The sequence below is a fragment of the Eulemur rufifrons genome, chromosome 8, assembly GCF_041146395.1.
Source record: "Eulemur rufifrons isolate Redbay chromosome 8, OSU_ERuf_1, whole genome shotgun sequence".
Taxonomy (NCBI): domain Eukaryota; kingdom Metazoa; phylum Chordata; class Mammalia; order Primates; family Lemuridae; genus Eulemur; species Eulemur rufifrons.
Window position 1 is genome coordinate 81,722,870 of NC_090990.1, and position 121,896 is coordinate 81,844,765.

General features: G+C 37.0%; 3 protein-coding genes across 7 annotated transcripts; 1 reads left to right on the forward strand and 2 right to left on the reverse strand.

Moving 5' to 3' along the window:
• Positions 1-18,261: 18,261 nt before the first annotated feature.
• On the reverse strand, positions 18,262-19,624 carry METTL18 (methyltransferase 18, RPL3 N3(tau)-histidine). Its single transcript, XM_069478317.1, has one exon. It carries the CDS (start codon positions 19,425-19,427, stop codon positions 18,306-18,308), a length of 1,122 nt encoding a protein of 373 aa, XP_069334418.1. The 5' UTR covers positions 19,428-19,624; the 3' UTR covers positions 18,262-18,305.
• Positions 19,625-20,921: 1,297 nt separating this feature from the next.
• FIRRM (FIGNL1 interacting regulator of recombination and mitosis) lies at positions 20,922-65,221 on the forward strand. Of its 2 annotated transcripts, XM_069478318.1 has the most exons (24): positions 20,982-21,092; positions 24,047-24,086; positions 25,322-25,410; positions 26,870-26,974; positions 27,449-27,589; positions 28,633-28,798; positions 30,109-30,193; positions 31,862-32,000; positions 38,731-38,811; positions 39,767-39,831; positions 42,880-43,028; positions 43,295-43,424; positions 44,574-44,760; positions 45,628-45,710; positions 46,065-46,116; positions 47,421-47,510; positions 52,138-52,323; positions 54,375-54,497; positions 55,641-55,736; positions 59,687-59,800; positions 61,635-61,739; positions 62,408-62,488; positions 63,517-63,636; positions 64,906-65,221. In XM_069478318.1, exons 1-24 carry the CDS (start codon positions 20,982-20,984, stop codon positions 65,092-65,094), a joined length of 2,727 nt encoding a protein of 908 aa, XP_069334419.1. In that variant the 3' UTR covers positions 65,095-65,221. The 2 variants fall into 2 exon arrangements, with proteins under 2 accessions (XP_069334420.1, XP_069334419.1); XM_069478319.1 differs by lacking the exons at positions 30,109-30,193; positions 31,862-32,000; positions 38,731-38,811; ... (13 more) ...; positions 63,517-63,636; positions 64,906-65,221 and having other exon boundaries at positions 20,922-21,092; positions 28,670-28,950.
• A 274-nt stretch (positions 65,222-65,495) lies between these two features.
• SCYL3 (SCY1 like pseudokinase 3) lies at positions 65,496-105,569 on the reverse strand. Of its 4 annotated transcripts, none has more exons than XM_069478323.1 (14): positions 105,320-105,569; positions 100,347-100,561; positions 89,990-90,175; positions 88,047-88,160; positions 84,927-84,983; positions 83,720-83,822; positions 82,378-82,489; positions 80,031-80,108; positions 77,835-77,974; positions 76,346-76,530; positions 72,181-72,352; positions 66,448-67,142; positions 65,845-65,912; positions 65,496-65,745 (listed from the first exon to the last, which is right to left on the reverse strand). In XM_069478323.1, exons 2-13 carry the CDS (start codon positions 100,509-100,511, stop codon positions 65,853-65,855), a joined length of 2,067 nt encoding a protein of 688 aa, XP_069334424.1. In that variant the 5' UTR covers positions 100,512-100,561; positions 105,320-105,569; the 3' UTR covers positions 65,496-65,745; positions 65,845-65,852. The 4 variants fall into 4 exon arrangements, with proteins under 4 accessions (XP_069334424.1, XP_069334423.1, XP_069334421.1 ...); XM_069478322.1 differs by having other exon boundaries at positions 65,496-65,767; XM_069478320.1 differs by having other exon boundaries at positions 65,496-65,912.
• Positions 105,570-121,896: the final 16,327 nt, after the last annotated feature.

Here is a 121,896-nt window from a genome sequence, read left to right on the forward strand (position 1 = left end):
ATATAAAACTGGTGAGAGCTGAAGAAGCTCTGTGCATTGTACTAATGTCAATATCCTAGTTTTGATATTAGACTATAGTTGAGCAAAATGTTACATTGAAGGAAACTGGGTGAAGCATACACAGGGCATTTTTGTATATATTTTTGCAACTTCTTCTGAATCCATAATTATTTAAAAATAAAAAGTTAAAAAAATAATGGATATACTATATATCCGAAAGTTAGTTTACTTAATTGATGGCTTTGTTAAAATCTCCTATAAAACTACTGAAAATGATAGTTATGCAAGTACAAGCTCAGAGAACTTCCCTCCCCCTTCCTAAATGAAATGAGAAAAAGAAATGAAACAGAAAATGCCAGCAGCACTGAAAACAGGGAAGGGTCCTTCCTCATATCACCATGTCAGCAACTGTAAGAACAATTCATCCAGAAACAGAGCCTCTTGCACCAGCTAAGAGAAAACTCTGGATGTCAATACAAGTTTCTATTCTCTAAGAGAGAAGACAAATAGATACATTTTTGGAAAAGAACCTCACCAATACTCCCTTCATTTTATTGGAATAAGCTGAAACTGCTGACAAACATGGCCTTTGCTCTAGCCAGAACAATTACAAAAGTCATCAGATTTTTCCTCCAACCAACAAAATGATTGGAAGTGTGGAGAAAACTATCCTAGTTCATAACTGCAATAAGTAAGTAAACAAAAGGCTGTGGTAATGGAGGATATTGTGTTACACCAAAGCCAGACCCACTTAAAACTCCACCCAAATTCTAAACAAAATATATTATTTAATTCATATTATTGCCAAGGGAGCTTGAGTGGGCTTTAGTACCCATCCTCTCCCCCCAAAATCTCTTTAAGTTCTCTCCCCATTCTTTGATATGCACACTTGCTATTTTTTCAAAGCCAAATTATGGTAAGAATGTAAAGGATCTAGGACTCTAACATACTATTAGTAAGAATGTAAAATGGAACATCTACTTTAGTAAACCATTTTATCAGTTTCTAAAAAGTTAAAAGTATACCTACCATACAGCCAGCCATTTTACTCCTAGGTATTCACACAAGAGAAATGAAAACATGTCCATATACACTTGTATATTTGGGCTATAAAACCCACTTACTTAAACACTAATCCAAGTGCTTCTTGAAGGTATTTTATAGATGTTAACAGCTACAATCTGTTGACTTGAAGTCAGGGAGATTGCCCTCGATAAGGTGAGTGAGTTTTATCTAATCAATTGAAGGCCTTAAGAACAAAAACTGAGATTTCCTCGAGAGAAAGAAATTCTGCTTCAAGACTGCAGCCTCCACTCCTGCCTGAGTTTCCCACCTGCCAGTCTGCCCAAGAGATGCCAAGTTTGCCAGCTCCATAATCACTTGAGCTAATTTCTTAAAGTATACCTTTTTATATATGATATGACAAATGATTACAGCAGCTTTATTTGTAATATCCCCAACCTGGAAACAACTCAAAAATCCATCAATAAGCGAATGTATAAACAAATTGTGGTATAGCCATAAAATGAAATACTACACAGCGATACAAAAGAATACCTTAATTGAATAAAAAATAAACACATGGGAATGAACCTCAAAACAGTAATGGTGAATGAAAAAAGTCAGACAAAAAAGAATACATACTGAATGATTCCATTTATATTGAGATTCTAGAAAATGAAGACTAATTCATAGTGACAAAAAGCACAACAGTGGTTGCCTGGTAGGGGTGAGAGTTTTCAGGTATGTGGGGATGGAAGGATGGATTAAAAAGAGGGCACAAGAAACTTTTGGGGTTGATGGATGTATTCCTTATCTTGTTTGTAGTGTGGTATCATGTATACATATGTCAAACATCAAATTTTAGACTTTAAAAATTGTTCAGTTTATTGTACGTCTATTATACTTCAATAAAGCTGTGGAAAGGAAGGAAGACCCTAATCTTAAGGATTTTAGAGTTTAGATTTAGAAATGATAAAGGACATTTAGACTCCTGGTATATGATTGATATAGGAAGAGGAGTCCACAAAAATCACCAGGGAGTCAGGTATGTTTACGCTTCTAAGTAAAGGACCAATGCATTATCACCTCCCTAAGGCTTTGCATCTCCAAGGTTAGCTGCTCTCCTTCCCATCCCAATGCTCCTTTCCAAGCCCCTTGCTTAATTTAAATCTTCTCTCCTCCTTCCAACACATCCTATATTCCAGATTTTCCTTAAATAGAATTTGCAGCATATTATTTGGACAATTAAAAATTTTGTTTGCTTGTTTGTTTGTTTGAGATGGGGTCATCCTGTTGCCCAGGCTGATCTAAAACTACCGGGCTCAAGTGATTCTCCCATCTCAGCCTCCTGAGTAGCTGGGATTATAGGCACACATCACCATGTGCAGTTTGCAATTAAAAATTTGTAATGTTTCCTCCTTGTCTATAAGCAAAAGGCTCTGACTCCTTAGCCTGGGCATCAGAGCTCTCCCTAATCAGACTTCAGCCTGATTTTGTGGCACTAATTCTACTGTAGTACTTATTCACTCACTGTCCTGTGCCTCAGTCTTCTCTGCCACTGACCACTTCTGGAATAGTGTCCTCTTCATCTTGGTTCCCCAGCTATATCCAATTTTCAAGGCTGCACTCTTGTCCTACCTCCCACAAAGCCTCCCCTAACTACTTCTGCCTACAGTGATTTTTACCTACTGTGAACTTCAGGACATTCTTCTGACTCTGCCTTTACCTACCCTTGATCTTGTGATATTTTATGTTGACTTGTATACTTCTAATTCTCTTCAATAACCTATTCATTCAACACATTCAACAAATGTTTATTGAATGTCAACTTAGAAAAAGATTATTGCTTTTAAGTTAGATACAGTCATGTTTGAGATTTTATTTGCTAATCTGCAAGTGGAAAAATAATTCTAACACAGTAAATTTTGTGATAGAAGTACTAGTGCACAGAGCAGGAGGAACTTACTCCAGTCTAGATGTTCAGGAGAGATACTTAGACAATCAAAGTGAACTTTCAAATATCATGATATTTGCTTATTTTTTCCTCCTCAGTTGTCTGCCCTGAAAAAAGGAATGCCTTTTACAGACAACAAATTCGTATTCTCAAATTCAAGGATATTTCCCAGTTTAAGTTAATCAGATGTCTGGCTTTGACTTAGAAGCATGTTCACGCAACTTGGCAATTAGAGACCAATTCCCGAACATGATAATTTCTTAGAAAACATATGCAGTGGAGAGCCAGGGGTCCAAGGGAAGAAGGATGTGAAAATAAAAGCCATCAGTTTGCATAGGAAACACCTTGTGTAACCTAATCTTTTAAATTTTTATTACAATATTAGTCACTACAACTATTTTCTGATTGCTATGGTAACAGGCAGCTTAACATAAACCTTTATTAAGAATTGTCACACCATTGTCTCAGTCAAAACCACCGACATTTTTCTCGGTCTTCATATTCATGGAAACATCCAATTCCCAAAAGAAAAGGAGACCTCTGAACTTTCTAAATGAGGACTCTAAGCTTTCTGATCTGATAGGAAGCAGTTTGGCAAGATCATCAACCACTGCCACAGAGAAAGAAAAGTCCAAGCTAAGACTTAAATAGAAATTAGCTAGGCAAGGATAGATACAAAGGGCAAAGTGCGTCCAGGGGGGAAAAGAACAACATATGCAAAAGTCCTGAACTGGTAAATAGTGACAGTACATGGTCAACGCCAAGTAGAGTTCAGAGAGGATCTGGTAGTGAAAGATAAGGCTAGAGAAAGCAGCAGAGACCAGCCTGCAAACACTGTAAAGTACCTTGGACCTTATCCTGAGTGTAATGTGGAGCCGCTAAAGGGTGTCTCATTTATTCATTCAACAAATGTTGATCGAGAGCCTAAATAGTAAATAGGACAGATAAAATCTCAGATCTCACAAAACTGACATTCCAGAGAGGGGGATGTAGACAATAAATAAGTAAACAAGTCATTGAACAATATGATTTCAGACAATGGTACCTGCTGTGATGAAAATGAAACAAGGTAATGGACAGGGACAAGGAGAGGGAAGGAGGGCTACTTAACTTTGCATGGTTAGAAAAGATCTCTCTGAGAAGGTGACCACATTTGAGCTGAGACCTGAATGATATCAAGAAGCTAGGTATGTAAAGATGTGGGGACAGAACTTTTGGACTGAATAGCAAGGTGCAAATGCCCTTGGGGTGAGAGCAAGCTTGGCCTGTCCACAGAGCAAAAAGGTCAATATGCCTGCAGTGCAGTGAGCAAAGAGAGGAAAAATGGTCTATGCTGAGACTGGAATTATAAGCAGAGTCAGATAATATAGTCCCGTCTAGGTCAAGATAAGGAAATTAGATTTTATTCCAAGAGCATTTGAAAACCACTGGAGATTTTAAGTTAGGGTAGGAGGTTTTTTATATTTCCAAAAGATAATTCTGGAGAATTAATTATGATAGGACAGGAGTAAAATAAGTTAGAGGCTATTTTTGTATCCCAGACAAGAGATGATAGTAGCTTGGACTAGGATTGTAGCAGTGGAAATAAATAAAAGTGGCACATATTTAAGATCTATTTTGGAGGTAGAGCTAATAGGATTGGTTTATGGATCATATATGTGAGTATAAAAAAGGGAAATTAATATTGGTTCCTAGGTTTGTGCCTGAGCAACTGAATGAACGGGTGCTATAAATTGAGATAAAGAAGTTTGGGAGGGAGAATCAGAATCACAGGCTTTGTTTTGCTAAATTAATTCTGAGAGGCCTATTGGACATCCCAGTGGAGATTTCAAGTGAGTAGAGCTCACAGAAAGGTAAGGGACAAAGAAAGTAATTTGATCATTGGCATATTTAAAGCCATGGGAGTAGATTAGATATTCGAGTAGGTGAACATAAAGAGGCAATGAAGACCTAGGACTCCGGAGTGTATTTAGATGGCTATCAGAGGGAAAGGAACTAGCAAAGGAGACCAAGACTGAGCTGCCAATGAGAAGGGGAGGAAAGCCAGGAAGATGTAGCATCATAGAAGGCAAGAGAAGAGAGGGTTTCAAAGGGCAGTCATCAACTCCCGGGAGGTCAACTAATATAAGGACAGAAAAGTGACACTGGATTTGGAAATATGGGGGTTTTTTGATGATCACTTTGAGTGGAGTGGTGAGACAGAAGCCCAATTAGAGTAGATTAAGGAGATAATGAGAAGTGAGAAAATGTAAACTGAAAGTAGAGATAATTCTTTAGAGACATTTTTCTGTGAAAGGAAACAAAGACATAGAGTCTTAGCATGTCATGTCTTTCTGTGGGAAATGTAAATGGTTTGAGATCAGAGACAGTATTTTATTTTTCTTTTTGTGCTTCTATTAAATATGAAATGTCCAATTTTGAATCAAAATTATAGTTTATTATATCTCTAACAAGAAGCAGTACAATTAATCAAAGTATGTTCCTAAACTGTAGACACAGTTTTGCCATCTTAACAGTAGCTTGTTTATGCCAGCAGTGAAGCCTGGAGAGTGAGTGGCGATGAAATCGCCAAAAGGCATTTTGCACAGCTTGTTGAGAACTGATTATTTTTCCTTGCAAAAGTGGTCCAAAGCCTGGAAGAAATGGTAGTCAGTTGGTGCAAGTTCTGGTGAATATGGTGGATGACAGAGAGTTTCCAAGTCCAGCTTCTGTAGTTTGAGCCGCATTGTTTGCTTGACATGTAGTCTTGCAAGAGGATAGGCCCGTCTCTATTGACCAATCTCAGCTGCTTAATCACAAGCATCCTCATCATTTTGTCCAATTGGTTGCAGTAGACATCCAATTGACCAGGTTTCATGAAGCTATAGTGGATAATACCAGTGCGGAACCACCAAACAGACACCAGTAGCTTTTTCTGATGAATATTCAGTTTTGGACTGTGTTTTCGCACTTCATTTTTATCCAATCATTATGCCAAGTGCTTGCGATTGTCAAAAAGAATCCATCTTTCATCACATTTGACAATATGGTGCAGAAATGGTTCACCTTTATGTCGTGACAGCAAAGAAAGGCAAGCTTTGAGACAGTTTCTCTTCTGACATTCGTTTAGTTCATTCATTTAGATAGGAATCCATCTATCCAGCTTCTTTACCTTGCCAATATGTTTCAAATGGTCCAATATTGTTGGAATAGTAACGTCAAACCTCGCTGCTAATTCACATGTAGGTTGAGATGAATTTGCTTTCACTACAGCTTTCAGCTCATCATTACCCACTTTGGCATTAGGTCGCCCACATGGCTTAGTTCAAGATTAAAATCACCAGAATGGAACTTCTCAAACCATCAATGTACTGTGCATGTATTAGCCCTGTTCTTCCCAAACACTTTGTTGATATTTCAAGCTGTCTACACTGTATCGGTTCTATGACAGAACTCACATTAGAAAATAACACGAATTTTTGACTTATCCATGATTTCTCAAAAATTGCTCTAAAATTTTTTTTGAAAGATAATCACAAGCCAAAACCTGTGTTTGAAAGACTGAGTATGTAACTTCACAATAAAAATAAAACAAGAAGTGTCAAAGTAAAATGTCAGAGATATCAACTGTTAAACTTAGTACTTAAGGAAATCAGACATGTCACAGTTAATAACCTAATGCATTGCCTCGCATACAAACATGCTCTTAAGTATGTTCTCAATTCTTATTCGCCGAGTGACTGGATGGATGGATGGATGGATGGATTGATGGTGGATGATTGTAATTTTCTGAGGATACTGGTAGCAGAAATGAAACAACACTGGAGATATGAAGCTTTAGATTTTTATTCTAACTTTAATGTTGGTGAGACATAAAAAAGTAAGACATCGGAAGAGACTCTGGAAAATTGGGTGTAATTGGTTGCTTAGAATTTTAAAATGTGGTCTTTGATATTGACATGTTTCTAATGGATCATTTTTGGTGTTTCACTGGTTGTGGTTAACAACCTTGCAAAGTTGCTTCCTGTCCAGGACAGAAAATTTGAAGCTCCATTTAGAAAATTCAAGGTCCACAAGGGTTTTCAGGATTAACTGTTTCCAAAACTCTGTCAATAACAAGAAAATTTTCAGTACACATGACAGGTCTAGGCAACAGAAAGACAATTTTCAAACAAGATTTAAGAAGACACTTTCCATAGCAATCAGACTATTAGTCTGCAGTGACTAACATGGTAAGACACAGGGTGTTAGCTCTTTCCTTTCAGTCTCATACCTATTACACCTTACCTCTTGACCCTTTGTTCCTCCAATTGTCAAATTCATAAACTTACCAAGGACTGACCAACCTCTAGGGAATTGCTAAATACCCAGAAAACCTACAATGGACATATAGATAAGCCATGATGATAACTGACTAATAGGAAATGCCCTGAACTAAAAATGTGAGTTTGTCATTTGAAAATGGGTTCACTTTCCCAGAGCAACTACTAGGGAAAACATCATATAAGTGAAATTAATCTTTTGAGCCTTCTTTTCCCATTTTTTGTGTCTTCTTCCACCATAGGCACCAGGGGTATCATGTCCTTGGATCTCATTTCTACAGAAAAAAAGGATTTTGATAAAGTAGTTTATATGAAAGTATCAGTGTCTAAATGTAATTGTATCTTCAAAGGTAACCCAAGGGTAGAACACTGTCTGGTCCAACAGCAGGCTCTGTACTTCATTTTAGATGCTGTGAGCAAAGGGCTGGGAAGGAGGTATGATGGTGGGTTTCTGGGTTCCCTGGCATCAGTCCATCTATGCAGCCACCTCCATCACGTAAGCCTCCCTGCTCTTACTTCTGAGTTTGTTCACTCATGACAGGAGATTTCAGATCAAAAGTTGTTCTGTAACCCTTCATCTAACATTGTATTACCTTCTTTTCTTAAAAAGTGCAAGGGGAAAATGCTCATGATTGGTTTGCAGGGGATTATGGCTCTCTGTTGACAATCCTTATTCAATAGTCATTTATTGAGCATTTATTATGTGTATCATGTTAGAGACTGGGACTAAGTAAATGTTTAGCACATATTATTCCATTTAATTCTCACAAGAAAATCATGAAGTTAGTTTGATGATTACTGTTTTACAGATAGGTAAGGTAACTGATACTCAGAACCAGTTAACTAACTGGTTCAAGGTCATGCAGTTGCTAATACCAAAATACAGAACCAAGAGTGAGAGACACGGTTTCAACCCAAAGCTTTTCTACTATTCTGTGCTGCTTCCCTAGGTGAGATCTGAGGTCTTCCAAAGTGAAGGAAAGATAAGATTAAAAAAAAGGAAAATGTCCAACATAAATAACTTTTCTATTTACCAGAAACTACTAGTTTAAAAACAAATGGTGAAAATCCCATTCACTTTAACAATTTGAAAAACAAAATAAGATACGTAGGAATAAACTTAAGAAATTTATAGGACATTTGAAGAAACTGAAAAACATTAATAAGGACCTTAAGAAAAAAAACCTTAGATAAATGGGAAGACATACCATATTACTGGATTGGAATATCTAATATTATACATGTTCCAATTCTTACCAATTAATACATTTAATGTAATGTCAAACAAAATATCAAAGGATATTACAAATTATCAGATGATTATAAAAGTTACCTAGGAAAAATAAGCAAGTATGAATAGTGAATAGCATCCTATCCATCCCCCTAAAAAAGGTTTGAAAAGGAAAGAGAACAATGGAAGTCTTGCCTGCCAGATACAAAATTATATTATAAAGGTATAGTGATTAAAACAATTTAATACTACATACAAAACTATGCCCTATATTGGGAAGGAAATAACTTTTATTCTAATAAAGGAAATGACCACTAATGTCTTAAGTGACCATTTCCTGTCTTCATTCACTGGGTAGGAAAATGCAATATACCTCCAACCCCCCAAAGGAACCTGACACTGGGATAAGTAGGTGAAAGACATAAGAAGGAAGCCAGGACAGTGCCCTGGAAATGGACAGAGGAATGGAAGGAGAGATTGTCAGTGCCGAATGCTATAGGCCGGCCAAGTTACGATGATTTCCATTGGATTTGGCAACGTGGAGATCAGTGGTGATGTTAATCTGAACAGTTTTGGTGGAGTGATTGGAGTGATTATGTTTATGTGGGGCTCTCTTGACCTGGTTGTATTTCCAGGGGAGCATGGGGCAGCCACAGTGGTCACAGTGAAACTTCACGTCAGGCCGACAGCCACAAACACATGTTACGGTGGTTCTAAGCATTGTTACCCTCTGGGGTAACTGATAGGAGGGGATGTGGGGGCAGAAATCACGTGCAACTAGTTTGAGGAGTTTTCTGTAAAAAGGAGTGGAGACGTGAGGTGACAAGTGGAAGGAGAAGTGGGATCTGGAGAAGGGTTTAAACTGGGGGAAAAAAAAATAAAGCCCAGGAGGTTTGCATGTTTTCTACCTGGTACAGAACTAATTCATCCTCAAGAAAGAGCTTGACTCTGTAATAAATTCTTAGGTGACAGAAGGGAGGTATGTTTCTAATTAGAATATGATGTCTTCCTCCCAGTTTTGTATCCTGGCCTAGATTTGCAATGAACTCATCTCGGAGTCCAGAGAGGGTAACGTTCAGTGCTTTGCTGGAGGGAAGAAAAAAATTAAAACCACCTGAAAGAGCTTTTGCTCTAATAGAATATAATCCAAAAAAGGAGGCAGGAGAAGTTTCTATCTGCACTTCACATCAGACCAACTTTGGCATCGTGGAGCTGTGCCCGGTGGGAAACGCTGGTGCTTGGAAAGAGATGCCAGGACCAGTGGTGGCCCTGGAGGAAGCACTGTCAGTACCCAGCAAGGAGCATGGGCCCTAAGGGACCACTGGAGCTCAGTAAGAGATTGCACTGTGATTCTGCATAAAATAGCAATAAAGAAACACCATGGAGAAAAGGCCAGACTTCCTTTTTTTTAGAACTTGGAAATATCTCCTGAGAAATAGTAGTGAAAACATGCTTGGAAGGTCCACTCCAGGCACAACTGACTAATCCAGGGCCCTAAGACCCAGAGGGTAACAATGCTTAGAACCACCGTGTCATGTGTTTGTGGCTGTCGGCCTGACGTGAAGGTTCGCTGTGACCACTGTGGCTGCCCCATGCTCCCCTGGAAATACAACCAGGTCAAGAGAGCCCCACATAAAACATAAAATAAAAAATGACTCAAATTTCCACTTACTGGATTTTCACACCTCTTAGCCTTTCACTAATTTTGGGACAAGATGTAAGAGTAGGATGGCTGTTTGAAGACTTTTTCTGTGCCATAGTTCGATGTTTTGTTCTTTCTTGTATTAGAGAACTATAGTTTTTTTCAAACTTGATTTCTTGCATGTAAATGTTAATGATGATAGACATAATACCTAATCTGGTAGTTCTGAACATTTCCACACATCTATTAAAATATCCATCAATATTTATCAATTTCTAATATAGATAAATCACCACCTAATAGAAGAATTTAAGATACATGGTTCTAACTTCGAAGGCTTTAAAAATTTCCCCAGGAGGGGATATTTATTACTTACCACCTATCCTGGTTTGCCCAGAACAGTCCTGGTTTACACCTGTTATCCTGGCAAAATTATTAAAATTGCTTCGTTTTACTCACAAAATTATCCCAGTTTGGATGATGACTTGTATAGTTATGCCAACTGTAAAACTTTTTTATTTAAGTGGTAAAATATAGACACATTCCAGGGAAGTTCAGGGAAAAGAGCCATCAGAGTGGATCAAAAGGTTAGGGTAGGCTTCACAGATGTAGGGCTTAAGGTAGGCCTCAAATGAGGAGTAGAAATGTTAAAAACAAAGAGAAAAAGGAAGCTGGAGTAGGCGCAATAGGGTGGGTAAGCTTTGTTAATGAAAGACAGAGATTGTTTTGGGAGGAATTGTTGTAGCAGTGCTCTTGAGACAGGATAGGAATGGCAATTTTGGCTAAAGAGAGTCCTGAATACAGACTAAGGGATTTGAACTTTATTTTTGAGATAATAGAGAGCCATTAAAAATTTAGGGGTAAAGAAGCAGTATTTTAAAACACTGACCTTTTTGTCGTGCACTTGGGCCTTTTTCGGAAGCCCATTGGGGCAGGCTGCACTTGGAGTAATCAGTGATGTCAGTGCAAGTCCTTCTCAATACTTCCCTTGGAAAGTCTTTCATGACGACCCCATTTTTACCACTTTTTTATGAAGACTTCATGAGCTCTCTTCCCTATAAACATGATCCCTATGATTCTAAAGTAATGTAAATAAAGACAGACATTTATTTTGGCAGAGTATTAGGAGATGGTACTAACCTCATGGTATATCTTATGCCATAGGAAATAAATCAAGAGTTATTTTTTCTTATGTTTTAAATTTTAAAACTAATACAAACATATAATCTGATAATTTCTTCCTACATTATAAGGAGATGTTTTGTATACCCACTTTAGAGGCCAAAGTCTTTAAAAATGAGAATCTGTTAAAGATTGTAATCAGAGAAAAGATGGGATGAAATGCGTGTGCTATAAATACTATTGTCTGGTGGCATGGGTTGAATGGATTAGCATTAGGAAGAGTGAATTGGGACAATCCTTGGTTAGAGGTAGATAAACCAAAGGAAGCAATTAACTAAATTTTGGCAGTGGCAGTATTGGGAAATTTGGTTTTAGTCAAATATGGAAACAAAAAGGAAACATGAATTAAGAACAGTGGTTTTAAATAAGAATAATGTCCCAGATTTATATGAAATGTTAATGTATAATATTACATTTGAAACTCATAACTCAGTGGGATAAACAGAACAAATACTATCCAACATTTTATTGAAGAGAGAGCCATTAGAGATCCTTGCCACTTGATGAAGGAATGCACACAGCTACTGAGGGCAAGAGTCAGGTCTAGGACTTGGGTCTGCTTGCCTTCTAGTCCAGGGGCCTTTCATCACACCCCCCTGCCTGCCCCATCCTTGGATGCCTATCTGTGCTCGGTGTTGCTAGTTCTGAGATATCCTTAGTGATTAAGAAACAACAGAAAGTCATAACACTCTAGGGTAAAGATGCCCATGAAAAATATTCAGGCCTATGAGATGCCCATTACTTTCCCTGAGAGTTTTGTAAATTTATCAGCCCCTCAATCTGCTAGGCTAAAATAAGAATGCAGCCTCAGCCTAAATTCCACCTCAAATACATCACAGTCACTTCCTTACGAGAAACACGCACACTTCACGGATTGATCCTTATGTGTGATAAGTGAAATCCAAGGATTTACACTCAGAGCTTTGTCATCTGCTTAACAAATAGGAAGGGCAGCATTTTCCTAGAACTGTGGGTATAGGTAAATTTTTAAAAGACTGAATTTACTCATTAAAAAATTCTTTCTCGATGAAATGTTAAACTAAAGTACTAAACTGTGTTAAATTGTTTTAAAAGAATGCTAATTTTTAAAAGTGCTCATAAAACATGTAATTTTGGTTGGTAAAATGAAGTTTTGAAGAAACTTAATTGATGACACATTTTAACAAAAAAAAAATAATGACTTGGAAAGCTTTACCTCAGTCACTGAGCCAGCTTCATATCTGACCGAGGTCACACAACTCAATGATTTGGAGATTTGCTGCTCACATTGCTGTCCATAATCCAGCAGCACTGGCATCAGCTGGGACCGGTTGGAAATGCACAGTCTCCTCCTTCACCTGCCACCTAGAAATGTGCTTGGTAGACAGTAGGTGCTCAGTAAATATTCAATGAATTAATGAATTAACCTGCTCTTGGAATTCAGTGCCTTTTCACAGACTAGTCCTTCTGCCTGTTAAGCACTCAGCTCTCTACCCTTCCAACACTACTCCCCTATCAGTCTGGTGAAAATCCATTTACATTTGAGTCTGACGTTACATGTTATCTCTTCTGAGAAGTCTCCCCTCACAGGCCCCCCCCAAATTTCTCCTCTATTTTAGCACTATCCCAACATGGGCTGTCGTTATTGCTGTTCCCTTTATCATTTTAGTTGTTTGCTTGAATATATGTATATAAGGAAACTAGTCATTTTCTTACTAAAATAAAATCCATGGCCTTTGGGGTTGCCAATGGGATGGGGAATCTCTAATTGGGAAGAGGGGAATATTATCTTCCTAACATTCTTCTTATGAGATTCATTTTTAGCTTTTGGTCCCCCATAGCCTGCAGAGGACATCCATCCCTTCACCTGTCAGGAACTGCCTCAATTCTCAAGTCCAGAGTCAAAAAAAGAGAAGCAAGATTTCCTAGTTCTTTGAGCAACTTTCCAAGTTCTAGTTCTGTCTAAAAATCTGCCAAGTCACCACCGGATGATTGATACTTGAATCAATTCTCCCCAACCTGAGATGATCCACCCATCCTCTTCCCCTTCAACTTTCTCCCTTGTCAACTCCATTATAGGGGATATGGTCTCACCCTATAGCTCAAAAGGACAACCCTATCAGAAACCTGCACAGTATGTGAAACAAGAAGTTCACTGGTTGTGTTACTATTTCCTAGATTGGAAGCCCCTATAAAGCATAGACTGTATCATTTTAACTTAATAAATTCGTTTTCAAGATTGGTGCCTGACATCTGGTTGGAAGTTAATATTTCTTTATTGAGTGAATTTTTAAAAAAATCTTGACTCACTTCACACAATTATAAGGTTAAGGATGGTGCTGCAGGATTGGTACACAGAAGCTGACCGTCACGAATACACTTTTGAGAGTGCTAGAGTGTTAAACCAGATGGGACACTGGGACGACACACACAGTGTGGGACTGTCTTGGGCAAACTGGGATGGAGGCTGTTGTAGGTATCAAGCTCAGTAATGTTGTTCCACAATCCAAAACTCCAATTGTCAAATGTCAGGGGCACAGCAAGGTCACTTGGGGTGTCATCAAGTGCTTCTCCTTGGGCTGTCATCCCCCCTGCCCCTTGATTGTCTCCACCCGCCATGAGTCACTAGCAAGCCCATCCGTAGTCACTTGTTTTAAAGTTCAACTATTGTGTGAACTCCAGGCAATCTCTTGAATTCCTGACTGCCTGGTCTTCTTCCTTGGACTCTACCATCTTACCTTTCTCAGCATTCTTTCTGCTACTCTAAATGTTAATTAATATAATTCCACGTCTGTCTTTCTATCATTCTTCATCTCTTTCTTCTCTCTTCTGTCCCATTTTGTTTGTTTGTTTGTTTGTTTGCTTGCTTTAATACATCTCTCTTCTTCTGGGGAGGCTTGAGTCCAAAGTTGTCAGTTATCTATTGTTCTGTTTCCCGTTAGTTAATCTCTGACCCTTCATAAATTAAATTTGACAAAGTCCCTTGATTAACAAAGGAAATGCACAAGTCACAGTAAAAGGGGCACACAGAACACAAATATACTTGGGGACTTTTCTATGCATAATCCTGCTTTTATAAAAGGTCCAGGAGAAATGGAATATAACCGGAAGGGTGTTGAGTTACTCTAAAACACAAGTGTAAACTTTACTTACAAGTAACACATTTCTTTAACAGATAAATTATTGAAAATGGAAATTGTCTTCTCTATACACAGTAAGTACTAAGTGAATTCTTCATAGAATAGAAATGTGTTTGGGCTTTAGAGTAGGGCAGAATTCTATTTGATTGGCAAGTATGGGAGAAAATTAAACCCAAAGGTCGGGCACCTAAGAAGCGGCACCTGGAAGGGGCTCAATTCTTCCTATCACTGAAATACCCTATAGAAACAGGAAACTTTGTGTGTGTCTTTACATACGGTCAAACAGTGGGCCCATCTAGGATGTCTCTGTAGACCAATTAGTGGCCAAATAATTTACATTCACATTCTTACATTTGGCTTTCTCATTTATTTTTAAGCAATTGGGTAAAATTTCTATATGATAGTACTAGATGATAGCAAACTAATTATAATTACCAGAGACATAAGAATCTCTGATGATTTTGGGTCTAATTAAGGTTATTTCTTTTCATGTTGAGCTATGATAGGAGACAAGACAGAAAAGAGCTTCTGAAGTAATTTGGGAGAAGTTTACATACTAAGATTCTTTTTGCCACTTTGGGAAAATGAAAACCAGTCAGAGTTAAGAGGGTGATTGTTTTAATGTTTAAAATCCAGGCTTGACTGCATTTCCTATAAAAGGAACTAAAATGAAGAGCCTTACAAATTTTGCACCACCCTTCCTAGAAAATGTTTCTCTGAGGTATTTTCTACAGAAGAGAAAGACTCTTGGATTCTCATTGTAAAAATCAAGAGGAGCTTGAAGATAGCGAAGCCAACAGGAAATAGAGTTTAACTTGTGGAAAGCTCAGGGAATAAAACCAAATCTCTGAAAATGTGTCTCCCCTGAAGACTTTTAAAACACAATGATGGTGGAAAAAGCAATGATAATAAAAAGCTGGCTTAGAGATTGGTTAATGAGAATGTGCTGTACCACGGAGCCAACTGGGTGTGTGTTGAATTTCTAGGCTTTAGTCTATCTTTCCACAGAAGTTCTCCCTTAAACAAATGCCCCCGCCCTGAATACTCTTTCTCATGCCATTTAAAATAAATTTAGCATCCACTAGAAGTTGTTTAGCCTAGAATAGAAGATATCTAGAAGGATTTTGATTCCTAGGACATTTGAGACACACATAAAGAATTTGGACAAGCTTTGACCAGACATGACTGACTAGGATACACACGTGGTGGGAGAGAGAGGAGATTGATGCTGGACAGTGCAACGTCTGGAACTTAGTTGTTTCTTCAAATCCTCAAGTGGGGTTTGTAAACTGTAAAGGCACAAACCCCATTTTTAACAAAACTGAGCAGGACTCCTTATCTGGTTGAGAAAACAGAGTGACTAAACATTATAAGAACTCTTGGAAATAATAATTTCCATTTATATGTAAGAGCCATATGATAGGAACCATGATATATGCTCAATATCAATTCTCATTCTTCAAAAAACTCTGTTAGGGCCAGGTATAGTGGTGCATTCCTGTAATCCTAGCATTCTGGGAGGTTGAGGCGGGAGGATTCTTGAGGCCAGGAATTTGAGACCAGTCTGAGGAAGAGTGAAACCCTGTCTCTACAAAAAAAAAAAAAAAAGAAAAATTAGCCAGGCCTGGCAGTGCCTCTAGTCCCAGCTACTCAGGAGGCTGAGGCAGGAGAATTGCTTGAGTCCAGTCGTTTGAGGTTGCAGTGAGCTATGATGATGCCACTGTACTCTAGCCCAGCAACAGAGCAAGAAAACAAATAAACAAACAAAAATAACTCCAAAACTCTGCTAGATACTATTGTAAGTCCTGTATTGGACTCCAAAATCCATAATCTTAACATGTATGCCCCTTGAATGATTAAGTTAAGCTACTTACATGATAAAGCTTACTCTGCATCCTTCCCCTGGATTTGTGGCCATAATTTGTATCTCGAGTCTCCTTGCTGCCAATTATCTTGGGTAGGTGTGTCCTCTTTGGGCTGTCTGCTACTTCTAGATTTATCTTTAATGTCAGAATTACCTAGTTCCCAGGACTGGGCTTCTGCTTTGATAACTTCTTTTACTGGACCCTCCTCCCTAGGGACAAAAATTGTGTCCCGAGCCCCTGGTTAGGGCCTGTGTCTCTGCTACTCTTGGACAGGCCTCCTGGATGACACCTCACTGAAAGTCTACTTCATCTTGGAGAATTGAGAGATACTTAGTTGTCTCTAAATCATTGATACTGATTGTTGTGTCGTGCGACTTTGTCCAATGCTTTGTACCTCCTCAATTAGCCAATCCAATTGTCAGGGCCTCTTTGTTCTACCTTATATAGTAGGTAGGTCTGGAATTGTTAGTTGTGGCATTTTCAGTAATGGTACTCTAAGGACAAATATCTTGCTATATGTCTTCTGTGTAGCCATATCTGTATATTTATCTGATGGATTACAAATTATATGATTATAAAGTACTTTCTTTATATTGTAGTTAAGGATACATATAAATAATTATATATACATTAGGGATATATAGTTAAATTTTTAATGATATGTGTAAATAAGTTTAACTATGACTTTCATTTTAGAATAATAAAAGAGTGCTAAGAACTATTTGTGATGAAACAGGCATTGGTACCGTTGAGAACTTTTAAAAAGACTTTAATTCAGATTCTAGATCAAGGTGAGGAACACGATTGGGAGCAAATTACTTCTCTGAGTCTCAATTTATCTATAAAATGGGGATAGTAATTAGATCCTACTCCAGGGCTGTTACAAATATTAAATGTTAGCAAATGGAGAACTCTCCTACTTCATACTATAGCAGATGCTACTAGCTATTAGTATACTATTAGCTATTAGTATTGGTAATACTGTTAGCTATTATGATCGTTACTAAAATGGAGATGACATACATCTCATAAGGTTATTAAGTATTAAGCAAGATGCCTGGTTAGCAGGTGTCCAGTAAATATCACATTTAACTGAATCCAAGGTGTCCTATTATTTCAGTTATTTTGAAGAAAGGAAAAAATGCTTTCAATTATACTATTGTTATAGATAGCAAGGCAAATACCAATTTCAAATGTGATAATGTGAAAATTTTGGCATTAAAATCAACAAAATACTTTTTTTCTTCTTTTCTTTCCTACTGTGTTAACAACTGGTGAGGCGGCTCTACTCCCCAAAATCTGGAATTCTCCTTTCCTATTATTTTTCCTTCTACCAAGACCCTAGGGTCTCTCACTTGGCTACCAGGGTTAACTTCAAGTACTGTAAATTCTATCACTTTTATACTCTATCACAAACTCCCCTTTGTTTCCTCATCTCAATGTGAATTCAACAGCTCAAGATCCTGATCCTTACTATATTAAAACAAGGTAAATGGATATAAAAAACAAAATAAAACAAAAACTTCTTCTTAGTTACTTAAGGCCTTCAACCAAATATTTAGGTTCAGTACCATTTAGTGATGCATATTATGTATGCCATTGAATTAATGGCAGGGTGATCTGACTAGGCACTTCATGTGAACAAGGGGCTAATAAAGACTGGGAAGAAATTCACAAACTTCAGATAAGAAGTGGCAGGATTTCCTGGGATCAATTTTGTGTAATGTCAAAGGTGGTAGAGACGTCAAACGGAATGAAAGTGGAGAACAGAGGACTTTCCTACAAAATGATTTCCCAGGAGATTTCATCAAATGTTGAGGTATTTTCTCAGTCTCACCTACTAAATACAAAGCTTGCTAACATATTAATAGCTGGCCTATGATTTGGGTAAGCAAAACTAAATGAACAACATAAAATTTTCAGAAAAAAATAACAGTAAAACAGAAATCGAACACACAAAACAAATTTTTGGTCATTGTGTTTATTTCACTTAGGACACTCAATGAACATTAACTAGGGCACTTAAAAGTCAATTCAATTATGAACCTTTTTAGTCCTTCATCAATTATTTGGAGTATTCTAGTCTCAAATACACCCCTTTCTTCTACAAACTTCTGGAAAAGATGAACACCTCCACCTACACCAAAATAATGTGCTTTGCTGGCCAAAAGTACTTGTCCATTTTTACCTAACAGTCTAAGGAATGTTTGGTGCAAAGTACTGTAATAATCCGGATTGTAAATGGTTTCTGAGGTGAGAATGAGATCATATTTGACAAAGGGTTTTTCACTGCTTAGTACAAGCTTACAAAATTCAGACCACTCCCCAGAAAAGAACTGGCACTTATATAGTTCTTGTACTACTTTTGATTTCCTGTATCTTTTCACATCTGGTTCATTTACATCATTTTCTTCATCTTCCAAAGTGGAGTTAGCTACTACATTAGGTAAAGTTACTTCATCAATCACCATACTATTATAATCTTGAAAATGAATTTCATTGGCCCCTCCCTTGAATGCAATTATCCCCAACAACCCTGATCCACAGCCAAGATCCAACACTTTCTTCCCAGCAAATTTCACTTTGGCCTTTGTGAAATAAGTTAGAAGGTCAAAGGTGCATTCCCAGATTTTTAAGCCTCCTTCATAAACACCTGTAATCAGATCAGTGTGAGAAGAAAAGCTTTTTGAAACTATATTTTCTCCAGGGAAGTTGTCTTTCAACAAGATGGTTTTAACTGCTGATAAGTTAACATGCTGGAGACCTGGTAAAGTTTCTATGACTTTATTTTCTAACACTTTCTTTAAATCTTTAGGCATAGCATGCTCTTTGGCAACTCTCAAGCAGGGCTGTTCTTCATGTGGCTCTAAGTGACTTGAACTGATAGCTGCACTGAGTGGACTGTCTGTGTCTTGACAAGGAGCTGCATTTTCCACTGATTTATGTTCCTGCAAGCGATCCTGAGGCAAGTCAAATTGTTCTATAGAACATTTTCTGTCCCTCTGTTCTCCTTTTTGACTTTCTAAGACTGACAGCTCTTTTGAGGAATCCAGCATCAAAGCTCCATCTCCAAGGGGTGTTAATTCATTTTCCAGATGGTCTTCTATAGTAAAATTAAATTGAAAGTTCATTTTCTCATTAAATGCACACAATCCTTAACTTTATAGAAATATTCTTCAACTTCTGGATAGAATTTGATGACACACATAAACCTGCCTCAATTATTCAATTAGCGTTGTTGGGGCCACTTTCCCTTTAGCTGCTTATACACTGTAACAAATACTTAGAGATGTTTCCAACTGAAATTCAGAGGTTTTTCATCTTCTTTTAATTTAGCCCTGGAGAGAAAAAAAAAAGAAAGAAAGAAAATGATGACTAAAACAAAATGTCACAATTTTACTAAAATGTAATATTAAACAGCCTGCCTCCCCCCAATACAGCTGCCTTTTCTCCCATCCAAGTACTAACCAAGCCTGACTTAGCTTCCGAGATCAGACGAGATCAGGCGCGCTCAGGGTGGTATGACCATAGACAAGCTGCCTTTTCTAAAAAAGCTGTAGGGGGAGAGAAAGAGAGATAAGAAATTTGGAAACACACACACACACACACACACACACACAACTTTGGGGTTCAAAAGCTGGAGTAGAAAATAAACTATTAAACAAGAGAACAACAGCAGTAGTCACCACCACCAGAATAAACATAAAGTCAAAGATTTTCAGTCAGGACAGCCTAGCTACTTGGTATCTTTCAGCTGTCCTGACTGTACCCAAACATAGTCACCCCCTAAACTTCCAGAATCTCTTCACTTCTGTCTTTTACTGTCTCAAATAACAGAAGTTCAAGATTTTATTTTGGTAAATGAGCATCCCTTTGAAAACATGCACAGGCAATGGATGGGCTGGTGTAAATTCATCCAAAAGATGAGCTTCACTACACACATTTAAACCAGACCAGCAGCCCTAAGGTACGTTAGTGGGGCAACTGGAGAGTAATCAGTAAAGACTAATCAGGTGGCAGGACAAATACAAAATAAGGGCACTGCATTCACCATCTGGACAGGCCTGTAGAAAATGGAAACAACTTCATCGAGAATCTTTTCTGTATCTACTGTGCTTGACACTTTATACCATCTGCTTCAATTTGCACAGTTCTAGCAGGTGGGATTTTTATTCCCCTTATACAAGATGTAAAAAGACGGGAATGACGGTTAAGCTGGTAGGAATGTGCCTTGTTTCCATCCTAACACCCTGCAGTGCTTGCAGTTATTTCCGGCTGCAGGTCCCAGGTCAAACGTAACCCCAGAAGTGCAATCTAAAAATCCCACGGGTAGCAAACCTGGGGACTTCCAGCCCTCAGCTCCCCATTTCAATGTAATGTTTACTACGATCCAGACCTGGAGATGCTCGCTGGCCGAAGAGTCTTGGGATCACTTGGCTGAGCAACCCGGCGTCCGAACGCCTCCTCCGCACCGAAAGTGCGCACCAGTGAGTCGAGTCTTCCGAGGGCCAGACAAGCCCCGCTTCCTGCCTGGCCGTGAGCGACCAGGGCTCACCAAGGAACCCAGCTCGCGTCCTCTCTATGGTTGTGTAGCTGGCGGAGACTCGCAAGGGCTGCCGGGACGATGGGAGTTTCCGGTCTGGGCTTGGCGGGAGTAGTTTGAAGCTGTGCTCTTCGGAGAAAGCATGTCTCAGGAGCGCGTTGTCCCGGCGAGTGCGGTTCCCCTGGAAGAATTTAGTAGCTGGCCAGAGGAGCTTTGCCGTCAGGAACTGCCGTCCGTTCTGCCCCGGCTCCTCATATCCTTGGTTGTCACTTCCACCTCGAGAGGGGGGTGGGGCGGCTCGCGAACCTTTCTCCTCTGTCCACTCAAACCCGCCGCCAGGCCGTGTTTTGTTGCTGCGCCCTGAACTCTCTCTCTCTTTGTTGATGAGTGGGATGAACAGTGAGGGACTGGAGGGTGAGCGAGAACCGGGGCAAATCGAAGGCTTTGTTTCTGGAAGGGTTCGCAAAACCTAAGGTTTTGGCAGTGGATGTGGCGTTTTCTTCCGTTGCTCTGCGTCTTTTTTTCTGTGCTCGTTACTTGCACTTACATGTAAATACTTTGCATGGGGACAGTAGAGGAGGCAAGGACTCAGACCTGAGCTATAAGGCTATCTTTGGCTCTTAAAAAGTGGATGAAATAAAGCGAGATACTCTGAGCTTTCATCACCCGTAAAACGGGTGATGAATATGAATATTACCTTTCTCAGCATTTTAAGAATTGAAGGAATGTAGTTCTATGGTGTCAAATCCTTAAAAGATGTTCAGTAAATAAAACTGTTTTACCCCCTTCCCCTCTCGGACCTGTTTTTCTTTATTTTTAGAAAGAGTTGCTTCTGGTTGTTGGATTTCGTGTGCAGGAGTTGTGGTGTTTAATGCTTCTGTGGTTCAGGTGCAGACCATTCTTTATTAGTCTCGTGCCTTTCTGGTTGTAAATGTGCCTGGAGTCCTGGCCCTTTATGTTAGTGTGTGTGTGTGTGTGTGTGTGTGTGTCTTTAAACACCTTCAACATAAAATTACCCTCAAAAGGAAAAAGTGACCTTCACTTGAAAGAGTTTTGACACTGCACAAATAATTTTTCACAGCTAAAGCCTATCGTAACTAAATATTACCATTACGTGGAAGTCATTCACGTGGTCATTAGCAAAATCCAGAAGGTACCAAAGCCCTTTTATAGTTTTTGTGTAGATGGATAGGGAATTGCTGTCTTCAAGGCGTTTCAACTTGGAAACAAATAACCATTTCCTACTCAAAAACGTTTGCTGGGGTGTATCTGTATTTAATGTATATCTGGCATGGTGATAGGCTTTGGAAGAGCAAAGATAAGGAACATGATTCCTCTTCCTCTCAAGCTTATAGGGGGACTTCATTAAATTGAAAGTCAACATTCCCACCTAGCCTTGCATCTCAAACTTGACTGAACCCCAAACCTGTTATTCCTCTGGTTTTCTTCATCAAAGTAAGTGAATGATTTTACAAACCAAAGGCTTTAATCCTCTCTCTCTCTCTCTCCCATCCAATGAGCAAGTTTAATTGAATCTGACTCCACTTGAATCAGTCCACTTATCACCATCCTGATTGCTACCACTCTGATTCCAAACCCCTATCACCCTTCACCTGGACTGTCAATACTTCCTTTTGGTCATGTCCTCTAGTAATCCATTCTTCAAAAAAAGTTCAGAGGGAAAACCATAGATCATGTCACTTCATTTTTTAAACCACCTTCAGTTGCTTCTCAGCAAATTAGGGATAAAATCCAAATTTACCTTCAAAGCTCCCATACCCTTCTCTCATACCTAGCTAACTATGTTCTATTCACACATACATCAGGCTTACCTACCTCAGGATCTTTGCTCAGTCTAGGTTGATCTCCCAGCCTTTTGTACATCTTATTTAGGTCTCAGCTCAAATGTCACCTCCTTAGAGGGACCTTTTTAGAGCCCTCAATCTTACTTAGGTAGTTGCCCCAAACCCAGCCTGTTATACTTTTATCATATTGTTCAGTTTTCTAAAGAGCATTTTATCATTAACAGAAATTATTTGCTTTATTTTCCACTATTGCACATTATACTGTAAAGTACATAAAGGCAGGAACTTGATATTCTTCACTGCGTTATCCTCAGCACCTAGAAGGGTGCCTGGCACATAGCATTCAGTAAAGAGCTAAAAATATTTGATGTTTTAAAAATGCTTGGAAGTGTCACTAGACAATATTTTTTCAGCTTATAGTGGTTTATCTTCACTATTTTCAACAAATGAAGGAAAAGTTTGCAATAAATCCACAATACCATCACCCAATTATTTTCATGTTTTGCGTTTTACATATTATTTTTCCAGTCCTTACCTGCATGTCTACGTAGTCATAACTTATGGTTAATTTTGGAATGGCTAGAATTTTTTGAGCTTTACTGAAATTTTTAATAAGGCAAATTTTACTCTACTGAACAAATGGTTTAAGGACTATACATCATTTTGATTGCTGCTGAATAATACCTTTCTCAATTATTTTTGGGTAGATAGGGAATTGCTGTCTTCAAAAATATATATGCAAAGTAAGATTTCAGAAGAGAAATCAATTCATAGGGTGGAGAATTAGTGATTCATTTTTCTTATTGACATAATTAATGATTCTTATATTGTTTTTACAGTAAAACTTTTCTAACAATTACTCTTGATGGTGGATAAGTGTATAGTTTATAATGTGATTATTGTTAACTTTTGTATTGGACATGGGACAATTTATTGTCACATATTTGTAAGCTCCTGCTATGTGCAGAAGAATTTCAGTCTGGTAAGGTTGGTAAGATAGGTATGCAGGTAACATGAAAATAAGATGAGTGACTTAAGACATACATATAAAGTACTATAGAAATGATGAGAAGTTTCTTTCCTGTAATAGAAACCAGAAGTTCGTGGATTATTATAGCACTGTTTCTCATCTGTCAAAAATATTTCATGACTGTGCATGGTTTAAAAAGGCAAGTTTGTCCCTGAACAATTTTGAAAATATTTCCTTACAGTATTTTCATAATACTGTTTGTTTATCTAATAAATGTTAAGTTTTTAAAAGCAAAATTAGGCCAGTAATTTGAGTTTAATTTCAAATTCTTATGGATCACTGCTTAAATTTCAAGATGAGTCATTTTTGAATTTATTCTCAGTAATGAATATTCTATTACTGTGATACAACTATCTTCCTTAATTATCTCACTCTTTGTATCAACATTCTGACAGTTGGATTGAGCATATTCGTAAGTAAAATTATTTTAATTGCATGATTTACTTTGATGTCATTGAAGTCTGAGTTCCACAGACTTTGATGGATATGATTTGTATTCCCTTCAGATTTAATCATTTTCTATGTTACAGCCTCTGCAACCTTTGGTTACTTAAAATGGCCAATTCCTTCAAATTACAGTGCTTAAAGTTTTAAATTCCTTTTTAGATACCAAAAGGGTTCTGATGATGATTTATGTATAAGCACATTGTAAATTATGAATGTTAAATTGTGGTTAGACCGATATGAAACATAATTTGCAGTCTACTTAATAACCTTAATCCTCTAATATGTTTACTGTCATTTAGAAAATACTTCCTAATTGCCAAAAGCTCATTGTCTAAGTGATAACAGATTTGTGATTTAGAGAAAGTTGACTTTCTCGTTTTCCTCTGTCTTCGTTGGTATTAGTTGATGAGATTTACTCTTTTAGTCAGGAGGTGATATTTAGAGTTAAGACTAGACTGCTCAGTTTATTCATACTTTGACTTAGCTTGTTCTATTTACATTTCAGTTGGTTGTGGAATATTTGTTCATAATTTTGGTTCTATGTTGCCTTTTGGGGTCTAGTTTCTTTTAAGTAACAATTTTTTTTATCTTGAATATAAAAGTTATTCATGTTCATTGTAGAAAAATTGAAACGTGCAGGAAAACAAAGATTATAAAATATCCACTAATCTGAAATGGTTAAGATATTGATAAGAATAGATTTCTTTTTATTTTCATTTCTTTTTTTGTTTTTTAAAAAACTTTCTTCTTGTTTTCTTATTTTGTTTTCCTATGCTGTTTTTAATCCTGTGACAGACTAGATTCCTGCCAGCCTGTCTATCATTCTTTGTATGTACATGTTTATGTGTATTAAAATTGGAATTATACTGTCTTGGAATCTTTTTGTCGTGTTTTAAAATATTTTAATGTAGGTGGATCTTATTCAGTAGATGTACCCACATCCATTTAACTGGTTGTCAATTTTTGGATATTTAGGTTGTTTCTCCTCCCTCCCTCGCTTGCTTCCTTCCTTCCTTTTTTTCTATTACAGATAATTTTTGCTATTAGATACTTAATAGTTTTTCTACATAGAATACGGCATTTTGAAATCATACAAATCTTTAGATTGGTAGTATTCTTGCATTTGGTAAAGGCCAATGGCCTTTGTTGACTGACATGATTTAATATTTTTTAAAAAAGATGTCACTATTTGCTTTGTAGAAATTTTGAAGATTATTGTAGAAATGTTTTTACCTCATATGAACTACTTGACATTGGAACAGACTTTCTTTTCACAAGCATTACCAAAGGTATAGTACTGTTACTTTAATTTACATTTTATAAAGTTTGCTAAAATCTAGCCTTAGTTTTAGGTAATTTATTCTTAATGTGGCTGTGTTTTTCTAATGTATCAAACATTTGAAATAAAAATAGTAGTAAAAAAAGATCTCATGTAAGAATATAGTGGTGTTAACGTGATCATTAAGTGATTAAAAACATTTTCAGATTGTATAGATCCTTTACCAATTGAATTTAAATTATTTGTAGTTAATTTTAAATATTCTTGTGTTTGAAAGCTATTAAATGAAACTTTGGATAGGTGATAAAGTTATTTAAGCCTTATTTTATCTTCTCTGTAGTATTTGTCAATAATTGTTATATTTCAGTGTCTGGAAAAATGGAGCTAAAATTTATTAAAGAAGTCTTAGAATTAAAAAAGCAGAAATATTGGTAAAATCAAATAACTAAGAGAAAACACTAAATTCACAGACTACATTACTACTTTTTACATATATATAGTATACTTTTTGTCTAAAAAGGACAGTCATACTTTTTTTCAATGGAGGGAACTAAAGTTATTTTGGTACCAAAATGAAACAGATTTATTTGTGATAACTTCTCTCTTATTGAAATCGATATCTAAGTTTAGCTTTTAAACAGATAATCATCAAAATTTTTTTTCCTCATAGTCACTTGATTATTCTCTATCTGAAAAGTTTCTTAGAATTTGTTGTTGTCCACCAGAAAAAGATCCAGGCATTATACAGATGAAAACAGGATGTTGAACATTACCAGGCTTATGGGAAACAATATCTTCTTTACATTGTGATGTTGACTGTGTTGTTATTCTTATAATGTTTAGCCCATTTAAATTGTTTAGAAAGATCTGAATGTTAAGATCTTAGGATGGCTAACTTTTAACGGACAAAAGGCTTAGTTGTGAGGTCACATATTGTACCCCTAATCCAGGAAGGGTATCTTGGTCACAAAGGGGAGCTGGTTAGAATGTAAGCAAATAGATTTAGTACAAATTCATTACTACTTCTAGAAAATACCCTTATAAATGCCCATATGAATATTGATTGGTCAAGACAGTCATCTTTTATCATGCAAAAAGTAGTACTTATATTTATTTCATTCCCCAAAAATGAAGTTTGAGTGAGTTTTTTTTAAATTAATGCTATAAAATAGATTCAAACCACAGAAATGGAAAATAAATCAATTTCTGTCTGAGGCTTTTTAAAAAAAATTTTTTTTTTTAAATTTTTGAGCGGTCCTATGAGGCTTTTTTTTTTTTTTTTTAAAGGGATTGTATTGTAAAAATACTTTTTATATATACTTTTTACTTAATTCGGTGTAATTGTTAGTCTAGACAATATCCTATGGGTGTTACTAAATGCAAAATCAAATAATCCTATTGTGTTTTTTTTTAAAGATTTATTTTCTAGTGATTTTTATTCCTATTTATAACCTGATTCGTTTTCACAGACTATGAAATTATTTGATGACATGGTGTATGAATTAACCAGTCAAGCCAGCGGACTTTCAAGCCAAAATTTAGAAATCCAGACCACTCTAAGGAATATTTTACAAGTAAGTCAAATGTATTAGAAAGGAGGAGAGAGAAGGAGCTTAAAGTGTGAGAATTTTTATACCGTTATTGATTTGTCATGTATTCTTTATGTAATGGCTTAGTGCTGGAATTAAATTTATAGATTTAAAGATATAAATACAGAAACATGAATTCTGAATTTTTTTATACAATTTCTTGCTGAGTAAATATCTAAACTCTTATAAGAAAACAAATCATGAAGATAGCATGCCCCACCTATAATTTCAAGGCACATGTGTATAACACCTGCCACGTGCTTTGAAGTTTGGGTTAGGATTCCAAATGACTAGATAGTTGTTTCAATATTTGTAGTTCTGATAGACTGAAGTTCGTGAAAAGAAGACCAAGGTGTCTGGTTTGTTCACTGCTGTATCCCTAGCACCCAGCATACTGTCTGATACCTTTTCAGTGCACAAAAAATATATTCTGAATGAAACTTCTTTCCTTATTTCCAGACAATGGTGCAACTCTTAGGAGCTCTTACAGGATGTGTTCAGCATGTCTGTGCTACACAGGAATCCATCATTCTAGAAAATATTCATAGTCTCCCTTCCTCAGTCCTTCATGTAATCAAAAGTACATTTGTACATTGTAAGGTGAGTAAAGGTCCAAGTATACTCTCAATGGCATAGAATCAAGGGCAAAAGGGCTGAGTAAAGTTGTGTTTGTGCAAGATTTTACATTTTAGCCTATATTATAGGAGTAGACAGACTTTCCAAAGAACCAGGAGTATGTGTATAAATAATTATTTCAAAATAAGTGGTTATAAGGAAGGCATAAAAAGTGGCCCCTTGTTTTATCCTATTTCTCCTGTAAAAAGAAAAGTGATAAGGACTTAGGTTGAGACAGAGTGATCCTGAAATTGTTCTGTCATATGGCATTGGTGGATCAATAATCAGTCACCTTAATCATTAGGTGCCAGACTTCCTTTTATAAAAGGAAGTTAACAGGCCAGGTGGGGTGGTGCATGCCTGTAATTCCAGCACTTTGGGAGGCCAAGGGAGGATTGCTTAAGACCAGGAGTTCAAGACCAGACTGAGAAACACAGTGAGACCCTGTGTCTAAAAAAATAAATTAGCTGTGCATGATGTCATGTACCTGTAGTTCCAGCTACCTGGGAGGATCACTTGAGCCCAAGAATTTGAGGCTGCATTGAGCTATGATCATACCACTGGACTCCAGCCTGGGTGACAGAGTGAGACCCTGTCTCTGAAAATAAATAAATAAATACAGGGAAGTTAATCCTTATTTAGTCCATCTCTACATTCCAGAGGCAGCTTTAAGGCACAAAAGCTGGCCTAGAATTTGTGGGACCTAGGAAGTTTTAGTGTTTGTTAGGTGAATGAAAATCACTAATTAATGCTTCTCTTTGGTGACTGGGTGCTAAAATATCATGCCCCTGACCTTATATATTATCTCCTTTTTAGTTCTAGCACAGTCATGGAAGTTAGGAATCATATTTTATTCATGCTTGCATCTCTCCAGTTATACTATGTATAATGGATGTTCAGTAAACATTTGTTTAATGAATGAATATATGATTCAGTAAATTTATGATCGCTAATGGTATGAGTTAAAGTAAATTTGGCTGTTGAGCTTTTTATGATTTGTTTTTTCTCACATTTTTATTTGTGATCAGAATAGTGAATCTGTGTATTCTGGGCGCTTACACCTAGTTTCAGACCTTCTCCAGGCTCTTTTCAAGGAGGCCTATTCTCTTCAAAAGCAGCTAATGGAGCTACTGGATATGGTTTGCATGGACTCTTTAGTAGATGAGAATGATGGTATTTTGAATATGGTAATGGGTAAGTGAAGAAAACTTTCTGCTTAGTATATGGTGTGTATGATGATTATAAATCATACATCAGTTAAAATTGTTTTTAATGAGTCATGTTATCTTCTTAATCATTATACATAAAAAAATAATTTAAATCTTACCAGATAAATTTTTAACCTTTTAAATTTTGGAATTTTCAAAATTGATTTTTGGTGCCTTAACTTTGATTTGCATATTCAGTTAATGTTCATAGTAGGTAATTTCCCCACAACAGTGAATAAAGTATGCAGTATGCAGCTTTCTTTGTGTACCCTCTAAAGTTGCCCATATTCTGAGACAGTAGGTTTCAGAATTTTTAACCATAACCCATAGTAAGAAATGCAGTTTACATGACCGAGAGTTTGAGAAACAATAATGTTTAAGGGCAAAGTTTGTGTTCTTAACTTTTGTATAAAAAGAGTAAGCTGGTTTTGTATAGTGTATCAGGAACTTACTGCTCTGTAACAGACCATCCCAAAATCTATTGGCTTAAAACAACCACTATTTTATTTCATGATTCTCTGAGTTTTCAGATTAGGGCAGGATCAACTAAGACAACTTTCTTTGTTCCCCATGGTGCACCCGGCTCACTCATGTGTTTGTGGTCAATGATTTCACTCATGTCTGGCTGTTGGCAGAGGCAGGAGTACTGAGAAAGCCATGCATGTCATCCAGTAGACCACCCTTGCTCAGTCACCTGATGGTGGTCTCAGGATTTCCAAGAGCAGCAAGAGAGGGCAAGTCCCAATATGCAAGCACTTTTCAAGACTCTGCTTGCCTCAATTTTATCATTGTTCCCTTGGTCAAAGCAAGTGATAGGACTCAGCCCAGAGTCAATGTGGAAAAGTATGGATTCAGAAAGGGCAGTTAATGTGGTGGCCATTTTTACAAATAATCTACCAGAGGCAGAGTAAAAGCCTTGCATGAATACTGTGTAAATTAGTTTTAATTCTTCTCAGTTAGCTTTCTTTTCTAGCAGTTTATTTTGTCAATTTGAATTAGAATTATATCTGTAGAATATTTGAATTATAATAAGGCACAACTTTTATTCCAGTGAACATTTTTAGTTTTATTCAGGTCATAGGGTGGGTGTAAACTTTAAAAGTTAATTTTCTGTAATTTATAAAAACCATAAATCAAAAGCATTAATTTCAATAATTATTTGATGCAGTCATTTTCAAGCTGCATTGCCTATGTTAATTCAATCAAATGTTGAAATTATTTAGTGGCTACTTTTAAATATAGGACAAACTCTATGACATTTGAATGCCTTAATATGTTTATTACCTTTCTTTGTAGTTATTCATTCATTATTGGATATTTGCTCTGTTATTTCCAGTATGGACCATGCATTTCATGCCAATACTTGGAAGTTTATAATTAAGTAAGTTTGTTTTTTAGTTTTTACTTTTTATAATGTTTTCCACATCCCAAGTCTTAATTATTCACGTTTCCTTAGATTGCATTTGAAACACTTTGTGAGTATGTTGACTGACACTGCTGTTTGATAATCCAGATATCTTAAATATAGCTCCCAAACCAGATTGGGCTTCTTTATCCTACTCCCTCTAAAATTAAAAAAAAAGTTCTACCTAGTTAGCTGGTACTCCTGAACTAACGGGTCATGGGCCAGACTAGACCTTAACCTTTTGCCTGCTGCTACTATTGTTTAACCAACTACCAAGTATCCTATTTCTAGGTTTAGATAAATTAGTAATTATAATTAGAGTTGAATATAATTGCTTCATTATGTACTTTTAAGTTATTCAAGCTTAATTCCACTTTCTGAAACTGAAGCATTATGAAGGGCTAGTAGGGAGAGTACCCATAGCATTTATCAGCTTCTTTGAAGTGGGAGATGTGGTTGAGATGTAAAAATGGTTAAGAACCTCTACTTCATACACATGCATTACTGGTCAGTGTAAGACCTTCAAGTCGTAGCTGCTTTTCTTGCACCACCAGGACATTAAGTTGCCAACAAGTAATAGTGCAGCAATTAAGAGTGTTGCCTCAGAGCCATGATGCATGTGCTTGTATTTATTTTGAAATCACTCCTTCTGAACCTTTGGGCAATTTGGTTAATTTCTCTGAACCTTTTATTGCTCATATGAAAATGGAAATAATTATAGCATCTTGATAAGGGTTATAGTCAGAGTTGAGTTCATCAATGTGAAATGCTTGGAACTGTGCATGACATATAGTGAGTGCTCAATGAATTAGCCACATCTCCATCATTATCATTGAATATCTTCTACTCTTGCCCCCTTCCAATTCATTTTCGACACAGCATTCAGAATAATCTTTTAAAAAAGTAAATCAGATCATGTCACTCTACTGCTTAAAGTCTATCCCATTTTACTAAGAGCAACAACCTAATCCTCTTTGGACTCTGTCTCCTTTACCAGCCTATCTCATGCTGTTCTCTCCCTGTCCTTTGTTCCTCAAACATCCCAAACTCTCCTGTCCCAGAGTCTTTTCATGTCTTTTTCCCTAGGATGCTTCTCTCCCCTACTCTGCACCTTGCTAACTCCTGCATATCTTTCAGTTGTCAGCTTAAGTGTTGAATCTTCATGATAGCACTCTTTGACATCCTTACCCTAAGAATAAGTTAGATTTGGTCTCTCTATTGTAGTACCTTAGACTTTTCCATCTTAGCATTAATCACAGCTGTTAATTATTCTTGCAGTTATTTAATGTTCTTTCTCATGCTAGACCACAAGTTCCATGCAGATAGAGCAGGGATTGTATCTGTTTGATTTACTTCTTTATTCGAAGGGCCTAGCAGAGTACCTGACACATAGTAAGAATTCAATTAATGTTTTACTCAGAGAAATAAAAAATTAGCAACTTATTTAAACAAACATAACTGCTTCAGAGGTAAAGTTGGCATATCTTAGTTATATCATGTCTAATATATTAATATATGATTCCTTGTGATTTTTTAAAAATGTTCTATAAAGTAGATATTTTTATGGTACTAAATTACGTGATGTGAAATGCTTGGAACTGTGTTACTTGTGGTGATTGTATTATTTTCTTTTTATTCATTTAGGCAGAGTCTTAAGCACCAGTCCGTTATAAGGAGCCAGTTGAAACACAAAGATATAATTAGTAGCTTGTGTGAAGATATTCTTTTCTCCTTCCATTCCTGTTTACAGTTAGCTGAGCAGATGACCCAGTCAGATGCACAGGTAAAATAGCACTCTAAACAGCAACTCTTATTTTTCTTGGCAATTATTAAATCTCGTTTGAATGTCTGGATCAGTCTATTTAAGAGGATTTTAACTAATTTCATTTGGGCTTTTACTAGATCTTTCAGATACTTTACAGCCCATAATTACTTTTCACCCAGAACGTTGCATTAGACTCCTAACTGCTCTCATTGCCTCTAGAATCTACCTGTCCTACCTCTTTACATTCTAACTGGTTGGTTAAGGCATCTTCCTTAGAATCCTTTCATTCTTTTCTGCCCTAGAACAAAAATCTAATTCCTTTGTCCCATATTTATTTAAGGTCTTCCTAATATAGCCATAGTCAACCTTTCTGTCTTTTCTTTGCCAATGCATTGCAACTGTTAGTGATAAAAATGTGCTTGTGTGTGTGTATGTGTGTGTGTATGTATTAGTCTTTTAAAATTGGTATATACTTATGTTTATTTTGATTTTGAAAAGTTGTAGTGTTGAATTGCCGTCCCCTTCATGAAATACAGATCATGTTCTAAAAATTTGTTTGTAATATGATTTTTGGGAATTATAGCTCATTTTCCTCCAGCCATGTTATACATAGTACCTTTTGTCCTCAGAGTAGCCTTCTAATTTTATTTAACTCATAATAGCCCTAAACTATACAATTTATGATACTCAGGACCTAATGGTTTATGTATAATGTTAATGGGAAAATGAATGTTTCTGCTTAGAATAGCAATAACACAGCCCATCATGTTGTAGATCTATAAGCTGATACAAGGAATTCCTTTGTACCTGTGCTCTTCCCTGTGGTTGCTGTGGGTGTGGAGGTGTAGGGATTCATCCAAGTCCTAAAACTGGTAGCATCTCCTGGAGCAGGTATGCTCTGGAAGAATAGACCCTAGAGAAGGGAAGAACATCAAAAAGGAGCTCTGAAGGTGGTAAGAAGGAAGTGAGGAGTAGCTTTAGGAAGGGGCTAACCTGTTTTTTCTTGCTTTTCTTTATCTCTTGTCCATCCTCCATGTACATCCCTCCATTTTCTCTTTTCTTTTTTGTCCCCACGTCCTTCATGTATACTTTCTGATTCCCCTCACCTTGCTAAAAGGAAGAGTTTGGTTGGATATCCTATATCAATGGCAGGATAAACGATTCACCTTTATCCTACACATCCATATCTTCAACCCCAACCCCTTCCTTTTTCGATTTCCTTCCTCCTTATCTTGACAGACTCCTCAGCTAATACTTGGAGATTAAAATTAGAGATTCCTGGACAGGAGTTAAGATGAGGAAAGCTAAGCAACAGTATAGTTTATAGTAGCAAGAGAAAAGAAAGTCTGGACGTGGCTAACCAGGGTGGCTATTTGTATGTAAAGTGTATCAGTTCAGCTTATGTAAACTGTTTGCATATGAAAATCAGATAATTTAAATTGTAAATTCTCCTAATTGTCCTAGAAAGTGCTCATGTTTTTACTCATTTGTGCAAATTTGGGACTGATAAGTGTGACCAGTGCTGCTCACTGTCCACTGCCTGAAATGGAACTTTGAGAGGGACCGCATAGTTTTTCTAGTCTTAACTCGAAATTCTTACTAGCAACGCCCTCTGCTGTTCACTACTGATATTTATTTAGGAATCAAACTACAGTACTAAAATTTTCCAAGTAGTTTTCTCCTTCTGTTTTAGTCCATTCGGGCTGCTATAACAAAATATCTTAAATTGGATAATTTATAAATAATAGAAATTTATTTCTTACAGTTTTAGAGGCTGGGAAGTCCAAGATCAAGGTGCTACCAGATCAGTGGTTTGCACCTCAGAGATGGCACCTTCTTGCTGCATTCTCACTTGGTGGAAGGGGCAAAGCAGCTCCTTTGAGCCTCTTTTATAAGGGCACTCATCCTATTCATGAGGTCAGAGTCCTCATGACTTAATCACTTCCCCAAAAACCCTGCTTCTTAACACGTTAACTGCCATATGAGTTGTATTTAACTCACATTATTTTTGAGCCAGGGGCCTCGTGAAGCATAGGTAAGTTATGTCTCTTCACCTTGGGAGTCACAAGAACTGTTTTTCAAGTTGCATACGCACAGAAAACGATAAAAAACCCTCCAATTTTTTATTAAATTAGAAAAGATCATTTTGTTTTCAAAGTTTTTATTCTATTTTCATAGTAAAACACTGTGGCCCCAAGGAAAAAAATTTTTCTCTAGTGTGGCAGTGTGTTTTTACTATTACATTGGTATTAGGTTCCAATATATGACTTTTGGATATATGACCTACATTCACACTATAACATCTTGTATTCAAAAATGTCAAAATAAAGCTGCTAGATTTAATTAATAGTATGCTATATAGGGAGGCATATGGATGTATTAGTCTCTATATTAGTTTCCTGGGACTTCCATGACAAATTGCCACAAACTGGGTAACTTAAAAATAGAAATTTGTTCTCTCATGTTTCTAGAGGCAAAAATCCACACTGTGTCAACAAGGCCATGTTCTCCCAAACTCTGTTTCATATCTTTCTCTTAGCTTCTGGTGTCACTGGAAATCCTTGGCTTCCAGCTATATAGCTCCAGTCTCTGCCTTTGTTATCACATGATGTTCTCTCCCTGTGTCTTCACATCATCTTTTTATATGAACAGCAGTCATATCGATTAAGGGCACACTTTGTCTAGTATGACTTTATCTTATTTACGTCCACAATGAATGACCCTTTTTCCAAATAAGGTCATATTCTGAAGTATTGGGAGTTAGGACTTCAACATATCTTTTTGGGGGACACAGTTCAACCCATAACAGACCCTAAAATTGATAAGATATTTATTCTCCATTAAGACTTGAATTTGGTTTCAAAAATATTAAAAAATGTATTAGATTTTTTTATCATATAGTTTTTTAGCCACCAATTATTTAGTTTTTCTGTAAACAAACATAGGGAAATTTATTTGTACAGCGCTTAGATATAATTTAATTTCCATAGTAATTCTTACTTTTGTTTATATAACGCTTTTAGAAATTTACATTATTCAGAAAGGAAACATACACTGTTATATCCATTGCCTGCACTTAGACTTATTGCCTACTACCTTTAGATTTATCAGTATTTTAATTATTTAAAGAAAGAAAGAATGGGTGCTCATATTTTAAAACATTGAAGAATGGTCTTCCTTACTTATATTCCCATCCCTTTTTTGTTGGCACTGAGATGCAAGCTTTGTTTTAGACAGTTGAGTAAATCAAGATAGGACTGTTAACGTACTTGTGTTATTCACTCTCCTTTTTTTTTTTTTTTTTTTTAGAGACAGAGTCTCGCTCTTTGCTCTTTTGCCCTGGCTTGAGTGAGTGCCTTGGTGTCAGACTAGCTCACAGCAACCTTAAACTCCCGGGCTTAAGCAATCCTTCTGCCTCAGCCTCCCGAGTAGCTGGGACTACAGGCATGCGCCACCATCCATGCCCAGCTAATTTTTTCTATATATTTTTAGTTGTCCAGATAATTTCTTTCTATTTTTTTTAGTAGAGACGGGGTCTTGCTCTTGCTCAGGCTGATATCGAACTCCTAACCTCGAGCGATCCTCCTGCCTTGGCCTCCCAGAGTTCTAGGATTACAGGCATGAGCCACCGCGCCCCGACTATTCACTCGCTTTTTGAAAATGTCAGAAGCTCTAGATTTCATTAGTTGTATGCTATTTAGTAATGAAGTGAAATTAAAGTCTTCAACCAAATCTTGTATAATTTCCCCTTGAATCAGAGGGAAAAATTTAAGCAAACTGATAATAAGTTGTATGTCACCATTCATTAATTCATTTAACAAGTATTTAATCTGTGCCAGAAAATGTACTAGATGTTAAATTAGTCATTTCTTTGCCTTCAACAACTTAGAGTCTAGCTGAGAAGATAATTAAACTGGTAATTATAGAATAATGTGGTCTTTGGAGGACTGAGTGTTCGCTCATGAGAGTAGAAGGTAGATACCCAATCATGAAGTCAGGGGAGATTTCTTATGGTGATATGATATCTGTGTTGAATAAAATTTATTATAACGTCAGTGTAGATTCATCTTTAGTCTTTGTACTTTTAAACTTGTATAGCATTATGTAAGAGAGTTCATGTCCATAATTATCAAAGAAAGGTGAATTTTCATCTTCCTTATTTCTGCTGAGGAAAATTGACTTTTCACATATTTTAATAAAGGACAAAATGAAGGGTCATACTTAATTGATCATCCAATTCTGTTTTGATTGAGTTTAATTAAGGTTTTGCTATATTGGAAAAGAAATCAAATATAGTCAATTAACATTAAAGATACTTTCACATGAAATAATTCTCAAAATTAAAGACAATAATCTATATTTGACTTAATTTTGTGGTGCTAATTTAATACCATTTGTATTATAGTGTGTATTACACATTTGGGTGACAGAATAACCAATATTTATTGAGCTAAGTTGCTTAAGTGTCAGACACTGTTTAAACCTCACAAGAATCCTATTATTAGTCTCATTATAGATGAGGAAACTGGGCCATGGAGAGCTTTAATATTAATAACTTTCCCAAGATCATGTCATAGTTGTGGTAGGGCCAAGTCATTAAATCCAGTCAGGATGATTCCATAGCCCTCCCTGCATGCACATCGCTATTGACAGTACCCCCTGTTTTATCAATTTGCGAATGTACTACATAATCAGAAAACTCACACAACACAAATATTTAACGTGGAAAGTGAAATCTTACTTTCATCTGTTAGAACCACAGGAAAGGTTTTGATTTATTTTGGGTGTGGGGGCAAATATTAACATATAACATATTTTATTATAAAAATATGCAGCATATTTTTATAATAAAATATGTTATATGTATTATTTTGCAACTTGATTTTTTACTTAACAATCTGTCTTAGGACTTTCTGTGTCCATGAAGTTATCATTCTTTTTAATGGCTGTGTGGCATTACGGTTTATGAATATGTCATAAATTTACAGTTGACCCTTGTACATGGGTTTGAACTGTGCAGGTCCACTTAAATATTATTTTCAATGAATATATTGGAAAATTTTTTGGAGATTTGCAACAATTTGAAAAAACTTGCAAATGAACTGAATGGCCTAGAAATATTGAAAAAATTAAGAAAAAGTTAAATGTCATGAATGTATGAAATATATGTAGATGCTAGTCAGTTTTATCATTTATCATAAAATATACACAAATCCTTTATAAAAAGTTAAAATTATCAAAACTAATGCACACACACACTTGCCATACATGACGCCATTCACAGCTGAGAGAAACGTAAACGAACATAAAGTTGCTGCATTTAATCATAACTACATAAAATTAACTTAGCACATACTGTACTGCTGTAATAATTTCACAGGCACCTTCTGCTCCAATTTTGGTAGGCTCAAGTGTTGGGATCTGCTTAAAATGCCATGTGATGCTAATCATCTCCATGTGAGCAGTTTGTCTCTTCAGTAAATTGCGAATCATAGTAAAAAGTGATCTCGTGGTTCTTGAGTATTTCCATCATAATTAGTGCAGTACTGTAAACCTTGAATAACACCATGGATCCATATTAAATGCCACTAGTGATGCTGGAAGTGCTCCCAATAATCAGAAAAAAGTCATGACATTTCAAGAGAAAGTTGAATTGTTTGATATGTGCCGTAGATTGAGGTCTGCAGCTTTGGTTGCCCACCATTTCAGATAGATGATTCATTTTATAAACAGACACTGTAAATTTACAGTATTGATCGATACAGTACAGTATGTAAATTTATTGTGTTTTATGATTTTCTTAATATTTTCTGTAGTTTATTATAAGAATACAATACATAATACATGTAGCAAACAAGATATATGTTACTGTTTATATTATTAGTATGGCTTCCAGGCAACAGTAGGCTATTAATAGTTAAGTTTTGGGGGAAGTCAAAAGTTATATGGGATTTTCTACTGCACTGGGGTACACACCCCTAATTCCAAGTTGCTCAAGGATCAACTGTATTTAACTGTTCTCTACATCATGGACACTCCTTTCATTTTGGTTTTCACTGTATAAAAAATGTTGCATTGGATACCCATGCTAGTATTTCTATAGAACATATTTCTAGAAATGGAATTATTAATCAAGGAATTTTAACACTTTAGCTTTTAATAACAATGAAAAGACTATTATTTTATGCTTCCACCAGTAGTAACAGAAAGTGCTTGTTACTCTACTTCCTCACCAGCTCAGATACATTATCAGTCTTTTTAATCTTTGCTAATCAAGTAACCCTCAATCTTTCTGCCTTCCAAAAGATATTTAATTAGATTGTAATCTGGATTTTTTTCAGTATTAATTTATTGGCAGTTTTTTTCTCTGATCTGCCTTTTCATGTCTTCTACCTGTTTTCTTTTATATATCATTCTTTTATTGATTTCTTTTGACTATCCTTTAACTTTATCCCATATAACAAAGAATAATAAGGTATGTCACATTCAAATCAACCAAGAAGGATCACCTCTTTTGCTGTTACACATTAAGATTTCTTTTTAGTAATGTAGATTTTAATTTTTTGAAATACCTCTATCATCATTTCTTGTTTGTATTTCTCCTAGAAACAATTCAGAGAAGAATTATGTTTTCTTAGAAAATTTTTATACTGTGTTTAAGAAGCCTTTTTAGAAAATACTCTCATAAGTTTAGCCAATTTCATATTCTTTTATTTATTATGCTCCCTTTTTTCTTTTTTTGGGACAGGATAATGCTGACTATAGATTATTCCAGAAAACACTCAAATTGTGTCGTTTTCTTGCCAATTCCCTTTTGCACTATACTAAGGTAAGGCTTTATATACATTACTTTGTTTAATTTTAGCCCTCTCAAAAACTTATCCCTATTTCGCAGAATAGAAAACTCAAGCTCGGATAGCACATATCAAGTCATATAGCTAGAAATCAGTAAGGCTAGGAGTACAGATGTGATTTCCCCATCCATTATGTTTAGGCTATCTCTTAGAAAATAAAAGAAATAGTTTTTATTGTGTTATAAGATACAAAAAAAACCTATGATCAAAAATTAAAAAAATTTTAAATTCCCCGGATAGAAAAGAATTGGTTTTTAGAGACAATGTTGCCTCCTAAACACCAAGCAAATACCATCCAGTGCCATTAGTGCACTTCCTGCAGCTTACCTCTCTACCGGAATACGCACTCTGCAAGCTGCAGGGAACCCAGTGTCAGAAGCAGCCAACTACTTTACGTGGCAGCTGCCCAGAAGGTCCAGTTCTGTCAACGCACTAAATAAGATGACAATGTGTCGGTAGCAGTATGCCAGCCAGGAAATTCTGACTATAATAAGCAGTCATTGGAGATCCTTATCTTTTCTTAAAAAGGATGAAGACAAGGTCAAAAACAAATTCAACATGGATAACAGTTTTTAAAAAATCATTACCATCTGTTACTGATAGTTTCTTTCACTGTTTGCTATAAGCCTTCTCTGCTCTTCTCTCCAAATAATCTGCCTTGACAATTTACCTGTTGGCTTCTTAATTATCACTACTATTCTGATGACTACCAAATATTCAGGTCTCTTTAGAATTGTGACAGTTTTAAAGGTTTAAACGTTGGTTACATAGAACAATGAGGCATACTTACTTAGCCTCATGCTCCTTTTCATTCTCAGGTAAGAATTTTTTTAATGGGGCACATCAAGGATTTATTTTATTTTGCATGCCTTTATGAGAAGGATATGTGTTAGAAGTATGCAAAGAATGAATAGAGTTGTTTTATTTTAGGAATTTCTTCCTTTCCTCTCTGATTGTTGTTGTACCTTGCACCATCTTTATCTTCAGGTACACAGGTAAGAAGAATGCCATATTGTTATTAAAATGTAACAATGCCATTTACACCATGCAAAGCTTAATTACATATTATTTTAAAAGAAAATATCAGGAATTTTTAGTAAATTTTTATCTGCTTGCTTAAAATAATTGGAAATTGAGGCTTTTGAAGGATAGATTTCATCTGAGTTTTACTTATCTTTTTGTTCTTAACTAGTACCTTATACATGAGTGATAAGTATCAATGGCAAAAAAGGTTGTATATACATGTATGTGTTTTATATTGGGATTGTTTTCTATCTTTATTAATTTTTATTTTACTTCTGCGAGGTTTAAGTCAAGTAGCAAACTCCATCTTAGAAAAAAAATAAATTACAGGAAGATATCATAATTTACATAGGGGCTAAGTGATATCTGAAATTGATGGTTGCCTCAGAAGAGCCCTAAATTTGACACTAAAACAGTTGGTTAGCTCATTTATTTAGCAGTCCTGTTATATTTCACTAATCCACTGAATCTCCTAGACCAGCAGTACCCAACCTTTTTGGCATCAGGGAACAGCTTCATGGAAGACAATTTTTCCACAGAAAGTGGGGATGCGGGGAGGGGTTTGGGATGGTTCAAGCACATTACATTTATTGTGTACTTTATTTCTATTATTATTACATTATTTCTATTACTACATTTGTATTATTATTGTCACTTGCCACTAACTGATAGGGTTTTGATATGAATCTGCAAGCAATTGACTTATGGTCTCTGTGCAGTCAAACCTCTCTGCTATGATAATCTGTATTTGCAGCCGCTCCCCAGCGCTAGCATTGCTGCCTCAGCTCCCCTCAGATCATCAGGTATTAGATTCTCATAGGAGCGTGCAACCTAGATCCCTCACATGCGCAGTTTACTGTAGGGTTCATGCTCCTATGAGAATCTAATGCTGCCACTGATCAGACAGGAGGCGGAGCTCAGGCGGTGATGCGAGCGATAGTGAGCAGCTATAAATACAGATGAAGCTTCCCTCACTTGCTCGCCCCTCACCTCCTGCTGTGCAGCCCCATTCCTAACAGGCCACAGACTGGTACCAGTCCACAGCCCGGGAATTGAGGACCACAGCCTTATACCACTTTCTCTCCTTTTTAAAGCTGTTCCCGTCAGATGTTTTGCCGCACTAGCTCGCTTCAAAACAGATCTTGTGAAAGTCATCAGTGACCTCCACATTGCTGCATCCAGTGGTCAATTTTAATCTTCATCTCATGTACCCTGTCAGTGGTGCTTGACCCTTCCTTTTGAACACATTTTCTGTTGGCTTCCAGGACACTTTTCCCTTTTGGTTCTCTTTCTAGTCTTATTAGCTGTACCTTCCCAGCCTTCTCAGCAGGTTCTTCTTCTTCTCCCCAGCTTCTTTAAGTTGGGTGTGCCCCAGCACTCAGTCCCCAAGCCTATTCTCCATCTACTGTCATTTAGTCTTAAGACTTTAAATTTATATCTCTCCCCTTTAATGTCTAGCTGCCAATCAGGACATCTGCACTTGAATTATCCCGAACTGAGCTGTTGATTTCCACCTATTCCATCCCCACCACCAACAAACTCTGCTTCTCTTGTAACTTCTTCATTTCAGTTTAAATTAACTTTGTTCTTCAAATTGATCAGGCCAGAAAACCTTGCCTCCTTAGCATAATCAGTAATATTACCTTCAGTATATATAGATACATATACACACACACACACAGGCAGAATCTAACCACTTCTCATCACCTGAACTGCTACTATCCAATCCTATCCACTATTATTTTCTTGCCTGGATTTTGCAAAAGAGCATCTCCTGTCTTTCTGCCCTTGCCTCTATTCTGTTCTCCACACAGTCACCAAAGTGAGTGATAGATCAGATCAGATCATGTGACTTTTCTACTCAAACCCTCAAATGACTTTCATCAATAGAACTTCTTGTCCACCTTTTCTTGTTCTATTTTTTCTCTATAACAATTAACATCAGCTATATTATGTATTTACTTGTTTATTAACTGACCCCTTTCATTAGAATGAAAACTCTGTAAAGACAGTGACTGTATATTCTATTGTATCACCCATTCCTGGAACAGTGTATGGCATATATACATGTGCACTTAATAAACATTTGTCAAATTATTTAATAATATATCATTTGTAAAAAGTAAATACTTGCATTGATGCTCAGTAGCTGTAGTTTAAGTCTACGGAATTTCATTACCTATATTTTATTTATATATGTCTTTCACCTTACTTAAAATTTAATGCTCAAAATAACTTAGAACCAATGTCACAAATGAAGAAACTGAGGCTCAGGGAGGTCAAATGAATGAACTAAGGTTACATAACTATATGATTGACAGATTGGTGATTTTTTTCATCACACCACAAAGACCTCACGTGTTTATCTTAAGTGTGTCCTTTTAAACTCCCTGCTAGACAGCATTTTCTCATGTATTGTCAAGTTTACTACAATTAACATGGCAAAAAATATTGAATACATATCTTATTTCAGATAGGTTTTGATTGAAGTTTAGTTTAAACCCCAGTTACTGAGACATTTCCATGAAAAAGTCTTTCCATCCTCTTTTAATGTTGGTTTACAGTTTATTTCTTGTAATGCTCTCACTTCTAAGAAACTGAGTATTAATTCATAGTAAATTCAGCAGTCTCCCTATTTCAAAACAACTTTTAATAGAAGTAGTTAAGGAAATTTGTCAGAAATAGAATTTTTTTAAATAGAGTTGATTTTAAGATTCATATTTTTACAGCATCTTTAAGGACACCATTGTCAACATGGTATTAAAATGCCTCAAAACAATACTAAAGATTTCTCCAAGATTATAAACTTTTCATTTAATAGAATTCTAGCCATGTTATTTAGTTCAAAGGACTTTATACAATTCTGGTGTCAATTTAGTACCTTGAATTTTGTTTTATAAAATGCATGCTACTTATTTTTTATATATTTTCATTATTAGAACATCAGTTTATAGTACTTACTATACCTAAAGCTAGAAGACAGCTATTAGTGAATTAATTTTTTTTCCTTGCTGTTCCAGCAAGTTTCCTCCAAGCCTATATGCTACCAGGATTTCTAAAGCACAACACGAGGAAATAGCAAGTACTTTCCTAGTGACACTGGATCCACTCATCAGTCAGTTGCTCACATTCCACCCCTTCGTGCAGGTGGTTTTGGACAGTAACTTAGGTAAGTTTCAAAGCAGAATTAATGTTAAATCATCTCCTATAAATTATGACGGGTTAGAGACACAGTGATTTTCCCTAACATGGTCACCTTTCTTAGAATTTTTAAATTTTTATTTAAACTGTCTTTTCTTGAAACATATTTCTCATTTAAAAAAACTATTCCTCTAATTTCTTTATATATCATAATCATATTTCTGCTGAAAATATTTAGAGTTTGTTTTTACAAATTTATTGTAACTTAATTAATGTGTTTTTATTATCTGTAAGACTTGCCATGTGAACTACAGTTCCCACAGTGTCTGCTCCTAGTGGTTGTCATGGATAAGCTGCCTTCTCAGCCTGAGGATGTGCAAACCCTGTGGTGCACAGAAAACCAGGTCTCAGAAGCTACAACCAGGTAGTAAACATTTTGTTTATATCCAATTATATTACTCGTGATTTAGAATGCTCTCTTGTTTGGAATGGTCTTGAAATTAAGTGTTTTGTTTTATGTCAGATATTCTAGTTAATATTTTGTTTCCATGAGAAGTGTGCTTTGTTAAAAAAATAGTTATTGTGTAGATCTCATGTATACATTGCTACTTTATAAAAATAGATAAATATAAGATATATAAATCTATCAGATGTTAAAATTTTTAATTTTGCTCAGTATTTACTGCCTAATGGTCAGCATTATAAACATTGTAATAGAGTAACATTTAAAAATAAGTGCTGATAAATAAAATGCTAGATACTAAAAGGTATCTCTTGGGAAATTTCACTTGTAATCATACTCCTTGCCAACACGGTAGTCGAGGCTCTAGTTTCTTCCTCCCTGGATTATTCTGTATTATAATTTTTCACTCCTTCTGTTAGCCCATTCTATGTACCACTACGGGGTTAGTCTTCCTAAACTTGGTTCTGAGTTTTCTATTCTTCTGCTTAAAAACTGAAGCATGATGTCAGAACTCTTCAGCTTTGTGTTTAAAACCCATCCCATTCTGTTGCCATCTTCTACTTTCATTCATTTTCAACACATATACTTTGCCTCTGTCAGACTTGTTATTTATGTCTGTCTTTTATTCATGTTTTATGTTCTTTACCTATTTGTATCTTGGCTATTTTTAATTTGTTATTTAAATCCTCTATGAAAGTTTTTCCAACCATTTCCATCTTAAAATGACCCCTCCCTATCTTAACTATAATACTTATTTTCTGTTTTACATGTAATATCTAATTTTGCTATTTTAGTTTCAGGTTTTTTAAAGAACTTTATCTTTGACTTTGTGTAACTTCGTACTGTGATAAACAGTTGGTAAATAATGAAAAAAATATGTCCAGGAAAATTCTTCTCCTTTAAGGAATGTCTTTGACAGTGAATATATTTATTTTTATGTATACATACATTTTTATGTATACATATATTCCAACATATTGGAAACTATTGTTGATTATACCTCTAGAGACATTTTGCTTTTCTAAAATAATCTTCCATGTGACATATTATTATATCTGCTAATATGAAATGTTATTAATTTTGGGTTCAATGTTCTCATTTTTCCCACAGGGTGTCTCTACTCAAAGCCCTTTTCAACAGTTTTGAGCAGTGTTCTGGTGAACTCTCTCTACCTGTTCATTTACAGGGAGTAAAGAGTAAAGGGCAAGCTGAAGTGGCTGTCACCTTGTATCAGCATGTTTGTGTTCACCTGTGTTCATTTATTGCTTCCTTTGATCCCTCACTGTTTCCTGAACTGGTAAGCCTGTTACTTGCTGGGCTATGCCAAGGTTACACTTTTGCTTTCTTTTCATTGAAATTGTGGTTCACATACAGAAGAAAGAGTGGGAATAGTTACTGTATATTCCTTTGTATGTCATTCTCTCAGATTATACACTTTATTCATCTTTTTACTCAATCGTGTCCTAGAAAATGACAATGTTAGATTCCTATAGTATTTAGATCTGATATTTGGCTAAAATATTTGAGAAACATTTTGGGTGAGGAGGTATGGAAAGACAGTGTGAGAAGCGGAAAAATGTGTAGTATTTTACCTAATTAAGTTTCATAAAGGAAAGAAGTAAATAGTCGTGCGTAGTACCAAGTCTCTTATAGATCTTAGACATAATGTAGATTTTGTTTTTTAGTGGAGTTGGATTAGAAAAGATGTTGAGAAAATTCTAGGAAAAAATTCCAAGAATGCACATAAGGATCAGTATCATTTAAGATATTACACAATGTGTGATATACAGTACATATTAAATATTATATGTGAATAAAGGCAGAAAGAAAAGTATAAGTGTATATGTTATTTATGTTGCTTTAAGGATTTCAGGCCACTTAGAGAATATTTGTGGATCTTAGTAGTGTTTGAGTTACTACATTTAAAACCATGTGTGAATCTCTATGACCTACTACAGTGTTTAACATACAGTAGGTGCTCAATAAATATTGAGGGCCTGGCCGTGCATGTTCTTTAAGATGCTGTAAAGTACAGCCTTCCCACTAAGGATCTGTTGTTTGGATTCTGATAATGCTTTATTTTATTTTGAGAAATGTAATATAAATGATAATTTATTATAAACATTTAGCATTTACATAAATCAACCTTTCTGTTTCTCATTAGGATGCTGCTCTGTTGAATGCGGTACTCAGTGCTGATATGATCACCTCTTTGTTAGCTATGGACGCATGGTGTTTCCTTGCTCGGTACAACATACTTGGTTTTTTGGTGTTTGGACTAGTTACTAGTAGTGACTGACAGTAAATGATTTTATGATAGTAAATAGAAACATTGTGTTGCAATAATTCTTTAATAATCACCAAAATGGTTTAATTTCACATAGCACTAAATTAGGAAACAGGATTCTGTCTTCCCTTTCTTTGGTTCAAGCCAATAGACAAGTATTGCTTGGGGGGGTTTGTATGTTGTGATGTTCCTTGGCCATGGAAATAAGGGCAGTTTTTATGTTCTCATCGGAATATTTAGTGCTTTATGAAAGTTAATCTCCTTGTATTTCTGAGTAATTGTATATACCTGATTGCCTTCTCTTTATATCGCAGATATGGGACTGCTGAACTCTGTGCACACCATGTCACCATAGTGGCTCATCTGGTGAGTAGAATTACAAGGCCTGAAATACTCACTTTCCATGCATGTCCTTTGGAGGTATGATAATCTTGAAGAATGTAAATAGCAACAGGAAAAATAATGTAACTAAATTGTTTTGACAGTTTCTTTGCTCTGTATAAATTCTGATGCTTTTAACTAAAAAAGCATCTAAAAAATTATCACACTAAAAAACTATCAGTGTGAAAGTGGGGAAATTTTCTCATTTTCCAAAATTTTGTAGAGTGTCAGTAATTGTTCTGGGAAAGACTAGGTTAATTGAGAATAAATTTAAATTGAATGCAAAGTAGAAAATAAGAAGAGTTACTTATGATGCTGTTGGCCAAGAGTTCATCTCTTTCTCCCTCTTTTTAACATGACAAACTGACTTGTGATTTTGTTCTGTTTTTTTTTTAGTTAGGGTGATTTGAGAGGGACTAAGTTTGATAATGATAGATGCCTTTGACAAAAGAAGTAATGTTTTATGAATGGATATAAAGAAAAAATGATTAAAAATGATTTTTTAAAATCTTTTCAACATTAACTTTTTTTGCTTTTAAATTTTGAGATGTTTGATGTGTGTTTCATGTAAAATGATTATTACCTGTTTGTTAGGTATTTTTGTCCCTGGCCTTTGATAAAGATCTTCGAGTGTATACACCCTTTGTTTCGTAGTAGAGTTACTATGCCATATATTTCCTGATTTACCTTTTAAGGATTTTACAGACCAAATTCAGTGAGGTGTGTGATAACCTGAACAGCTGACAATTACCCACTTTACTAAATCCTTAACACCTCTTGCACTAAAGAGATAGTGATTTTTATGTTAGGTGTTTTATGTCTCAGGTTTCCTTTAACTAAAAGCTCTCCTAGTCATGATAAAAATGGATTCCAGGATTGAATGATAGATAGTACATTATGATAAGAATTGATAAAATTGAGTTTTAAAATTTTTTAATAAAGCTTCCATCTTGGAGTTACATCCACCTCTGCACTATTATGCTTAGATCTTTAAAAGTTCTATGAATTGTCTTTGAGTAGGAAGATTAACATACCAAGTTATCATCAAAATGAAAATTAGGAATAGAAATTACAAGCGTCGTTTTTAGTTATAATGTTGAAATTTCTTTCTCATTATAAAAGTAATTAGATTCATTGAAGAAAAAAAACTAAAAGCCAGAAATTAAAAGTTAACATTATGTATAATCTTATCCCCCAGAAAGAGCTGCTATTAATATTTTGGCTTATTCCTTTATATAAACTAATCTTAAATTAATCATCAATCTTTCCTCTCTCTTATCTCTTCCTAGATAAAATCATGCCCTGGAGAATGTTATCAGCTCATCAACCTATCAATACTGTTGAAACGTCTCTTTTTCTTCATGGCCCCACCCCATCAGGCAAGGATAACATCTATGTCACCGTGTTCACTTCAGGCAGCTGCTGAGAATTGGATTCAGACCTTTTCCCCCCTAACTTATTGTAAAGTTAAATGTTGGCATGATCTGAGCACAATTTTTTAACATATTGATTGCTTTCTTATTTCGTTTAGCTGGGTATAGACTTTGATGTCCTTATTTTAAGTTACAAATAATTATTCTAATTCCATCTTCCTGAAATGTATATTTCCCTGAAGTATGTTTTTCATATATTTGAGATATATGAAATGAAATGGTTCTATATCCCCTTTTAACTTGTTTTAAAAGAGCTATAATATTATTTATGCTCTTAATGATATCTTCTATTTTTTCCTAGTGAATAAGTTGAACTTTTAGGGGAAGTTGCAAGTATGATTTGCAATTAAAGCCTTAGTTGTTTGCTATTATTAGGAAAACAAGCTCTGCCATGATACAGGAGAATCTCTGCTTACATGAACATGTATGGCCTAATGCAGTCCCTCAGACTGGCCACATTGGAACTCCTGTAGGAGATTTTTAAAAAATATAGGTTCCTGGACTCTAACCTGTGAATGGAGTGGGTATGGAGTAGTGGATATGAAATGAGGCTCAGTAATTTTTCTTGTTACTGTCATTAAGTTCCTACATGATTCTTACATGGATCCAAGCTTGGGAACCACTAGGTTAGTGAGGAGGATTAGACTTTAACGTGCTACAGGTCTTGGTTTGAATCCTGGCTTACTGTGACCTTGTGCAAGTCATCCTTTCTGAACCTCAGTTTTCCTGTCTACAAAGTAGAGGATATGTGTAACTATTTTGAAATATTTTGTAAAGACTTAGAGATAATATATGCAAAACAGCATAGTGCTTGGCTTAAGAGGGATACTCAGTTCTTACTAGAGTTTTGCCCCATGTCCAAGCTGCTCCTGTCCTAGAGAAGGCTAAGTACCAGAGGAACGACACCTACCCCCATCGTCCTCTTTCACAAAGTTAGCTTCAAGGCAGAAAACGCAGTAGTGCCACCTATTAGCCCTCTAGAAAACATGTAAGCGTTGCTCTCTTCCCTCCAAAACTCCAAAAGAGTTGTCTCCTCAGATTGCTTAGAGGTGGGATTGGGAGGGAAAGGGTCACTAGCCATGTGACTTTAAGGTCACTTTCCTTTTCACCTCCATTTTCTTATTTGTAAAATAGGAATAAAATTATTTTCCCATGGTGGTTGTGAAATTTTGACTTTTAAAATAATATAACTCACAATGAATTAGCTCTGAGTGAAGTCTAGAAGCAGTGTTCTAAATCAGATAAACTTTAGTCTGTGCTTAGAGATCTCTTACTCTCAGTTTTCTAAGTTTTTCCAAATGAGACTATCAGATATGTGAATTATAGATAAATGAGGAGTTACTTTTGATTTGTATCTCCAGTTATCAAATACTCATTTCCTTTTATGAACAAATTCCTGTGATAAAATTGAAGATTAAGAGACAAACCTGAATTTGAATACCTTTTTTATCTGAGAGTCCTTGGGAGAGTTAATCATAAAATTGAGATACTAATACTCAGATGGCAGTTATGAAATTTGATGAGATATATATATGCAGTGAGCATTTAACAAATCTTAGTTTTTCTGTCCTGCCTTTTTTTCTTTCTCCTTAAAACATTATCCCTCCTTTAAAAGCAAGGGAATAGACATTTTTGAGACTAAAATATGGGCCAGGCACTTTAATTCATATAGTCCTTATGACAGCCTTGTGGGATAGATAACATTATGTCCATTTTACAGATGAGAAAACAGTAGCTCAGGGAAGTTACAGAACTTCCTCAAATGCACACATAATAAATGGCTGAGCTGGGATCCAAACCAGAACTGTCTTATTCCCAATTCTGTGCTGTGCTCTTTACACTGCTGCAATATTCTTTTCCAGCTGTGCGTCATGCAGCTATGTCAGGGGCCCCTGCTGTTTGTGGGATGTTGACTCTGCCTACTTACCACCTTTAACGAGAGGAAATCTACTTTCATTGTTTTGATATATAAAGCTTTTCATGTAATTTTTAATAGCAATGTGTTGCTTAAATTAAAAAAAACTTTAGCGTGTATTCCCAGCTGCTTGAGAGGCTGAGGTCGGAGATTGTGTGGGCCCAGGAGTTTAAGTCCAGCCTGGGCAACATAACAAAACCCTGTCTCTAAAAAAAAATTAAATTAAATTAAAAAAACTTGGGCCCAGTGCAGTGGCTCATGCCTGTAATCCCAGCAATTTGAGAGGCTAAGGTGGAGAATTGCTTGAGACCTGGAGTTCGAGAGCAGACTGGGTTACATAGCAAGACCCCATCTCTACAAAAAAGATTTAAAAAAAAAAAATTAGGTGTGGTGGCGTGTGTCTGTAGTCCCAGCTACTCAGGAAGCTGAGGCGGGAGGATCACTTGAGCTCGGTAGTTGGAGGCTGCAGTGAGCTATGATGTCACCACTGCACTCTAGCCTAGGTGACAGAGCAAGACCCCATCTCTTAAAAAAAAAAAAGAAAAGAAAACTTGGAAACCACTGCACTATCTTATGATATATCAAGGAATGTAAAATCTAATAGCAATTATAAATTTATAAAAATTCTCACAGTAAAATGTGGTATGTGGTAAGTGCCAAAACTGAGATACAAATTAGATTTTGTTGGGTGTTCATAGCTTAGGAGATCATTTCTGGGGAGTTGCAGTATGGGGACGGGTAGGAAATTGAGGAAACTGTTGGAGATGGTGGCATTTGAGGTGCTTGTTAAAAGATGAATAAAAATGGGAGGGCTGTGGTGGGACTAGAGGAGCAAAGGTAAGAAAGCACAGGCCAGGGAAAAAAGGAGAAGCAAGCAGTGGTGCTAGAAATAATTATTCAGCCATGTGCATACAAGATGGTGTCTTTTAAAATAGTGACATAAAAACCCAGGTCTCATACCAGTGATGGAGCCTTAACATAACTGAAAATAGTTAATCCCACTATGGCGATGTTTTACTTAAAAAATTTAAAAAGTATCAAATTAGCTGGGTGCCACACATTATTTCTTTTAGTATGTAACTATTAATGGTATTCCTGTTTTATTACTGTAAAGTAAAGCAAAAGTACAAAGAGGTCACCTAACTGAGGAAAAGTATTTAATATGCCTTATCTAGGTACACTGATAATTGTGCTATTTTATTTTTACATAAAGTGAAAATTACTATATTTGCATTTTAAGTCCACAGGTGTATTTTTTCTCTCTTCTCAATTTAAGGCGGGAAGTCATAATTCTCTGTGCATTATCCCTTATATGTCAGTCCTGATGAACTATTTTCAGTCCTGGCAGTTTTAAATCTTTCAAATTGTGTTGAAACCAGGGTTTTCAACCGCAGAATATAATCTGAACTCTTCCTATGTAACCAGTTGTGGGACCACCTACCCTTTTAAGTTGTCCATGACATCATGATTTATGGTTTCTATCTTGGAAAGGAAACTAGTTCATTCTGTCACTCATTGGACTTTGTTATAAAGATAGGTGATACATGAATTGATGTTCACCAGCTGGCACAAGCCTCGTGGCTTTCCTGGTGCAGTTTGGTTTTATGAATAAAGTGAATAAAGCTGCTTGTTAGAATAGACACTTAGCTCATCAACAGATCCATTTTTCTCCCTGTAGCTCTTGTCACATCAGAGAGCCACATGATTTCTTGCTTGTTTTGACAGCTAAATATTTTCTACAAAAGAAATAAAACTAAAATATAGTATATGATATAGAAGAGTTTCTCTGTCAAATTTAATATAGTGATGGGGGATATTTGAAATTTTTTTTAGTTTTTGATGTAGGAAAAATTTTCATTAAGTAAATTTTAGATATTACAAATTAAATTATTCCACTTCTTAGAAAAATACATTAATACACTTCCTAGTTGAATTATACTTAATTTAATAATTAAGTACACCATTGCTTTGACTATTTTCCACCAAAAACTAATTCAACATTTTAACTATTTTTTAGAAGTTTTATTTCCTATTTTTATCTAGTCTGTGACAGCTGCATTTTAACAAAACAGTACTTCTTTGTTAACCCAGGAAGCACTTTAGATTGTTATTTCAGTGGTAGAATGGTGTTGCCATCCACACTCTTTTTTATTTGTGGCTTACCTTTGTGAAACTAATGTATTGTCTAGAGTGGAGTCAGCTAACCCATTTGAAAACTGAACCTATGATCTTTGCTTCTTTAAGTTCTCTACTGTGGTCAACTGAGACAGTAGTAAGCCACAAAGGTTGGCTAAATCATTCTTGTTTGTATATTTGAGTTATTACTTTTGACTTAACTGTGCAAGGTGATGAGTACTTAGGAAAATAATAGATTTAGTGAGTAGGAGGATGATAAAATATCTGACATAACTAACAAATACATTATTTAACATTTCATAGCGTATTTATATTATGCTCCATTTAAACTTTTTTTGTTTTGGAAACAAATGCAGCAAAAATTATCATGTTCATTTAACTTATGTTGGTTTGGTACCTAGTAATATTACCATGCATTTAAAAAGCTTTCTTAAAATATTAAATATAGAAGCTAATACTTATCTATTATGTATCCATTCATCTAACTCATGTTACTCTTATTTCTTTAACACTTTATTTCAGGTAGAGTTTATCCAGAAATTTTCCCCAAAAGAAGCAGAAAATCTGCCTCTGTGGCAATGTATTTCCTTCCAGGCGTTATCTGCTGAGCTTAGGAAACAAACTGCACATGAGGTCACCAAAGTAGGCACTGCAGAGTGCAGAAAATGGCTGAGCAGCAGTCGTACTTTGGGAGAACTCGAATCTCTGGTAAGATAATTTTGACTGACTTGACTCATTCAGCAGCTGTTTATTGAGTACTGTTTTAGCTATTGGGGATAGGTTGTTATTAAGATGGACACAGTCTCTGTCCTTTGTCTCTGTTAGAACCTAGTAAGATTTTCAGATTGCTACATTATAAAAGGATCTATGAGAAACTTACTGTTATCTTGATTGAAGTAAATAGTTTTGTGGAGGGTTCCCTTTGTTGCTCCAGACACCCTGGGACAACATGATGAAACATATGAAATATTTCATTTGTGGTATTTTTGCTGATGCAGTTCTGGATTAGGCAGACATGATTCTTCTGTTTGACAAAATACAATCCCCATTTGATACAAACCTACTCTGAACCTTTATGTACCTTTCTACTTAGAATGTTCCCTCATAAAATAATGGAATAAAAAAGAGACTCATCTATTATAAGAAGTAGAAAATAGATGATTTTTAAAAGTTGACTGGATATAGTACATGCAGTTGAATTTTCCAGTTTAGTGTTCATTTGCTCATTTATTCACTTATTCAACAAATAATATTTTGAGTACTCTTATGTGCCAAGCTCTGTTTTAGACATTGGGATATATCAGGAAACAAAACAAATAAAAAATTTCTACTCTCACGGACTCATATTCTAGCTTATCAGTGGATAATAAAATAAGAAATATAAGTTTATTTGTTCACAAGGGCGGGAAAAAAAAAAAAGAAATGTCAGTTTATGTTATGTAGAGAAAAATCAAGCAAGGATAAGCACAGGGCATTCAAGGGATTGGAGGCCTATTTGCAATTTTAAATTAGGAGTTTATGATTTTCTCAGGGCATATGTTTCCATACTAATGCAGATGCTCTGATACGCTGTTATGTAATGGCACTTGACTATAATTATTAAGATAATTACCTACTTAGAAGTGGCTTATATTTGCTCAGGTTTTGCATTTAATGTGCATCAATTTCTATAGTAAAGACATAAGGTATTTTGTTTTATATTAGGTAAAATGAAAACACCATGAATAAACCTTTGAGCCATGCCCAAAACTTTAGTCCAGCAGGTTGTCGAACATGTTTGTTTGCAGAAGCAAATAGATAACTCTTAAATATTTAATAAGAACCCATCTGACAATTAACATAAAATTGTGGCTGTTGAAGTATAATGGATTAAAGGCATTCATTGTTACTGATCAGTACATTCTCGTATGGCCTTCACCCTACCCCTGCCACATCCCAAACAACCCCACTCCTGGCCAGTCATAGAGAGCTTTGAGTATTTTCACATATAGGTAAGAGTGAAGCAAGAAAGATTGTTTTTAGTTTCAAATTCTAGATTGTGTACTTCTTAGGTACTATAAATGCTTAAGTGCAGTGTTGCTAAGGAATTTAAAATTTTAAAACACCAGGAACAATAAAAATGCAGTAACTGGTGAGTGTAGTGGCTCATGCCTATAATCACAGCACTTTGGGAGGCCAACGCAGAAGGATTGCTTGAGGCCAGGGGTTTGAGACCAGCCTGGGCAACATATTGAGACCCCATCTCTACCAAAAAAAAAAAAAATTAGCCAGGCATGGTGGCGCATGCCTGTAGTCTTAGCTACTTGGGAGGCTAAGGCAGGAGGATTGCTTGAGCCCAGAGTTTGAGGCTGCAGTGAGCTATGATTGTGCCACTGCACTCCAGGCTGGGTGCATAATGTGAAAAAACATAACTTTTTGTTGATGAATATTATGAAAATATTATAAATTAGGTTAACCATACTGACCACTTGTATTAAACCTAGTTATTAAAATACATTTTTGTTTCCATTTTATCAAAATTGCAGTCTAAAAGGACAAAAGCCTTAGAAAAATAAAGCAAATGTTTCTGTGTACAAGGAAAATTATTTAATACATTTGTGTTAAATAGCTGGTAAGATGGCTTTGGCTGTTAGAAATATTATTCTACATGGATTTTTATGAAGAGTTAAAAGTAACTCTTACAACCCCTAGGTAATTGGGTGCCTACTCCTTTAGACTGGTATTTAAATTCAAGCCCTTTTCCTCTTTCTCCCCTTTAGAACACGGTACTCTCTGTTTTGCTTGCAGTATGTAGTTCTGCTGGTGAAGCTTTGGATACTGGACAACAAACTGAAATTATGGAAGTTGGGAGACAGCTTTGGGCTTTTTTAAACATTAAACAGGTAAGGAAAGCAACTGATCATTTCCCTGACGAACAATTAAAACACAATTAAAAAAAGAGAATAGTACTGAAATTTCCCTGTAGAGTAAAATTTATCTAATTTCCTTGGATAGTTGGTAGAACTTGTGAGTAGAACTTAAACTATCTATTTGTACTCTCTCAGGTAGTTTTCTTTTTCAAAGTATCATAGCATTATATTAACAAAATTAGAATATGGTAAAGTGACAGCAACAATCCACCTACTTATTTTCCTAACTGGCTGAACTCTATTTAAAAAAAAAAAAAAATTATCTTTCCCTATTGTTTCTGTTCTCTCTCGGGTTAATGTAGCCTATTTCTATGAGTCTACGGTCTTTTATAAAATCTCTTGGGCAATGGAGAGTATCTGACCCAAAGATGGAAGGCGCAAGTAAATGGACGTGGCTAATTTGTATTCCTCTTTCCCAGCAAAACCAATAAGCCAAGTGATGATTGGGCTAAAATTAGAATGATACTCATCCCACACATGGTTATAAATTTATGTTTCTTGGTTTAAAAATTCAAATCTGACATTTGTTTTGACTAAATAGAAATAAATGTGTGACCTCTGGCAACCAGTGGAAGTTGAAGGCAATGTACATAATTTTGGGAAATGATAGAAATCATTTTGCAGATGATGTTTTATCATTAATGTTTGTTTGTGGTCAGATTGCCCTTCTGTAGTACTTTGACTTCAAGAAGTGCTTTCCTCTGATGCTCACAAATCATTCAGTAAATATTCATTCACGATATCTGTGCTGGGGATATAGTTTACAATATTATGATAGAAATAACTGTGAAGAAAAGGAATGTAATTGTAAGATGACTAAGGAACATACAAGCTTTTCAGTGGCAGAGAAAAGTAATTAGATCCCTTTAGACTTAAATCTGGATTTCAGTCATGGCTCTGCTTTTTCCTAGCCATGTGATTTTGAACAAATTATTTTTCTGTTTTCTTATTAAAGTGAGGGTAATAGTATTTACATCATACCGTTGTTAATAAGTATAAAACATTTAGCATATTGCCTGGTATATAATAAGTGCACAATAAAAAGTTGCTGTTATTATGGCTATTCTCATGTAATTGAAAATTTTCACCAAAATTATTTTGTGTTTCTTATATAAGGTAACAGGTCAACCTTATGTTCAACAGACATTCAGCCTCTTACTTCCACTGTTGGGATTTTTCATTCATACTCTAGATCCTCAGCTGATAAGTCAGGTAAGAACAGTGACCAAGTTGATACTTTGTTTGCTAAGGAGGTGGTTAAACTGATAGACTCAAAATAACTTTCTAGAAACATTCCTTTTAAACTATTTAAAAGCAGTCAGAACTTTTTGTTGTTGCTATTAACTGCCCAAGAAAAATCCCTGAGGTTAGGAGTCCTACTTCATGTGTTGAATGCTTCATTCATAGCATTTTCAAAGGCATTTCAGCAGTTGTGGGAGTATGGAATATAACAACATGAATTAAAGGATAGCGCTCATTATTTGTTTGAAGAAATAAAATTATTTTGAAAGAAGAGCACTAGTGAATTTTCTCTGTGTTCCCCAGCTTACACAGCTGGGACAGGCAGATCTGGGGTCACTATTTGGGGGATCCTTGTGGTGGTGCCTCAGTTATGCCTTTCTTTTGGAGGTTCTAGGACAACAGATAGAAAATGGGAAAGGCCTTCAGCTTATGTGAAGTAATTTAGAGGCTTTAGAATGAGCCCATACTGGACAAAATTGATACCCAAAATCAAGAGTTAAGCTCAGGGTCAAGTAGAAAACAGAAACAAAAACTGTTAAGAGAAGAAACTAACCCTTCCTGTTTAGGAAAATGATGGAAGAGATGATATCCTGTCACAGTATGTGGTGGGATAGAAAGAAGTAAAACTAGTCACACCTTTGTTTTTAGTAGTTCTTATTAATGGTATGTACATTAAGAAGTTAGCATTAACGTGTATTTACAAATTAGGTATTTTCTTTAAGTACCGTATGTGTAACAGGGGTTACTAAGTTTTAAAGAATGAGAATACAGTAAAATAATCAACTGACTAAATATAACAATTTGAATTTACTGATTCTGAAGCTTCTAATATTCCCTGAGAAAAATGAAATACTGATAACTTCGATAAAATGTACCTACCTTAAAAAAACCCAAATATAATAATTGAAGTTCTAAAATTTTAATGTTAAGTAAATTGTTCATGTAAGTATTGCCTCCTTTATAAAAGACTTCACTTCAGTGTTCCTGAAATCAGGGGCTAGCAAACTATGGTCTCCCGGCAAAATTTTGCCCAAGAGCTAAAGATAACTTACATTTTTGAAAGTTTGTAAAATAAAAAATAAAGTCTTAAAGCCTACCAAGCATTATAAAAATAAATAAGAATATGCAACAAATAAACATGTTGCCTACAAAACCTAAAATATTATTTAGCCTATTACAGAAAAAGTTTGTCAGTCCTTGCTAAATAATGAACCTCTCAATAAAATGTAAAATATAGGCATACCGTTCCAGACCACCACAATAAAATGAGTCACATGAATTTTTGTTTCTCAGTGCATATAAAAGTTATGTTTATACTACACTGTTAGTCTCTTGAGTATACAATAGCATTATGTCTTTAAAAATGTCCATATCTTAATTGAATAATACTTTATTGCGAAAAAAAAATGCTAATGATCATCTGAGCCTTCAGCTAGTCTTTATCTTTTTGTTGGTGGAGGGTCTTGCCTCTATGTTGGTAGCTGTTGACTGATCAGGGTGGTGGTTGCTGAAGGTAGGATGGCTTGTGGTAATTTCTTTTTTTATTTTTTTAAATTTTTAACGTGTTTTTTCCTGATACCAGAAGGCAATTTCTTAAAATAAGACAGTGAAGTTTGCTCCATTGATTGACTCTTCCCTTCATGAAAGATTTTTGTGTAGCATGTGATGCTGTTTGATAGCATTTTCCCCACAGTAGAACTTTCAAAATTGGAGTCAGTCCTCTCAAATCTTCCTGTTGCTTTATCAACTAAGTTTATGAACTATTCTAAATCCTTTCCCGTAATTTCAATAATGTTCACGGCATCTTCACCAGGAGTAGTTCCATCTCAAAAAACCACTTTCTTTGCTCATCCATAAGAAGCAACTCCTCATTCATTCAGGTTTTCTGATGAGATTGCAACAATTCAGTCAGATCCTCAGGATCCACTTATAACTCTACTCCTGCTATTTCCACCATATCTGCAGTTACTTTCTCCACTGAAGTCTTAAACACCTCAGACCCATCCATGAAGGTTGAAATTAACTTCTTCCAAATTCCTGTTAATGTTGATATTTTGACCTCTTGCCAGTGAATCACGAATGTTCTTAATGGCATCTAGAATGGTGAATCCTTTCCAGAAGGTTTTTGATTTATTTTGCTCAGGTCCATCAGAGGAATCACTATCTATGCCAGCTATAACCGTCAGAAATTTATTTCTTAAATAATACAACTTAAAAGATGAAATTACTCCTTGATCCATGGGCAGCAGAATGGATGTTGTGTTAGGAGGAATGAAAACATTAATCTCCTTGTACATCTCTATCAGTGCTTTTGGGTGACCAAGTGCATTGTCATTGAGCACTAATCTTTTGAAAGAAATCTTTCTTTTTGAGCCGTAGGTCTCAACAGTGGGCTTAAAATATTCAATAAACCATGCTGTAAACAGATGTTCTGTTACCCAGGTTTTGTTGTTACATTGACAGAGTATGGACAGAGTAGATTTAGCATAATTCTAAGGGCCCTAGGATTTTGGGAATGGAAAGTGAGCACTGGCTTCAACTTAAAGTCACCAGCTGCATTTGCCCCTAACAATAGAGTCTGCCTGTCCTTTGAAGCTTTGAAGCCAGGAATTGACTTCTCCTATCCAGCTGTGAAAGTCCTAGATGGTATCCTCTTCCACTATAAGGCTGTTTTGTCTACACTGAAAATCTGTTGTTTAGTGTAGCCACCTTCATCAATGACCTTAGCTAGATGTTGTAGATAACTTAGTGCAGCTTCTACAATCAGCTTCACCTTGCACTTTTATGTTATGGTAATGGCTTCTTTCCTTAAACCTCATGAACCAGCCTCTGCTAGCTTCATACTTTTCTTATGCAGCTTCCTCATCTCTCTTAGCCTTCACAGAATTGAAGACTTAGGGCCTTGCTGTGGATTAAGCTTTGACTTAAAGGGAATATTGTGGCTGGTCTGATCTTCTATCCAGACCACTCAAACATTCTATCAGCAAAAACTTCCCTTTCTTATCATTCATGTGTTCACTGGAGGAGCACTTTTAATTTCCTTTAAGAACTTTTCCTTTGCATTGACAAGTAGGGTAACTGGCACAAGAGGCTTAGGCTTAGCTTTTGTCTCTCAGCGTTTTCAACAACCTTGCTCACTAAGCTTAATTATTTCTGGCTTTTGATGTAAAGTGAGTGACTTAAGACTCTTCCTTTTACTTGAACACTTGGAAGCCATTGTAGGAATAATTGACCTAATTTCAATATTGTTGCATCTCAGAGAATAGGGAGCCCCAAGGAGAGGGAGAGGGAGAGAGACTAGTTGGTGGAGCAGTCAGAACACACAAAATTTATTAAGTTTGCCATCTTGTATGTGTCTGGTTTGTGGTGTCCCCAATTACAGTAGTAACATCAAAGATCACCGATCACAGATCAGTACAACAGAATAGTAATGAAAAAGTCTGAAGTAGTGTGAGGATTACCATTATGTGACACAGAGACATTAAGTTAGCACATGCTGTTGGAAAAATGGTGCTAAATGACTTGCTAGATGAAGGGTTGCCACAAACCTTCCAACTGTAAACAAAACAAAACAAAACTCAACTGTATCTATGAGGCACAATAAAGCAAAGCACAATAAAATGAGGTAGGCCTATACAAAATAATTTTTAAAGTGTTGGTAAATAAAGTTTTTCAGGAACACATGTATTTTTATTTTTTACAATCGTTAAAGGCAGGAGGGTGTAGTAAAAAGAATGCTAGAATAACTGTTCATTTGATTGTTCTATTCAGATTCTATCTGTGAAGTATAGGCTTTGTGGCATGTTTGGTTCTGGGTTTTCTTTCCCATCCCCATAGTTCCATCCAAATCTTAGGTAGCATCATGTCTACACAAAATACTGTTTTTATTTATAACTTTTTTTTGGTCTTCACCTTTATAGGTCATGAGTTTGCAGACCTCAGTACTTAAATTAGAGCCTCCTGACCATGTTCGTTTGTCGATGCTGGAATTTTTATCTTCTCTAGGAAAATTTTTGATACCTCAAGCTATCCAGGTAACACTCTTTAACTCTTTTTAAGAGACAGGGTTTTGCTTTGTCACCCAGGCTGGAGTGCAGTGGCACAATCATAGCTTACTGCAGCCTCAAACTCCTGGGCTCAAGTGATCCACCTGCCTCAGCCTCCCAAGTTAGCTGGCTAGGACCACATGCCTGGCAAATTTTTAAAATTTTCTTTAGAGATGAGGTCTTACGGTGCCGCCCAGGCTGATCATGAATATTCTTGTACTATTAAAAATAAAATTTCTGTAGGAATTATTGACTAAGGGATTTGTTAGGCTTTTAATTCCTGAAATTCTGCCAATTCCTGACAATGAAAGTTAGAAAAAAGAAATCCATTTTCCAGAGAGGGTAAGTGTCAAAATAGAACTCATTTTAAGTTATTTTCTTTTAGAAAAATATGTTGACATACAAATAATTTATTCATTGGCTCTAGTCTGAGATATAAGTTTCTCATTCTAATTGGGCACTACTACACAGTTCCTGAGGGGAGAAAACATATTTATGTCTTCTAGGGAACAGTATATAATTAGGAAAATTGGTAATTTTAAGACAGTATTTTCGAAAATGTTGCGAAGTATGTATACTTATGACAAACGAATATTTATTTATAACATCGTACTGTAGTGGCCTAACAATATACATCTACTGCATTTCAAAACCTAACACAGCAAAGGAGAGCTTCATAAATTTAGAGTTTTGCTTTCCTTATTACTACAGTCAACGTGTAATAACTCTGGATAGTTAACTTTTTTGAACCTCCAAAAGAGACTATAAAGAGCTCCTTACTGATGAGAACTTTCTTGTGTAATGAGAGCAAACACATGATGGACTATAGACATCTTATTATATGTTGATTAAAATCTTTGAAACCAAAAATTTAACTCGATTACTTTTTCAAGGACTCTTTTTTTCACAAGTTAATGACACTATCCCACCAATCTCCAGCATGCAAGGGTATGTTTCGTGAAATGATAAGTGTAGATATTGACAGCTTCTTTTTAACTCCCTTGACAAAAGTATCCAAAGATTCTTGTATCTGAGCTATCTTCTTTTTATAAAATAAGTTCATTGCAAAATGTTGCTTCATTCATGCACAGCTGTGGACCATGCATGGGCCCAGAAACTATGAAACAAGCATTTTATTAGCAAAAATTGCAATGCCTTATATATTCCCAGGGGTGAGATCAGGGCCTGAAGAAATTTTGGGGATTCATCAGCATATGGGAGGCATTTAAAGCATGAGATGAGATTGACTCATTTGTCCATTCAAGAAAAATTGAGTTCTTACTATATCAGGCATTGTTTTAATCACTGGTGATACAATGAACCAAACTAATAATCCCCATGTACAACAGACAATAACATGGGGATATATGAAGTATGTTAAGTGATGGTGAGTGCTATGGAGAAAAATAAAGCAGGAAAGGGGGACAGAGAATATGAACATGGGGGTACAGTCTGAAACACGGAGTCCTCACCAACGTGACATACAAGTAAAAACCTGAAGATGAGGGATCAAGCCAGGTATCTGAGGAAATAGCAAGTGAAAGCATTGGAGATTGGAGCATGCCTGATACATTCCAGGAAGCCATTACAGCTAACACAGAGGTAGCAGGGCTTTGCAGGCCATTTTAAGGAGTTTGGCTTTGACTCTCAGGGAAATAGGAAGCTACTGGAAGGATTTGAGCAAAGGAGTGACATGACCTAACGTGTTTTAATACCAGTTCACTGGGATAGGATGATGGAACGTTGACAACATTGTGTGTATTGAATGCACTCTATTGAAGTTTCTTTTTCTCTATTTAGTAAAGTTTGGTTCTCTTTTTAGGACAAAATTCTGCCCAACCTGTCATGTATTTTTGCCTTACTGTTAGCTGACAAGAATTGGCTGCTAGAACAACATACCTTGGAGGCGTTTACTCAGTTTGCTGAGGTAATTGTAAGACCAATTTATCATGATGACTTCCAAAACACTTTAATAATTTCACATATTCCAAAACATTCCCAAAACATTTGTTGAGCTGCTTCTGTATCTGAATCTGCTTCTGTATCTGAATCTAAAGTTTCTGGATGGAATATTACTAATCATCTATTTTATAGGATCTCAAAATGAAGCCTAGAAAAATGAAGTGAATTTCCTAAGGTCCTCTGAATAGCAAGGACCAGAACAGGCATTCAAACCAGGCCTACGAAAGCCGACACTGTCTTCCAGACAGTATTTTTTGGTTGAATAATAAATTTCATCTTGAACTATCATTAGAGTTAGGTTGATGAACCAAAACCTGTGGAGAGTTACCTCTGCCATCCGTTGCTCCTTTTCTAACCATTGCTGTGCAGTCATGCTTTCGGTCGTAAGGGAGTCCAGAGGCATTACTATGACTGAGCAGAAGTAATTAAAGCTGGCAACATTAAACCTGTATAGAAGTTAATACTGCGTTATCCTAAGGCACTCTGAAAGAATTGTGAGCTTATCTTTGAGTATCTTCTGGCACTATTTTCTTTAAAAATGAATTTTTTATTAAGGTAGCTCTTAAAGCTCATGCATTTGTCTTTGCAAATTATTGAAATATATTAAAATCAGTCTTGTTTATCTTTTAATAGGGAACAAATCATGAAGAGATAGTTCCCCAGTGTCTCAGTTCTGAAGAAACAAAGAATAAAGTTGTATGCTTTCTGGAGAAGGTATTTTATTCATATAGCCCATGTTTTATTAATCATATTATATATTTTTTGAAATTGTATAATTACCTACTTGAGTATCTTCTTAGCTTAAGCTTTTCATAATGCTCAGCATAGTGCTGACACAGATTGTTACTAAGCAACTGAGACCATATTACAAGTTACAGAAGTACAACATTTGGAGCCACTTTCTGCCTATAGTCTGAGATACAGGTAGCATTGATTATCCAGGCCATGAGATGACTTTGAGAATCCTAAGCCATTACTAATCATAATTAGAGATACCTGACTACATATAAATAATTAGCTAGGCCTGAGAGGATGTTTATTACCATATGTCAGGTATAATTTAAGCATGACTTTTCTATACTTATGGCAGCCAAGACTTATTTTTCCAAGACTGTGACATTATTGTAAAGCTGTTTTTACAGTTAGGACCAAAGTTTTGAATCATAGGGCTCCCATATTTGTGCATACTTTGAAACTTATGTAGTGTAGTGATAGTGTGAGGATGTAAGTTAAGGGTTAACTGAAGTACTAACAGAACCAGCCATTAAACCACAAATTTAGACTATCAGGAGAAAGTGAATTCTGCTTGAGTACAATCTGCCATCATTAAACTGGGCTCTGTATGTATATTTTATATGTTACATGTAATTACATACACACATGTATATACATGTAACATAAATTATATATTACACTAAGTACACATGTGTATACATTGCTATTGCCAGTTTCTTAGCCTATACAGTAAAGGTGGGCAGACTCATTTTTTTCCTGGAAAGAGAACTCTTCAGTTTTCCTGGAGGGAAGAACACAGTCATTTAGCCAGATTACACTAAGAAGCAGCATTTACAGATAGTTCCAACGAATTTCCAGCATTTGCCTTGTTCACAGACAGCCCAGAATGGTTGAACACTAAGCATTTATACAAATTGTTTGGCCTTTTCATTTTCTGAATATTAAGACCATTTGGATATCTAACAGAGAATGCTAACATTTGCTTGGTTTTTCATGGTATCTGGAAGACTGGGTTTGTAGATGAAACTGAAGCTGCCAAAGTAGAACGTGTGAAACAGGAAAAAGGTATATTCTGGGAACACTTTGCTAAAGTGACTGGAGAAGCAGCAAAGAAGTCATCTTTTCAGGTATGGGCTGCTTTTCAGCGTGGGTCAAACCTGAACAAGGGAAATTCTGCCCTTATTACTTACTGATAAAACAGAAACTAGTCTGGTTCTTGGCCTCATGTTGAGTTTCAAATCAACTAGATCTAGACATGTAAAATGCTCCCATTTTATAGTAGTTGCTCTTTTAAAAATCACATTTCTTCTTCCTGAAAGGTTGTCAACACAGAATGGGGACTACAAAAAAATAAGAAAGCTTTACACATCATACATACTCTTTCAATATAACTTTTAAGTACCGGTAGTAACCTTTAAGGGAAATTATGTATCTTAACAATGATGCTGCAAATACGGTAGTTTCTAAACCACAGAAGAAAATCAGTTAACTTACCTTCCAAAATGTTTAGTTTGATCCCTTGCCTTGTTCATCAAATCAGCCTCCTAATTATTTTTGGCAATGTCTAAAAAGTTACATCTACCTATTAGGAGGCAGAAATTTGACACCAATAAGAATATTCAAAATAATATTTTGAGCACCAGTAATATATTTGGAATAGTTGTCCATGAACAGTGTTCTGATAAATTTTAGTCATAACTCTTATAAAAAGAAAATCAGTTTGTTAATAACTTTTAAGACATGTAACTTTTATTCCTGAAACCTATAAAGTTCAATATATCAGTTATATAAATATGCACTCATGAATTTAAATTTATTGTGACCTTCCTTAGAAGACCACAATTATAAAAGATGTCTTGACCCCAACCCTACCCACCCCTCCCTAGTGTAATGACGTTTGACAGCCTGACATCTTATTAAACTGGCTCCAGAAAGATCTGAAAGATTACAGTTCTCATCAATTACAAACTTAGCTTAAAAAGAAAAGAAAAACACTGAGAATTCGCACATGCTGCTTTTCTGTAAGAACAGATGATATGTCTGAAGAATACTCGCTGGAAATGGAATAGGCAGCACATCTCAATGGGAGCCCTTTAGGACCGGACAGGACACTCTGTTACATGCCACATACAAGCTAAGACAGTGGCAATGGCACCTTGAATCACTGTGATAAACCAAAATGCCTTCACATATTTTTCTAGATGACCATGCGTGGGGGATGGGGGTGTGCGCTCTTCCTTATGATCTAGTGACTAGAATAAAATTTGCACGTAAACTTTTTTGCAGTTTTAGATTTTTTTCTAATAAGCTTTACTATAGTCCAAAAGGAAAGTTCTTTTATCATTTTTAGAATGGGTATTACAGCATTACTTATCACATTTTTCTCATTTTTCCAGCCTTACGCAAAAAGAGCTCGTCATGAGTTCCCCTTAGAAGAAGAGTACAGGTCAGCACTGCAAGCAGTAGCAAGGGCCTTGGAAACAACCGAGTCATTACTCCAAAAGGCTCCTGCTCCAGCCTGGCTTCTCATGGAAATGGAGGTGCTCCAAGAAAGGATTGATAAGCTAAAACGGTGTATCCTCTGAAGTATTACCACTAGGCAGAATTGGGTTTGCTGCTTTGTCAACCTAAAGTGTATTTTGTAAATGAAAATACTAATGTAATTATGTCTGTACATTTTCTAGCACATATAAAACAGTTTTTATAAAGTTGAATCTACTGAAAATAGTCTTTATTTGACATTTAGAGAACAGGATTGTGGGGGATATTTCTCATTAAGAACTTTGGTACAACGTAATACATGTGGAACAGTCAGTAACTGCCCAGGTCCACGCAGGACCATTCACTTAGATAGTACAACTGTAAACAAATAAATAAGCTGCCTAAGGAAACCTTAGCAATTTAAAATCATTTATATAATTTATAGCTAAAATTTTTTTCAGTAAATTGTATTTCATAATAGAGCTTACTCTTCTGTTAAAAGAAATGGCACGAAATTAAGCTAACCAGCTTGAATTTTTATATTTATTTTCTTTACTTCCAGAATTGTCCTGGAAAAAGCTGTAAATTCAAACTTTCTTCAGCTACTTGCTCTTCATAGAAATTGGCCTCAGGCAAAGCACACAGGCTCTTCCTCCTGGAAACCAGTACCTCGAGCCTCTTTACCACCCAGCGTTTTTAGCCAGCACTGGAGGTTGGTCTCACACTTCAGTTGGCACAGACTGGAAAAAGAGCTCCTGGTATGGGAAAAATAGGCCACTTTGGGGTTTTCTTGTCCATAGAGCCTGCTTTTGAGGTATTTGATTTTTTAGAAATTTTCCTAAAGTTTAACTCACATCTATTGTCACCAGTTATTATCTTCCCAGTTCAGTTCTCCTTCTTCTCCCCAGCCTTCAGCCTCTCCCTGCAACAAAATAAAGCACACCACCAGCAACCCACTGAAGCAAATCACATCCACATTTGAAAAAGCAGGAATTTTAAAAGGACCTAACACTTGTCTTTTGATGACAGAATACGATACCTCATACTAAATAAAATATCTTAAAGCTATAACTGAAAGTTGAAAAGTAGGAGGATTACTTTAGTCCCAGTATTATAAAACTAGAACACTGGAAATTAATAGTCTAGTAAAGTTAGTCTTGATGATACCATATTTCCTGGTTTATTCCTTTTTTTCAAATAAAAAGGTTATTCATGTAATAAGTAGATCATTAAATACTTAGCCTAAGCATTGCTACATTTCTCTGGGAAGGAAAAACACCATTTATAGGAACTGATTTTGTTGATTTTATGCTTGACTTGTTTTAACCAATTGTACGCGTTACTGTTTTCCTTCACTGGGAAAACAGCATGTCTGTTATAAATAGAACAGTGCAATTGGGACCTCTGAGGGAAATCCTTAAACTGGTAGCACAATTTAATCCAAAAAAAGTACTCACCTCAGTAATCTCTGCTGCAGCAAATTTTGAGGAAAACTGCATCACTGGTGAGACATCATCTTTGTTGGGGACCATCATTTCTGTCCTCAGTTCAGGTAAAATAAGAAAAGCAGCTGAAGGCTTAATGTCTGGGATCATATCAGCAAACCAATCCAACTCAGGATCTTGTACTGGCTTCTTTTTTACTTGAATGGTAAATTCCTCTCCTAAACCAAACTCCAAAGGAACCTTAAGGGGCTTTTCTTGTGACAACCCTTTTGGTGGCTTGATTTGGTCTGGGTCATCCCTGCTTTGTGTAAGATTAATGTTTTGGGGTAGGCTTGATTCCCAAGGCTTAGACTCTTCGGTGAGTGGAAGCAAAGCAGGAATGGGCTTCTGCTCCCTGGAGGTGACAGGTTTTGCAGCAGTGATTCTACCTCCTGGGTTTATTTTAGTACCTAAGATGCTGGGCTCACAATCATCCCAAGACGCCGCCACATCCAAGGTAGTACACTGGGACTTGACAGCATCACATGGTTCTCTAGGCCAAATCTGTATGTTGACAGTTTGGTTTTCAGGCTCCTCAGGCTCACTCCAGTCAGGCCACTCCTCAGACTTTTTAGAACTCAATGGGAAGTTTTCGCTGTCCTCTGAAATATTTTTCACATCTGAGATTCCATTCATGGGAAACTTAATAGGCTGAGAAAACTGATCACCTGTAGGATATGTACAAGAATTATTCTCATAAAATATTGGTTAAGAGCAAGCAAAACATTTAGGAGAAAGTGAGCATTAAGCAAAAACATAGATCTAATTACTTGGAAATATCCACACATACTAAACAAGAGATCCCAGCAGAACATTATTCAGCAAAGACATCATATAAGTCATCCAAATACTTACTATATACCACATATAATTTTTCTTTTTTTTTTTTACCCAATGCCAGCAGCAAAGGAATACTTTTATAAAATACTAGTAACTCAACAGAAGCATACCAAGTAACAACTGTACTGGAGCATCCAATTCTTTACTAAATATTCAAACATTGTTTATTGGCATAATTACCTATAAATAAATACAGAAATACTCTAAACCAGGCAATCTGACCTTTAAGATATTGATTACATATATCCTGAAAAAGTGCTGTGTGCTCAAATAAGTTTGCCTAACCCAACTTCTTATCCTCATCTTAATAGATTTCCCCAAGTGTAGTCACGGCATTGAGAAATCTTGTATCCAATGTATTAATGGCTTTGCTACCGTTTCCCCAAACTTATTTAACCACAGAACTCTTTTTTTCACAGTGTGCCCGATCTTTCAGAAATATCGTTGGTACAATCTGGAAAATTCTGCAATAAGGCACCAAAAGTCCAAAAGTCCCAAAGTAAGGTATCAGGTTCAAAAGAGAATTCAAGTAATGTCAATCTGCTCTTCTCACCAGTTATGAAGAAAGAGTAGCTATATACCAATAGTCTGGGGAAACAAGATGAGACCAAAGCTGTCTACAGAATTATAAATAAGACAAATCAGTCTCAAAATTCCCCAAAATGCTATTAATTTTCAGAATTTAAACTTACTACTCTCAGGAAAACATTCATTCAAGCAATGGAAAAGCTACATAACTTTAATATTTCTACCTGTCTATAAAAGAATACTGTAGTAAATCTCACTGTATGTGTTTCTTGCTATTGATGGACGTGTTGCCAGAAAAGAAATATTTAGGGAATATGCTAGAGGAGGGGTTTCCTGAGACTGGTGAGGTCTGGCCTGCAGATGACATGCATGGGAGAATAATCTGAAGGTAAATAAAAACTCCAAAAATGAAAGGGATAATAAGTAAGCTTCTTGATCTATCACATGATAGGTGAGCAATAGTTAAGGGAAATGGGTACACTGAACACAGGGAAAAGCTAAGTTACAGGGAAAGAACATCTTCAAAGAACAAGCTGTGTCCACTCCATCTGGTGGTGATGGAGGAGAAAAAATTGAACCATTATATATAAACTTTAGGATACCTAGTTAAAAAGTTACAGCCTTTAAAAACATGGTGGTGATTTAAAATCATAACTGATTCTCTATTTTCCTTTTAAGAATAGAAGTCTGAGTATATGCAAGATATGAATGTACTTAATGCCATAAAACTATATGCTTAAAAAATGATTAAAATAGTAAACTTAATCTATGGATATTTAACTACCAACTAGGAAAGAAAATGTCTTTAGCAGTTTACCAGAAAGCTTGTACTCAAGATTGAGCACTGGTCAAAAACATTTTAGAAGAATTTTGGCTGAATGCTTCCTCAGCCTTAAAAGCGAGGGGGTGGGGAGGGGCAGATGGGGTCTCTCTTGAGCGCCACTTCTCCCTCCCCTCCACTTTCTTGCTTATTTGTGCCACTATCCTCCCTGGTGAAGTCCTACCTAATGTCTTACCCAATGTCACCCTCTGTCTTCCCAAACACTCTTTCGGGCAGACTACTTATTTCCCTTAGTTGTACCTTTCATAAACCTCAATATTAGCCTTTATTCTTAAGTCTGGCCATGCAAGTAAACTGCAAAAGACAGGAAAAAAAAATTTAAGAGTAGCCCCTTTATATAGGTACCTTCCCCAACAGTCCCCCCACAACCTTCAGAAGGGCTGCTATTAACTATAAACTTGGAATACAGGCTGCTGCCAGGGCTCACTAGTCTTCCTCAATGAAGAGCCTAACTTGGAATGTCAGTGGGATCAGACCTCTAATCTGTTGTATCAAAATGTCTTCAGGAAAAACGCATCTACTACTGCTCCTGTGGTGCCACTCCAGTTTCTTATTAAGATTACAGGGTAATCCAGATGGATATAAACAGATGAGTATCTTCAGTATATAGAATGTCTACAACTAGGTACCTCCATCCAATAAATAAGACATGTTAGGAATGGGAATGTCTGTTAATTCAGCATGCAAAGCTGACTAACCCCCTACACCCTATCTCAAAACTATGCCCCCCTGAAAAAAAATTCCTCTGGTATGACATGTAAACATTCCATTTGCTCTTTGATGTAATGTGCTAAAAGAAAAATTGGTAACAAATCAGGCCCCACCCAATTTGGCATATACATTTCATAGCTAAAAATGAGCCAGCAGCCTCTATATCACCATTTTCAAGGTTTTTGGAGCCACAATGACACTGGTTTCATTAACACCAAGGAAGAGTTGAACTCTTCAAAACTTCAGGAAACCAGTGTTGCTTGAAAAATTCTTCTGGCATCAAAATTAGTGAAAAAGCTATCTGATATCACTTTTCTACTAATAAGTGTTTCTGCACTATCTATATACTCACTATCATTGAGAACTGAATTAGAGGTCCAGAATTTCATAACAAGGCTATATAAAGGAGCAAAGAAGCAATGACACTGTTGATATAAAATTATTTTGTTGCTGTGGAAAATGGAGTCTGGCTATATTGCCCAGGCTGGTCTTTAACTCCCGAGCTCAAGGGATACTCCTGCCTCAGCCTCCTGCATAGCTGGAAATACAGGCACAAGCCATTGCACTTGGCTAATTTTTTATTTTTTTAGAGACAAAGTCTCACTATGTTTCCCAGACTAGTGTCGAACTCCTGGCTTCAAGCAATCCTCCTGCCTTAGCCTCTTCAGTAGCTAGGGTTACAGATGTGAGTCACTGCACTCGGCCAAAATTCTTGTAAGACCAGAAATTACTGTTACCTTCCAGGTAACATCCAATGGGAAAACACCAGAAATAAGGATTTCCTGAAGTACCTAAAAATCAACACTTTTTACCCAATAAACCACAAAAATCAAAAGAATTAAACATCTAATGTTAATAAGAATTGCTACAACCTTTTTGTAAGCTAGAGCATCTACTAAAACTTAAAATATATCCTTTTACTCAGCAGATCTACTGCTGAAACTTCATCCTGTTACAACAAAACCTGAAGTACACAGTCATCCCTCAGTATCCACAGATGCTCAAGTCTCTTACATAAAATGGCGTATTTGCATATAACCTACATATTTTTAAATCATCTCTAAATTACTTATAATACTTAATACAATGTAAATGCTATGTAAATAGTTGTTAAACTATATGTTTTTATTTTTTATTCTATTGATACTTTTTCTTGTTTTTTTCCCCAAGTATTTTTGATCCACAGTTGGTTGAATCTGCAGATGTATAACTTGCAGACACAAAGGGCCGACTGTAAAGATACATGTATAAAGATATTTATTGTAGCACTGTCTGTAGTGATTAAAAAGCCAGAAATGGATGCAATATCCATGAATAAGGAAATCACTGAACAAATTATATTCAATGAAATGTTAGGCAGTGATCAAAAAGAGTGAGTTAGATATCTATGTATTATCCTGGAGACAGGTCCCTGATATGCTGCCACAGGAAAACAAGTTGTAGATTTGTACATAGTATTTTCTCATCTTTTTTTAAAATTGTATACAGTCATGTATCACTTAACAACTGAGGTATGTTCTGAGAAATTCATCTTAGGTGATTTTGTCCTTGTGTGAACATCATAGCTTGTATTTATACAACCCTAGATGGTATAGTCCAATACACACCTGGGCTATAAACTGGTATAGCAGGTACTGTACTGAATACTGTAGGCAACTGTAACACAATGTTAAGTATTGTGTCCTAAACATTTCTAAACATAGAAAAGCTACAGTAAAATACAGTATAAATGATAAAAAATGGTACACCTGTATAGGGCACTTGCAGGACTGAAAGTTGCTCTGAGTGAGTGAGTGGTGAGTGAATGTAAAGGCCGAGGATGTTACTGTAGACTTTATAAACACTACACTTAGGCTACCCTAAATTTAAAAATAAATATATTTTCTTCAATAATGTATTCACTTCAGCTTACTGTAACTTTTTTTACTTTATAAACTTTTTAATTTTTTATCTTTGACTCTTTTGTAATAACATTTAGCTTAAAACATATTGTACAGCTGTACAAAAATACTTTATGTCCTTATTCTATAAACTTTCTTCCATTTTTCAGATTATTTTCTTTTTCAACTTTTCTTGTTAAAAACTGAGACACAAATACACACATTGGCCTAAGCCTACACGGGGTCAGGATCATCAAAATCATTGTCTGCCATTTGCACATCTTGTCCCACTGAGAGGTCTGCAGGGGCAATAACACATGGAGCTGTCATCTCGTATGATAACAATGCCTTCTTTTGGAACACCTCCTGAAGGACCTGCCTGAGGCTGTTTTACAGTTAAATTTCAAAAGCATAGTAAATACATAAACCAATAACATAGTTGTTTAACACTATCAAGTGTGATGTACATAATTGTATGTACTTCTTATATGGCTGGAAGCACCACAAATATGTAATTCATTGTGCTACAACATACAGGTGGCTACAACTGTCACTAGGCTACAGGAATTTTTCAGCTCCATTATAACCTCCTGGGCCCACCATGGTATATGCAGTCCGTCATTTATGTGGTCCATTGTTGACCAAAACGTTATTTGACACATAATTGTATATATATATGTATAAACATATTTACATGTCTTTCTGTGAGCTTAAAAAGGTATGAAAGGATTCCCATTGAAAATTAGTTACCTTAAGTCCCCTCAGAGAAGCTGGAAAAGAGAAGTTAACCTTTTCCTTACATTTCTCTGTATCATTTGATTGAATATGACTCTCCTGGCATTACCTGTATATTAAAAATCTAATAAAATAACACAATAAAAAGCTAGACCTTTTAATAATTCTTACCTTCTAGGGAAAGGTCAATAGTTTTAGTAAAACTTGGGGCAGTGCGTTTGAAGATCTTGGTTCTTTCTCCTCCCACAACCACCTCTGGTCCAAGTAGAGAGACCAGCACTGCTAGGCTATGAAGAGTAATTGCCACAATGGAATCACTGGTATCACGCAGGCCCAGCAATACCTAGGAGCGAACGAGGTAGTAAGTGTAAACCACCACATTACCTATCTTTTTCTCCCCCTGTAAACAAGCAGTTGGGCTGCAATCAGATTGTGCTTGCTCTGATGAACTATGTTTTCTTAGATGTATTCTACGTCAGTGGCTCTCAAACTATCTGTAGTAAAAGACTAATATCTTCCCCTCCCAATCTATCCACAGGATTTTTTTAAATTTTTCTTTTCTTTTTTAGAGATGGGATCTCACTCTTGCTCAGGCTGGTCTTGAATTCCTGAGCTCAAACAATCCTCCCGCCTCGGCCTCTCGGGATGCTAGGACTATAGGCATGAGCCACTAAGCCAGAACAGGCTGTTTTTTTAAAATACAATGAAAACAAAATTAAACAGACAAAGACACTGGAAAATAACATAAAATTACGGTGTCAAATTGCTACAAAAGGTTTTCAATGCTAATTCTCCATCTGTGTACTCACCTTGTCACAGAAAGGTAACAAAGAGTACACAGATTGGTAATGTTCTGCAGAGCGCACTCAGAACCATCTAGGGCACTAATGATAATTATGTTTCTGGTCCTTGGCCCTCTTTTCAGCTCACAAACTCTAAGGGGAAGACCTTGAAAACTATCTTTGGATATAATGCACATAACACCTGTCTCAAACTGAGCCCATCATAATCTCCTGCTCATTAATATAAACTAGAATTTAGGAAAACCAGTTATCTCTGTAGTTTGCTTAAAATGAGGGCGATATGCCAGGCGCAGTGGTGCGCTTCTGAGTCCCAGCTACTCAGGAGGCTGAGGTGAGAGGATTGCTTGAGGCTAGTGAATTCTGGGCTGTAATGAGCTATGCCAATTAATTCTCTAAGTTTGGCATCGATATGGTGATCTCTCAAGCAGGGGGACCACCAGATTGCCAAAGAGGGGTGAAATGGCCTGAGAAGGAAACAGAGCAGGTCAAAACTCCTGTGCTGACCAGTAATAGGATCACACCTGTGAATAGCCACTACACTCCAGCCTGGGCAACGTGGCGAGGCCCTGTCTCTTAAAAAACGATTTTTTTTTCAAATGAGGACAGTAAACCTAAAAGCTATGAGACAACCACGTTTGGCCGCGTGCACACCAAAAACAAAGAAAGCTGGTCTACAGAGAGTCAAAGGGAAGGGAAAGAAAAGGAAAAGGAAAAGGAAAGGAGATCATATATGGCTGTGAGACCCAACTGCAATTGATCTCCGTGTAAGGCATTCTAACATTCTTTCCTTAAATATTTATTTATTTATTTATTTTTTTTGCTTTGGCTGGTTTAAAATAGGTTTCAGCTGCTTGCAACCAAAAGCACTTTAAGATATGCAGATATGAGGAGTGGTGTTGCCCTGCATACAAGAAAGGAGATAACCTGCAAATATCTATACCACCCCGACACAAGGCCAGGGTAACCGGCCTTCCTAGTGGAAGCAGCAGGGCATGACAGGTGTCAGGAGCCCAGCTCTGCTAGTCATTCTCAATATGACTTGACCAATTAATCATTTTATTTTTCTGGTCTAGTTTCCTCATTTGTATAGTAAGATCAAAGGTTTCCAACAGGTCTCAACAAGACACTTACTAAGTCTAATGCTAACAGATCAGGCACTTTCTCAAAACAAGGCTGTACAAGTAAATAAAAGCATGTTTCTTTTGTATATGATTAGAATTCCATCAACTGAATACGGTAATCATCAAACAACAGTCCATCCTAGCAAAAAACCCATCATCCTCAACACCTCTTCCATCAAGTCAGACAGTGAGTCCTACCCCTTCCACCCTTCATATGTCCCCCTCCCATATCCACTGCCACATCTTCCCCAGCCTTTGTCACCTCTTAGCTAAACTATTCTAACAGCGTCCTAGCTGATCTCCCTTTCTATGGCCCATCCTCCACACTGCTACCAAAGTGAACTTTCAAGCACACAGCAATTGGCCAGTTATTCTTCTTCAGGAGAAGTAATTTCCTAAGAAATGAGAGCTTTCATTGTCTTTCACATGCCGAACATCTACTAATTTTTTGACGTCAGCCCAATTCGGAGACTTATGATACACTTCCGTTTCAAAGTTAGAGTGCTTCATTCCACTTTTAAATTTCCACATGCAACTACATATAGGGTAACAATTACTGTTGCAGATATAAATACAAAGCACTATGTTATGGTGGCGAGCCTCCAGTGAACCACACCTCTAGCATCCATGCCCCTGTGTAAAGCTATCCCACAGCGAACCTGGGTGAACCTGAGCTGCCTTCTGTGACTCACTTTAAAAAAGAGAATGTGGGGCTGGGCGCAGTGGCTCACACCTGTAATCCTAGCACTCTGGGAGGCTGAAGCGGGAGTATCACTTGAGCTCAGGAGTTTGAGACCAGCCTGAGCAAGAGACCCCATCTCTACCAAAAATAGAAAAAATCAGCTGGGTGCAGTGGTACGCACCTGTAGTCCCAGCTACTAAGGAGGCTGAGGCAGGAGGATCACCTGAGCCCATGAGTTTGAGGTTGCAGTGAACTATGATGACGCCACTGCACTCTACCCGGGGCAACGGAGCGAGACTCTGTCTCAAAAAAAAATAAAAGCAATGTGGCAGAAATGACACTGTCAGTTCCCAACCTACATCCTAAGAAGGCTGCTTTTGCCCTTTTGCCCTGATTAGCCATGTAAGAAGTCCACCTACCTTGCTAGAGAAATCATGTGGAAATGTCACATGGGGGGATAGAAGCCCTGAGAGTTCATGAAGAGAAAGGCCCAGCTGTGTCAAAGTCCCAGCTAAGCCCAGCTTTTCAGCCATCCCCTCCGAAGTACCAAGGAGCCATTTTGGATGTGTCAGCCTGGTGGGACCCCAGATGAGTAAAGCCTCAGCTGACATCCTGTGGAGCAATAGAATCCCCAAGCTGAGCCCAGAAAATCCAAAGAATCGTGAGAATTGATAAAATGTTGTTTTAAGGCACTATGTTTTGGAGTAGTTTGTTACATAGCACTAGATAACTGAAACATCTATCTGTCCCACTTATTTAGCTCCTTGAAAGCAGGGAAAGTGTTAATTAATCTCATAGGAAAACAAGTTATTAATATCTGAAAGATATCATGTGATTGGTATTTTAAAAACAATCTTTTTTTTAAAACCTCACACTAGATTGAATAGTGTCCCCCCCCCACACCCCCAATTCATGTCCACGCAGAATGTGAACTTTAGATGAGGTCATGCTGGGTTAGGGTAGGCCCTAAATTCAATGACTGGTGTCTCTGTAAGTAGGCCATGTTAAGACTGACACAGAGCGAGGAAGACCATGTGACAACAGAGGCAGAGACGGAATGATGCAGCCACAAGTGAAGAAGTGCCAAGCATTGCTGGGAGCCACCAGAAGTTGGTAAAAGGCAAAGGAGTCTGTCCTAGAGCCTTCAGAGGAAGCATGGTCATGCTGACACCCTTGGCCTCCAGAACTGAGAAAGGATAAATTTCTATAGTTTTAAGCCATGCAGTTTGTGATAATTTATTATGGCAGCCATAAGAAACTAATATAAACCTGAAGCCCCTGGGTGGGCAAATTATAAGGTTCCCTGGTGGCTGATAAGCAGGCTGAAAACCACTAATACGAATAATCTTATGTTCTTCTCAGTTCTAATTTAATTATTTTATAATAATTTAATTAGGGGCAACCACAGTTTATGTTCACAAAGCATTCCACGAATGATTCTTATTCATTTTCCTCCAAAGAATTAGCAAACAGAATTATAGTCTCCCGGGTTAAAACCAAATATGTAAATTTAATCGATTTACCAGCGTGGATGGAATGAAAATGCAATTTTAATTTCAGCCCTTCCTATTCCAGTAGGCTTTAAACTCAACTGCTGCCCCAAGGCTTTCTAAGCTATTATCTGAATACCCCAAAAACCTCTTCTTCCTTTCAGCTCCCAAATTATTACCAGCACCGCTTTGCCCACTCCTCGCATCTGTGACAACCCCAATGCCAACTTGGTCTCTGACCTGTGGCAAGATGACTTTCTTCAGCTGCTCCTGAGTGAAGTGCTCCACGTAAGCCTCAATGTGAGACAGCAGCACCATCCGCACGTGCTCCTCGTGAACCTCGAACAGCTGGAGAAGCACGGGGATCACTCGCGACTGGAACAGGGCTGGTGAGAGCAAGCAAGGTGTTTCTCCCTGTGCATGATCTACCCCAGAAATCAAAGGAGGTTACAGATGAAAAAACAAATTGTCATTTCAGTGAAGAGTACTAAGCGTAATTCATAAACTGAACCCAGAACTTTATATGTATTCTAAGTCCTCTTCTAAATTCTTATGCCCTAAATCAAAGAAAGTTCTTTTCCTGACCCCAAATTACTCAAGGCTTTATCTTAAATACCCTATACCTTATAGAAATGTTTTGAAATACTAGAGATCATACTTAATTACTATAAAGCTTGTATTTTAATAAAATCCTAAATCAGTAACTTTTTATAAATTTATGTTTAATTAGTGAGGACTTTCATATACTAGATTAATGACATACTGATATTGTTTTTGCAATTTTATTTGCAAAACCAGGTGTTAAATGCTACAATGGGACTTTGATGCTAGATATTCCTCTCTTTCCATTAGTTACGGTAGTGGTTATCAAATAGGTATGCATGAGAATCATCTGGGGTCTTTAAAAAATATATATACCTATGTCCTAGCTCTGTCCCAGAACCACTAGATCAGGCATACAGGCAAATGTCTAAAAAGTAACCCAGGTGATTCAGAGATACACCCCTATTTAAGATCTACTGAGTAACAGATTGGAAGATCTATAAAGAAAAATTCATGGCTAAAGAGAATGGTATCAAAGCACAGGTATAAGGAAATTCTAAATTGTAAAACAGTTACCCATAACTGCTTTGTTGGATTGAGATCCTCTAAGAAAATCCATTCTGAAAGCAGATCCTACCTAACTAAAAATTTCACAGTGTTGTATTAATGCTATACCTCTAATCTGATGTGTTACCATCTATAGTGCTATAAAGTTACAAAGTTTCAAAGCAATAACCTTATTTCACATTCAGGAGAAAAAAAACTGAATCCCCCAAGAAGTAAAGTGATCTCAGTTCTTTTTAATCTTTTCACTGAAAACATTAAATAAATGAGTTGCTGTTGGCAATTCAGGAGGTACAGGCCTAAATGATTCATGGCAAATGCAAAAGTTCTTTGAAGATGAATCCTTACCTTAAAACTTCATATGAACTTCATATTCTAGTCATATGTAACTATCTACTGCAGTAAATCTGACTCTCCGGGAAGATGCTCCGTATTTATCATGTGAGCTTTCATACCCAGGTTTGAGCTGAAGTTATCAGATCAGGGGCCAATAACTAACTATTCTCCATTTTTAGAACCAGCCGTTAACTATACACCTCATAGTAATCTCACCCTGCTCAAACATGGACTAATAATCACCAAACTCCTTAATTAGCAATAACATTTTGAAAAAAAAATTCACCTTTTTTGGGGCCAAGCAGATGAGGAAGAAAACTCTTAACAGCTACTGGCTCTGCAAACACCAACTGATTAAGCAGGAGAGGCACCAGCCTTGAAGCTATTAATTCCTCTGACAAGCAGCTGACTCTGTCCAGCAGAAATCTAAGGACCAAAAAAGAAAGCCTGGGAAACTGTTTATGACATTGTTACCGATTTACTTGTACAGTTTAGTACACATAAGACTCTCTCCCACTTTTATCAAAGTAACGCATTTTGAAGTGTAGTTAGGAAGGTGAACAGATTGGCCTCCAGTCCAAGCTAGTAAATATTTTCAACAAATTACCCCTTATTAATCGCAAAGTGTCCTTTTCTCCTAATAGGCCACAGGCTTTCTAGATAATAAACGACATTTTCTCCAATTTAAAAGATGTAGGATATTATCATACATTATCTAAAGTTTCCATACTAGACAAAATACAGGCTTTTGTTACTAACTTCATTAAATTAAAACAACATATATAACAGTACTTTGTTAAGAAACAGACATTAGGTATTAATAGTAATAGTGATGATAATACTCCATTATACAATTACCCTTAGCAGATAACTTTGCCTCCTACTGTATGAGGACACAGGCCACATCATGCATTATCACCTTCCAACCTCTACACCACTACTGACAAACAGGTCTCCCACCTCCTTTCCAGTTACCAAGCACTCAAGGGCCCCTACTCTTACGAAAGGCCGCCCGCTCCTAGCCACTGCCCACACTGCCTTCTCTTCCAGACCATGCACCAACAGTCCCCTCCACAACATGACTGCAGCTTCAACGGCTCCCTCTACACTTCCAGCAGCTCCTTTCCCTGTGGATAACCAGGCTCATGTCTCTTCCATCCCTAAAAAATCCTTCCTTGACTCCATTTGTTTCTTCAGCAATAATATGTTCCCTCCTCTCCAAGTTTTTCAGGAGGCAGTTTTGCCCAGTGTCTACCTTCTCACCTTCCATTCACTTCTCAGCCCACTGCAGTCTCCCTCTGCTAGCATGGCTCTTGCTAAGACAAGGTTACTAGTGCCTTCCTGATTGCTAAATGAACAAGTATCTGTTGATTCATCCTATCTTTCTGAAATTCCCTACTCCTTTGGGAAGACTGAAGCCCTCCTGGCTCTCTCTGAATATCCTCTAACCATTGCTTCTTTGTCTCATTCATCAGCTGCTCCTTTCCACTGGGTTGGGTGCTCCCGGGTTACAGATTTGGGCCCACTGTCGTTTTCATACTATCTGCTTTCTCTGGGCAAATATCACCAACTAGAGGCTGGTAACGCTCTAATATTCACCTCTAAAAACTCCTCTCCTAAAATTCAGATGTGCCTGGCCAACTGTCCATGTACATTTCTATCTAAAGTCCCATAGACACTTCAAACCAACATATCCAACACTGAATTCATCATTTTCCCTGCATAATACGTCCTCCCCTCCCGTATTTCATTTGGTGATAATCACTGAGGCTTGCCAACTTTATCTTTTTAAATCTTTCTTATCTTAGCGTCATCTTCTTCATTAGTACCATCAAAGCCCTCATGTGTAGTCTCACATCTACTGCCTCAACTACTACAGTCTACTAACCAACCCAGGTCTTAAATGAGTTAAGCCTGCTCCCTCTATAGACGACAGTGATCCACCTAAAGGGAGGTTTAACCATTTCACAACCTGCTTTCACCCCTTTGATGGCTTCAATACCCGAAGTCCACTGTTTACAAATAGAGTCAACATTCCTCACTGCCACATACAAGGGCCACCTCTTATCTCTCCTTGTCTTGGAATTTACCCTCCAACAGGACGCAACTGCTTGTAGTTCCCCGCACCAGTTCACACTGGGTCTTGCCTTCATGCATTTGTTCATGTTGCTCCTCTGCCCAGAATACCTTTTGTCCAACCACCTCCTCCCCGTCCTCTCTGTCCTCAGGACTCCCTCTGAAAGCTCTACCACCGCACACACCCCTCTGTTTAAGGATTATCAGTCTAGGTATCTGTTTCTCTCACCAGAATTATTTATCTATCCCTCCCAGGGCCTAGCTGGAAGCCTGATATGTAGGAAATGTTCGATAAACACTGTCAAATAAACCAAATGTCTGACTCATCTTCTCCAGAATCCCTAAAGTGATTATATAGGACTTAATCCAAGTTACTGAATTCAAGAACTTAACTTTCTGAACTTACTTGAAGAATTCAGTTTTCTCCTCTTCACTCTTCAATGTTAAACTTTTCAAGAAATTCACAACTTCTAAAAAATCATTTCTAAATGCCAAAAAGAAAGAAATACAGGAGATTAGAAGGGGCATGTTAATACTGAAGCCTAACCACAGACCACATATATAATTTTCAACAAAGAAATATCTTCCTAAGCCATTTAAAAGATTAAATGATAACTAAGTGGCTTATGAGACAAATACTATGGCTTAAGCCTCTAAGGAATCTAATATTTTAAGAATATCAGAGAGATCTGTGAAGAGGATATAAGCTTAAACTCACACATGCTAACAAGCTTTTTTTTTGTTTTTTGGAGACAAAGTCTCTCACTCTGTTGCCCTGTACTCTGTCGCTCTGGATAGAGTGCAATGCAGTATCAGCTCACTGCAGCCTCAAACTCCTGGCTTCAAGGGATCCTCCTGCCTCAGCCTCCTGAGTAGCTGGGGCTACAGGAGCGTGCCATGATGCCCAGCTAATTTTTTTATTTTTAGTAGAGACAGTGTTTCACTCTTGCTCAGGCTGTTCTCGAATCCCTGAGCTCAAGCAATCCTCCTGCCTAGGCCTCTCAGAGGGCTAGGAGCTTTATGGTTTTAACAGTCATCATAATCCTCCAAATTTTTGGTTGTAACAGGCTGTTATTAAATGAAATATCCTGGGAGAAATAACATTACCCTGACAAAATGCTGTTGATTCCCAAGTTTCCTTTGGTGAAGTGAAAACTGTTAAAGAAGTTGGGCAAAGTGAGATTTCTGTATAGGACTCTTCTCATTTCTCCCGCTGTAAGTTATTTAGTCATTCTTTCAGCCAGGCAAGAATGAGTGTGAGAGGAGTCTTCAGTCTCCTACAGGGCTGCCACAGAGTCCAAAAGGCTGTGGACTGCTCAGCTCATACCCCACCTCACACGAGGCTGCTGCCCCTGGACACTTCAGTACGCAAGCTGGACAGCTTACATGGCAGGCCCAGTAAGCACAGCTACCACCTGGGTTTTCACAGCTTATGTTTACACCTATCACGTGTTTCCCTCTGGCTCAGTAGACAGATGTCTTAACTTAAATCTAATCAAATTGTGCTCACCTGCCCCAGCAAGAGATGCTGGCTCTGGCCCCTTCTGTTATCTCTGGCTGGGTTTTCTTCCCATGTATTAATGGGAAGGTGGGCTTGGTATGTTTTTAGCTTTCTTTTCTCCTTTAAATTTACAATATAATTCTTACTAAAGAACTCGTATTATACACTGTGATGAAAGAATCTATTTATTGTAAATGCATTATTCTTTGTAGAGATTTTCTATCAAGGGAAATAAAATGTTTCTAAGAATCATCCAAAAGGACATGGAAATAGCTTGGTTAAAAGACTTTCATAATGGTAAATATGTACAATTTATATTTGTCAATTAAAAAATCAAATTTTAGGAAACATCCCCAAAAAAGACTTTCATAATAGGAAAAGTTTTGAACAGTCTTTGATATATAAATGACAAATATAACCCCAATAACTACAAATACTACTTATGTAATAATATACCAACCTCCCCAGTCCTATCCTAGAGGTAATTTTCCCCCTTCAGGGCTGATATTAGCTTTCCTTTTACTCTGGCTTTTCCCATGCTCTTCAAATGCAAACACATACGGATACTACTTCAAAACTAGCATAAGGTTGGTTTGCTAAAAAAAAGTCATGAATCTGGAACTAATCTGTGCAGACGTTCTGCAGTCATGGAAATAAAAAATAAAGGACATATAATTAAAACTAACCTTGAAGAAAGGTTCAAAAACATCTCTTAATCCAGGATAGTATTAAGTTATATTGTATCCCTCCCGTAAACCAACTTCTTTGCTCTTCCATCACATATTACTAGACAAAGAAAAAAAATCTTCTGCCTGAAGAAAAATAAGCTCATTTTCCATCCCCACAAGAAAAAAATCAACAATAATAAAGTGGCAGCAGAAAGGAGAGGCCACGTTTATCAACTTTTCAATTAACTTACAACTGGAAACCACTGAACACAGCCTAGCCTCTTCACAATCAGAAGTCCTAATGAATCCGGCTATAATGTCTAAACCCCAGCCTTCATGACAATCAAGGATTTCTAAAACTACCTGTCCATTAATATGATAGGAAACTGAGAGGCAACCCAATTTCCTCCCCCTATTTTCTCCCACAGACAGGATTCAAATTCAATCTCTCCTAATAATTAAGATCAACAACAACAGGGACTGCATCATTTGGTCCTCCAAACCCCCCCACTGGCACTTATACACGTTCAAGAGAGCAGGCAGCAGTGGGAAGCAGCCAGCATCACCACACCCGATGCCCTCACCTGAAGAAGTCATGGGATAGTAAGGTGCAGAGTGCTGGCCGACAGTTTGGATTGGGATTCAGCAAAGTTGAGTGCAAGGTCTGTTGAAAGCTGGAGAGAACATCCGCTGAAACTGAAATCCAGAGCTACAGTTAGTTTCCAATGCCTTCTCCCTCTTTTCAGGACCTCTACAGCTGGAGATTGACGAGAGCAAAAACCAACCTGTAAAAACCCAAACAAACAAAGCCCTGGCTGTTGCTAAACAGCTTCCTGTTTGCTTTAAGCCAGACTCCTTGGCAGGTGTAGAAAGCTGTCCTACAGCCAGTCCCACCCCACGTGCCTCCCCTTCTATGCCTTCTCATTTCCTAATTGTCCTTTTAATGCAGCTCAGGCCCAAAGAAGGTTTAATAATTGAAAGATTTGAGGCCCTCTGTCAACCAGGATTCCTCATCCACAGAACACAGAAAGTTATTTGAATGACTGTATTTTCAATTCTTCTAAAGATGGTACATAATTGCCATCATTCTAGATACACAGGAGAATAGTTAGTTCATTATACACAGTGGATGCCTTCGGGCCTTAGGGTTTAATTCTCAAGTACCTAGGCTGGGGCAATTTAGAGCCCACAGCCAAATGGTGCTTGTAACATCAGAACACTGGCGTAAGCCTGGTAGAAGAAACCATATTAGAACTGGCAAAAGCTTAAGCAATGTGAGATATAGGCCAGTAAGGGGCCTACTGTGACATGTGCCTCAGTAAACTTAATGAGTGGAAAGTTAAAGGCCTAGAGTGGGCACAAGAGAGTGGAGCAGGCTGCCAAGCATGCAGTTAGAGAACACAGAAGAGAGCCGAAAACAATGTCTTTAGTAGTTTGGGTTTTCAGGGGCAATGAAAGAAAAAAAGTAATGAATAAATTATACAAGAAGAATATAAATCAAATGGATTTTGAAAGCACAAAGATAAAGAAATGTTAAATCTGATTTAAGAAAAATTTTAAATCTTACTCTATTATTTTTATTACATATAAATCATTAATGACATTTTTTTACTTAACTGGCTGGCTCAATAAGGAATGGAGTCTTTAGACCATTAATACTATTACCAATTAATAAGATAATCATACATGATAATGACAGCCATACTTCAAAATGCTTCTTACTTAAAATTCTTTTCACTATACAAACAAATAAAACCCAAAGCTTCTTTCTTTACTGGTGTTAATATCTGCCCTAAAAAAGCTATTTGGTAAACAACAGGTTCCTTACTATGATCAAAGACTGCAGTCCTTTGAATTCCACACAGAACAGGCTGTGGATGATTTTCCTAGTTATTCTGTGGATACAGTAGTATAACTCCAACTCACCCTGTTCATTTAAGATTGTGAGCAAACTTTCCACCAATGTTCCAAATGAAAAGGCATCCCGGGCATGTCCACAAGACTCTGGAAGAGTTGTGAATTCTGGAGACTAAAAGCAGTAAAGACCATTAAACCTAAAAGATCTGCCTTACAAGCCATTTCTAATTTCTCTGAAGCACTGTCTCCTATGTTTGCATTTATTATACCTAGATCTAACTTCATAGTGCCATATGCTAATTTATAGGTTCTTAAAACTTAGTGAATGGAATTGATAGAGGATTTTAAAATGCCAAACAGGGGCAAAAAGGAAAAAAAAGGTCAGAATATGATACCTGTCTGTGGCTTTTAAAAATATTTTTGATTACAACCCAGAGTAAAAAAATTTATATCATGACCCAGTAACACACATATGTATAATTATATATATATATCTAATAGAAACAAAAAATCTCATAAAACAATACTTAGCCTTACCATCTAATAGGATGCCCAATGATATTTTCTTTTATTCCATTTTTCAAAATGTTGGTCAGGACTCCCCAAACTGACTTAAAATCCACAAATCATCAGTATAAAAAACATTGATAGATAGATGTATTATATACACATACGTAATACTGATTTGGATAAATCTGATTTATTTAAAGTCTTAGGACTATATTTAAGTTTACAGTTGGGTTTGTATTTCCTATAAACTACACTAAATATGTCTTGGGGGATTAATGTTTGTTTATAGTGACTAGAAGAACAAATTTATAGGGATCATCTTCCTTTGAATTTATTGGCAAAGAGAATCTTTACCAGCACCGCAATATTAATAATCACTCTTCTGCTCATGTTGGAGTCCTAACCGATAATCAGCTGCGGCGATGATGGCCCAGGTGAAGCACACAAAAGGACTGGGGTTGCTGCTTCTCCAATTAGTATGGCTTCCAACAAAGTACAATTACTTTTCCTGAAATGGGTATGATACCCTGTTCACACTGAGGTATCTCTATCTTTAAACAATATTACAGATGTTTATATGACCAAAAAATATAAGCTGGTCCCCTGGCTGTGAGGGTAAGATTATTCTCAGAAACCTACAAGGCCAGAGAAATTATGAGGCATCTATGAGTCAGTAAAGAAAGAAATGGGCAGAAGAAAGTTTTTTAAAATTTCATACTCAGTTACACAAAGGAGCCTTCATTACATCTGAAGTATGTCATCTTACCAGCTCTTCAGGAGGGATAGATGCTGGGTCCCTTACTGACTGGATGCTTCTCAGAAACTAGACAGAGAAGTAAATTAAAAATAATTCATACAAATGTTTGGCAAAACAATCTCTTACATCAAGTTACAAAAGCCATGAGCAATGAAACAGCAGCAATTAAACTTTCAAATCAAAACCACACATTAAATACACAAATTTACAATCTTCCTAGTTTAAAAAATGTGAATACAGTACCTGGCACAGCACAAGGTTTAGCAGAAAATAAATCTTATTCCATTTCCTCTCCCCTTCTGCTGGTTTTACAGATACCCTCTGCTGTTCAAAGTCATCTGTGCATCCGATTTCCTTATGTGGAAATTAGGAACACTTCTTTCTCTTCTGCATACATATTAACAACTAAAAGGCTTTTCTAGTACTGAACAAATCTGTGATTAATCTTCTAACTAAATCAAGTGAACCTAAAGTCTTCCTACCACATGAGACATAAGTGGAGAACCCTCCAGAAAAGGAAAAGACAACCCACAGAATGTGAGAAACTATTTGCAAATTACCCATCTGACAAGGGATTAATAACTAGAATATCTAAGGAGCTATAACAACTCAATAGGAAAAGAATAAAAAAATCTGATTAAAAAATGGACAAAGGATCTGAATAACATTTCTCAAAAGAAGACATGCAAATGGCCAACAGCTATATGACAAAATACTCAACATCATTAGTCATCAGAGAAATGCTATTCAAAACTACAATGAGATATCATCTCACCCTAGTTAAAATGGCTTTTATCCAAAAGACAGGCAGTAACAAAATGCTGGTGAGGATGTGGAGAAAGGGGAACTCTTGTACACCGTTGGTGGGAATGTAAATCAGTGTGAACAGCATGGAGGTTCCTCACAAAACTAAAAACAGAATTACCATATGATCCAGCAATCCCACTGGGTATATATTCAAAGGAGGAGGATTCAGTATATAGAAAAGATATCTGCACTCCCACGATTTAGAATCAACCCAAGTGTTCATCAACAGATGAAAGGATAAAGAAATTGTGGTACATATACACAATGGAATATTATATAGCCATAAAAAACAACGAAATCTTGCCATTTGCAACAACATGGATGGAACTGGAGAACATTATGTTAAGTGAAAAAAGTCAAGCACAGAAAGATAAATCTTGCATGTTCTCATTCATATGTGGGAGCTAAATTTAAAAACAATTGATCTCATGGAAACAAAGGGTAGAATGATGCTTACCAGAGGCTGGGAAAGGTAGGGAGGGGAAGATAAAGTAGGGATGGTTAATGGGTGCAAAAATATAGTTAGGCAGGATGAACAATATTTGATAGTACAACAAAGTAACCATAATTAACAATAAGTTAGGGTATACTTTAAAATAACTAAAACAGTAGAACTGGATTGTTCCTAACACAAAGAAACGTTAAATGCCTGAGGTGATGGATACCCCAATTAACCTGATTTGATTAACTTACATTGTATGCCTGTATCAAAACATCACAAGTATCCTATAGACAACTACTATATACCTACAATAATTTCTTTTTTAATTTTTAAAAGAAGTTGAGAACCTTATACGCTATGGAGACAAAAACCAATATCCACAGAATCTTTAAATTCACTAATTTAAAGATTATTTTTGAAGAGCTTATGTGTCCCAAACACCATTTACGGCACTAGGAATACAAAATGAATACAAAAAATTCCCTGCCCCCAACCAGATGCTCATAACCTAGAATGTAAAAGCAAAATTTCAATAAATGTGCTGAGTGCCATGGAAGTGCTGAAGGAAAGACTAATTTTGTTGGGGGTGGGGAGGTGGGGAATGCCTGGGGGAAGGTTCAGAGAGAGGAGGCTTAAGCTAGATCTCAGATGAGTTTGCATTTTCCGGGGAGCTGAGGGGAAGGAAGGCATTCCAGCAACAGAATGGCCTACAAAGGAAGAACAGGGTGAAGGAGGATGGCACATGTGGGAACACAGCTGAGCTCCATGGAACAGGATACAACCAGAGTGTAGCTCAAGAACTGTGAGTGGTACATGGAGCTGAAAGAGGGTTGGGGAAAGAGACTGTGAAGGGCCTTACATGCCATGGCAAAGAATTTGGAATACATCCCACAGAACGGATTACATGCTTTATATACTAATTAGATAGAAGGTAAATTCAGAGAAGAAAGTGATTAATGGGGCAGAAATAATCAGAGAGACATCTTTTTGGTAGAAGTAGCATTTGAACTGAGCAAGAACCTATGAAGGTACACATTAGACAAGGCCTAAGTGTGGAAGCAACACAAAGGAAAATAGGGGAAATTAGACTAAACCAATAAGTCAAACAGCGAGTCACCACTTCAGTAGGGATATTATGATGGGATGGTTTCTCTTTTTTTCCTTTTTTTTTTTTTTTTAGAAAGAGTTAAGTCCAGCAGCAACATGCAAAATGATGAAAAGAAAAAACAAAACAGAGAATAGAAAGGTTTGTAGAAAGCTTAAGAGGGAAACGTGTAGATCTCTGTCAGACAAAATTATAAGAAGTACAACACGTAGGAATAACATAGGACACTAGGAGGAGTTAAGATGCACAGGTTGTAATTCCAGCTGCTAGTACACGATGTATGAATTTGGGCAACTTAGACAACTGTTTAATGAACATTTCTTGAATACATAATATATGCCAGGCACTATTCTAGGTAGAGGTATGAAGATTAAATATAAGAGACTATCACACCCTCAAGAAGTTCAACCACTAGTATAAAAGACAAATACATAAAGGTAATTTCAATATTAAGAACTAAGTGGTATAATCAAAGTAAGTACAGAGTACTCTAGAAGCACAGAGGAGAGGCATTTAATATAAATGTTTTAACAAACTATTTTACCTCTCTCAGGCTCAGGTTCCTCATCTATAAAACATGGAGAGAGGAATATATGAACCCCTAGTGCTTCTTTGAGGAATAAAATGCTACAATGCTATGAACGAGAGCATTAACAAAAAATTCATGTCTCCAAATCTAAGATCATGCTAACACTGAAGCGTCTCCTTGGCAAGAACCACATACCAAGATACTATTAAGTGCTGAAGAAGGAAGAGGGCCTAACACCTGGCTTACCTCTGGTGTGGCCTGAGTAATTTTACAAACAGTTTCCATTCCTCCCAGCTTCCAGTGCCCATCTTCACTCACAAACACAGATGATAAGCAGACATTGTTGTGTGTTAGGTGTCCCTGGGGGTAGAAAAAAAAAGAAGATGGCCACTCCAATTTTTGTAGTAATCTTAAAAAACTAAATTCTAATCACCAAAAAAGATTATGACAAGCCTTTCCATCTGATGAATAATAAATGGAACTATGACTTCAAGGAACAACAAATTGGGTGAAGTTTGAAAAAAGGAAAAATGGAATGGAAAGGCTTCTTGTTATGGCCCCGGCCTGGTGAGGCAGTTAATAAAGACATTAAAGCCATGGCACAAAGTCACCTCTCCATTTCTATGGGAATCAGGAGATACACATGTCCTTAAACATAAGTTGACAAGTCTTTATAGCCTATGCTATCTTTAAACGCCTTTAAAGATAAAATTTATCTTTGCTTCCATAGGTTATTTTATTAATTTTCTCCTCTAAATTCTTTCTCACCTACATTCCATCACCAACCCAGAGCTACTTCACCTGAATCTTGTCAGTAGACATTAAAAAAATTCTGCCTGAGGAAGAGTAAAATGGAATGATAAGGATCACCAGAAATGTCCTACAGACCACAAAAGAGCCAATTTTAAATCTACAAAGAAATAGCACAGTAGAATAAGAAGAAGGGAGAAAATGAGAATAGGGTTCAAGTATTTAAGTTTTTTTTTTTTTCAGGCCAGAGATCATTACAGTAGACAAAAGAGTACTTTATTCCACCCACTACATCAAATATGTACATATTTTTATAGAGGGTACTCCAAAATATGTTTATTTTAAAGGAAGGTTTAGAATAGTATGTATGGTATGTTTCTATTTGAGAAAATATAAAAGAGAAAAAGCATACGGATATTTGCTTTATATGTGCAAAGAACGCCTCTATAATAATACCTTGATCATCATGGTGGCCTTTGAAGAGAAGAATTAGGGCAATGGATTCCAGGATGCGAGAGGGACTTACTTGTCCCTATTTGCACTCACATACTGTACAAACTTTACCATGTATACACACTTTTTCCAACAAAAAGAAGATATTTTCCCCTAGTGAAGCACTAATAACTCTAGTTACTCTGTGAACTCAAATATACTTTTAAGAGACTATAAATCCAACATATTTGAACAGTCTGTCTCTCATCAATAGAAAAGATTTAAAAACATGCATAAAGATGGGTCAAATGCACATATTTTTAACCTGTGACTGATGTTTTTTAATCTTGGGGGGTGCTGACAAAGACCTTAATGCTTCAGAATGCAAATACCATTAAGAAATAGTAGCTCAATAATACTGTCAAGGTATAGACCAGGAAATAGGAAATACTACATTATGGTATTAATACTAGCAAACATCACTACAGAGCCAAGCATACTAGCTATGCCACAGAGTATTAAGGGGCTCTCTATTGGCACCAACTACTCAAATGGAAAAAGGTGTGTATAAACTCTGTCTCTTCCTAAGAAATGGTCCTTTCTTGATTCAAAATCTAAAATGGGACAAAACTCCTGAAAACAAATAGGAACTTTGGTCTACAGCAGATGTTAAACCCTTACCTTTGTCTTAATAACTAATACCAGCTGTAGCTATTTTTAGGTAAATATTTATCCAAAACTAGAGGTAGACTATAGTGCACTAAAATAAAGTTCTATAAATAATTGCCCAGGGACAGCGAACTGTGTAATAGTTGCCCATTCCATAAACTGTCTGTCTGTAGCACCTCTGGTGACTTCCAATGTGTTATTTTTTCTCAGGAAGTTTTCTAGTAATTGTAACTTACAATTTCTATACACACCATAATTTACAAGTACTACCACACACATCATCCCCCCAGTCTACAGCAAAGCCTGTAAGGTAGACTATACAGGTTAAGGTTACTTACTCTGTCATGAAGGAAGATAAGAGCCAGCAATATGTCATAGATCCCAGCACACACCTCCGCAGAAGATAATGTTTCCAAAGCCACTTCCAGAGGCTGCACTCGCTCAGTGACAAGATGAATGCCATCTGCTTCCACAGTACAAGATAAAAATCTTAGCAAGCAAGGATGACGAAGTGTCTTCAAGTGCTTTAAAAATACAAATAGAAGAGGTGATGAAGTAAACAACTCAAAACCTGATTAATTATAGTTTCACGTACGTTGTGTTAAGTCAGAAAATACATACTTGCATTTAAGGCCCATTAAAGTTTCCTAACTTCCTCCCTACCCCCCAAATTTCAAATAAGGCATAGGAGGATCTATGACTTGTTTTGACTTTTTTCAATTTCCCAACATTTAAATAACTCTACAGAGACTTCCAGTTCCATTATAGTAGTGCAAGCACCTAAGAGCCTAGATCTCCCAACTGCTATAAACTCTGAACAAAGTACCAGAAACAACTATTAATACCTGAGAACTCTGAAAAGTAAACAAAAGCACACAAATTATGGAGGGGCGTCAAAACCTGAAGCAATGACACCCATAGGGATGAGTTTCCTGGACTGGGGAATTTTTCCCTTCTCACAGTTATGCAGTGAAGGCAGGCCCCAGTGGCAAAGCAGTGCAACAAAGGTGCTAAAACGTCAATAAAAACCTTGCTATCTTTTTGGCCAGAAGAATCACAGAAAGGAATCCAGGCAGGCCAGAGTATGAGGAGAATACCCAGAGGGTAGAGGGCTGAAGAAGGAGATTCCCTAATTTTCTATATACCCACAAATTCTCAGACTAAGCGCTGAAACAGGCATGCACAGTATAGACCCAAACCAGCATAGCAAAACTTTGAGAAATAAACTGAGATTAGAACCACCATTCACAGTAAGAGTGGGAGTTCAAAAACTTGAGGCCTAAACCTAAGGGGATTAATTGCCTGCTAAATTAAAAATATCAATGTTCTCCAAAGTATTATAACAGAGCCAAAAGTCTACCCAACAGGACATTCAAAATGTCCATGATGCAATGCAAAATTACTCAATATAGAAAGAATCATGAAAATGTGATCAATTCTTAATGGAAAAGACAACCAACAAATACCACTCCAAGATGACCCAGATATTAGAATTATCAGAATGAATTTAAAGCAGCTAGCAGAATCATTCTCCTAGAGATAAAGGAAAAGTTATAAAATAAATGGAAAGAGAAATTCTCAGAAGAGACCTAAGAACTACATGGAAATTTTAGAAATGAAAAATAAAATTTTGGAAATAAAAAATTAATGTAGGGACTCAATTACAGAATGAATATGACAGAAGAAAAAGTCAGTGAACTTGAAGATGTTAACTACTCTGAAAAATGAGAAGTGTTTTTTAAAAAATTAATCACAGCTTCAGAAACCTGTGTGACAATAACAAAAGGTCTGATAAATATAACTGAAGTTCCAAAAAGAGACAAGAGCTGAGGCATAAAAAATATGATGGCTGAAAATTTAAATTTGGCCGAATATTTAACTTTATAGATTTAAGAAGTTCAGTGAACACCAAACAGAACAAATTCAAAGAAAAACACACACCATCATCAAACTGCTGAAAATCAAAGATAAATAAAAAATGTTTGAAGAAGCTAAAGAAGAACATCACCTTACATGTGAGGAATGATGATTTAAACAACTGTAGATTTCTCATCAGAAAATATGGTGACCAAGAGATAGTGGAACAACATCTTTAAAATGCTAAAAGATAAAAATTTATCAACCATGAATACTATATCTAACAAAAATATTCCTCAGTGACAAAGGCAAAAAAAAAAAAGGCATTTTTGATAACAGAAAACAGAAAATGTATTGCCAGAAGACCTGCTCTATAAAAATACCAACGGAAGTCCTTCAAGTTGAAGAAGAAATGATACCAAAGAGAAACTTGGATCTTAAGGAATAAAGAACATCAGAAATGGTAAATATTAAGATAAATACAAAGGCCACATTTTCACCTCTTCAGTTATTTAAAATATATATCACTATTTAAAGCAAATACTGTAACACTGCCTGGTGAGGTTTTCAATGTATATGATGTGCATACAATTGTACATATGTTACAAAAGACAGTAGGGATGGGAGGTTGGAGACACCTATATGATTACAGAGCTTCTACATTTTATGTGATGTGGTACAATATTAACCAAAAGTACCTTTTTTGCCTTATTTATTTTAATTTTTTATTTTTCATTGATATATAATAGATGTACATATTTTGGAGGTACCTATAATTTAATACATTCATATAATTTATAAAACTCAAATCAGTATAATCTGGATATCCATCACCTTAAATATTTGTCTTTTATGCTAGAAACATTTGAATTATTCTCTTCTATTTTGAAATATACAGATTACTGAAAACTATAGTTATCCTACTGATCTATCAAATACTAGGTCTCATTTCTTTTATCAAACTGTAATTTGTACCCATTAATCAACTTCTCTTCATTCCTTCTTGCTCTCTACTCTCCCAGAGTGTGGTAACTATCAATCTCCTCTCTATCATGGTATCTACTTTTTAACTCCCACATATGAGGGAGAATATGCAATATGTGTCTTTTTGTACTTGGCTTATTTTCACTTGACATAATGGCCTCCAGTTCCATTTATGTTGCTGCAAGTGACAGGATTTCATTCTTTTCATGGCTAATATTCCATTATGTGTATATACCACATTCTCTTTATCTGTTTATCCACTGATGGGCACTCAGATTGATTCCATATTTTGGCTACGGTGAATAGTGCTGGAATAAACATGAAGTGCAAATATCTCTTCGATGTATTAATTTTCTTTCTTTTGTATATATATTCAGTAATGGAATTGCTGGATCATATGTTAGGTCTGTTTTTAATTTTCTGATGAACCTCCATACAGTTTTCCATAGTGGTTGTACTAAGTTATATTCTCACCGACAGGGTATGAGGGATCCCTTTTCTCCACATTCTCACCAGAATCTGATATAAGTCATTCTGACCAGGGTGAAATGATATCTCACTGTAGTTCCGGTTTGTATTTCCCCGATAGATAGCAATGTTGAGCATTTTTTCATATACCTGTTGTCCATTTGTATGTCTTCTTTTGAGAAATGTCTATTCAGATCATTTGCACATTTGTAAATCAGATTATTTATCTTTTTACTATTGAGTTGTGTGAGCTCCTTATACAATCTGGTTATTAACCCCTTGTCAGACGGATACTTCGCTAAAAAATTAGGCCATTAAAGACTAGCTATGTATACTAAAATCTTTAGCACAACTATTAAAAAAAATAAAGAAATATAGCCAAAAAATCAAGATATATTAAAATTGGGATACTAAAAAATATTCAGTTAATCCACAAGAAGAAAAGGGAAAACAGAAGAACCAAAACCAGAATGGGATAAATAGAAAACAAATAATAAAATCCAACTATATTAATATATACATTAGATGTTAATGACTTAAGCACTCCAATTAAGAGCAGACAAAAAGGAAAGACCTATCTATATGCTGCTTATAAGACACTTTAAAAATGAAGACATATTTCTGTTGAAAGTAAATTGACAGAAAAGGATATACTGTGAAAAAAGTAAGCATAAAAAGCCAGAAGTGGCTATATTCCTATCAGACAAAATACACTTCAAGAAAAAGAGTATTGTCAGAGATAAAAAGGGATATTTCTTAAAGAATAAAGGGGACAGTTTATTAAAAAGACATAATTATAAATGTATAGATCCACAATGGCAGAGCCTCAAAATACACAAGAAACAAAAATTGGCAAAAGGAAAGGGAGAAACAGATAATTCCACAATCACAGTTGGAGATTTTTAACCCCCTTCTCTCAATATGTTGTCAATAGAACTAGTCATCCCCCACACGAATAAAAACACAGAAAACATTAATAATGTCAACTTGATATCTTGATTCAATTAACATTTAGAAAAGACTAAACCCAACAACTGCAGAACACATATTCTTTTCAAATGAACATGAAGCAGTCACAAAAGTAAGACTATATGTCGGACCACCAAACAATTCTGAATGAATTAATTAGTACCTTAGACTTACCCTAATGCAGAAACATCATAGACCAGGGGTTGGCAAACATTTTCTATAAAGGCCCAGATAGTAAATATTTTAGCTTTGATGTCCATATAGTCTCTGTGGCCTAGCCCTCTTTTTTTTTTTTTAACCAGTCCTCTAAAAGTGTAAAAACCATTCTTGGCTCATCCTGGGCATAAGTTTGCCCACCCCACCACAGATCATCAATGAATGTAAAATGCTCACATTTACAAAACATTTTAATTTTACTTTTATCTTATTTTCTTACTTTTTACCATTTTACTTATCAACCATTTAATCCCCTTAAAACTGTTTAAATATCTTATAAACTTTTATCTTTTCATTATCTAGAAAAGGGATTACTAAACTTTTTGTTCATTCTTGGCTCATCCTGGGCATAAGTTTGCCCACCCCACCACAGATCATCAATGAATGTAAAATGCTCACATTTACAAAACATTTTAATTTTACTTTTATCTTATTTTCTTACTTTTTACCATTTTACTTATCAACCATTTAATCCCCTTAAAACTGTTTAAATATCTTATAAACTTTTATCTTTTCATTATCTAGAAAAGGGATTACTAAACTTTTTGTTCATACACCTCCCCAGTAAAAACATCAGGTAGGTACCTTATATATACTATAACGTATAATATAAAATATAATTTATACATATAATACATATATACACATATATGTACATAGATATATATACATTTTATGTAACATATATAAAGTACATATACTATCATATAAAATACCCGCAAAATAGAAAGGATCAAATGATAAAAGTAAATTTAAATAGGTACCTCCAATATTTTTTTCTCCAATGAATCACGTTGCACAACTCCTTGGGTATGGATACTCCACTTTTAGAAACCCCCACGATGGAATATTTCCCCTCCCTCACCTGTTTTCTTTGTCCTGTTTTCTTAGCAGACAGTATACACAAATGAATGACAAAGACAGGACAATTTTGCATGTGAACATGAGACGTTAAATCTGTGGGGTTTCTTTCCTTTCCTGGTTGGTCTTATAACAACCCCATCAGATCTTGATTTTCCAATCCCCACCCATGTTGCTTATTTTGAAAATTCTGACCTGCAGTAATTAAGGAGATTCATAGTTATAAATTTTCACCACTCCAGGCAATAATTTTGTAATTTATTTACAGCAGAAATAAACTCCTAGAATGTTGGTTTTCCTTACAAATTACCCAGTCTTTCTGAAAAAAATTTCATGACCTTAAAGCTCTGGGGTCTACCCCATATAATCCACTGGTCATTGGGAAAGCCCTATAAATCAATCATCAGACTGGGAGGAGACTGATGGAAGATTTCATTTGGAGAATAACCCTTAGTATAACAGAAGGTTTCATCTCCACAAATAAGCTGTTAGTACTAAACATTCCTAAACACTTTCTTGGAAGAATATGGGATTGCGTAAGCGTCCATAACCCAGCATTAGTACAATTTTTCTACCAGTTACCTCAAATTTCTCTATTAAACTTAGAAAAATCTTCCAAGTGGGTTCATTTCCCCAATTTCTTTTCTTTTCTTAGAATAATCTCAAATTTTCCCAACTCTGGGAATAGCTCCAATAGGATTTTTTGTTTATTCTTAAGAAGGAAGCTGTTACCCGCCCCTGAGTTAATCTAATAAACAGAAAATAATTAAAATGTTAAAGAAATATTTCTTTAACTAGCAATTATGAACTATTAATTTGTATATCTTCATTTAAAACAATTCATATGTACATATATAAATACAGCAAAGATTCAGATAAGCCAAAAGTTGTACTAGCAGGTTGGTTAAATGAGTATAGTTAACTGAGAAAAACTTATAAGTATGTTTTGAGGTATGGTTTGTGTATAAAATTATGTAGTCTCCTTCATATTTTCATTATAAGAATCAATTCAAATAATTTTCAAACCAAACATGAAATACTTTTGCCTGCCAAGGAAAAATTCTTCAGGTTTGATGTCTTAATGGTTTTAATTATTTTCATTTGACTTTATGTGCGTTCTTTCATTATCCTTCTAGGTACTGGTACCTAGGACAGACTAATATGTCAAAAGGAATGCAATTTGGTTCGTGCTAGCAGGAAACTAGAGTCACTAAATGTTCACCTGATTGAAAAATTAAATAAGAGGCTGGGCACAGTGGCTCGGGCCTGTAATCACAGCACTTTAGGAGACCAAGGTGGGAGGATTGCTTGAGCCCAGGAGTTTAAGGTTGTAGTGAGCTATGATGATATTACTGCACTCTAGCCCAAGCAACAAAGCAAGACCCTGTCTCAAAAATTAAATTAATTAAATAAAATGAGAAATTTCATTTTCTCTTTTCCTTATTTTTTTGCCCTACATGTCTAGCAAAATTCATGGTCTAATGTGAGTTTCTTATTTGTTTAATAAAGGAAAAAGGCATTTAATTTAGCAAGAACATTATCTGTCACACCCCCTTAGAATATTATGCATAAATTATGTATACAGATTCACAGGAAAGAAGAATCAAATTAAGCACTTAAGAATCAAATAGAAACATTTCTTGATTCAAGCCTCTGCTGCTCCAAAGAATAGCAACAAGACATACTTGTTAAGGTAAATAGGATATTTTCTCAATGAATGTCAATTGAACAATTAAGTAGCTCTTGTTCTGGTGGAGAAAGGTGACTATTGCTGAATGAGAGTGCCTTGAATGCATTTGCCCCAAAGTTACTGAATATCTATTACCCCGTTCACTGCACTAGGTAATGGTCTTTGAAAGAGGATTCTTCCAAAGGAAAAGACCTTTGTTGTTAAATATGAATAGTACTATATAACTTATCAATATTTGTATTTATTCACATCCACCCAGAGATCTTAAGTGAGATTCTAGCCCTTACTATAAACTATTCCCACTTTTCAGGAATTAGTTATGATTCAGCTATCTAGAGAATTAATTCAAGCCTCAGAGGCTTAATTCCTTCATTCCTGTTCTGCCTCTGATTTGCTATTTCACTCTTGAGAGCTACACAAAAGTTAACTGACTCAGTGTTCTTATCTATAGCTCAAATCTATCTGTAAGCTTTAGAAAGGAAGAAAGCCAAAATTTCACACTGTTTAATAAATATAACAAAATAACTGAAATGCCTAAACTAGATAACAAGGATTTTCAGGGAAAAATATTTTTCCTTCTTCCCAGATGTAAATCTGAGACAAAGGTACAGATACACTGTTTTTAAATGTTTACCATCTGAAGGTTCGATCACAAACTAGGAATAAAATGCAGAAAGGGAAAGGGATAAAGAATTCCATTCTGGAGAGCTTGAATTTGAGGAATGATGGAACATCCAGGTGAAGATATACAACAGGCAGGTGAAAATATAGATCTGGAACTCAGACAAGAGATTGGGACAGATATTTTGTTTTGGACAGCAGGTGGGATGGTTATAAGCATCAAAGGAGAAAGGGAGAAAAAATGAAGTCTGAAAAGTGTGGTCGGAAACTGGAAGATGACCAGTTCCATCTAGTGGCTCCATCATAACATGGGGGAATACTTCAGAAGTTCTTCTGAATAGATCATACTCAGGAGCCTTGTAAGAGCACCAGGTTTTGATTATGAGGGAAAGAAATAATTTCTAAAAAAGTTCATAATGTAGGGAAGTTGACTGACAACGGAATAAGGGTTGTAAATAGTAAAAGAAAGGGCTTTCACTTCTTTATCGTGCCACACAATGTGTGTTCTCAAATATGTTGACCAGCCCTTCCAGAAAAGAGCCTGAATCCATCAAGAGGAGCATAATGTCTCCAGGACACTAAATAGAGCACTTGTACAGCATCTATATATTATTCCTAGAGTCCTATGTGATTCCTGGTATAAACACACTCAGGAATCATTTTTATAAGCTTTTATAAGCTTACCAAGAAGCCCTAAGCACTCAGATTATAGCAAACAACAGTGACCAAATTCTGATTAAGGATTTATCATTTCTTATATCTTATCAGGAACTGCTTAGGTTATTAGTTAGAACTGAGTCATAATCACCAGTGCCAAATTATACTATTAATTATAGCTGATTAATTGAAGATAAAATGAGGTAGAATGATGGACTTAAGCATTTCTCATATTGTTTTGTGGTCAGAGCTTACATCTGTATTTTATCTTATTTCAGAAGCCTAACAGTGAACTGTGATTGTTATTTTTTACTTATAACAGTAGAGGAAGTATATAACTGTTATGCAGTAATACATGCCAAGGAAAACACTACATATCTCCTTGAAATGGTCATTAAAACTATCAAAGGTGGGATCAGGAACCCAAACTCTAAAGAAAGTAAGGCAAGCTAACTATATTGTTTTAGTATTTCAGATATCTAGGGCATCAAATTCCTAAAATCTATTGCATCACATGCCATACATTTCTCAGGTACTATGACCTAGTTTTGAGAGTATCAGAAACATTCTAATAATCTAAACCCATTATCATTCTGTTACTATTTCAAATTTCCCAGATTCATGTCTGAGGTTTTCAAAGCCACAAGATGGCATAAGAAAAGACAAGTAAGAACTATTTGCAAATAATCATCGCTTAAACAGGTACCTGTGAATACAAAGGAGAAAAATTCTTCCACTTCAAGTTTTGTAATTCCTATAGCACAGAAGTCCTTAAAACATAGAAAGTGGATCTTTGTTTTTTTCCTTTAAAAACCTTATGATCTGGGTTATTCAACTTTCTTTGTACATGGGCCACAAAAGGTAATACAATTAAAAAAAACCTTGTAGTCTAAAGAAAAAAAACTAAGACAGATTATAAATGTCTAGTACCTCCCTGATAATAGTCACTTTAAGTTAATATAAAACACAATATGCACAATCTTACTAGATGAAAATAACAGGAGATATGTTAGACATTAACTACACATAAGAATAAGACAGTGAAGCAAGGCATTTTGTGCTCTGCAAAATCACAATAAAAAATTAACAATACCTAAATGGAGATAAAAGGAGACGAAAATATGGTTTTACCAAAAAGCAAAATTACCTAGCAATAAAACAGCTTGCTACACTTTTTACTACAATGCACTATTAGAAAATGCATCCTGAGAGAATTGTTACATGTCTTTTTCCTTAGAAACCATCTTATAACTGTTAATTTTGTGCTTGATCAAAGACATAACATAAAACAATTAATGGGTGTGACCAATCAAATACCAAAATTATATTACTACTATAACCCTTTATAATCATTTTAAAAAGTAAAAACCATTTAAAGAACCCTATGAAATAGATATCAATGTTCCATATCTATTGATATTACAAATGGACTCAAGCTAATATAGATTGTAATTCTAACAAAATAAAGATATCAGATTCAACCTGAAAATAGTGTGCCTGCCATAGCAACACTGAAGAATTAATTAAATAATACAACTATATTTTCCTTTTTAGAAAATGATCTGAATGACTGACTATTCAAAGTGCCAGTATCCACTAAGATCAAGTTAGTTGAAATACCAACTAATGCCTTTGTTTTCTCTAATTCAAAAAGATATTTGGGGTTATTTTACTGAATTATATTCCTAAGTAGAATCATTTTTTCTAATAAGAGGCCAGGGTCCCCAAACAGTGTGTCAAACAGCATGCTAATGCACTGGTACCCTTTGCCCAAAGTAACAGCTACAAGGTGTGACCTAGAAGGACCTCTTTCCTAAGGAGAAAACTGAAGCCTCTAGAAATTAGTGATCTAAGGTACTGCAGCAAGGATTAGAGCCCAGGTTCAACGTTCTTTGTGTGGCATCCAGTCTAACATTCTACTTCAACACTCTTTCTGGGGCATCACAATGTCTCAGGAAAAAAAAAAAAGATAGTAAAGTTCCTAAAACATTTTATTTCCAAACCCATCATCAACTCACTAATTAAAATGTTGTCAATACTAACAGCATTTTTGCTAAGCTAGATCAAATCCTTTTATAGTATATTGGCCATGTAAAAACTGTCTTTCTCACTAAAAAAAAAAAAATTATGATGGTAAAAGTCATTACATCAAGTTTTATGAAGCTTTTTAGCTATAGCTATGGTACCTAACCATGTCATGCAAGTTGGAGATGCACCCATGAAGTAAAGACAGCTATGTTTTTAATGACATGAATAATAAAATACTATTACTTATGACCTTACCTCCTTTGACCTTTACTAATTTCATTTTTTTGAATAGAAAACAAGATAGTAAAAAGTACTAACTATGAAGTTGTCACCTATTATGGTACCTTGGCAGCTTTATTAACCTTGTCTTCATTTTCTCTCTTATACACAAAAACCGAAGCAAATTTGCCATCCTGCAGTACAGCGGGATAAACAGCAAGTCCAGAGGGCAAGGTAAATGGTGGTTCTTTCAGTGTATAACTCTTTAAAGCACTGTTCTCTGATCCCATCCCTTATGCGGTGGGGCAGTACTGCAGCTATTCCTCAAAGCCAAGCAGATCTGAAAGAAAAGAGAAAACAATGTCAAACATTAAATCTCTATCCACAACATGAGCAAGAGATTTCCAAGATATCCAGTCACAGGCACTCAAACCTACTAGTTTCTGTAACCCTCATAACTAGGACATTTGACAGTGAAAATGGTAAATTCTCAGCAAGTTGCCAGCAACACTTATTAATTAACAACTAACAACTCTAGAGAAAATACACATTACCAAGTAGTCACATGCAGTTATAGTCCCTTCCCAAACTCTACCACATAGAAACTTTCAGAGTAGAAAGGCAATCAAAAATAGGATGAGGTAATTCATACTGCCTAACTCACTCATATATCTTGCCTCACAGAGGAAAATGTTGCGAAACTTGATTATTCAAAAATAAAACTTCTTTATGTCTAAAATAACTTAAAATTATAAAGGAAAACAATACAAATCGGAGAATATTTATAACACTGATGAAAAACATATTAACAAATGGAGAGCTCATATAAACCAAATAAAACATTAAAACTCTAGTATGATAATGAGAACAAGAAGAGATCATTCATTGAACAAATACCAATGATAGTAAACAAAAGAAAAAGTACAATTTCACTACTATTCTTCAAAGTTATGCCAAATAAAAAGGTGAAACTGCAAAGCTGTACAATCTCAAATGCTAAAAAACAAAACTCACACATACAGAAAATTCTAGAAAATGCAAACCACTCAGTGACAGAAAATAGTTCAGTGGCTGCCTGGGGAGTGGGCACAGTTAGAGGGAACAGGGGAAAGGAAAGGATTACCAAGGGGTATGAGGAAACTTTGGGGGGATGAATATATTCATTGTCTTGATTATGACAGTAATGGGTGATTATGAATGTCAAAACTTATAAAACTGTACACTCTATGTTCAGTTTATTCCATGTCAAATATACCTCAACAAAGTTCTTTTAAAAAGAAATATATACATATACGCATACATATACACAAACTTTTATGCTGAAGTATTAACAGAGGTTTGCTATGGGGGGTCAGATTACAGATAAGTTTACACACACACACACACACACACACACACTTCCCTGCACATTCCAAATCTGTAATACAAACACCACAGGGATACAAACTCACACAGTTAAGACAGGTAAGGCGCAGTGGGCCAGCAGCATTGGTGGGTAGAGCAGCAAAGGGCCTACGCGCTATGTGTGCAGACACCTACTGTGAGAGGGCTTACGCTCTGAAGGGAGCAGCTATCACAAAGGCTGTCAGATCATGCCATTTATCATGAAAAACCAAGAGCCTGAAGAGTTACGTGGAAATTTCCACATTTTTCAACGTTGCATCAAACTTTTTTAAAACCTATATAGGCCAAACAACATATGTCTGAGAAATTTGTGGCAGTCAGTTTTCGGTTCTGGCTTTACCATAATATAAAAATTAGAAAACAAACAGAGTTCTTACTAACTGTGGCAATGTGATAAGCAAACTGCTAGTTCTAAATAACACAGCCTTTAAAAATATCAGTTTAAAATCTGTATTTTTTGGACAAATACATAAACCCAATGGTTGTAACACATAGACCCTCTACTTGAACTTTGTTCCCACTTTGGTGAAGTTCCATACAACACTTTCTATTACACATTACCAGAGTATGTAATGGTGCTCAAAACACATGCCTAAAATAAAACTTAAAGTGCCTACAGAGCCACATATATTATGTAAGAAACACAGCACGCACAAGGGCTAAAGCTATCTAAAATTGCAATTTTTCAAAATCCAAGAATGTTTCTGAGGGTAAGAACTAAGTCTGCTTTGTAATAAATCCACTGAGTTCCTACCTACCTAGCAATTTATCTTTCTAAATGATAGAGAAGTAAAAAACAGTACTAAAAAAACACCAAGTATCTCAACTATACATAACATTCGCCTTTCTACTGGGACTACAAATAAAAACAGTTTATGTAGGATCATGAAGAAAAGCAACTATGTTGATCCTCCTGTTCTGGAGATGTTGTGGTCCCTGTGCAGCCTGTGACAACCTACTGCTGAGTAGGGGGGAGGATCATACTTAGCACTTGGATCTTGTCCTCCTCTTCTTGGGCATAGTTAATGGGCCAGGCGCCCACCTTGGGCCAAAGAAAGGGCAGTCATTTCAGATCAGTCATCTCTATGACCCATGGCCTAACTGAAGAGATAAACTGGCCAGATCACCATCTGCCCCAAGAATGGGAACTAAGAAGAGAGATATTTGTCTATTAGTAGCACAGCTGAAGGTATAAGGATGCCACGAGGTAGAGTTAGGGGCATGGCAAACCCAACCATATGAAATCAGACACTTGGCAGGCAGAGAGAAAGCCAGCTGGTAGGGGGATAAGAAAAAGGAAACACTGGGAGAGCAGCTTAGTCACATTTATAGGAGCACATGACTACCCCCATCTGAAGGCTGCAGGAAGCCCACCCAATCCATTTTCCTCACTGTCTCTCTGACACTCTTAGCAATCAGCACCCCTTTCCCTGAGGTAGCTTGAGTGGGTCTATGTTCTTTGAAACTAACTGCCAATTCATAAGCAGAAAACTCTGTCTTTAATTCCTGCCTGAAAAACCAGTTAGACTAGAGGTTGGGTCAGAGAAGTATTCTCTGAAAAGTGTCTACCTGAAGCTAGTCTACCTCCTTCCTCTCTCTCTTAGCCAAAAAAATACAGCTTTTCAAATTCCACATAAAATAAGAGAAAAACTGAGAATAAGGAACTGTAAGGAAATGAGTATCTTTTTGGCAGAAAATCATGTTGTTTATTTAATTTTAATATTGGTCCCCAGGGAAGATACGAAGGTCACCGGAATCCAGGGGCAGCTAGATAAATGGCAGTGAGTGCAGGTAAGAGCAATGGACATTTAATTTACTTAGTTATTTCTAGATAGCAAAATATTTCCTTGTGGGAATATTGATCCTTACCATATATATTACCTCTGATTTAATATTATGAATTCCATTACAAAATAATTAATAATTAGAGTTATAAAAGTGGTAAGAAGAGGTTAAAACTGGTCATTTTTCTTAGTCATGTATTTTAGGTCTAAGACCCTAAGAAATCTCACTTAAAAATTAAAAAAGGATGACTCAGTTTCTTGAGAGAAAGGATACCATTTTGTTGTTTTGAAAAGCATGGTTAATGTTAACAGAAGTCTATGATACCATCAGTGTAACCCTGATAGAGTAGCAGAATTATATTCTATGTCCAGTGTAAACTGTATAGGGGGAAATTAAAAGCCATGCACGTGACTGCAATTTGAGAATATCTTAAAGCAGTAATTCTTAATGCTTTACTTCACACAACTGTATCTAAAGAGGCATAAACACTGTTACTACTAACAGTGCTTTAAAATGGTAATTCAGCTAATCAATGGACTTACTGAAATGTAAGACAGATAAACACTAACACTTGGACTTCCAAAATGCTCTTTCTTGTTTTGAGGAGGGGGAAAACACAAAATCTTGCTTGAAAGCTTTGAAATGAAAAAGTCACAAGAAGGTAGAGAGGGATATTCTATCACAGCATAGGTATTTTACAGAATCTATCATCTCTTTTCTATAATAAAACATTGAGTTGGCAGTCTTTGACTTGAATATGCATCACAGTCTTCCCTTTTAAAAATTTGTTTACCAATCTTTCTCAACCCTTTTGCTTAATTGGGCAGCACATGAAATTTCTGGACCTCTTTTGGATTAAGAAAACCCATGTCTAGGTCACAGGGCATCTTCATACACTCAACTAACAAACCTGTTTCCTCTGGTGAAATATTTCTCTCAGTTCTTTTCCCAGCAATTAATCGAGATTATCCTGGTCCTAGCTCCCTTGGCTTGAAGTGCCAAACATAATGGCTTGCACTGTGAGTTTTAAGGATATACTGTATTTATTGACTGATATTTTGGTATCTAATTTAACATTACTCTGGCCCTTTGCTTTCATCTGCTGCAGGTATGTATTCCCTGTGCTGAAATCAGTCCAGCACTGCTAGCTGACAAGCAATACATGATGTCTTTAGGGCCCAAAAAGAACTAAGTATGATTTCAGCTAAGAGATATACTCTAAGGGCGTGGGGCCCTAAAAAACAGCAGTAACAGCAATCCCAAATTTCAAGAACTGACTCCAGGTATTTCACACGGTTCCCTAAATACGACCTTCTGAGAAATGTTTCATCTTGATTCTAAATAGAAAGCACCATGCCAAGACAGGAGCCAGCTGGGCCTCCGGGGACCCGGCACTGGTCTTGGATCAAGAATGAAGCCGCCTTCCTGAAGGCGGGCGAGACCCCAGGCTCCTAGAGCTCGGGCAATACCTCCCCTCGCTCCCACCCCGGGCACTGACCCGCTACGCCCCGCACACTAGCCCAGTTAGTTCACCGCGACCCTGCGGGGTCGCTGAGGGGCCGGGGCGGCACTCCCGCTTCGCTGGCCCCGCACCTTCCACACCTCCCCGCGAGGACCGACTAGGCGGCTTCCTCGGAGAGCTCCGGCCGCTGGCGCCTCACCGTGCGGGGATGGCCGCGAAGCCCAGATTAGAAGGGCGTCCCACAGTAAGCAAGGGGAGGCTGCTCGGCTGCGGAGAGCACAACTCAACCGGCAGCCGGCGGCGCGCAGAGCTCGCTCCCGCGCGGGCCCGACGGCGCAGACCCGCCAGCGGAGCGCGCGCCCACCGCGTCCCTCCCCCACGCCCCGGGCCCCTCCCCCACCGCCCAGTCCCGCAGGGCGGCAGACCCAGCGCCCGGCACCCTGTTACCTGCGCGAGGGCGGCGGGGGACGAGGCCGAGGGACTTGGCTCCGGTCCCCTTTTCGCCCCCTGTTGACACCAACCACCCTCGCCTGCCGCTTCCGGCTGTGGCCACTACACCCACAATCTTCTGGGGGTCGGGTCGCTCCCACACCATAGAGATGGTCTGGAATCGGGACAGAATGCCAGCCTTCGCCCCTCCGACGCCACCACTGAAGCGAAAGAACCCGGAACCGAGATAGAGCGGCCACACAGGGACTCTCAAGCAGGTGCCATCTTGAGTGTGGGCGCCGCTGACGACGCCGCGTTTCAGTCACGCCCCCAGCGGCCTAGTTGGGATGCGAAGATGGCCCCTCTCCCGACTTTGATGTTGAGTGCACGTTTGCCTTCACTTTAATTTTTAGACTTTTAACGGCGCAGTTTTAATTTCTTTTCCGCCCGAATCCAAAATGGTTACCAGTCACTTCTTCCAAACAGTAAAGGGAGCAGGGCTGCGAAAAGCAGTACGGAAATTAGGGCCACTTTTTAGAAGAGGAACTTCACTCACCCCTGCAGCGCTGATTGGCTGGGTCCCGGGCGGAGGCGGGCGGACTCTCGGCCGATGCCGGCAGACGGGGCGGAGGGCGTGGTGACTCCCCGGCTTCAACGTGAGAGACGGAAAGTCCCAACTCACAATTAAGCAAGAAGTAAAATTGGGAATATTAATACAATAGTTCCCACTCAAATACAGTTTAGCTTTCAGTTACCCCAGATCAACGTTGGTTCAAGAATATTAAACGGAAAATTACAGAAATACACAATTCATCAGTTTTAAATTGTGCGCCATTCTGAGCAGCTGTGATGAAATCTCATGCTGGCTTATTCTGTCCCCCTCAGGATGTGAATCAGTCATCCTTTGTACCCACGCTGTCTATGCATCCTACCCCTTAGTCACTTAGTAGCCTCCCTTACCAGATTGTCTGGCAGTATTGAAGTGCTTGTGTTCAGGTAACCCTTATTTTAATTAATAATGGCCTTAAGGCACAGTAGTAGTGGTGCTGGCAATTTGGACATAGGAAGAGGAGCCGTAAAGTGCTTCCTTTAAGTGAAACGGTGAAGGTGCTGGACTTAATAAGAAAAGAAAAAAAAAAAACAACCATATGCTGAGGTTGCTAAGATTTATGGTAAGAATGAATCTTCTATTCGTGAAGTTGTGAAGAAGGAAAAAGAAATTCGTGCTAGTTTTGCTGTTGCCCTTCAAACTGCAAAAGTTACAGCCACAGTGGGTGATAAGTAACTAGTTAAGATGGAAAAGGGCTTAAATGTGTGGATGGAAAACATGAACACAAAACATGTTTCAATTACTGGCAACATATTTCTCCCAAAGCATTGAGCCTATATGAATACTTCTGTGATAAGCAGACGTAAATTCTGGTCTCTCTAGTTAGGCGGAAGGCCAGAGTCCACCCCAGATGCAGAGAAAAGAAAGAAGGTCTCCTGATTATTGACTGTGTTGATGATTATCTGCTAGCATAGTACAATGGGTGAATAATCAAAGTGACCTAAGGCAGGTCCTAGGTCCAAGGGAAGGGGGAGTCGATTTAACAAATACTGCCCAGTTATATGAAGTTAAATTTTGCAATGCTTATTTAGGTTGGAGGAAATTGTACTTTGTTCTAACTGATGCTATCTGCTTCTGTAAACCTGCTTGCTTTTTACTCGATTGTTTAAAATAGTTAAGCAGATAAGACCGCAGGGTCTTTAGATGATCTTATAACCTTAAAGCTGAAAACTGTTGCCTAAGATGTCCCAAGGTATGTATGTTTAATGTTCCATATGGAGTAATGGTGAAGGGTATATAAGTTGTCACAAAACCGGTGCTCAGGGCCGCACTCCGAGCTCGGTGGGATTCCCTGCCAGAGAGCATGCCGCTGGCCAGCTAATAAAGACTCACTAAATTTCAATCAGTCTTTCATGGTTGATTTTCTCACTCTGGTCCATAACACTTCAAGGGATCCCCTAAAATGAGCCACCCCAAGCCATTTACAGCAAGTAAGGGGTGGTTACACGCATTCAGGAATAGGTTGGGACTGAAAAATATAAAAACTACTGGAGAGACCACATCTGCTGATGAAGAAGCTGTTGCTACATGTCTGGCAGAGTTGAAGAAGATTAAAAACAAAGTCACGGAGATCCATGGTGAAGTTAGGAAAACCATTCGCACAGCAGGACAAGTTGGTAGAGAAGGATTTGCTGATATGCTTGATGAAGAGGTGGAAGAACATATCGAAGGCATGGAGAAGTGTTAAGTGAGGAATTGGAAGAACTTGTGGAGTCATCTATAAAGGAAGAGGAAGATGAAGAAGAAAAAACTGAAGCAGAACCAGCAATGTGGACATTACAGAAATTTGCCAAAGTGTTTCATATTGCACAGACATTAAAGGACAAAGCCATGGAATATGATCCTCACATGGAACACAGCATTAAAGTCATGCGTATGATCACCAAGGGGTTACAACCCTGCAGCAACACTTTGATGAGTTAAAAAGAAAGAGAAAACTTTGATTACATGTTTTTCCAAAAGGTTTGGGCAAAGAAACCTTCAACTATCTAGAATAATCCCCAGCCATCAACAGCCTCTCTCCTGACATCGAACTGTCCACGTGGCTTGATGACCCAGGATTGCCCAAAACAAATGATCAGTCCCTCTCGTGATATATCCTCAGAAGGTTATCCTCGATTTCAGGCATCCACTGCACTGGGAGTCTTGGAACTCATGCCTCAAGGATAAGAGGAGACTACTTTATTACCTATTTATCTTTTTTTTTTTTTAAGGTAGTACCTATTTCTAATATTAATGGTACTTAATAGGGTGTTGTGAGAATAAAGTGAATATACATAATGATTTTAAAACTACATGACACAAAGTAAATAGTCTACAGTATTTTTGCTGTTATCATCTTCATGATTTATAGTAGTAGTCATCGTCACTACTACTTAATGCGTCTATGACCTCATAGTTGACAGGTAAGTCTAGATCATTTGATCATATACATCTTTCTGGCCTAAAGAGTAGCCAAAAAGGTTTAAGATGGATAAGGACGCAACAATTTCTTCACCAAGGTTAAATGAAAACAATCAGGTCAAATTTTGCCCCTTATTCAGAAATGTATTAAATATTAAGAGACAAGCACACAAACAGTTAATTTATTCCATCCTATAAACTTGATGAAATCTGGGCTCTCTGTCCTAGGTCAGTGCTGTCCTGTAGAAATAACATTCAAGCCATATATGTAATTTCAAATCTCCACTAGCCCCATTAAAAACAGTAAAAAAAATGAGGGGAAGTTAATTTCAATATTATATATATGTTTTGAATCAGAGTCTTGCTGTTGTTCAAGCTTGCCTTCAATTCCTGGGCTCAAGTGATCCTCCTGCCTCAGCCTTCCAAGTAGCTGAGTAGCTAGGACTATAGGTACACACCACTCAGCTTAATATTATATTTTAACTCAGTATATCCAAAAGATTATTTAAATGTGCATTCAGTATAAAAATTATTGAGATAGTTTACATATAGTTTTTTTCAATGTCTTCGAAATCTGATATGTATCTTTTACAACTTGGACTAGCCACATTTTAATCTCCTTAGTCACATGTGTGGAGGACTACTGTATTAAAGATGCAGTCATAGGCAATCTGACTACCATCTTGCATTAGAAAGTTGAAAAATAAAAGTATAGTGCTACATTCTTTTACCATCATGGTCAGCATCAGCATTTGGGAAACCAGAAATCCTCCTGACCACTACTAAAGCCAGGACCATTAGGGATGAAGCCTTAGGTGGCATCTCCAGCGACTGAGGACTCCTTGAATTTTTAAACCCAGTTTATTCAAGAGGGGAGAGCATTCTCTAAAATATTTTAGTGAACTTGCCTATCTTGAATTCTTTTGAGAGCACACATCTAATATTCATCATAATAATTAATGAGCTGATATTTTCCTAGTAAAACCCATTTATGACACTCACCATGATAATTACCAAAACATCCGGTGTCATCAGAGATCAGGGTGGCAAAAGCATTTGTGGCTCTGTCTCTGAAATGTGGTCCTTCTAGTGTGCTACTTGCTGACTACCCTGAAGGGTGGATTCCTGATAACTAGAATTTGAGCTTTCCCTAGGGCATAGTGTCAATTAATTAAACCACACAGAATATTACACCGTCTATGCAGAAGTAACTTGAAGTGAACCATAGACATCATAACATCCATGTTGTTGTAAGGAATATTGGTCTTCTTTGTAAACTGTATGTAAACACTATGCCAATGTCATAGAACTTACAACCTCTTGTTACAGACTGTTTATTTCACAGATATTTAACACACATTTTCTGTGTCAGGCACTGTGCTGTCCATTCAGAAAATAAGAAAGATGTAGACATAGTCATTGTAGAAAAGTGGGTTCTTTGAGGGGCCCAAATAATGGCTTTTTAAAAAGTGATTGGGAATGTACGAGTAGCTTCATGTGCCCTGCCCCACCACCAATGCATAAGCTTTAAGTGACTTATGTGAAGCTGGATATGAACTAAGTGACTGCACCTCACCTCCTGGATTCTTGTGGGACTTCTCTGACATTGACTCCTTGTTTATTTACTTAGTCACCAGATACTTTAAAAGTGCCCACTGTTTGCCAGCCTCTGCTTCCGAGACTGGGGAAACAGCCCACTTTTGCTGCTCAATATCTGGAATATCCTTGGGCAAATTCACTTTGCTCAGCCTCCATGTTCTCAGCTGCAAAATGGGGATTAAAATTGTACCCCCGGCCTGGGGTTTTGCGAGGGTTGGATAAGACAAAGCATGTAAAGGGCTACCACGTGTTAAACATTCAGTAAGCATCCAATCTGTTCTTGCTGATCTGTGATCAGCCTGGATACCAGGGGACATGGCTTCTGTGACTGGGGCTGGTTCCTCTCACTCTTGCACCCTTGCCCTTCCACCGCACCAGGGGTGCAAAATCCCAACCCTCGACCAAGCATCGTCTGCCCTATCTAATTAGTGAAGAAAGTCACACCACCCCACATTGGCACCACTGCAGATCCATGTCTCTACCCTCAGCAGGGCTCTCTCCACCTTGCCAGGGGCTCTCTCTGGTCCATATTAGCAGTATTTCCAGGTATGTAATCATTTCACTTCTTACCCCATTATCTTTCATAACTTTAGCTGATGATATTTTCCTGTTTTTTGCAAAGAAAACAAGCACCATTAGACATGAGCGCCCTAACTTTGTCCCATTCCCCACAAAAATATACCAGCATTTGTTCACACCAATGGCAAATTGCAGTGAGTTCTTACAGCTTTATGTTGCCTCAGCACCCATTTTGAGTATAGGTCTAACGTTCTCATGCCAGAAGCAGGGCTCAGTCACCCTTGACAATTTCCAGTTCTCTGCCTCCTCCCAGGTCCTCAAGGTGGTTAAGTCAGGTAGATATCCACTTATTATAGCTGCCTGTTGGTGACACCTCCCCATGGGACAGCCAGATCCAGCCTACTTGACTCACCCCACAGACCCCCACACCACACAGACTGTGCAGATGTACCGTGGTGACCACCCCTCAGTCACAGCATGACTCCAGGGAACTTGTGCCTGCTCACTTTAAACCCACCAAGGGAAACCTGGTTGGATAATGCCCTGTACCCCAATAAGGGCTTTGCCCCACAAGTCCCTCTCTCTCTCTTTCTCCTCGCCCACTGGTTGAGCATGTATGTCCCAGATGGCTTCTCCCTTCCCACTGGCCCTGTGAGGTATGCTGCCCTCTTCTTTTGGATCTGTAAGTAATAAAACCACCTCTTTAATTTCATGAGTTGCCTCTTCTGTGCCTCACCTGACCAATACACCTGAACCTAACATCTTTCCTGCTCAGGGCTCTCCTGGAAATAGCTATCTTGGTAGGAATGAACTGGACGCAGGTCAGACAAGAGCCACAAGGGCATCTGCCAGTATACACAAGTTTCCTGTGAGAGGGACACCTTGTCATGGCCAGACTCTGGCATTAGGCCATCTGCCAGGATAAAAATGTATCCTGTGAAAAGCACACAGAGAACATCCCTGAACATTTCTAGAGCCCATCAGAGCATAGGTAGAGTTTATAGCCACTCCCAGAGAGAGACCTCAAGACCAAATTAGAAAAAAAAAAAAAAAATACAACACAAATGGTATAGGTTTGCTAGCTCCAACATCCATTCCCACTGTCCTCCCCTTTCTCCTTCGTTCACCTTTACTATATAGAGTGTAAGAAACCGAAATAATCACTTTCTGAACCTCCTTTGCAGCTGGGGTGGTCACAAGTTCTGGCAAGTAAGACATAGCAGATGTTGTGGAGGAGTTGTGGCGAGACTGGGCAGTGCATTAGGAAAAGCTTTTGCTTTCCTGACAAAGGAAATGAATGTGGGTGAGACAGCAGCAGCCACCTAAGTACCATGAGACACAAGCAAGCGTGCTAAGGCTGTAGAGTTGAAGATAGAGGAGTGGGATCCTCACATTTCATACTATTCCTGGAGAGCTCATAAGTACATTTTCTTCCTTTTACTGGAGGAGTAGAGATGAGTCTCTTCAACCAGTACATGAAATCTTCTGCAGTCAGCATAGTTACTTTCCTGGCCCACCTCCTGCCCAGTATCCTCACCTCTGAGTTCTTGCTGGTCTTCCCACCCTGTCCTTGCTCCCTAATCTAATGTCCAGACGTGCTGAGCGCTAGGGTATCCTCTATCATCATTTCCCTGGCCTGGTGGTCAGGACTCTGCACTTGCTTTCATTTCTCCAAGGTAAACCTTCTCCCCCAAATACCACTGACAAAAGAGTACGTTACTGCTGAATGAGAAGGACAGAGATGGGAAGTGGTTTGACATGCTCAGTGCTTCCCCTCCCCAGTACTTAGCTACTCACACATTTGCTCTTGATGTCACTCTAGTCCCTGAACAAAGGTCACCTGTTCAGATCCTTGATTAAAGATTCAACTTATCAAAGCCACAGGTTAACTTGTTGATTTTGTCCAATAGGGATGCAATAATTCTGTCTGGTGGAAAAGGTGACACCAAAGTTTATTCTTATTGCACTAGAGGGCATTACTCAGGTTTTGTGTCTAATCCAGTAATTTTACCCTAATATTTCCTTATTAAATTGCCTGTAAACATTAGCTACTCACATGCTCTTTGAACTTGTCTTAATGTCTTTTTAGTTTCCTCATTAAATAACATGATTTTTATATTTGCAAGAGTCATTATTTTTTTTTAATTCTACTTGAACGTAATTTATCAGAGACAGCCTCCCTGAAAACACTATGCAAAATAGCACCTTTATTGTCTCCTCTTGTCTCTTGACTTTACCTTATTTTTCTTAACACTTAACACCAGTGCACGTATTTGTTCATTCAGCATCTTTGTCTTTGTTCAGCTAGAACGTCAGCTCCCTGAAAACAGGGCTTCCTTCCTTCCTCCCTCCCTCTCTTCCCTTCTTCCTTCCTTCGTTTCTTCCCTTCCTTCCTTCCTTTCTTCCCTCCATCCCTTCCTTCCCTCCATCCCTTCCTTCTTTCCTTCCTTCTTTTCTTCCTCCCTCCCTAGCACATAACACAGTACCTAGAACATGCTAGATACTCTCCTTTCTGAAAAAAAGTCACCCAAAGAACTCAGCTTTGCTGTTCATGCAGAGCTGCTCAGGATTCACCTAGTTGCATCAAACCTTCTCAGGCTCATGCAAAAAAAGATCAATCTATGTCGGTAAGCTGAGGTTTCAGAGGCTGGAGAGCTCTTGCAACTAGCAGATGCTTTAGGACCCAGCATCTGCATGCTCAAGACTCATGTAGATATTTTGAATCATTTTACTCTGAATGTGATGAAAGAGTTGACAACTCTGGCAAAGCACCATGAGTTCTTAATATTTGAAGACTGGAAATTTGCAGATACAAGAAACACAGTAAAAAAGCAGCATGAAGGTGGTGTCTCCAGGTTGACAAGGGTCTACAGTTGACTTTATTTTTTTATTTTCCTTTCTTTTCTTCTTCTTCTTCTTCTTCTTTTTTTTTTTTTTTTGAGACACAGTCTCCCTCTGTTGCCTGGGCCAGAGCACACTGGTGTCATCATATCTTCCTGCAACCTCAAACTCCTGAGGTCAAGCCATCCTCCCACGCAAGCCTTCCAAGAAGCTAGATCTATAAGCCTACTCTACCTCGCCCAGCTAAGTTTTTTATTTTTTGTCCTCAAGTGATCCACCTCAGCCTCCCAGAGTGCTAGGATTACAGGCATGAGCCATCACGCCCAGCCTACAGTTGTTTGTTGACCAAAGTTTGTCTTTCCTAGTAGAGAGAGGAGGAAGAACACCTTTGTGAATTTATATCCTGTTTTTAGGCAAGTAGGGGTAAGTTTTGTATCTGCTTTTTCTCAATTGCCTTTAGCTCAAAATAACCCTTATGCCAAGGAGACATATTTTGGGGTGGTATATTTTGGTCTCTTACACTAAGATTGGAAACTTCTGTAGTCTTACATCTATAAAACAGTGCCCATAGCCCCTAATCTCTCATTATATATATATATAACAATCTTGGGGTTAATGTGATAATAGCTGCAAAGCATTTGATAGGAAAGGGAAAGGGAAACAGCATGTACACATTTCCTGATACGGTGTAGATGACAGTTGAGTTAATGTTACAGATTTACATCAAGAAGTAGTGACTTGTGATCTTAGTTTCTGAGTTCTCTCCAAAGCTATGCTTCTAGCTTAAGACAACATAAAAATTATTTGCTCTGTTTCCCTTAAAAAAAAAAAAGTCCCTGTTTCTCCCTATGTCATCCCCAGGAGTGTTTCTCAAAGAATCTCAGGGCTGCCATCTCTCCTGGGCTACTCCCCTCCTCCCTGCAAACATCCATCGCAGTCGAAGTTCTCAGTTGACGAAGAAGCAGATAGACTTGGATGACTTGATGTTTGTGTGACAAAGGGATCCAGTGAAGAGTCTGTCCTATCATAAGCAAATATATTAAAAACAGGCAAACAAGCAAATCTGAGAGTTTAGAGCGCCTTTTAAAACTTCTGCCCTCAATTTTGGTACTAATTCTTAAAATTTAGTACTAGTTCTTAAAGTTTCTTAAAAATTATTTTCCCCCTTTCTTACAGCAATTGTATTTTTATCAATATTTTCAATTCATTCATTTTCTTCTTTTTCCTAACTTTGCCTCTCACTATATAGAGTAAAAAGAGTCCCTTAGGCATGAATTCAGTCCAGTGACATTGTCAGCAATGAATGTTGTGTACAACCAAGTGACAAAGATGCCAATGTCACAAAAGCACAAGAGATAGCACCATTGCTGCCTCTCACCATCTCTGGTAAGAGAAGTAGGGAGGAGGAGGAAGGGTTTATTTGCCTTTTTTAATCTTCTGCAAGAAACAGCAAGTCAGACCAAGAAGGAATTAGGAATTAAATGAAAATTTGATTACCCTGACAGAGTTGTTTTAGAGAGAACAACTAAAACAGAAAGAGATGCCTCAAAATTCTCAGAATAAAGGCTGGGCCAGGGAGTGTGTCTGGTCAGGTCTCAGAGGGGAGCTCAATGCATTGGTGCCCTTCTTCCCCCCATGTAAACACACAGTGGAGTCTACTTGTGTGCTGGGGAGATGTGTACTTGGAGCTTTGCTATGTCTTCATTTTGAGTACTTTCATTGCCGCTTTTTAGGTGGCTAGACCAGAGAATGGGTGAGCAAAATGTATATCTATACAATGAATATTATTTGTCCATAGAAAGGAATAAAGTTTTCATACATGCTACAACATGGGTGAACTATGAAAACACTATGTTAAATGAAAGAACCCAGGCACAAAAAGCCACACATTGTATGAAACCACTTATATGGCCTGTCCAGGATCAGTAAATCCATACAGAGAGAAAGAAGTTATGTGGTTGCCAGGGGCTGGGGGTAGGGAGGAATGGAGAGTGACTGCATATGGGTAAGAGGTTTCTTTTGGGGGTGATGAAAGTATTCTGGAATTAGACAATGGTGATAGTTGCATAATCTCGTGAATATACTAAAGCCCACTAAATTGTACATTTTAAGATATTTGAATTATTTTTCAATTTAAAAAGACCATAATATGTGTACAAGTATGTATGTAAGAGCGTGTACACATGTGGCTATGAAGGAGGATGAATATTACATTCATTAAGTCATTGTGTAACAGTTGTAACAAAAAGGAACTCCATCAATAGCCGGTGCCTTATATCATATTTGATGTTATTAAAATCCAGGTTTGAGGAAAAACTGAAAATTAATTGGGGATAGTAATAAAGACAACATTAGAAATGTTAAAAAATGAAAATTGGCTAGACTTATTAATTTCAATGAGAAATGATTGCTAGACTCAGCTTCCCTTTCCCAAGTATTTCAATGCATTTCAGGGAATTTGCAAATACCTTGAGAGCCCCAAACTTGTGTGGTTCTCCTTTCAAAAATCACTGAATTAAAACTGATTTCTTCACAGAGACAGGGCAGTTACCAGAAGTTGGGTGGTACGGGAAATGGGGATATGTTGGTCAAAGGGTATAAGCTTTGAGTTATAAGATGAGTAAGTTCGGGGGGGGGGGGGTCTAATGTACAAAACTGTGATTATACTTAATACTACATTGTATACTTGAAATTTATGAAAGAGTAGATTTTAAGTGGCTTCACCCCACCCTTCAACATGCACATACACATAAATATTAGGTTCGTGCAAAAGTAATTGTGATTTTAACACTGTTGAAATGTGACATTTGTTATTGGAATACATTCTTAAATAAATGTGGTTATGTTATATATCATTTTAATACACATTTCTCACTTTATGTTTTTTGTTTTTTTGCTAATGACATTACTTCTTGTTTGTTTTGTATTTATTTTAGACTATGGAAATGATGTTAGACAAAAAGAAAAATTTGAGTAATTTTCTTATTTGAGTCCAAAATGGGTCATAAAGCAGCAGAGACAACTCGCAACATCGACAATGCATTTGGCCCAAGAACTGCTAATGAACGTACAGTGCAGTGGTGGTTCAAGAAGTTTTGCAAAGGTGATAAGAGCCTTGAAGATGAGGAGTGCAGTGGCCGGCCATCGGAAGTTGACAATGACTAATTGAGAGCAATCATCGAAGCTGATCCTCTTACAAGTACTCAAGAAGTTGCCGAAGAACTCAACGTCAACCATTCTACAGTCATTTGGCATTTGAAGCAAATTGGAAAGGTGAAAAAACTTGGTAAGTGGGTGCCTCATGAGCTGACTGAAAACCAAAAAAATCGTCCTTTTGAAGTGTCCTCTTCTTGTAAACAATAACGAACCCTTTCTTACTGTGATTGTGACATACAACAAAAAGTGGATTTTATACAACCATCGACAACCAGCTCAGTGACTGGACCAAGAAGAAGCTTCAAAGCACTTACCAAAGCCAAGGTTGCACCAAAAAAAGGTCATGGTCACTGTTTGGTGGTCTGCTGCCGGTCTTATCGACTACAGCTTTCTGAATCCCAGGGAAACCATTACATCTGAAAAGTATGTTCAGCAAATCGATGAGATGCACCAAAAACCGCAACACCTGCAGCCAGCACTGGTCAACAGAAAGGGCCCAATTTTCCATGACAATGCCCCATGGCACGTTGCACAACCAATGCTTCAAAGTTGAACAAATTGGGCTATGAAGTTTTCCCTCATCTGCCGTATTCACCTGACCTCTCGCCAACTGACTACCACTTCTTCAAGCATCTCGACAACTTTTTGCAGGGAAACGCTTCCACAACCAGCAGGATGCAGAGAAGGCTTTCCAAGAGTTCGTTGAATCCCAAAGCACAGATTTTTACACTACAGGAATAAACAAACATTTCTTGTTGGCAAAAATGCGTTGATTGTAATGGTTCCTAATTTGATTAATAAATATGTGTTTGAGCCTAGTTATAATGATTTGAAGTTCATGGTCCAAAACCACAATTACTTTGTCACTAACCTAATAGTAACTGTGATGATGGATGTGTTAATTTGATTATGATAATCATTTCACAATGTATCTGTATATCAAGTAATCATGGTGTACACCCTGAATAGATACAATTTGTATATTTATCTATTATATCTCAATAAAGCTGGGAAAAAAAACAAGTGCTGATTTCTTCAGACCAGGACCAGAAATAAAGGTTGTCTGAAATTTAAGCTAACTGAAAGGTAACATTTCCTTAACTTGCCCTCTGGAGTCTAAGCCTTAATGGGCAGCTCTATGTACCACCTGGTGCAAAGCTGTAATACTCGTAATCTACAAGGTTCAACTTCACATTCATGTACAAGTGCAGTGCTGATTACACAGCAGACTTCAAACAGTAGATAAGGAGGAAAAAGAGCTGAACTTGTAAGAGATATTTATTCTGCTTCCAAGTAGCAATTACCAACCTTCAGATTCTAGAATCCACTTATCTCAGTTTCCCAAACTGCCAACCTAGGGAGATTAAGAGGCTAGGAAGAGAAAAGTAGTAGAGGCAAGCCATATATATGCTAAACATCCTTTTTTCACAAGTTAATTAACTACAGGGTTTCTATATTGAGTTTTCATGAAGATTAAATAAAAGCATTTTTAATACCACAAAGCTCCCTGGATTTCTGATAAAGCATTTCTAAGTGGCGTTGAGAGATCATGATGTATAGTAACAGATAATTTTCTGAGAAATGAATTTAAATTACACACACTACAGGGTGGTGTTATATTGTTTTCTATTGATCTTCATTTAGATAACTCCCATGAACTCATAATCTTCATATCTGTGGAAAATGCTAGGGCTGGTGATATAAGTAAAGAGAAGTGAAGAGGTTTAAAGAAGTCATGGGAGAGGGGGGCCAAGGTGGAGGACTAGAAGCAGCCTGAACAAGCTGCTCTCACAGACAGAAAAGAAAGTAGCGAGTGGTATTCACCTTCAGATCGATGGTCTAATAACATTGAGAATTAACAGAGAGGCGATAGGAGGCTCCCAAAGTGAAGGAGAGGGAAGTGGGGCAAACTGCTTGGCGGGATTGGAGGTACATGAAGAAGACGCCTGCACATGGGGAAGGGACAGAAAAGAGGGCTCCATGGCTCCAGGGCTGCACACTTCCTCCATGGACATTGCAATCTGAGCTGCTGGAGGGAACCTCCACTGCAGCAGGCCACCACACTGACACAGGGAGCTGACTAGAGACTGCACAGTGGCACTGCTCTGGAGAGAAGGCACAGTGGGGTCCTGCTGGCTTACAAACCTTAGGTGCTGTGGTTGGCACCATTTTGAGAACCCAATCCCAGAGCACTACATCTACCTGGAGGTCAGATCCATTACTGCTGCCTCCCCACTGCCCCCACCAGCTAGGGAGGCAATGGGGAGGCCAGGCGCTCCCATGTGCCCAGTCAGTAGGTGCTGTATGCCCTCACTGCACCTGAAGGACCTGAATGAGGTGAACACTTAGGCCACTGCCGCCATGGATGGCACCACCTGCTGATTCCTGGTGCCACCATGGACCTGAGCAGGGCAATACTTATGTCACTGCAGGCCAACAAATGCTGCCACCACCAGACCTGTGCAAGATGATCGCTCATGATGCAGCACACTGCTGGCCCATGACAACCACAGGAAAATGGTGTTAAAGGCTCCTAGTGCAGCTGCGCCTCTCCTGCCTGGTCAGTCTTCTGGAAAGGACTCAAGTGTGCCATCCAGGGACTTCTCCCTCTCTTCACTGAGCAACAAAGTTCTCAGCAGAGAAGAACAGGTGTACCACAAACCTGTCCATCTTGAGCAAAGAGAATAGGTTTCAGATGAGAAGGAATCAGCATAAGAACTCTGGCAACATGAAAAAAGAGGCTATTTTGATACCCCCAAAGGATCACAATAGTACTCTAGCCATGGAATTCAACCAAAAGGAAATTGTTGAAATGTCAGATATGGAATTCAGAATATGGATGGCAAGTAAGATCAATGGGATTGATGAGAAAGTTGAAAATCAACACAGAGAAACCAAAAATTAATTCAGGACATGAATGAAAAATTCTCCAAAGAGATAGATAACATAATGAAAGATACAACAGAGCTTACAAGAGTGAAAGAGTCATTTAGGGAATTTCAAAATATAATAGAAAAATTTAACAGCAAACTAGACTAAGCAGAAGAAAAAAGTTCAGAGCTTGAAGACAAGGCTTTCAAATTAACCCAGTCAGTCAGAAATGTAGAAAAAAGAATCAAGAAGAATGACTAATCTCTCCAGGAAATATGGGACTATGTAAAGCAAATGAATACAAGACTCATAGGTATCCCTGAAGGAGAGGAATAAAAGCAAAAGGCACAGAAAAACCTATTTGAGGAAGTAATTGAGGATAACTTCCCTGGTATCACTAGAGATTTAAACATCCAGATAAAAGAAGGACATTGAACACCTGGATGATTCATGGCAAATAGGACATAACATAGTCATCAGCCTGGCTAAAGACGAAGTGAAGGAGAAAATCCTACAAGCTGAGAGACGAAGGCATCAAGTAACTTACAAAGCAAAAACTCATCAGACTAATGGCAGACTTCTCAGCAGAAACCTTACAAGCCAGAAAAGATTGGAGTCCCATTTTTAGTCTCCTTAAACCAGAAAAACTGCCAACCAAGAATTTTGTATCCTGCAAAACTAGGTTTCATAAATGAAGGAGAAATAAAAGTCTTTCCCAGACAGGCAAATACTAAGGAAATTTGTCACCACTAGACCTGCCCTACAGGAAATGCTTAAAAGTGTGGAACAGAACAATCAATACCCACAAGAGTTAAAACACTCAAAAGTTAAAGCTCATTTTTTATAGAACAGTAACACAAGAGAGAAGACAAAGCAACCAGGTAACAATCAACACGATGAACAGAACAGTATCTCACATATCAATACTAACATTGAATGTAAATGGTCTTAATGCCCCACTTAAAAGATATAGATTGGCTAAATGGATTTAAAAAACCCAAATATATGCTATGTCCAAGAAATACACTTAACTCACAAAGATTCTCATAGACTCAAGGTAAAGGGATGGAAAAAATAATTCCACACAAATGGAAACCAAAAGCAAGCAGGAGTAGCTGTTCTCATATCAGATAAAAGAGACTATAAATCAACAATGGTAAAAAAGAAAGACAAAGATGGTCATTATATAATGATCAAGGGAGCAATTCAACAAGAAGATATAACAGTCCTAAATATATATGCACCTACTATAGGAACCCTCAAATTCATAAAACAAATTCTACTAAATCTAAGCAAAGAAATAAACAGCAACATCATAACAGCTGGGGACTTCAATACTCCACTGACAGAACTGGACAGATCATCAAGGCAGAAAATCAACAAAGAAACACTGGACTTAAATGTGACTTTAGAACAAATGGACCTAACAGACATTAACAGAACATTCTACCCCCAAACTTCAGGATATGCATTTTTCTCATCAGCACATGGAACATTTTCCAAGATAGATCATATGTTAGACCAGAAAAGAAGTCTTAGCAAATTCATAAAAGTCAAAATCATACCATGTATCTTCTCAGGTCATGGAATAAAATGAGAAATCATTTCCAAGAAGAACTCTCAAAACTTTACAAATACATGGAAATTAATACATGCTGAATGATCCTTGGATCACTGATGAAATTAAGATGGAAATCATCATATAGGAGGTAGTGATAGCAAAAAAAAATTAAGCTGGAAATCAAAAGATTTTTTTTAATTAAATGACAAAGATGACACAAGCTTCCAAAAATCTCTGGGACACAACAAGAGCAATGTTAAGAGGGAAGTTCATAGCCTTAAATGCCTACATCAAAAAGACAGAAAGATCACAAATTAACAATCTAATGTTATACCTCAAGAAACTAGAAAAAGAACAAACCGAAACCTAAGATAGCAGAAGAAAAGAAATAACAAGTCTCAGAGCAGAACTAAATGAAATGGAAACAAACGAAAAACACCAAAGGATCAATGAAACAAAAAGTTGGTTCTTTGAAAAGATAAATAAAATTGGTAGATCACTAGGTAGATTAAGCAGAAATAGAAGAGAAAGGACTCAAATAAGCTCAATCAGAAATGAAAAAGGAGACATTACAACTTATACCACAGAAATACAAAATATCATCAGAGACTACTATGAAAACCTCTATGCACACAAAATAGAAAATCTAGAGGAAATGGATACATTTTTGGAAACAACACACCCTCCCAAGCTTGAATCAGAAATAAACAGAAATTCTGAACAGATCAATAATGAGTAGTGAGATTGAAGTAGTAATGAAAAAAATCTAACAAAAAGAAGTCCCAGACCACATGGATTCATAGCTGAATTCTACCAGAACCACAAAGAGAACTAGCACCTATCCTACTGAAACTGTTCTATAACATTGAGAAGAAGGGAATTCTCCCAAACTCATTTTATGAAGCCAGTATTACCCTGATACTAAAGCCAGGAAAGGACACAACAAAAAAAGAAAACTACAGACCAATATCCCTCATGAACATAGATGCAAAAATCCTCAAAAAAAATACTAGCAAACCAAATTCAACAGCACAT

Excerpts from the sequence above, each read along its gene's own strand:
- METTL18 (XM_069478317.1), bottom strand. The coding sequence starts at position 19,427 with ATGAACTTTCAATTTAATTTTACTATAGAAGACCATCTGGAAAATGAA.
- FIRRM (XM_069478318.1), top strand. The coding sequence starts at position 20,982 with ATGTCTCAGGAGCGCGTTGTCCCGGCGAGTGCGGTTCCCCTGGAAGAA. Across the intron at positions 39,832-42,879 it reads CTTTATCTTCAGGTACACAG|CAAGTTTCCTCCAAGCCTAT; the intron begins GTAAGAAGAATG and ends TTGCTGTTCCAG. Across the intron at positions 59,801-61,634 it reads TGATACCTCAAGCTATCCAG|GACAAAATTCTGCCCAACCT; the intron begins GTAACACTCTTT and ends TTCTCTTTTTAG.
- SCYL3 (XM_069478323.1), bottom strand. The coding sequence starts at position 100,511 with ATGGGATCAGAGAACAGTGCTTTAAAGAGTTATACACTGAAAGAACCA. Across the intron at positions 83,823-84,926 it reads CTATCCCTCCTGAAGAGCTG|TCTCCAGAATTCACAACTCT; the intron begins GTAAGATGACAT and ends TACTGCTTTTAG. Across the intron at positions 65,913-66,447 it reads CTGCAGCAGAGATTACTGAG|GGAGAGGCTGAAGGCTGGGG; the intron begins GTGAGTACTTTT and ends ATTTTGTTGCAG.